General features: G+C 25.4%; 9 protein-coding genes and 3 non-coding genes across 18 annotated transcripts; 3 read left to right on the top strand and 9 right to left on the bottom strand.

Annotated features, from left to right (window-relative positions):
- The first annotated feature begins 32542 nt into the window (after positions 1–32542).
- On the top strand, positions 32543–42681 carry LOC113557028 (E3 SUMO-protein ligase gei-17-like). 3 transcript variants are annotated; one of them, XM_026962304.1, is made up of 4 exons: positions 32543–32752; positions 33277–33444; positions 41262–41468; positions 41543–42681. In XM_026962304.1, the coding sequence occupies exons 3-4, from the start codon at positions 41285–41287 to the stop codon at positions 42460–42462; spliced, it is 1104 nt and encodes a 367-aa protein (XP_026818105.1). In that variant the 5' UTR covers positions 32543–32752; positions 33277–33444; positions 41262–41284; the 3' UTR covers positions 42463–42681. The 3 variants fall into 3 exon arrangements, with proteins under 3 accessions (XP_026818105.1, XP_026818103.1, XP_026818104.1); XM_026962302.1 differs by lacking the exon at positions 33277–33444 and having other exon boundaries at positions 41543–42676; XM_026962303.1 differs by lacking the exons at positions 32543–32752; positions 33277–33444 and adding an exon at positions 36333–36561.
- Positions 34003–35856, bottom strand: LOC113557029. The gene is made up of 3 exons (XM_026962305.1): positions 35646–35856; positions 34982–35147; positions 34003–34844 (listed from the first exon to the last, which is right to left on the bottom strand). Exons 2-3 carry the CDS (start codon positions 35052–35054, stop codon positions 34549–34551), a joined length of 369 nt encoding a protein of 122 aa, XP_026818106.1. The 5' UTR covers positions 35055–35147; positions 35646–35856; the 3' UTR covers positions 34003–34548.
- Positions 42682–48304: 5623 nt separating the features above from the next.
- LOC113558413 (uncharacterized protein F21D5.5-like) lies at positions 48305–53553 on the bottom strand. Its single transcript, XM_026963861.1, has 7 exons — positions 53213–53553; positions 52293–52624; positions 51910–52227; positions 51559–51849; positions 51204–51497; positions 49635–49696; positions 48305–48486 (listed from the first exon to the last, which is right to left on the bottom strand). The coding sequence occupies exons 1-7, from the start codon at positions 53376–53378 to the stop codon at positions 48369–48371; spliced, it is 1581 nt and encodes a 526-aa protein (XP_026819662.1). The 5' UTR covers positions 53379–53553; the 3' UTR covers positions 48305–48368.
- Positions 53554–57348: 3795 nt separating this feature from the next.
- Positions 57349–68547, bottom strand: LOC113557331 (G2/mitotic-specific cyclin-B3). Its single transcript, XM_026962793.1, is given in 11 exon segments — positions 57349–57654; positions 57729–57831; positions 58524–58535; positions 58538–58697; positions 58758–58916; positions 58983–59213; positions 59292–59406; positions 59474–59659; positions 59796–59941; positions 65355–65472; positions 68280–68547. Coding segments are annotated over 10 exon segments (1290 nt in total). The 5' UTR covers position 65472; positions 68280–68547; the 3' UTR covers positions 57349–57593.
- A 1928-nt stretch (positions 68548–70475) lies between these two features.
- LOC113556156 (type 1 phosphatidylinositol 4,5-bisphosphate 4-phosphatase) lies at positions 70476–77089 on the bottom strand. The gene is made up of 6 exons (XM_026960935.1): positions 75961–77089; positions 72498–72697; positions 72132–72341; positions 71185–71234; positions 70959–71104; positions 70476–70885 (listed from the first exon to the last, which is right to left on the bottom strand). Exons 1-6 carry the CDS (start codon positions 76022–76024, stop codon positions 70800–70802), a joined length of 756 nt encoding a protein of 251 aa, XP_026816736.1. The 5' UTR covers positions 76025–77089; the 3' UTR covers positions 70476–70799.
- Positions 77090–85311: 8222 nt separating this feature from the next.
- On the bottom strand, positions 85312–92974 carry LOC113555791 (E3 ubiquitin-protein ligase synoviolin B-like). 3 transcript variants are annotated; one of them, XM_026960332.1, is made up of 13 exons: positions 92781–92974; positions 92527–92708; positions 92272–92364; positions 92026–92178; positions 91904–91952; positions 91596–91826; positions 90718–90817; positions 90275–90420; positions 89648–90142; positions 89492–89569; positions 88698–88887; positions 87275–87406; positions 85317–85796 (listed from the first exon to the last, which is right to left on the bottom strand). In XM_026960332.1, exons 2-13 carry the CDS (start codon positions 92686–92688, stop codon positions 85667–85669), a joined length of 1959 nt encoding a protein of 652 aa, XP_026816133.1. In that variant the 5' UTR covers positions 92689–92708; positions 92781–92974; the 3' UTR covers positions 85317–85666. The 3 variants fall into 3 exon arrangements, with proteins under 3 accessions (XP_026816134.1, XP_026816133.1, XP_026816132.1); XM_026960333.1 differs by lacking the exon at positions 92781–92974 and having other exon boundaries at positions 85312–85793; positions 92527–92688; XM_026960331.1 differs by having other exon boundaries at positions 92527–92974.
- Positions 92975–99412: 6438 nt separating this feature from the next.
- Positions 99413–99485, top strand: Trnak-uuu. The gene has a single exon. It is a non-coding gene; the product is annotated as a tRNA-Lys (tRNA).
- Positions 99486–103900: 4415 nt separating this feature from the next.
- Positions 103901–103973, bottom strand: Trnak-uuu. Its single transcript has one exon. It is a non-coding gene; the product is annotated as a tRNA-Lys (tRNA).
- A 1150-nt stretch (positions 103974–105123) lies between these two features.
- LOC113557908 (actin-like) lies at positions 105124–108780 on the top strand. The gene is made up of 5 exons (XM_026963449.1): positions 105124–105151; positions 105533–105663; positions 106340–106582; positions 106849–107240; positions 108405–108780. The coding sequence occupies exons 1-5, from the start codon at positions 105124–105126 to the stop codon at positions 108778–108780; spliced, it is 1170 nt and encodes a 389-aa protein (XP_026819250.1).
- Positions 108781–109564: 784 nt separating this feature from the next.
- Positions 109565–117546, bottom strand: LOC113558858 (radial spoke head protein 6 homolog A-like). Its single transcript, XM_026964430.1, has 9 exons — positions 116947–117546; positions 115353–115539; positions 112288–112541; positions 112133–112220; positions 111773–112063; positions 111591–111710; positions 111339–111519; positions 110132–110507; positions 109565–109832 (listed from the first exon to the last, which is right to left on the bottom strand). The coding sequence occupies exons 1-9, from the start codon at positions 117186–117188 to the stop codon at positions 109565–109567; spliced, it is 2007 nt and encodes a 668-aa protein (XP_026820231.1). The 5' UTR covers positions 117189–117546.
- Positions 117547–118442: 896 nt separating this feature from the next.
- On the bottom strand, positions 118443–129452 carry LOC113556493 (spondin-1). Of its 3 annotated transcripts, XM_026961462.1 has the most exons (18): positions 129249–129452; positions 127505–127690; positions 126096–126360; positions 125812–125956; positions 125587–125699; positions 125398–125491; positions 125216–125339; positions 125008–125138; positions 124018–124207; positions 123777–123945; positions 122834–123053; positions 122554–122758; positions 122328–122450; positions 122183–122247; positions 121683–121790; positions 120554–120635; positions 120085–120107; positions 118722–118854 (listed from the first exon to the last, which is right to left on the bottom strand). In XM_026961462.1, exons 2-17 carry the CDS (start codon positions 127683–127685, stop codon positions 120103–120105), a joined length of 2220 nt encoding a protein of 739 aa, XP_026817263.1. In that variant the 5' UTR covers positions 127686–127690; positions 129249–129452; the 3' UTR covers positions 118722–118854; positions 120085–120102. The 3 variants fall into 3 exon arrangements, with proteins under 3 accessions (XP_026817260.1, XP_026817261.1, XP_026817263.1); XM_026961459.1 differs by lacking the exon at positions 120085–120107 and having other exon boundaries at positions 118443–118854; positions 129249–129450; XM_026961460.1 differs by lacking the exons at positions 120085–120107; positions 122328–122450 and having other exon boundaries at positions 118446–118854; positions 129249–129444.
- A 3121-nt stretch (positions 129453–132573) lies between these two features.
- On the bottom strand, positions 132574–132697 carry LOC113559511. Its single transcript, XR_003406010.1, has one exon. It is a non-coding gene; the product is annotated as a U5 spliceosomal RNA (small nuclear RNA).
- Between the last annotated feature and the right edge of the window lie 233 nt (positions 132698–132930).

Below are 132930 nucleotides of genomic sequence, written 5' to 3'. Positions count from 1 at the left end.
ATAATATGATTTTTTTGTGTTTTTATTACCTAAACACGTATTAAATGCATGCAAATACGTGAAGCGAAAGTTAATGATCGTCGAAATAATTCAAAAACAAGAGTTTTAATGTCATTATCAACAGCAGAATAAATTAAGTTTGGGTAAAAAAAACCATTAACATAATTGAAAATGGAATGACACGCCGCGCGCTGCGCTGCAGAGAAAATAAAATGTGATTGTATTATTATATTACATTGTTATTATAACTCAAAACGATTTCAAGTCAATAGAAGTGCACACCGCACATGACCATATGACCATATAAATGTATTAAGTATTAAATCAATATTAAATTATATTATTCGATCTATACTTTTAAGTATAGAAATACAATACAATATAATATAAATAATATATTAAATTGTTATTCGTCAGATTATTTTTTTCGAATTTACAAAACTAAAAATATGAATGCACACGCGTTCAACCATTTAAAATAATGAGTGGTTTATGCGTTTAAATTTAACAATGATTAAACATTATATATATATAACCAGGACTAGAATTTATATGCAACAGCATATTTTTTTGCAACATCTGATTATTGATTTTGTCAATAATGTCACGAATCATCTCATGATGAGATAAATGGTGTTATTTTTATTTTGCATGTTTTTATATACTTTGGATAAAATTTTCCAATTTTTCAAACATAAAGTTCAAAATATTTCCTCTATTGAAAGTAAATTATATACATTTTATTTCTAAATTAATTTATTTTATTTCTCAATTATATTATATTAAGGCAAATAGCCAATCACTGATGTATTTCAATAGATTAATATTTTTTTTGTAACTATATTTTTGTGTTTATCTTATACAAATTTAAATGTATATTTTTACATATTTTACAATTTTTTATTGCATAAAAATCCTAGCCCTGTATATAACCTATGTAATTTAGTGAATTAAAAATGTATTATTTTTGTGGTGCCTATATATATTTTCATGTTTATTAAATTTAATATAATATAATATTTCATTATACAAACATCGAAATATGCACCAGCTGGTAATTAAATGTGTGTATTGGTCATTCAATACTAACTATTGTAGACATTCATATTTTTCAAGTCACTAATATATTGTATAACCATGGTATAGTACTGTAGTTCATGTTCATTTTTGTAGCGTTCAAGTCTACTCATATATTTTTTGGTTAGTTCATGTACACATACATAGGTAAAAGCACATAACCTACATATTTTATAAGTCATTGAACGTACATGTTTAGGTCTACACACATATTAATACGGGTCATATTTTATATATAAAAAAATAAAAATTCGATTTCGTTCCATCCTATGAACACAATCGATTCGTTTACAACTTTTTATACTAATAATACGTATATAAACACGTTAGTAGTGTGTCATATACTCATGTATTGTAAATAGTAAATACGAAGTATAAATATAATAATTTAATATACTAATGTATTTATTATATTATACAATATTAAAGTCAATTATATAATTCGACAACATCTTTGGTATAGACGCAATAGATCTATATATATATTGTTAACCAAGTCTCAAAAATATGTCTGTAGTTTATACAGAATGATCCAAACTATAAAAACTAAACTTCACAGTAAATTGAAAATCTAGAATTACACTATATTATTAAAAGCTACAGGACCGCGATAACAAATGATAATATTTTCAAACTGAGCAACAAAATATTTATTTTAAAATTAAAACTATAGCTATATCATATGGATATTGTTGTCGGAATAAAATAAGGTATAGCTAGGGTAAAAACTTAATAATAATAATGGTTAATATTGCTGTAAACCGCTTGCCATATGCTTACCTATATAAAATATACGTATTACATTGGTTGGATGGTAAAAGAAAATAAATTCATGTGATGTATACTTCAATGTTGTATTATTATACTATCGCATATCAATAAAAGATTGTGGTTAAAGGCAATATGATAAGATATAAGCAATAAGCATATGTAACTAGGCCTATAGATTTCTTTAAATTAAAACTATCGCTGTTTATATAGGTATATACTAAATAACATAAGTATTTTTTACTGCATTAAGCAAATTATTACGATCTTTATATTCATTATATTCAAACGAGCTTAAGTTTTAGGTACACTTCGCCTACTAGAAAATATAGGAAAACATCAAATACCTAATAAGCTAGAGTGTGCCTATAATCATAATAATCGTATATGATGATATCATTTAATTATTGTATTTATAATATACATACCTAAATTAACAATTTAATGCTATAGCTGTTTTACTCGCGGTTTCAAACGACGTATTTTTCGTTGTTTAATTGAAAATGAACTGTATGAGACGTGAACCATATGTTAGCCACACTTGCACGTAGTTGTAGTGTATCGAACTAATATCATAACGTCTTTTATATACCTTCATTTAAACGTTTTGTCCACAGACCTTCCTGCGAACAACAAAGGTCAAATTGTCGGTACCCAGACCAAAAAACGAATAACCATCTTCTACCAGCGTGTTATAAGTTTGTTAACCAATTGTTTAAATTTTTAGGTAATCTAATATGTTTTATGTGCCAAATAATATTACATAATTAATAGTGCTTTGAAATTTGTTAACAATCGTACAGAGTACAGACAGTTAAATAACATAGGTACAGCGATAACTGCTGTCGATAATGATATAATACCTTTAAATAAATAGTTATTCTTTTAATTGTACTATTTTTTTAATATAGGTATTGTAATTTAAATATATATTTATTTGACTTATAAGATAATATTTTCATCATTACATTTAAAAATATTTTAAATGATTAATTCTATATTCATGAACAATATGTGAATGTTTTCGGTCAATTTGAATTTACTCCAATGACTTATTTTAATCTGATCGGAGCGATTACATTGTTTTATAATAAAGTGTATTTTTTTACAATGCAAATCAAGGTTCCTCGTAAGTCTTTTTTAAATAAATTTTAAAATATAGTTTATTCATACTCTTGATTCTTTACACTCAGAGAAAATATAGTTTTAATTTCTATGATTTCGTTTCATTGATTTACTATTTTATTGTTTTCTTAAAATATATGACAAATTTCATCATTTCAAAGATAACATGATCAATTCAAAGATATTTTCTTTAATTTAAGAATAAAAATATACAATTAAATTTTAGCAAATCCATTGATTATATTATTCAGTTTTCTTTAAAATAAAAGAGAAAAATATTTTATTTTATGTTCAACTAACTTAAAAACAATGAAAGATATCTTCATTTTTACGCATAATGATGATGTTGAATTAATGAAAAATAGTACTTAATTTGTTAACAAAATGGTTTAAAATCAATAGCTTATTACATTAAATACATTTCAATCAATCTTTACATCAATTTTGGGTACTTTTCCTATAATCAATGTTATAATTATTATTATAATTAATGTTATAAAATGTAATAATTTATTATTTTTCAAGATTATCAGCTTCACTAATTTAATGAAATCAATAACCTGAATATAATGAGTTGACTTCATTGGATCAAAATCATACCCGTTTTTCATTGATTTAACATGCGTTTTTCATTAATTAAATGAAATTTTTCTCTGGGTGTACGTTACTTACTATTACAGTATAAATTTACATTATAGACATTTATTTAGCACAATTATCTTTCAAAGACATAATTTTTCAGGAAACGAAATCGAATAAGGCCGTATTCCACATTACAGATAAAATACAGCAGCAGCGTTACCTAGCTGTTCCTAAATAAAAATGCGATTAAAAATTGGTATTATATATTATTGCACCCTATAACCGCGCACGTACCTGCAGCCGAGTGAAATCGAAATCGAATTTTGTTGCTACTGCAGCGGCAGCCGCCGCCGTGACGTACAAGTAATATCGTAGTAATATCACATATTTTACCTATAACGCACAGATCAATATATATATATACATATACATATATGTATATATCGTTCCAATAATACGTGTAATATTGTAACGGGGAGTGGGCGCGGCGGCAACGGTTTTATTTTACAATATAATATTAATTAACGGCGCGCACGCGTCCGCTGGCCCACGTCAAACAGTATATATACACGTACACGGATATTACAGTGTATTGTAACGTCTGTCCGTCTTTCCATTAAAAAAATAATAGAAAAAAAATCCCCCAAACTCACACGAGCGCGGGCGAACGCGCGTGCATACACACACACACACACACACACACACACACACATATATATGTATACGATAATGACGGATAAAAACGAGAGGGAAAAAAAGGTTATATGTACTTAGGTACCTATACCATATATACATATATAATACCTTCTATATATAGCGGTACACCGCAGCTCTTCTTTTTACACTGCATCCACGTATTATATATATATACATAGCTTATATATTGTATACCTTTACCTATATATATATATACGAGTGTGTATATATTATTATACGTAATAATAATATTATAACCGTATGTACAGATATACTGACGTGTGTGTGTGTGTTTGTGTATGCACATAGCATTTTGTGTACAACAGATGGCGGCCGGCAAACCGTTACGCTACGGCTGCTATACCGGCAGACGCCGCAGACCAGAGGACGCTACGACGACGACGACGACGACGACGATGACTGCGACGGCGCTCCCGACACGCACTCCTCCTACACACATACACGGACGGACACCCCCTTCGTACCACGTGTTGCTGTTTCGCGTACGCGCGCGCGGCTCATCCGTCCGGAAAACGAAATAAAAACCAAACACACGATCCACAAGAACTACGATGACGTCGCGTGCGCTAATGATGTGTGCGCCGCCCAACATCACGCGCCGTATTATAAATTAATCGCCACAGATATTATACATCATGCACAGTGCCCCTACATAATAATATTATTGTTGTATTATTATTATGCGTATTATATGAATATAGTATGATAGAAAATAGCATACCGGTCGCGTCCGATACGCTCCGGACGCGGATTACGACAACAACAACAACAACAACAACAACAATAATAACGATATAACATTATTATTATACAGCGAACGGTGTAATGATAATGCGTGGGGTAGGTATGTAGTGTATGAGCGATGTTGCGGAAAAGCAGGGACGGCATTCGTCGTACAAACAACCAACGGAATGACTGTTATATACCCGCCCCAGGCCGCGTTCCTCAGTGACCGGCGATGGCTGATGCAAGCTCAAACGGTTTTATTATACGCGTGCACTGCACTGTGAAGTGTTGTATAGGTATAGGTATACCTAATTATATACGCGTAAACGTAGGAATTTCGTAAGTCGATCGCCGTCGCCCGTGCAGGACGTGGGCTCTATGTTATATTCGTACCGTCCGTCGATTACATAATAGAGGCTATTTATCTATGTAGGCGGCCCCGACGAAAAAAATGCAGACGAACAAACAGACTTTGTATTGAAAAAAGGCTATACAGTTTCATAGGGGCTGTGTATATTATTATTGCAGGGCTGCCACTCGATCTTTTTGTTCACACTTTTAGACGCTTTTCTAAGATATTGTATCACTTTATACGCCACTACCCACTACTATACCTAATTCCGTAAAATTGTCACTATTCTGCTGACTTGTATACCAATTATTATATACCTGTTAGTACTTATTATCATTAATTTGTTCATCGATCGATTTTAATATATCATAAAGTTTAAAATGTTGTATAACAATGATGAAATGATTTTAAATTAAATCGTTCGTTTTAATCATTTTTTAGAAAATAAAAAACACTTTTTTCACTTATTTTTATGAAAACTATAAACGCAGTGCCCTGTTTATTGTCATTAAAACCATATACTATATATTACATTGACTACGGTAATGTAATTGCAATGGATATAAAATACAATTGACTGTTATTATATCATTGAACGACCCTTATTATTGTTAATTCACCACGAAACTACTTATAAATGGTAAAATTATTTTTGTTTTTTATCAATGAAAAATAAAATAGATAACACAATCGCTTCAATATTTACTTATTGCTAACACGTACACTTCTATAATAGTTTCGAGACAATACTACGCCAAATACATTAGAAACGTTTTTAATAAGTTTTTTGGTCGTTCAAAAAAATGTTAAGTAATTATACTTATATACGTTAGACATTACTGCATATTAGTATTTAATGATTGAAAATATTAACTGTACATACACTATTTGTCAAAAAAATAAATATTAAATCCGATAAATTAATTTTATATAAGTAGGTATAAAAAAAATGATTAAAAATGATTTATAATGACATCGTTGTATATGACATAAAATCAATTAAACAATTTTTGTATTATTGGCCATACCATATTTTTCACACTATTTAATCGCAGATTTACACAAAAATTGTAAATATAATTAATGTGATTAAGACATCTAAATACAATTACTACTGAATGATAATAAAACAAATTCTATATGCATAACTTAAATCAGTCGTTACTGTATTTACTATTTACGTATACCCCGCCGTATACCATAAAGTTTTTCAGTTATTTTATCAAATGGTTAAAGATAAAGGTACCTAGGTACCTATATAGATAAATTATCTGATATCAAAAAATATTTAGATACTCAATATTGTCAAAAAAAACCTACATTTACGAATTGATTAAATATTAAAAATTCAATTTAGGAGCACTCCAATTCGCAACATTAAAGTGGACAGTTCAAGAAATCGTTAGTAATCTAACATCAGCCTTATATAGGTATAGGATTTAGATTTGATTTCCTCCTATAAGCTATAGTCAACTCCAAGGAAAAGTATTCATGGATGTTAAATATTACCTATGTCTATTATGATATAATTTTTTGCATAATGCATATTATAATTAATTAATTTCAACAGGCGTTATTTTAAATGTTGTACACGCTAATTCGATATATTTTTTAATAAACGTTTAATTAAACAAATTATATTTTTTTTGTTATTTTATATAAAATAGTAAATATTATTAATTGTTCGATATAGGCACTGTGAGAATTTGTAACCTAAAAGATCTGAAGATACAAAAAAACTTCAAAATCAAATAAAAATTCTGGTCTCAAGTTTCACATTTTTAAATAACTCATAATAAAAAAAAAAAAAAATAGTCAAACTGCTTACCGGGTGCCATCCAAATTATGCAGCTGCTCTATTAACTATAAGATATGTAAAAACGAGTCAAATATTACCGGCAAAGACGATTGGATTTTTTTTATTAATTTATAGAAATGTTGTAAATTGTAAATCGTAACGACCAGGTGGTGGTCAATCCACTGATAAATCATCAGGTTCAGTTAGGCTAGGTCATGAATAAATCGAAGAACTTGCAAAGCATAACAAATTACAGTTTTTGATTTGTCAAAATTTAAAATATAAACATTTTTTACTGCATCATTTTTATTAATTGTATTTATTTTTTTTTAATTTGGCTATAAAAAATAAGTCTAGTACAACTTATAAAGTGTGCAAATACAATAGTTTTAACAACAAAAGTATTATTATTTATGTTGACACTGTCCTTAGTCTATAGACGTTGAAGTTGAAACACTCCCAAACACTGCAGGGTTTGGGGAAGTAAATAAGCGATTTCATCTGCGGCGAATCGGAAAACGTGATAACAACAGCTCTATAACAAATATTAGCGCCGCGTTAACTTACATCCGTTCTACTTACTTTCGCGCAGCAGGAAGTACCAGAAAGGACATATTTTTATCATATAGGGGTGGGAAATCGAGGTTTCCTTGAACAATATACAGCAATAGCTATGAGTGAAACATCTGTTATCTGTGTCAGCTACAGTGAGCTACGTACAAACTATATAAACCGTTATATTCATGTCTCGTTTCGTTACCAAATCACTAAAATTGGGTAAATTCAACAAAATATACAAATAATATTGGGATTTATTAGTAATAAGTATGTAGGCAATTCTTATGAATATATATATAGGTGTAATACGCGCCTGCAATTCGTTCTGGCAGAATGACGGGACGGTGTCGAGCCACAGGTATAAAAAAAATCACATTTTATTCATAAACACACAAGTGACAAAGACAATGCGTATTTTTGATTTTGATATTATAACGATTAAACTATGCACATTACATATGAATATATTATTATTATGCGCATTACATTATTATAATATACATCAACTGTTATAAGTACCACACGTGTGGTTTTTGTTTTAGAATAAAAATTACGGCGCCAATTATTATTGATCGTATAATACATATCATTATATTCTGCTATACCTATGGTTATATGTATAATAATATTTTGTATACCTGCATAGTGTATAATTCATCGGTTTTGCAGGAGACCACCTGACGACGACGAGACCTTGACATCCGCCGCCGCCACCGCGCGACGTTAAACAGATATTTAAATACGGGCAATTAATAAACCAATGCAATCGCAATATACCTAGGTACGAGAGAAAACATATTGAATAGATATTAGTGGGTTTTTTTTATCCTTTGTTTTTTTTTTAGATTTAACAGGTGTTTCTGATAACTCATTGCGTACCGCGTGTGTATACTTCTATAATATTATATTTATTTGTGCGCATTGTGAGTGTGTGAGAGAGAGAGATCGCTTTTTTACACACGTTATAATATATATATATATATATAGGTAATGTACACCTATATACTAAACACAGGTAATTATAATTGCAATTATACCGGGCTTTTGTTGTACCTACATACACACACGAACATAATATAATATACATGTAACGCACGTAAGTGCTATCACAACACGGGACGACAATGATTTCAATATGCTATATATGAGCGTTTTGCATATGCTTTACCGCAGGTTTTATTGGCGTTGTTTCTAGGTTTATTATTTTATTTAATTTTTTAACGTGTATAATAATAATATGTATATATAACGAAACACGTTATGAAACATCTGCCGATAAATATTTATTATGCTGCGCGGGTACCTTTATATATAACCTATATTATACCTACACGATAAATAATGTGACGCGAATCTTTTATACAACCGATTTTCCTAAACACAATAATTCGACACGCGACGCATTGTGTATATATATATGTGTGTGTGTGTGTGTGTGTGTGTGTTAAATGTACGACTTAGCCGCATCTCTTCATAGGCGGAGCTTGATAAATTTAGTTGGGTTAAGTCCCAGATTACTTAATGAAAATTATTATTAACAACTTCTTATTTAGTTAGAAATAATCTTGTTTATGTATTGTAAAAACAAAAAAATAAAAATCGGCCAGCGTTCAGCGTGTGGCAGCTAATTATAATTCAATACAAATATGAGTAAATAAATTAAAATTTATTAATGTAATGCATAGTATTGCAATATTACTACAAATACAAAAATAAACTGTAAGATAAAAGCTGTTGTAGAAGAAATAACTAACTATTTTATTAAATAATATTTTTAATTGTAGTATACATTTACGGCTTGTTTTACACAACGTTTAGCCTGCGCTTTTTAGTAACCGATAACCATGGCCTATAAATATCAAATATTTATTTGTACCTTATTTCAATATTATCTCCTGTTTCTCTTGAATTATTTTTAACTTAAGTATTTTATTAATTGGTGATAAAAAAAAAATACTTTAATAATATTTAAAAATATTTAATATAAGTTCGAAAACTAGGATAATGAAACCTCAATTGTTTTGTGGAATTCTACATTGGATACAGCCTGTATTAAAATATCAAATGTATATTATATTATTTATTATGGTATATTGCACTACATATTATATACGTAACGCACTTTTAAAATATTACGTGTGTATTGTATACACGTCTTTATCTATAGGCGCATGGCTCGTTTACACTAATAGAATATTTGAATTTTATAAACTCGTTATAATAATATGTTAAACATTGTAATTTTAACGCATATATATACAACAATGTGGTATTATTTACCAGAAATATACATGTAGTGATTTTAAACAGATTGTCTGCAGGTTAGTTAATTCTATGTTCTGACTTCTGTTTATTATAAAAATAACAACAAACAAACAAGTGTTTTTTTAAAAAGTAATTTTTTAACAGATTTTAAATTGATATTTTAAAAACTAAGTACGATAGATATTTTGTACGATTGTGTATTTAACACGACGACAAGAAAGAGCTAAAACTTTATTAATTTCCTTTATGAAATAGTTGGTTTTTTAAGTATATTTTCAATAGAATAATGAATATGTAATATAAATAATTTTTGCTCTCGGGATTGGGTATTATTTTGTATAATCGTATATTTACTATGGCTCATTATAACTATAGGGGGCCACACCAACTGCTGCATCTAATGTGTTAAAATCGAAAACTGTGGGATAAACGGTGCATTCATATTTTAAAAATAACCAAGACTTAAAAGGACGCTCCACCCGCATGTGTTGTCTCTGTTTTACTAACGTTTATCATAGCAAACTTGCGTTCAGCAGAACACAGTTTTTGGTAATAATTTACCTATTATCAAATTTAAAGTCAAGAATATTATCTAGGCAATGTCATATTATTGTTATAATAATCATTTTAAAGTGAATTATAACTATGTAAAATATTACAACTTTAAAATGTTCATAACTCACTTTAAAATGGTAATTTCAATAAAACCATATGAAATTGCCTAGATAATAATATTCTTACCTATAAATTTGATAATATGTAAATCTACTCTAATATTAAAGAAATATTTTATTATTTTATCACAAAATGTGTTCTGCTGAACGCAAATTTGTTATGATGTACGTTAGTAAGATAGAGACAACACATGATGGTGTAACGTCCTCTTAAATAAAAAAATATCTTATGATTTTTTTAATAGATCAGGTTAAATCCGTGTATAGGAAGTAAAAGAGGCGATGCTCATTGCTCGTGAGTTCTCCATTATTTTACATAAATCATAATAAAATACCATAATAAAGAGCAACTATAGAATAGAGATCCTATTTTACTACTTTTATCTAAGTTACATACTATTTTATACTATTAATACTCGTATAATAGCGTCATGTAATAGCGTATATTGACATAAAAAAAAAGGTGACATATTTTATTGTTGCACCAGGTGGCATTAAAGTTTAATGCCACTCTGCAGATTCATTATTATTTGTTTTTAAAAACCATTAGATATCTATAAGTAGAGTAATCTATAAAGTAATGTACCTATATAATGAAATTATTTGTGACTCCAGTCCCCAAAGAAGGTATAACATATTAAATAATTATCCGCGGGTGTAAGTCGTCTTTGCGATAACTGTAGTCAATAGGTCGTAATGGTATTGTCAGTAAAACAAAGTGTAATTTATATTTATTTTATTTTTCCACATAATCTGAAGTGAATTCAAATCAGTTTTTACTTACTGCTTTCATCCATATATATGGCTGAAAATTCCACACTTATAATTGTAAATTATTTCTATAAACAATACAGCTCACTTACCTACCTTAACAGCACCTCCAAAAAGAGGATATTTTTTCAGGAACGGAAAAATATTCACTATACTTATCTATGGAAAAATCTCTAAATAAGGTATACTATTAATAATGGACATTTACAGTTAGATTTTGATCATATTTATTGTAATTATTATCCAAATATATTTTATTACAATGTAAGTTTTATACATTATTATACAATTTTAGTATCTTATCCATCGTAAGAAATGGCTGTCTCATTCAGTAACTGATTTTGTTTTAAAAAATAATAGGTATACTTACAGCATATTAGTATATTCATATATATATTAAATTAATATAAATATGCACGCGTATCATTTTTTTTTTTTTTATGTTTTAATATTGTTAATTTTTTCACTTACCCCTTCTTCTAAATAGCGGACACCTCAAAATAACGGAAAAAATGCAGGTAACTGAGTGTCTGATATTTGAAGGTTTCACTGTAGTATAAAAACTTTTTTTTAAATTTTACATCGTTCTAAAATCATCTACATAAGAAATTATATTCATACGTTATTTGAATAAGAAATCGCCCTTAGTGATATTTTACTAGAAATTGTTTAGTTATCTATTTTTTTTTTTTTACATAAAATGTATAAACAATTCACGACACCAATTCTTTTTTAGATGACGCCTGGTGTAGCCAAGTATGATTTGACTGATTTGAGTGAACATAATAGGTTCTTTATAAGTGGATTATAGTTGGATTGAAGGCAATGGTAAAAGCTTTTGTAGTAGCGTGCAGCTTGTTCTGTCACAACTTTCATTGAAAGATCTTTATTTGTGTGTAATTGAATATAAAGGGCAAGGCTGACTCGTTATCTTCTAAAGAGCAATATTCTGGAACTGTTGGATTTTGTAAGCATTAGACATATATTTACAGTACCCAGTACCCTCATAATTGGAGATCATTATAGTCCATGGTGGTTTAAGTAATGTGTTATACATAAAAACCTTAACTTTTAATTTGGAGTATTTACTGTTTATACATTTATAACTTATAAGTAAAGTATGTCACCTGCTGAAACGAGTAATTAATACAAGTATTTTGATACGAATATGACTATTCTAAGTGAAATGTTTATTCAAATTGAGCCTTGAGTATCTAACAAGTAACAGTGTTAAATTATGGAATAGAAACATTATGTAAGTAGACACTATAGGGCAAAAGAAATAACAAAAATTTTATTTTATTTATGTACTAACTTATTTAGATTATATTTAATACACTATTTTGGTACCAGTATATAAAAATATAATAAAACCATAGTAGTATATCAACTATTTCAATAGATATTATAATTGTTCAGTGACTTTTGTTCAAAATATTTATTTATAAAAATGTTGCCAACTAGATCATAATTATTATTAAATTGTTGGAAAATTGTACTTTGTACTGCAAATTGTATTTGCTACATAGTTTAAACCTACAATAAAAAAAAACCCTATATTACGAGATGGCTCTGCAGATAAGGCTATACTTGTTATTTACCGTTTTTATTATTGAATCATTAATTGAATACACATTTGAATATGTTTGCGAATACCTACATATAAATATCGAAATGGACAATACAAATAATAAACTATACTTTATATCATAATATATTACAGAGTGTAGATGGCACCTATATTATTATTGTCGTTTTAACGATAATATTATGACCCATGCGCGTGCGTGTATAATTGTGCACTCAAGCCTGCATGCGGGCAGCTACCACCTAATGTACGTCAATAAATAAACGCATTTACTTATCTGTTGTATGTACACAGCAACGTAGTATATATGTACATAAATTGTAAAGCACACACAATATTATGTTGCTTGGTGCGATTCAATTTTTATTTTATTTTTTACTGCAATGCTAAGTGCCTACATTTAAATAATGAAAAACGTTTGTAAAAATAATTATATCGTTGTTTTATTTTTTACGACGATATTTAGTAATCTTAAAAACACAGTTACAGTTAATTTAATCTTTAAAAGGCAATAATATGTATAATAATTTTTCAATGAGATACTTATATTCGCATTACTAGTATTCACAGCTAAATGGTTGTCTATTAATTATATTTATTTGTTTATTAATTTCTAATTCATAATATCTATATATTCATAATTTCTAATAAAGTTATACAATTTATATTTCGACGACGAAATACTACAATGAGGATAATAACGATTAACGACTTAGTTAACATTTTTAGAATACATTCCAGTCGTCTGGATATTTTGTGTAAGTTTTACATATTCAACAGTTCATATTTTATATACTATTGAACCACCAAAGCCTATGTTCAATAAAAAAATATATATATTTTTACACAAGGTAAATGATTATTTTTTTTAAAAAAATTATTTTGAAATTTAAAAGAATCGAAATGTTTGACTTAGGCGCAAACAAACGAATGTGCATACACCTCACACTTTTTTTTACTTTTATGAAAAGTACAAAAACAATATCTTATACATATGTGCCAGTTTTTCATGGTTTATTCAAAATATTAAAATGTACCTTAAAATATACGTATTAATGATAGAACATAATTTACGAATTAATTTTATCAAACATAATTTATAAGTATGTTTTTCTTTCAAACACCTGTCAAATTTAATGTTCAGGTTTTTTGTACACTATTTGCAGACGGTAGTGCGTAATATTTAATAACTGAATTTATGACTTCTAATCTACTTGAAAGTGTATATTATGTAGGTATACATAAAACAGTTCTAAAAGACACGGACCCAAGGGTTTTTAAAACACGTGCGTAATAGTATAAGCACTGACTATAAAAATTAATTGGAATACTCATATCTATTGTACCACACGGCTATACTACACTTGCGTTTTACATTGAACTCGTGTAAATGTGTTGCAAAACAACAACTGAGTATTAATTAAGTATTATATTTATATGGCTGTTAAATTTTAGAGTATCGAGTTTAGAAGTTTAAAGCACAGGTATACCTTATAGTGGCTTAGTATACAATACATATAGCTATATGTATAACTTATATAATATATGTGTATAATGTATAATATGTAAGTGCGCGCGTGCGCGAATGTTATTCGTTATTATTATCATCGTTGGTTAAACGATAATAGTTCATTAAACAAACATGATATTTTATTATTTAAATATACCTATAAGTATTAACTATTAAGTATAATTAATATTAGTTAATAATAATTGATAACATGCTACATGCATAAAGATCATTTATTGACACTGATTAGTATACTATTAACTATTAAGGCCTTACACTTCACAGATATGGAAAATCCTCGGGTTTTAAAATTCATACTCAGTATTTGAGTTTTTTAAATCCATTTATCACATACATAGGTAATAGGTACACATTTCAATTTTACTTTGAAAAATCATCCTAAAGATTTTTAAAACCATCAGTCTTTTTACATCAACCTGCTTAACATCATGAATATTTGTATCTTATTTTTAATTTTAATTTAATTTTTAGTTGGTATTTTGACAAAAATTTAATTAAATATTTGTATTTAGTCTATACGATCGAATACATTACATCCAATTTAATGAAGCAATTACTATGATTCGATTGTTGACTCAAGAAATCATTTCATACATAATTTATATTTATAGATACACATCACATATTTACACATTTTAATTTTAGATATGCATAAAATATACTTCTAACTACTTTAAATTTAATGTAGAAATTATATCAGCGTTTTGAATAAATCAAATTAATGTCTGTGAATTTGAGGGATCATAACATGTAATTTAAAATCATATGTAAAATTATACATTACATTTATTATTCATAATTCATATTTTTATAAAATCAAATATTAATAATTTCCGGATAATGACCAGTGCAAATAGTGCAATGTGTTAGTATATGTCACCTGCTATATTATATTATAATTATTTTTACTGAATAATGTTAATTTTGTATAATGACATTTGAAATGATGTACGTGGTATTATCAAGGCGTAAAGTAAACATTTAAATAAATTTTATTGTTGTATTTTTATAGCTATTAAGTTTAACTAATATTTTGGTAAGAAAATTTAACAAATGACATATAATTATTTTGATAAAAAAAAAGTATTTTTCTTTATAATTAAATATTTGTAGGAACCAGTATAATTTAAAAATATAATTTATATTTATCTACCTATACAATATTATACATGTAGCTACCTATATTGCAAACTGTATACTCATATTAAGTACACAACACAAGCAGAATAAACAAACACTCACAATTAAAAAGTTTGTTCAAAAAATTGATTTTTTCGGCAAATTCAAAATGTACGCAATTAAACATTTTATATTGCCCTCTTTATTTTCAAAAATGGAAAAAATACATTTAATTTTTATATTTTACCGCTCAATATTGTGCATTTCTGCATGAGGTGCGACAAAGAGGAAATCCCTCCCAACACTTAAACATTATATTGATCCTCACACCACTTTTTTTTTATATTGAGTAATAGTAAATTAAAAACCATAATGTGCCAATATTTAAGTATAATGACATTGTTAATTTGTATATTATGTAATAAAACTGATACTCTAACAGCTTTACCCTGACAGTTTCTCGGCATATTGAAATGTACATGATGGGTTTACCTAATCGTTGCTCTAAAATAAATTATAATAATTATTGCTACCGCAATTGTTTATAAAAATATAAAATTTTAATATGTTTTTCAATGACAAGTAATTTACAGCTTATTTTCACTATATATATTGTGATAACATTTTCCCGCCTTTTTTAATACGTTTGTGTGATACGACCTGCCTTTAAGGTGTATATCATATATGACGTATTCTGCCATAAAACTTAGTAGTAGGTTAAGCGTTATTTTCGTGTTATCCTTTATATCTCGAGTTTATCAATAACCGGATGGTGAACACTCATTAGTAAAATCAATAATTATTAATAGTTACTCACAACAGTTGTAGTATTATGCATGTTGATGTTGAATATACGTGTATACTGTATATATTATGGATATACTCGATGCAATTAGTCAAAGTCGAATGCACCAACTCTATATGACATTTACATAATAAAACATATAATCTTTTTTTTAAAAGCTTTTGTGATTTCATTTTACGTGAACAAAACAAATGTGAAAGTATATAATTGAAAATAATCAATATGTAAAACATAAAGATACAGGTGTTTTTTTTGTTTTTTTAGAAACCATATAACTTGAGGCAATTATTCAGATATGCACCTGATTTGAAATGTTTTAACGCAATTTAAACAGACACGGAAACGATCCGTGTCGTACAGAAGAAAAAAAAGGCCGACGCGATTGAAAACTTGTAACTTTTTTTGTTTTAAACACGAGACGCGTAAAAAACACGACTTGCTCATTATACGATGTGTATACAAGACACTCGTCGGCTTCACATTCGTGGATATAATAGTAATATATATATATACTCACACACGGTGCGAGTAGGAAGATTAATAATAATAATAACAATAATTATAATAATTAAAAGAAGAAAAAAAACCACCGAGAGAGCGCGAAATGAATTACGACCAAAATTGTCCTAGTATATATTTAGGTATAATACGTGGTGCAAATAAGCTAATGGTTTATAGGTTGTGTGTGGGTTTTGCAAGAATAGGGGTCATAAGTTAACATAATCGAGGGCGAAAAGAGAATAGGAAAAAAAATTATAATAAATTGTGTAATAAGAGAAGACTTCCTAATCGGCTCGTGCGAGTCTGCTGTTGTTGGCAGGTGAATAGTCGGGCCCGGCGCGTTTTTAACCACCTGCCATCGCGCGTAAAGGTAATACTATTACATATAGGTATACATATATATATAATTTATACGTACTCTATGTGCATATCATATATATGCATTATATGTACGTACATATAATACACGTACACATCTATATACACGGTTAACACTGCAAGTGATTTTCGAAAGAATAATGCAGCAGCTGTTGTAAAAAAATATACGTATACGTACGGCGTGTGTATGTGTTGCAGTAGAAAAAAATTCATTGAAATGCGGGTCAATGCTGGTATTTTTTTTCCGTTTGAAATTTGTCAGCGCCGCCGCTGTCATACATAAATGATTATAATATTTTTATAAATATTATAATATATTATTATTACAATATTGCATCATCGTTCACTGTAAAACGACTACTACAACGCTGTCTTTGCCGTGTCGATGTACGGTGACATAATATATCGGTACTCTACAATTCAAAATTCGAAAAAAATAGACGATGATAATAATAATCGGGGTTATTATATGTTGTATTAAGCGTTTAATAAAAATATAAATTATGTCGTATGTAATAATAATAAGAGATGTTGGTACTTATTTAAGAACTTTGTTAAAAAAACAATTGTATAACAATTTATCAGTTAGTAGATGTAATCATTTTTAAGTATATTATTGTAACTAAGGTAAGATAACAATAATATTACAACTAGTATAATTGTATGCATAGTCAATAAGACAACTAGATTAAACTTAAAATCAACGATATAATATAATTAATATATTATAAGGAAAATAGGATGACCAACGGGAGATCTGGTAGTGGTGATCATATGACTCGATTACCACTGGACACCGAGCGTTAATGAAGTATTTACATATTTACAATATTTCTGCTGTTCGTTTATTATGTACGTCCGAGTGACCGACGTATATGGCAGATATTATGGTATGAAAACTAAAAATAATATAATACTTAGTACATGATCAGGTATATAAACATTTTTAAAAATATTATAAATATAATTTTTTTTTTTTAAAGGTAAGCAATTCAGCGGGTACCGATTTGCTATACATTAGATGTCAAATGGGTCACTGCTATAGATATGTTAAATTTGAATTCAATAATATATTATCATTGTAGACGAAAAACGATTCAGAGCCTGGAAAGCCCGTCAAAGTATCAACCTACTACATAATATATTTTTTAGATGTAACTATATTGAAGTCATTTATATTACTATTATTGTATTACGGTAGGTGGATATTTTTTCCCGAAAATATTGCAATTATTTCATTGTTGATATTTAATTATTATAATAATATGTATTTATTCCATATAATATCAACTTATATAACTCAAACTTTAATAACATTTTTCTGTAAATACTGTAAAAAAAAATAAAAATAGGTTCGATGTATAAATATATAATATCCTAAAATAAATCAAAAAAGCCATTGCGTATGGTAAAAATGTAAAATTCTAAAAATAATATACGTAAAGTTATGTTTCCACAAATTATATTTAAGGTTATAACAAAATAATTAATATCGTTATTTGTTGTTGGAATTAGTAATTTCGAAAAAATTCTTACTTAATATATATATATAAAAAAATCAAGCATAGGTATGTATTTTTAATATTTTTATACAGAAATAAGAATAATTTATGTAAGATCTTGCATTAAATGTTCGAGAATTTTCTAGTGTATAATTTTTATCAACTATTATAGGAAAACTAACTAGAAAAATTGAAAATTGTTAATTTCTAAAAATAGCTCAAAATAGTTTAAAATGTTTAATTTTTTTACTTAATGAAGATGATAACACAAATATTAAGTGATAATTTCAACTAATTGCTGCTAATTTTATTAAAATTGTTGGAGAAGATATAATTATTTTACTGTCAAGAATACTCTGCAACCTCCTAAAAATTTGAAGACATACTTTGATTATTGCTTACTACTTGCGTCTCAAAAAAAGGTATATTTCACAGGTAACAAATTCAACAGGTAACCTGCATCCCGTTTTGGAGATGCAACTTAATCATATTATTTTTCTTACCGTTCATAATTATAGTCGTCACCGAGTTGCGTCCATAAATATTATGTATATTTCATAAAATTTCTTGACTAGCTATGCATAATTATTTTAATATACTTTTTACATAATCTGTAAATAATTTGTATAATTGTATTTATTTAAATGTAATTTGATTGTGTATTGTGTATAATATTATAATCAAATGCAGTGGAATCATATTATGCAATTAATCTATTCTGCTACATAATAGTTTGTAATAATTAATTTATGTTATTATTATGTCTTATTCATGCTGGGATGCAACCAGGCTATGTTAAACGTTATTCTTGGACGCAAATAAGCTATAATCTTTTTTGAACCTTTTTTAGAGGGGCGCAAAACACCTACTGATAATAATCTCGGACACAAGTAGTATGCACTGACTTTGATGCAGCCGGCGTCCCTTGTGATTTGTTTTGTCTTTCATTAGATATTATAAGAACACGTAAATGGTCCCAACTATCTTCTCGATATTGATGAGTTATGATTATGTTTTTATATTTATTTAGATGTTTTATTCATGTTTAGTATTATAGATAACATAAAACAGATGAAATAGATACGTGTATATTATAAACGCGTGTATACTGTATACATACTTCGTAAAATATATTATATGTATCTTAATACAATAATTATTATTATGTAATGTATAACTACCTAATAACTTATAACTTAAAATTAAGTTGCTATCTCAAATATCTACGATTATTTTATTTTTCAATTATAGAAAAATAAAAATAATCATTTTTGTTGATAACCAAAATTATGCAAGTATATGCATAATATAGATAGTATACATATATACAAATACATAATATATGTCCTATTTTCCTTAATTTCCGTAATTTTATTTTTGACTAACTCATCTAATTTGCTTTCATAAATTATATTAAATAATGAACATAAAAATATTTTCCACAATAAACTGTGTTTAAATATAAGACAATTTAAAAAAATAATTCGAACAGTTTGAAGTTAATTTGAAATTAATACTCAAATTAGGTTTGATATCTATACCATAGTCGTAAAAAAAATATTTGTTTTTAGACATTTAATTTTGTACTAATAAGTAACAATAATATAACGTTAATAATTAATATTAATAATCTTATTAGTTTATAGAAAATGGTTACGCGGGGGTAGGGTTTTAACCCTCCTCTAAAAATGTTTTTATATGTTAAATAATATGTCTATTGTCTATGGACTGTGATATTTTGAACAAAAAACTGATGGTAGTCTATGCCTACAACCGAAACTTACACCATAAACAATAGACCTATTAACAATTTTTTTTTTTTAAACTGCTATCACAGCAACACTGCCATATTCATATCTTAAGACAAATCACTATTCAAGTATTTAATTAGATATAATATTTTTATTGATAATAAATTATAGTAAATTTGAATAAACTTAATTTTTATCATAGCAATTGAATGTTGACCTAACACTAACAAATTACAACTTATGACTATAAAGTTTAAACTACCAAGTTATAGTTTTTATTTTATTTTTATTTTTTATAGTTATATTATATAATATTTTATATTTTAAGAGAATTAGAAAAGACAATTAATACAAAAATAGGAATTTGAAAGAATTATTTTGTGTTATGAAATATTGGTGATATTTAATAGATTATCTATAAAGTGTTGGGGGCAGAGCCCCCCATGGGTCTCTAATCAGTCTATAGTGAAAACCCTAACTAAAATCCTGCATACGCTACTGTTTATAGAGTTATTGCTATATTACTTTATTAGGTAAATTTTTGTTCGACATTAAAATTTAAAAACATTATTCAATTAATTAATCAAATTTAAAGTTCATAATGTTAAAATCAATCTTGAACAGTAAGAAAATAGCAAGTTCAAATTCGAGAAAATTGAAGTTTGACCTATTAAAAACCAGATTGAAAAAACTAATATATTCATTATTATATTTATAATTTATGGGATTAGTTTTTAATAATACAGTCGAGTCGCGAAAACTCGAACCTCGATAACTCGAAAAACTTTTTTTTATTACCCTAGAAATACAAATTAATTTATATACGAGTTAGTTATTTCGAAATAAATTTTCATTTCAATGAAATCCAACGGTACTGCTAATTGAAAAACAAATTACTATTAGTAACTCTAGTAGTAGACAGGTATTAAAAATTATAAAATATTCCTATAAATCGAAGACACCGCCGTTCCCCCTTAGAATTATTTTTTGTAGACAATGATTTATTCAATTGAAATTGAACACGCATTCATTCAACAGTATGGTCAATGACCTACTTAATGACTAGGTATAGTAGATACACTCCACGTCTTCTAAAGATCAGAATGATTTTCATGGCTTATATATTATTGATATCTGATAACCTAGTGTCTGAATGAAAATTCCATATTTTAGTAGCCACTTACCGATGAGCGATGACATTGTGAACAAAATACTTGTTAACACCTAAATTTGACCTCCAGTTGTACATGTGCGACGTGTGTATATTCAAAACTTTTGTTGATTTAGTCCAGTTTATAAGTAACATGGATTGAGAGCTTAACAATGAAACATGTAGGTATACCTTTTACCTTAAGTCCTAGACATATTACAATAGAGAACAAATATGCATTGTGTACCAAGTCAGGTAGACACACTTTATTGACACATCGTCCGGGACACAATTCATGTTACTTTTCAACTTTTGTACCTATAGGTAATATTTATACATGACTTCTAAAGTTATATTGCCAAATAAATTTTACATTTGTCTTACATAATTTATACATTAATTTTAAAGGAATAAAAATGCTTAAATTTATAAAATCAATATCTTTTCTAGTAAGAAAATAAATCTAGTTGCTATACGGGGGGGAGGTCAAAAGTGAAAAATTCCCAATAATTTTATAAAATTTTTGATGAATTCGTCAAAATCGTGAAAATTTCCAAATGGTTTTGTAGGTACTAAAAAAATCCTAAAAAAAAATATAATATTCATGCCAAATATAATAATAAACTACATAAGTTTTGTAAATGTAATACAAAGTTTCTCATATATTGTAATGAATGTAACTAAAACTATTTGAAAATATTAAAGTTATGCATGAGCACGGTTTTTTATAATCATTTGAAGTTTAAATTTTCAGTTAAATTATTTTTAAACTTAATTATATCAATAATCCTTTTGCGCCGTTTTACGAGAACGTGATATTATAGTTAAATATTAATAATAAAACCGACCGATTGTTGTCCATTTCCGTGCATTTTCCACCAACGAACCGTACTATTAAGTGGTTCACAAAATCAAATATAATTAAATGATATTACTAATTAGGAATATTAGTCTTAAATGTTTCTGCGTTGTCTTCGGAAAACGTCGGCCAGCAAGGTGGGAGAAATTTGGCCTCGCCACTGCCAAAACGGTCAGTCGGTTTGTAAAGATGTTTGTCAGACAGGGTATAAATAGAAGCAATGTTTAACCAATGTGTAAGAGTGTGAAACAAAAGGTAAATTTATAACTAGCTAAGTTTTTGAAATATACATAAATATATTGTTTTTAAATAAGTTTTACAAAATATATGTATTAAGAGGACGTCATACCTGCATGTTTTGTCTGTCTTACGAACTTGAGACATAGCAAATTTGCGCTCAATAAATTCAATTTTATGCTGTTAGCTTTAATATTAGAGTCAATTTACCTGTTATCAGAGTTAAAGGTAATAATATTATCTGGGGAATCTTATAGGTTTTTATTGATATCTTAATTTTTAAGCGAGTTACGAACATTTTAAAGTCTTAATATTTTACATAACTATAACTCTCTTAAAAATTAAGATATCAATAAAAGCCTATGAGATGCCTTAGATCCGCAGTTCTCAACCTTTTTATATTCGCGTACCACCTATACAGTTTAAAAATTTTTACGTACCACCTGACCATTTTTTTTACTTAATAATGTACGTTTATGTTACATGTATAAAATTTTATTTTATTAAGAATTACAAAATGATAGGAATTAAGTATTTAATGTACAAAAATAAATTAAATTAAATTAAATATATGTACAATTATTATTATTATTATTTATTATTACGATTACAAACGACCTCCACACCACCAAATAAACCAAATAATATTTAATATTAATAATGATTTATTCCAATTTTTTGTATAAAGGAAGATTTTGTTCGCGTACCATAGGTTGAGAAGCGCTGCCCTAGATAATATTATTACCTTTAACTCTGATAATAGGTAATAGATAATAGATAATAGGTATCCGAACGTTAAAACTCGTATCCGCGACTTGGCTGCAGAAAAGTGCGTTGCAGCTCATCGTTAAATAAAAATCGATAATTTCGTCAAAAAATATAACAAATATTATATGTATGTAATGTATGTAATTCTAATAAAATATTAATATTAATAATAATAATAAATATGTATGTACTTACGCAATAAAAATATTTAACTGTTTAAAAAAAAAAATTTTTAATTTCCATTATCCGAACTTTTGCGTATCCGAACTAGGTACGGTCCCAATTACTTTGGATAATCGAGGTTCTACTGTATATACATGCTTAGTTGCATAAAAAAATTGATTAATTTAATGGTTCAATAAAAATATAAATTTAATTAAGCAATCGTGAGTCATTAAATCATATTTAAGAGACCATCATCAACTCACCATTGATTTCATTAAATGTTTAATGGTTGTTCATGCAAGCCGGAATTAATCTAATGTATTTTTTACACATATACCCAAAGCATGGCCTTAACTAATAATATTATACTTTTTAATACAAAATATATTATTTTAGTAGATGTGTATAAATCGATATCAATATTCATTAGAGATCATTCTAAATTCATCATAACATCCGTTTTGTAGTGCATCAATAGTTTCGTCTAAATTCTATAATAACCACGATCAGTTACGGTTTTAATTTGACAGACTACAAACTACGTTATTCAGTGCACCAAATACCAATACTATTTAACTAGTTGCCGTAACGTGTGCCGTGCCACCGTTTTACCAGGAGATCTCTGTCAACAATACTACCAAATCAATAATAATCATTTACTAAACAAAACATATTATTTCAAAATATATGTATGTTTTCATAGGTAATATTTTAACTAATTAATAATCATTAATTATTAATTAATAATTTCTAGTCAAAATTAGACATTTAAAAAAATAATAATATAATATGTCTTAATATTTTTTTTATCGTTTAATTTTTTTATGATTTTACTTTTTTGAATGATAACATACGTTTTTAATTTAATATTCTGAAGTAGAATATTATTTTTAACGAAATAATACATAAAAATCAAAATTCAGACAAGTATTTAAAGTTTAGGTAAATGGCTCAAAAGTCCAACATATTACGGGTTACTCCAGTAGGTACCTCTTAACTCCGCTAACTTAAACTTTAAATGTTTATAACAAAATAATCTACTATTTAGAATTTCAATTTTTATATACTCGAAATACTCTAAAAAATATTCTGCTTTAGCATACGAAATTAAATATATATAACGATAAAAATATTTAAAAATGTATTATTTTTTTTAATATTTAATTTCTACTGAAAATTATGTAAAAATAACATTTTAAAAAACATTAATTTATTTTGAAACAATGAATATTGTTTGATTAAAGTATCGCTCTATATATGACAGCGCGCTCTTGCGAACTAAACATATAATGTTGAATTTAATGTTGTTATATAGATTCTGAGACTAGAAACTGTGTATGTACATAAAGCAGTGTGTTAATTTTTATACTTTTTTCTCTCGAATTTTTTTTTTTACATTTTTATCCAAGGATGTGACTGTAAGTCTGTAAAGTATAAGGTGATATATATTTTAAACGGAACTATAATAATTTTTATTTAAGTAACATAATAATAATTATATATATGATAAAATATGATAATCCATATTTTATTTAATAGTATTGATGTTTACAAAAATAGAATTACATATTATATTATTATATTACTCCTTCATCCATCACTAAGGATAAAATCCTTGTATTGATATAGACGAGTCTCTCTAAAAAAAAAACGTTACTAAGAAGAATTTAATAATGAAATATGCATTGGAAGTTCATCCCCAGCAAACATTTTTTATTAAATTGATCTTTTAATAAATAAAAGGTAATAATGTTGAAACTTTTAAACAAGTTTACTTCTCATTAATCGGTCATAGCAGCATATTCTTTACTTTAAAATTATAATTTTCGCTTTAGTGCAATTTTAAAAAATTAAAAAAAATAGTTTAATAAATCAAACCTCTTTTAATTTAACTGAATTTTTGTCAGACGTATAGATAATTAATTTATACTGCTGAAATTATTATGTTCATTGTTCAGAGTTCAAACTATGTTTCTAAACAGAATAAGCGAATAATGGTTGAGTCTACCAACACAATTATTAATGATAAATTAGGTACTACCCACATAAGACATAAACATTAAATGTTACCACATAGACAGAAGAAGAGCTTCCTTAATATATAATCCATTAAAGTGTAATCTATAAATTATGTACAGAGAATACTGGAAGGGTTTTTTTTAGCTATATGCAATTTTTAATTGAAATTTAGTATATAGGTAAAATTTAACTTAGCTTATTATCTATTTTTTATTAAACCATGCATACAGGGGTGACGATTACAGCTCTTCCGCAACATAAAACTTATCATCATGATAAACATAAAGATAACTTGGTAAATACTAAATTACACTGACGGATAAATATCTATCATTGATCATCTATCAAATTTATAAATAATATGCTTCTGGCAAGGTATTAGATCGATATAATAATTATTATATTAAGATGTTTTTATTAGAATATCAATACAATGTCTTAAGTATATTGTTATTTAATAACAACTTAAGGAAAAAAGTTTTATTCACATGTCTCAAATTTCATTATTCAAAAATTTTTTTTACGTAATCAATTCATAATTAAAATAATTTTTTGAGATACTTTTTAACACTGTAATTTTTAAGGAGTCCCTGGAACCACAATCCAGATATAGTCGATAAATTTAGGTCAGCACCTTTTTTCTGCCATTATTGTAGTCAAATTATTCCAATCTACTTAATTGAGTTTCAAAGATTTAAATTTTGGGTGTCATATAAATATATTTTAGATATTCATATGCTACAAATAATATACATTCATTATAAAAATGTTGTTATTGACAGTATTATGTACTGGCGTGTTTAAAATTATTCACTGTCGATTATTACAGTCTACACTTCTACAATCACCAATCATAAGAACTGAGTTGCATCTTGCATTAACTCACTGCTGAGAATGTATACAACCAAAATGTTGCCAGGATGTAGGTACTTCATAATTATTATTAATTATTATTATTGTATATAATTATATTTATTCTAAGATGTAGGAATATAAAAATACACTACGATATCATAATATTATATTATATTATATCTACATTGAATACAAGTCAATAATCAATAACTAAAATATAATAATGAAATAAAATAATATAGAAGTAATTTTATAATACATTTTTATAATAATTAGTAATTACTATACAATTATTGATTAAATGATAATGAACTAATAATGAATAATAATAATAATAATAAAGGGAAAAGCGGAACTCAACCGAATCGGCCACCACCATTAGTCACGAGAATGGGATGCAATTGCTTGTGGAGAAAAAGAGACTCTTATACAGGTAAGTAAGTACACAATATAAAACAACAGTCTGTTAAAGATTAATAGTTAATTATTGCTGCAATGTCCTGTGAAAAATTAACCAATTATTTAAAATAGTTTATGCGAAAAATAGTAAAGCGAAAAATTCAGAGGAGGATTTAGCTTTTGTTATAGATATAAATACTAAAAATTTTCCGCCCATATTATAGGTGAACAAGTTAAAATACCGATCCAAAATATTATAAACATTTAATTTTTAATGCTCAAATCCACTTGAATTTGTACACTATTTTGTTCTTGCTTTTAGTTATTTTGCCTACTTTGGAAAAATGTCAATGGATGTTCTGCAAATTTTAATGAAAACCTACAATGATGATTTATGATTTTTATAAACCATCATTAATGTGTTAATCAAAATCATTGTTTGGAAAATTAAGTAATACATTATAACATTTTTATAGTACATTCTTTATATACTAATAGCCAATAGGAATATAAAACAGATATTAAAATAAATATTTTTATATAGCAATTCTTAACTTAATCATTTTAATTTTCGAAATTGACACTTTACTTTTTGATTAGTGAATGATTTTATAATATCTTCATATAACAATGAAACAAGAAGACTTTACTCTTTAATTTTCCGAACGATTATTGGTGACATCACATATAATTCGCTCAAATAGTTTAAATCTCACAAACTATTATTATTATTATTTATAATAGACTGTGTCGAACAATTATTAATGGGCTTTTGATGCATACGCAGTAAACGAACACAGCTGATATTGTCGAATTGAGATTTATTATTAGTAGATGACAGTATGGCACTGTACATGAATACAACTGAAAGAGAACACATCGTACCTATGTATGACATAAAATGATATTATCATAAATACATTATTCTATTCTATGATTATATTAAAATAATTATATTAGACACCTTATAGTAATAAATAATAATAGATAGTAGTGTTTATTACGTATGTAATATTGATCGAAGTTAACCGCAATATGCAATGCAGTCAATATTCATAATTTTTATAGATTTATTTAAATACCTATCCAGTATCCATGTGTACCGTGTATATATCTGTCCTGATGGAAAATGGCAATTGACTTAAGTGATAAGAACAAAACGGGTATCTACTATTTTTTAGTTGTGTATAACTTTGGGAGTGTACCTATATCTTCTTATCCTCGTTCGTTGTTACCTTTGATAATGAAAAATGGTATCTATATCGTAATACAATTCGTATCTGTTGGTGATACGCCTTTAAACAGTTTAAACAGAATTTAACCGCGGTCTTAAAATATTGGCTTTCGATTTTAACCCTTTCGGTGGACTATGAGATAAATTATCTATAACTCAAAATAGGATTAATTAGATGATTTTTATAAGTAAGTATGTAGTATAACTTACTAGATAGCCGACTCCGTATGCACCAAATTGTCAACAACATATACAATTATGATTTCCACCGCCATTTATCACTTGAATTAGGTATGCTTATAAATTCTTATTATTTCCATACTGTCCTAACTCCTAATCATAAATAAATATTAGGTATACGCATATCACTATGAGCTTCGCGCCGGATAGGTAATATTAACTGACAACGAATGTATTAATACAATATTTTATATCATATGGGCGATTAATGAAAAAATTAATTAATTTAAGTGTTAAAATACTAGTTAAAATATTAGTAACTAGCACTATCGGATCTTTTACTTACTTATTGTTCGTGTACGAATATAATTCTTTAATACAGACCTATGAGTTTAAAATACGGACACTGGCGTATCCATGAATTAGTCAAGGGGATGTTTTTAAGCAAAATAAGACGTGTAGACGAGTAAGACGACGATATTTATACTCGGCTATCTGAGAAAATAAAATTGGATTAGACGTATTATTCGTTGTTTCTTATCATTCGAACGATTAGTAAACATCGCCCAAATTTGATATGTATAATATATATGTCTATCAACCATGATAGGTACCCAGGTATCGTTGATAAGAACACAGTTTGATATCTCTGAATATACCTTTTTTATTATACTTTTGCGGGGCACATTGGTCTGGTGTGGGCTCGTGGCTAGTTATATAGGATGATGTCTGCCAGTGGTCGCGACTGGGTAGAGGCGGACGAAGCTGTGTGCTGCGGAGTCGTTACTATCCGAGCCAGTTGAGGCGAACAACCAGATAGCTGAACGTCCAAAAAAAACCAGAACGCCCGTGCGCAGAATCTTATGTAGTTATGTGGCCCACCACAATACATAAATATTGTAACATATTATCTGGTAACACCGTCATTACGCGATAGAGCCCGCTATCACAAGAGTACAGCGCCCCACTACGCCACAAGCCCACAACGGTGGCCATCGGGTATCGGTGAGGTAGCGGACGATGACGACGAACGACGCGGCGACTCGGTAGATTACGATTTACGACGCTCGGCGGACAGTTGTAGTACTCGGTAAGCGGCTGACATCGGTTAGTGCCCTTTTCCCCTCCGCTTCACTACTAGACAGCAACCACCGATTTGTACGACCATGCGAGTGGCAGCCCTGAACGGACTGCCGCCGGTCAATCACCGTTCCGGGAGGTGGGAAAAATGAGCCAAGGCCACCCGGGTCCTAGCACCCGATATGGGTTACACGACTACATGTCGAGCATGTAGTGAAAGCGTAGAGAAAAAATACGAAGTACAATAAATTACATAAACATTATTATGTTAATAGGTATTATAATATGTTCAAGTTTTTATTATGTACGTCCCCCTCTCATGTGACATCTTAATATGCTTCACTCATACAATGTAGTATATAAATAAACAATATAATATACAATAGCCAATTAGCCGTGTTTATAGCACAAGGACGTAATTACGAAAAGAATTAGATATTAAAAACAAACATTTGTACTTCCGATAGGCGATAATAGGAGAATTTTATCAAAAATTGTAAAAAATCGTATTTTTGATATTATTAATAATTAGCAAAATTAAAATGTAAAAAGGAACTTAAAATTTATTATGAAATAATAGGGTTCACAAAAATCAAGTTTGAACGATACTGAACCAAATTCTCTTCTATAATTTGTTTTTCCTGTAAGTGTAAGACCCATTAAAACTAAAACGTCGTATTAGATGACGGATTTATGAAAAACTATATGTTTTTCACTTTTTCAGTAAAAAAAAGGTATTATTATTGGTAGGTACATTAATACATATCACTACCTAGTGTGCGACAACGGCAGTACAGCGTCAAGGCCAAAACCGGTTTTTCTAACTCGGCAGCGCGTGGATTAATGTATAGTAGTAGTTAATAATTAATATAATATATAAATACGTATGATAACATGTTATATAAATCAACAGGAAACGTACTATTAAACAATTATATTTTAGTTATATTCAATTCTTTTATAAAATTTAAAATTACCATTTTTTTTTTTAATCGAATCAACATTATATCGGTTGTTTGAATCTTCAACGAAGTATGATAATAAAGCGTATGTATGGTATCTATAATATGTTTCATAGAGCATAGAACATCAAGGAAATAACCCCACCTACCAGCTAATATTTGATGTATTATATAATACAATACGTATTGATCGATACGTTCATGTCTATTAGTTTTATTTGGACAATAACTTTTCCGTTAGGAATTGTTCTTTCGTTGCAGACGTGGTAAAAATATAGTTACGACGGATTATACGTATATCGTATACATTAGTATAAATCTATTGTTTAGAAAAAAGCATTTTATAGTCTAATACGTGTTAAAAAAATCTTTGTTTAAAATAACAGAATATCGTATTAATGACAATTTAACGCAAAATATGTGACACGAAAAGAATATTCATTAATATGTAGATGAGCCGAGTTTATTAAATAATAATTATATTATAACACTATAACATAACCGATATAAGAATTAATGAATTATATTTTTAAAAATAATAAAGCAATATATATCAATCAAGCTATGATGATTTGCAGCATATATGATCTATTTATTATTGGTACATATATTTAGGTAAATAGTAATGGACGCGCTCTGATATTAGAAACATTGCAGTAACGCGATAAACTTCACAGATTGACGTGGTACCTATGCAAAGTATGACAGAACATAAAACAAACAATGATGAAATTCATTCATCATTGAAGTATTGACTGCTTTGAAAAATAAGAAAGACGACTTCATAATATAATAAACACAAGATAGCTATCTAGTAGGTAATTGTAAATTAATAATCTAATGATTTAGAGGAGATATGACATGGTCATTCGCACGGACTACGATAGAATGGAATGTACTGGAAACGAGAACCAAATCTCGAAACACAATTGCTGATTTTCTCCCGGAAAAGCCTACATCATAAACCTTCAGTGGCCCTACTACCGTCACCCGACCATTATATCCTAGTCTGTGGTCGTTACTCGTTAGCAAGACTACTAATATTAAAATATAGTAGAATTTCTCAACTATATACTCAACCTTACAATCTGAATAGAGATTATCCCAATTAATCTTGATCAAGTGACTACCGAAGTCCGAATAAAAAATGCAAAAAAAATTAAAATATAATAAATATATACATCTGTTATCATGAACGCCACTAAAAAGCTGGAGATTTCAGCACTAGCGCTTTCGCGTGAAAGTCACTATAAACACAATTAATATACAGTGAAAACTCTTTATAACGAATCAGAAGGGACCAAGAGATTTCTTTCGTTAAAGACAGTTTTCGTAATAAAGAGGGTTTAAAAAGAAAACAAAATTGTTAGAAATTACGTCGATAATAAAATGAATATATTCGATATCGATAATAATGGTATTATTATGATAATTAAAGTAGATAGATAATGAAAGAATGTAATTGTGCTTAGAAATTTCGGAATTTTTGCCGATTATTTTTATAATTTATAATACTTAACAGGTAAATAGTGTTATGAAACATAAAACATTGTTTAGTTATTGAGAGTGACTATACGTTATAGAGAATAATGAATTGACTAATGAGTAATAAAGCATTCCAACCAATATTGTGTCATGTTTACGTTACATAGAGTTTTCGTTGTAAAGAGTTTCGTTATAAAGAGTTTTTACTTTTTACTGTATTTGAGAAGTAAATAGTAGTTACATATAATAGTCACCTTCGTATACAAGCGCTAGTGCTGGAATTTTCAGCTCTTAATAGCGATTCATTTCGATTGATAAATTTTAATATTAAAATCGTGAGTCGATGAGTAACCATTTCCTATAATAATCGTGATTGGAATTGGAATCATAGTCATAGTAGACCCATATTATTATTCTCTATAGCCGTGGTAATTATTGCATTTTTGTTGTTTTTGTAGTTGTTTATATACAATAATTTAACGCCACGACAGACGCAACACTGCTGCAACAAGTTTTTGTTTATCGACATGATCGCTGCAGTCGTACAACGCCGTACAAAAAACCGTAGTCAATTGACATGCGTTTCACTTTCAGTCTGGCGTCCTCTTAAAGAATAATTAATAAAATATCTAATTCTATTATATTTGATGAGAATATCGACTCGGAACACTTTCCACCGACTGGCTGCTACTCTGTTACCTACTCTGCAAGCGGTTTGGACACTGTTAACTAACCACCGACTACTGACGTGCGGACCGCTACCTTTTACAGGTAAACAAAATCAATAATTATTACGCCATTGTCCGTACCCTGTACCGTTTTATTCGTCCCCTCGTCCATATTCACCGCACTTTGTTGTCTCACTAGCACTGTGACTCGTCTTCGCAATCGGTTGCTGCGCTCTGTTTTTTCGTCTATGCAAATTCACAAAAATGTTATCATCCACGCCTCTGGAATACCGCGGACATCACACAGTCATCTTTCAGTTTTTACAGACACCTGTTTGCCATCATTATTATTTTAATATTATGAAACATTGATATGTATTATGTTAATTCAATAGTTTTATAATAATTATTATGTTCAGTGTTATCAGGACCACTCGTCCTGGTCATGTCTCTTTCGTTATTGGCGTGCCCGTCTAGTCAAGAGGTCATCTCAGTCAAAATGGCTGCCGCTACAGCGGGTATAGTCGGTCGTCTATATCTTGTCTTTGGAGTCTGCATATCCCTAAACCTGAGCCCTCTCGCGTGCCCAACGCCCATCTAATTTTTAAATTTTTTGTGCTCTTACAGTCTTACCTATTTTGTAATCAGTAATTACTAATGATTGTATTATACCGCTGAAAGCTAATTGCGAAAAACAGCTCCGAAGACATTTTCTCGTCATCGCAATATTTGCAAACCCAACACCGTTATCTGGAAATCATAATATTCACAAGTATTAACGAGTTCGTTTGGATGGTAAATTTTGTCCTTAATTATTGTTGGTATTATTTTAACCTAGATATACAATATTAATAAATAATAAGTATTGATAATCTACAGTAATATCCGATCCGGTAAACGGTCACTTTGTACGGTCCATTGTTTAAACTGCATAATGCGGACACTTTGTACGTTCAGATAACATTTTAGATTTCAGAACGCGGACACTTTGTACTGTTATATAATAAAGTATATATTAAAGTATATAGTTACAAATAAGTGTTAAGTATTTATAATGTAAATTATTAAAATGTAAAAATTAAATATAAAAGTATAATAAAAAGTCAATAAAATATTATATTTTATAATAATATATTATATATTATTTTATATTAAGTGTAATATAAAAAGTCAATTTATTAAAAAACGTTATAAAATATAGTATATTAGTCAAAATATTAAAATTGAAAATGTGTATAATATAAATATAAATAAAAAAAATAATATTGTAAAAAAGAGTTAAATAATAATGTTAAAACCGGCATGTATGATATAATATGGAATTTAAAAATTCAAAATTTGTCATTTCTTTCTTTTGGTGCTGGTTTCATCAACTAAATAGTTTATTATTTTCACATGAATTGGATTTTCGCTTTTTATGCAGCCTATTACCACATACGTCTAATTTTACTGCACGCAAAACTGTCCAAAAACTCGGATTTGTTGTATCAAATAGTTTATTAAATTAATTATTCCACCCTTCATTGAAATTATTTGTTCGATAAGATTTAGACATTGTTTGCGATCTTACATTCCAAAATGGAGGACGATACCGTGCATTGTTATTATTTTAATCACTAACATAGATTCATTGGAAGTATGAAATAAGAGGTAGTAATTCTTGAGATAATGTTGCATACATATTACTAATTTCGACCAAAGTATCGTCAATGGGTAAAAATGTCAATGAAATAATCATTTTGCTTTTGCACTCTTTGGAAATCCGTTCATTTTCTTTATATAATTTTGCAAGTTCAAATTGCTGAATTTGTCGCCATACAGACTGACATAAATGAAAAAAAACAACCTTGAATCTGGACTCCGTTAAAAACTCAGTTTATCACTTTTATTACGCCTAATTCAAAATCTATAATAATTCGTAAATATACTAGAACATTTAAATGTGCCACCCATGAACCATATATTAGATGATGATAAAAAAGACAGACCTTCATTTGCAACAAAAATTAAGATTCTATGCTCATTTCCGTTGTCATAAATTAGAAAATCAGCTGCCTCGCCACCGATTGTAGTTTTCCATTTATCTGGTAATGAAAAAAGAAGATTTTCGGGCTCGTCAAGAGCATATTTACATCGTGCGCGTCTTATCGTTCGTCGTAAAGCATCAGAATTCCCCAACTTAGAACAAACTATACCTATAATAAAACATCAATACATAAAAATATGTATAAATATTTTATAATATATAATATAATATATAAAAATATGTAAAAATATTTTACTATAAAATAAATAATTTCATTATTTACTACATTAGTTTATATTTACTTACTGTTACATCCATGTGCGATTGATAAAAGAATTTGATTTGCACTTTCTTTGTTACTAATTGCGCACAGCTTCATGTCAGTTTTCGCATTGTAAACGGCACAGAATGTTGTATCATCCAATTGTTTTGGATGGTGGTTATGTGATATTAACTTAGTAAAAATGTTATACTAAAAAAATAAATATATATTTAAGTTAAATTTATATTATACAATATTATATCATTCATAATAGGTATTATGGAAAATTAGCCTTTTGGTGAATATTTTAATTGGGCTTTTAAAAACTACATATTATAGTAAAAATATAAGTATCGTAATAATATAGATAATTCACTATCTAAATCGAATATCTTGTTATAATCGTTGTACGATCTACTCATATGTAATTATCTTGAAATACAATCGTAATTTACGACTTTCCTTAGCTGATGTTATCAGTTATTATATATATTCATTTATTTAGATTTAAAAAGCTTAACAAAAATATTCACAAAAAGACTTATTTTGTATAGTATGTAAGTAGTAAGTATTCATAATATTTGTGAAATATATGTTCTCAATATATTATATTGTTGAAAAAAATATAATATTTTGACAATAATAAATATATTATAGTTATTAAAACATATACAATTAAGAAATAAAATTTATATAGTAGGTACTTACTGGTTCTATACGATTTGTAAAAAATTTTCCTATACACGTAGTAATAGAACATTTCCAACGTATATCTTTAAATTTTCTCTCAATATTGAGTACTCAAAACCATCTTTAAAAAGTTTTGGTCTTAATTTAGTAGACTTTGTTGTTGCCATCGTGACGATGTGATAGTCGTCGTCTTAGTGAAATGCAGTTCAACGATAAACACAAACGATAATTTGATTAACTCCGATATCGCGCTTGGGAAATATATGTATATTTAGAATGTATAAGATACTTAGATTTGCCAAATAATGTTTAAACTTAATAACATTTTTAATAAAATTGTGTTTAATATATACATATGTATATACTTTAATACTTTATATACATAATAGTACAAAGTGTCCGCGTTCTGCAATGTACCTTTTTACTCGACCGTACAAAGTGACCTAGAACCATTCGATCTCGTTATCACTTGTCGGCACTTATTGATTGTAGTCTTACGTTCGTATTAATATTGTGGCCCATTTATGCATCATAAAATCAAAAATTTTTATGACGATGGTATTATCTTGTATATTCGATTAAACTTTGACATTTTACACTTCTACAATCTAAATATTTGCTTTTGTAAACAGATCTCGTTAATGACTGTAGTTTTATCTTTGACAGTCAATAATATTAAATTATTAAATACGATACGGTTTCATAAGAAACAAATAATTACCTAATGTGTAAAAAATAGGGTTAAAAGAATCGATTTAACTGCATTATTACTAAGTATTACTGAAATCATAGAACTGTGACTTTATACATACGCAGATTACAGAAGTTATTTTTTTAAATTGAAGACTAAAAAAGTGACACAAATTTGTTATGAAATTTACCAATTAAGGTAACATCGTCTGAAATTTGAGAAAAAAGAATCTATAATATCTAGGTAGGTATTAAATAAAAATGCATAACAAAATTTATAATTATGAATGTTTTATAGCTATTACATTATGATACCTACCTAATATTTTCATAGTAAATTACATTAATTTAAGTTATAGTCAGTACTCGATTTGGGGGAACGCAGGGGGACGGAGTACCCCTACTAATTTTTCAGAAATCTTATCGTACCCCTACTTTTATTTTTAAGGGGAACGTAGGGGAACTGCATCGTTCTAAATTGTTATCAAAATGCACGCGATAACATCATAATAATTTTTCTTACCATAGATTTAATAATTATTAAAATATTTATTATTATTACTTAACTAATTATCTTTAATCATCACTAGAAATTGTGCCACAAAATATTTGTTCCATATTATATTTGTTCTAACTATATTGCATCCTAGAATATACGTCTTATGATAAATTATGGAACTATTTAAATAAATAGTTAAAATGAATTGTTTTTTATTTAGTTAGATTTGAGTTTGTTATTATATTAGTTATAACTAAAATATACAATGTAATATTTACACTAATTTTTTTTTTTTAGATTGATTATTTATAAATATTTTTCATATGATTTAAAGGGGGTATGTGGGTGTGGGCTTAGTAACGTTTAACAAGTGATGGGGACGCTCTTTTTTTAAAAGTTAACAGAGTCCCCCTACTTTAATTTTGTCAAGTCGAGCACTGGTTATAGTAATGCTGTATTAGTAATTTGATTCCTTTATTATTTTAACATGTTTTTGCTTGACAATTTAACGGAATAGATTGAAAAGATGAAATTTGAATATTATTTATTTAATTAGTTAAATTAATACTTAAATGATTCTTATATATTACTGATCACTAATGATAAGGGAGGATTTAAAAGGACTTACTATAATTCTGACCCCCCTCCCCAAAAAAAGATTGTGTGTGTATATATATACTTATATTAGTTATATTAAATGTTTGAGACACTGAGAAGAGTGATGAATATATTAATTTAAAAATGATGTATGTGTGTATGTTTTTTTTTTTTGTGTTTGTTTACCCAAAAGATAATCGATAAAATATTACATTCAACTTTGGAGGTCATTTTGGATAGAAAATTAGATCTAGTTTAAATTAAAAAATAAAAATTTCAAAATAACCGAGAAAAACAAACGAGAAATTAAGGACGAACAGGAATTTTAAAGCATATCCAATTTTCTACAAAATTAATTTTATTTTTTATTTGTGTAACTCAAAATAATCAACTGCAGATACTTGAAATTTTAACCAAATGTTTGTATTATCATTTTCTATTAACAATGTAACTTTTGAAAATATTTCTACTCCTTTTTAAGACATTTTCAATTTTTTTTTCCATAAACGTGGATTAAATATTATTTGTTGATTAGAAACATTTACAAATTTAAGGTAAGGCTATTTATAAGTTGTTATTTCTCTAAATAAAAATATCAAGAAAAATAACATGTCGCAGTATTTTTTTATGGGCATTTAATTATATTTTATACGAATTAATTCATAAATATTTTTGTTTTTATACACAAGATTTGAAAATTTAATAAAATGTTCAAGTTTTTCAATCTATATAAAGAGAAACAATTCTACCGGGAAGCTAAATTACATTTGTATGACCGTTTGAAGTTCAAATTGTTATAAGTTTATGACATGGAATATTCACCATAGTCAAATAATTATTTCTTCACAGACGATTTTTGTTTTTTGTTGTAAATTAAAAAACAAATAACTGTAGATATCCAAAATGTTCACCAAATGTTTATATTTTCTAAACGTGGTATAATTTTTAAAATATTTTGACACTTATAGTTATAATTATGTATATATTATAAACATATGAAATTTTCGATTTCTTTTTTTTGTTTTTGTTTTTTTTTTTTATAAATTTTTTTGAATATTAATTAAAAAATTTTAACTGAGTTACAGTTTTTGAAAATTTCATAGAAGATCCCATATAAGTTCTTTTATCTATATGAAAATAATAAAAATACTTAGACCTATATTTTTACAAAATCACAAAAATTTACAAACTGTAAATATTTTGTAGTAAAAAATGTATAAAATTTTCAAAAAGTTTATACTGGAACTAAGATGCATGAAAAATGTATTCATAAATTTTTTTTTTATATATCTTAAGTTTAAATTTTGACAAAATTACACATTTTAAAGATGAATAACAATGTTAAATATTTTACTAATATAACAAATTTAATAAAAACAATTTAATAGTTAACATACTATTTTTTATAATTTAAAAACATTATTTCTTAGAACTTAGCTATATGCAATGTTATTTTCAAAATATGTAGATTAATTTTAACATATTACATCTATTAATTGTATAAGCCTATTCACTCTGTTTATGGTATTTACAGTAAGGTATTTTACTATTGTTAATTCTAAAGTTCATAACACTAATTAAATATTAATATATATCATTATAATAGATAAATACTTATAATATCTTAAATACAATGTTCAGTGAAAACCCTTTAAAACAAAACTTTTTACAACAAAAAACTCTATTTAACCTAAATAATACCTATATTATAAAGGTTGGTTTGTTTTATAACCTATTAATTAATTTATTCTTTATAGCGTATTAGTCACTCAATATTTTATGTTTCTTAACACAATTTAAAAAAAAAATACTTATTGTTTCATGAAAATGATTTAAAATTATCCCAAGACATGGGACAAATTCAAATAAAAATACAAACAAAATATTGGCAGAGTAAACAAATACAAATAATAATGCTAGACTATTTTAAATAATTGTATAAAATATAATACATATAATAATTAATAATTATAATTTAATAAAATAAAATAATAAATATGTAATTAAATGTGACTCATGTAATGTAAAAATAATAATGTGTATGATAAATAATAATACATAGTTACTACATACCTTTATACATAAATAATTTAAATGTTATTTTTTTTAAACCCTTTATATTGCGAAAACTTTATAACAAAAGAAATCTCTTAGTTCCTTTAAGTTTGTTATAGTGTTTTCACTGTACTTGAGAATGTACAACATTTTCATACACAACACTTATTGCTTGGTAAATGTTTTGAATTTATGAGAAAAAATAATATTTAAGTATAATTTATAGAAGTTAATTTTAACTTTATTATGTTATATTTTTTTTTTTTAGTACATATTAATTATTAACAAATTTAATTAATTTGTAAAAAATTTCTGTAACATTTTATGTTTTATTTTAAAAAAAAATGTGCTATTTCTTGCCAACTCATCATTTAATTTAATACTTCTATGTAAAAAAAAATACAGATTCAATAGGTATTCTACATTTATACTTATACATTTCAAAATAATTATTGTACCTTATATTGTTATCAAATAAAACTTTTAAATTGCAACAATTAATATTTTTAGATTCTGGGAAAAGATATTTGTTTTACTATGAAAATTGTGTAAAAGCATAATACTTTGTTTCTCTTTTTTAAATTTGAATTGTTATTTAATTTTAATCTAACTATTATGCCATGTGGTCTTATAAAGTTATTATTTGTAAATTAAAAAGTAAATGAATTATTAACATTTAGTGTTAAATATAATCTAAGGTACACGACTTAATAAATATTATTATTTAATATCTCAATTATGGAACTTATAGTTAAATAACAACTATTTTATTACTTACTTATCATCAATGAAACCCACACAACTATTTAATGTACAATTTATTACAATAGATTAAAACAACTATTTAATTATATACATTTGTAATTTTTAAACATATAAATGATAAAATTATCATTATAATATCTATCTATTTCGTTTCCCTAGTGAAAAAATGTTAAAGGTAACTTATTTGAAATAATTTAATTAAAATTGCTAGATTTTCAAAACTAAATTTAGAAAGTACCTATAGTTTTGAAATTTGGGATTCAGTTAATCAAGTATATCAAAATTTATAAGGACTTTTAATATAAAATTGAAATAATTTAATTTTTGGATTAAATATAATATAATGTATATTTCTGTAATATCGATATATATTAAATTTTTAATAATATAGTAGCAAATTATATACCTTTAAATACTATATGATTAAAGGCTTATCTTTCTATTTAATGTTATTTTTGACCATATTATAATAAATTAATCAAAGTTCTCAAGATTTAAACTTACTATTTTTAATCTTAAAAGAAATTTAGTATTGCTGCACCACAAAATATAAATGAAAATTAATTTTTAAAAAAAATATTGTAACTGGAACATTCCGATAAATATTTTTTTAAACAGATCTAAGGACTAAGACTTGTTAATGATGCTTTAATAAACTTGATAAAAAATATCTTGACTGTGAAGACCAATACAAATCATTAAGACTATGAAAACTAATTTAAAAAAAATATTTGACCTAAGTATATAATTGAAAAAATGTAGAATACCTAAAAATGATAGAATTACATGTATCTTTAATTTTCTAACAAGAAAAATTCTAAAATATTAAAAAAATTTAAAATAAAGTTGATATAATCAACTGTACATTAACCTTGTTTGTGTATCTATAATTTAATTCTAAACTAATTTTTTTTCCATTTTACACACAAATCAATTTCATATTTTGATTATTTTTATTACTTTTGAAAAATCAATATTACAAAGAAAGTAATAAAAAAATTAAGTTATGTGTTATTAAATATGTTTAGATTAGAAGAGTGCTCATTCCAAAATGTCTGAACTACAACCGTCAAGCCGCAAACTAATTATTCTCGATACTACCAACTCAACATATAAATCAAAATACAATGTAGTATTCACACCTCAGCCATATTACAAAAATATATGTACACTTATTGAACCGGTGGCTATTTATTGTGACTCAGCAGTTAAATCTGAATGTGGACAATCACAAGGTACAGATCAAATAAAAAATAATATATTTTGAAGTTGTTAAATAAAATAACAATATATTTTATTCTATTTACAGAACACACTCAATTTGAATTTAAATTCACATTGTCAAAGTTAATAATAGATATGGTAAAAAGACAAATAAAAAGATTCCAATTCCAGATCCGATTTGGAGAAAAGCTGGCAGAGGAAAGTGATTTATCAGATGGATTACCAGGGCCAATAGATATATGTTTCAATTTGAAGCATTCATCCACAACCAAAAGGAGCCCTATAACTTATGACGGCGATACTTTAGACAAAGAAAATGAGATCTCAATATTGTGGCCATTTTGTAAAAAAACTTATTACATGGCGCTAAATATTGTAGAGACCATCTCGATTGAAAATTTGATAGCACGCGTATTTTTTCACAATAAAATTTATAGTATTAAACTAAATACAAAAGCTAAGGCCATAGAATTAATGAAAAATTCAGGTAAAGATTCAGCGTCCTATGAGTACCTCTTATTGTGTTCAATAACCCAAACAAAAATGAAAATACCAACAAGATCTCTAAATTGTAGTCACTTTAAATGTTTTGATCTGAATACATTCATTATCGCAAATAAGATAAAACCGACATGGGTATGCCCGATTTGTAGAATACCCATTCCATACTATGACTTGGCAATAGATTTATTTATTTTGAATATTATCATTAATCCAAATCTTCCTAAAAATTGCTTTGGAATAACATTATATGCTAATGGTGAATGGGAACCATATACTGTTGACATTATAGAAGGTATTGAAAACAACTATCCAAAATATTCATCTCTTAAAGATTTGAATAATCCCTATGATGAAAATCTCCCAGTTGAAAAACCTTTCTTACCAATAACAAATGGTTTGAATACTATTGAACAAACGCTTTCCGATCTGACCATAGACAGTACAGACATTAAAAAAGAACCATCTACTAAAATCCTTAAAACAGAAGATGCTGATGAATAAAATCATTCATAATATGAAAATTTTAATTTAGTACAAATAATAATTTAAGTTTTTAGTGTTATTGTAAGTGTAGTAATAAATTATTGAATCTAGATGTTTTACTAATCTATCAATAACATATAAAATAAAGAGTACAAAAAAAAAAAATCGAATTGTTTTAAATTTTATATGGACCTTATTGTAACTATACACTTTATTACGCTGATTATATAGAAGTTAAAATATATAAATATTTATATTACTTATTAATTTATTACTTTTATTAAGTAGGTATATTATCTGTACCGTGTAGAGTAGGTTAGCAGTGATTCGCACCTATACTGGCTACTGCATATAGTTAGTCGAGTACGATATCTTATAGAAATCTAAGATTTATTTTTTAGACGTATATCCGTATAGTGATGAACTGATGACGGTGAGCATTGTGATTCATGAAAACAATCATTAAATTTAATCTAAACCAATCAATTGCTTAAAAAAAACAAATATAATAGTCGACGATACAAGTTAAATATTTATTTTTATTTTTTAAATTAGGTATCCATTTTGTTTTATTTATACTTATTTGATATTAATAATTATTTGAATATTAAGCAATTTTTTTTATTTTTTTTGACAATTTCAGTAGCCTAGTGTTCTTCCTTAATAAATAACTATACATGTCAATCAGAATAATTATATGCTAAAACTATCATATTATGATGTGAATAGAAGAGCAAAACAATTTAGTGCAGGTTGATTTTTCTTTAAAAAAAACTATTCTCACACTTATATTTGGTTATATTTATTATTTAATACAACTATTATTATTATGTATTAACAGCTAAACATGGTAGGTAAAGTGAAAAAAAATTAAAAATAATAATATATAGTAAAATATAATGTAATAATCGCATAAATACTACTTATTGGTTTCGAGAACTTGCGATTGGTTGTGTGTTGTGTCAAAAAGAAGAATCATCATTTAGGACTTTTATTCGTTTTATGATATTTTAGTACTTATACTCGTATAAATATGTAACAATATCAATATGTATACTATTAGCAGTGCTATAAAACAGCAAATAAAAAAATTAACATTTATATTTATTGATTATCTCTACCTAAGTTAAATTATATAACCTGTATGACTAATATAGATAGTTTTATTTTAATTTTTGACATATCAAATATATTTTTATTGATAATAAATGTACAAAATATTATATTATTTAAATACAAATCGTATAGAAAAAAAAAATTTTCTCATGCTTATAAATAGCCCAATTATAGAGTCCAAATATTTTAATAAATTATAATACCGTGTATAGAAAAAATGATAATAGCATACATATATAGTGAAAATGTCAATTATCTATAGTTATTCGTTTTAAATAATAACAAAAAACCAAGAGTGGGCAGGTGGATATCGCTCTGCTGTATAGTAAAGACGGAGAGTTGGTAACTATAATCAATGTTTTATTTGAATGCAATGACAAAGGTGTCATTGTATACGAAAAACGATTCTGAACTTGTACGGAGATGGTTTGTCAGTCTAGGATATATTATATTATTACCTATATTTAAATTGTAATTTTTTTTTCTCAACTATTGGTGAAAGTTCTAAGTTTCTACAACTTATACTTTTTGAATAACAAGAAATATTTTAAATTGTTTTAGGATATATAGTTATTTTACGCGATGTCGTAAAAAATTAAATTCTATACGCTCATAAAATGTTTTCTATATTGACGCTGAAGTTCTTTTTTACAGTTATTTGAAGGATAAGTTAAAGTGTTGGGTTTTTTAATCTTAGGTATAAATCACAAAAATGTTATGAATTTTCAACATTAAAATTTCTTGTAAATCTTCGCAACTTTGACATATTTCGTAAACTTTTGGAATTTCAAAACAAAAATTGTGACTAATGGTTTTTGATTTTTTTTTATTACGATAAGTACAACTTATAATAAACCTTGTATTAAATTTTTTTTAGAACACCAAATTTTTTTATCAACATTTCAAAAAAAACAACTTAAAAAAATCGAAAATTTCAATTGTCAATGAATAGCTTAAAAAAAAGTCAAAATATAATGAAAATTTAATCATAAATACATCAAAAAAATCGATTTTGTCGAAAACTGATTATGCATAAAAATTCACGTTAATCCGTTACTTTTTAGGATTTTTCTTGACGCTTTTGAAAACTTTTACTTTTGACCCCTCTCCCTCCTAAAGTACCAACTAGATTCATTTTTATTTTCAAAGAAGGGCTAAAATCAAAAATCAAAGCATTATTTCTACTCAAAAACGTGATAACACATCATTATAAAATCAATACATTCATCGTTTCATTCAGAATTGTAATGACACACATTATGATATATTATTATATTACATTTAGTCATTTATATTTAAGAAAATTAATGAAATAATAATCACACACACTAAGAACGTTTATAAGTTTTATTTTTGTAAATTATTGACTTAAGGGCCTACGCATGAAACCTTTTAATAAGGTGCATTATATTTTTCAAGAAATAAACAATAATAATAGTAATAATATAATACCATAGCTTTACGATAATAAGAATGTTTCAGTCGCACTATTATAAAGTCAATGGCCACGATAAGGGCGCAGCCCGTAGGTAAGCCCCGGCCTACCCAGGTTTTCTTTAGAAAAAAATTAATATAAAATTATATATTCACAGAGTAATCGATACATAGAAATAATATTGAAAAATAGAAAATTGATAAAATTGTTGCTTATAAAATTCTTGTGATAAAGACTCAAGTAGAATTTATTACATAACTTCTATTATTGGTAAAAGACGTATTTTTTCAAATGATGAAAAAAAACTGAACTAAAAAATAATATTTTACTAATAATGTCATATCCATATGTGATGAAATTAACAGGCAATTGATGAAAATTGTAAGCTTCGTGCAGTTTTAGGTGTTTTAGATCAAATTTAAAAAGAAAAATAGACTGTGTAACATTATGTAATTTTTCAAAAACTTTTTCATTTTATCAGTCTGATGAATTTCTCATTAAATTAAAACATCAATATGCATTAGGTAAAACATTATTTTCATCTAGTTTTTGTCTTTCTGAAATGTTGAATCAAGTACAGTTATCAGTTGAATTTGAAAAATTAAAAAAAGGAATTGAACTTATTATTATAATTCCCAAATCCATCTAGTGCTTCAGCGGAAAGAAGCTATTCAATGTTAATAATTACAAGAATGAAAACATACCTCAGATCAACTATGAAAAGTTTTAGACTAAATGATTTGACAATTTGACATTACTTTTCATAAAAAGGGAAATAAGTGGGCAATTTATGGATAATCCATCAGTTGTTATCGACAAGTTTGCTGTCATGAAGAAAAGAAGATTTTTTTACTTTGAAGTACGTATATTATTATTTATTAATAACGAGTACTTATATAATATATTAATGAATATTTATAATTATATTTTGTAAAACTCTCTCGTATTTAGCCATTTAGGTAGGTACTATAATAAAAATTGCATCTTTTGAAACAATCTACATTTTTTTGGTTCAATTTGTTATTAATTATTAAATTATTTATGAGAATAATCATTCAAATCATTAACAACTTTTAAATTATGCTAAGCTAATAAAATAATCGGGAAAATCTCTATTTTCGTCGGTGAGTAGAAGGTTTATAGTGGGCCTACCCCCCTCCCCCAAAAAAATCCTAGCTACACCTCTGGCATCACGACTCACGACACGCATACGTTTAATTCGACGATCTATAGTTTGATTAAAATCAAAGACGATATCTCATAACATCATCTATAGATTTTAACCCGATTTACGTATTCAGTGGCTATTTTTCAGTGCACTGCAGTCTACAAGCTATACTTTGTGGCTTGTGTACTACTGTTTTTCAAATTTAATGTATGTTTATTAACAATATAGTATAATTTCGATCAAACATTTATATATATTCAACGGGTTAAAATCGGTTCGACTATACTACTACCTATAGCACTACTATTTTATTATTTCATACATCATGAACACCATTAATATACATTACATTGATATTATTTTTTCATCGAATTCTAACCTGAGTACCTTTAAGTAGCCGTGTAGATATAACCGTGATTCAAGATAAATAATTATAGACCCAAATGCAAACATTACTAAAAAATATACCTGTGTTCAATCGGTGGGTCAAACGGCATACATTATGCAAATCAATTAATATTGGATAAATTGGAGTTCTTGTACTTTCAATTTTCTACCGATTTCAATCATAGAAAATCAGAATATTGCTATTAAACACGAAACAAAATCAATTACCTACATCAAAATAAAATCATATAAATTATTTTGTCTTTCTTTAGATATTCTTCTAAATATAAACCAACTTCTTCAGTAAAAAATACTAACTTAAATTAACTTTCTTATTAAATTTAAATTTAACTTCAAAAAATGCGTAGAGTTTGGAAATGAAATGAAGAAAAGGAGAAGAAAAGTTAGTTGGATCGATTAACAAATCATCAAATATTGATTACTAAATACTACATGTTTACATACCCAAGTATTAAAGTTGGTTTGGGGTAATGTTTTATGTAACTAAAAGTAATTAATTCTGGATCTGATGGAAAATCTGAGTACAATAATACTATATTTGATCATAATTGATTATATAATTCTGTAACTACATGTTCGAAAACAAAAATTTTACATTGTCTATTGATAAGTACTTTCCCACAAATATTGAAACTGGAACTATAGCTGACTAATTATAGTGATTTTCTGCATGCTATTTACAGAATTACAGAAGATACTTTTAAAAACAATAATAAATATTCAATATTTTTTTTAATTTCTTTATAAAACAAAAGGTACATGAATCTGCATATTATATTTAGTTCATCCCGTTTAATAGCTCTGAAAATGTCTATCTTAAAAATCTAATTTTTTCAAGAACACTCATTCTCTGAATTAATGAATGAGTTCTCTTATTGTTAAGCTAGGAAATACTAATTTATTTTTAAACAGTATATTGTTTTTTTCGTTTTAATAAAAATTCCATAATACTCTTAATTATACCCATTTATGATGTGTTTTGGTAAGAGGGATGACAAATAATATGATTGTTTGAATGTATTTAAAATATTAAAATATCTCAATAACAATAATTATTAATAGGTAATAATGTAACATTCCCAAATGTTGAAATTACTGAAAAAAATAATTTTATAACATATTCTAAAAAGCAAGCAGGAAAGAGTATTTTTCTTTAATTAAAAATAAATTATTTGTGGTTATGTTTAACCAATAAAATATATCAGATTCATCAATATTATATATTCCTCCTTTCCTCCAGTAAGAATTTTAACCATACTAGAAGTTTAGTCTATATTTAAATTACAAAATTAACTTAGCTCCCTTCTCTCAACATATTTGATATATCTTGCGACAAATCTTTTTAAATTGCTAATAATAATAAATTTAAATAAAAATAATGAAAATTAAAACAGTTATTCAAATATGTTAATGTATTTTATTAGAAATGTATAAGAAGGAACAATAAATAAAAACAATTCTCTTGTCATCTATAAAACATCTTTTCTTCGTATGATTAAATATCAAAAAGTTACTTAAAAATATAAATAAACTTGTTATAGGTAACTAATAATTACCATAACAAAATACTGTTATAACTTACAGAATTCAGTGTAAATCAAAAAAACTTTAAAAAATAATAGCAATTCTGTTTTAACAATGTAAAAAAAATTATATCAAAACAAAAAACATTTTGTATACTTTTTGATATAAACTAATGTTCAAATAACATAAAATTGGTATGACTAATAGGATTCTGTATAAATCAAAAAAATTGTAAATAATTACATGGGTTTTAACAATTTAAAAAGTACTATATCAAAGCAAGAACATTTTGTATAGTTTTTCATGATAGGGATCTTTAAAGTGAGGAACAAAATTGATTGGAACTATTTCTAAAATGCCTTCTTTTTTGGTTGGTTTCTGAAATTTAGAACTGAAAAATAAAAATATATAATAATTTAATAAAAACACAATTATACTTAATTTAAATAATTAAAAATTAATATACTACAGTGATGATTGACTTGAGGTGCAAAAAGCTAGATAGTTTATCCTACAAATCCATTATTTTAATAAAATACCAAAAAAAATGATTCTTAAATAATTATGATTGTGAAATAATAGTTAGCAGTTATATTACATTCAAATCATTTTTATTTTCAAATTCGTCAGCTATTTACTTATGATGGCTAGACCACTATAATTAATATTGAAACTTAGTTATTTTACAGTGTTGGTCTAACTAGTATTAATTAAAAAATATAGCAACCAAAATAGCCTAATCTACTTATACAAGTCTAGTTACTGACATACGTTTTTTAGGTCAGTTACACTTTGAAATATTACATTATTTTAGGTTTTTAATATAAATTAGAACTTTAAATAGAGTTGGTTTTTTAATAGTATAGCTGTTTTGAGGCTTTTCTTTCTAGTGAAATTATACATTTATAATATAATATGATTTGTCTTTGAAAAAATAATATTTTAAAGTCTTATAATTTAAAAGTTATCTATTTGCAAAATTCAAAATAAGTGGCCAATATTAAATATTTGGCTAAAACTAAATGTCACTATTGAAATTTTTTAAAAATGGTAGATCACTAACAATTTTATATCCTTGCATACTTTTTAGAAAAATAAATAATTAAAATTTGATTTAAAAACTTTTCATAAAAAATTAATGAGTTGTGGATTAGTTTATAATATAATATTGATATAATATTATTATTATTTGGTATGTAATACCAAAATAAATTATAATAAATGCAAATTAAACTGTAAGTTTCAAATTCCAAAGATAAAAACAATTATTATGTATAATTTGTATTTAAAATTTAAAAATATTAAATATCATAATATAATATGTTTTACTAAAGCACAACAAATATTTAAAATATTTTATTCCTGATATATATCTATTTTTTGTTGTATTTAAATACATATTTAAAAGTATTTCCATATTGTACTATTTAAAGTAGATTGTTCTAAGTATTAAAATAATTTAATATACATCCCATACATTAAAAATGAAAATGTGTATAGAATGAAATAATATAATAAATTATATACTTTTATACTTACAAGTATAAATCTATTGCTTCTTTAGATACTTTTGGGTGTTGTTTATCAGTTAATTCTCGAAACTATAAGAAAAACATCAAAAAATGTAATTAAATAAATACAATTAAATAGTTTATTTGCGATGTGTATAAATTATTATACAGCATACAAATATAATGTTATGAATAATAAATATAATTTACAATAGAATAAATTAAAATTATTTTAAAATATGCATGTGTTTTTAATGGATAATGTTTTTATTTATATTAAATTGTCTTATATTATCATCAAAATGAAGTTATTAAAAATCAAAATGTTTTTAACTTTATATTACCTAACTGATTAAATAGAAAATATGTTTCATAATATAAAAGTAAACATGTTTTAAATAATATTTCATTAAAAATTCTTAGTGAAATCCAAGACTTAACATGTTAAAAAGTTATAGTTAAGTTAATATTAGCAAGTTACATAATAGACTATCATAATTATTATTATACGGATTCACAAATAAACTGCAAAATAATAATGAAAAACTCAAAAACATATATACCTTTTATGATTCATAAATTTTCCTTGAAATGGAAAATATCAAGTATTTTTTCTTAAAGTATTTTCTTAATGAGTAAAAGTTTGTTCCATGATATTAGGTTTATACAATTTTTTTTTTTTTGCATGAACTATATATATATAATTGTCATGTTATGTAATGTAAATTTTAAATAATACTTTTTCAATGTTTAATGCACTTTTTAATTTCATTAAAAATAATTTTAATGTCTAATTACTACTGAATATAAATTTCTAAAATTAAATTCTCACATAAACATATTAATTTCAATTATTTCAAGTCTTTCAACAATAATATTACTAGTTTAGTCAGTGGTGTAGCAAGTACAATTAGAAAAAATAGTATAATGAACTTGTTTTACTATGTCTGCAATCTACTACATTTAATATAAGTGCAATACATAGATTGAATAAATACAAGGCCACATAGACATCAATGAACATACATTGTCTCGATAAACTTATATAAGTAGTTTTTTTTTTAAACATGATGATTTTTAACTAAAATAGGTTAATTTTTTTAACTTTAAGGTTACTAACATTTTCTACATTAAGATAACTTAATGAGTTACAAAAATTAGTTAACTTGTCTAGCATTAGTGAACTCTATGTTAACATTACAATATATTAGTTGATTTGCTTTATTCTTTATAACCAATTGGCAATTTTAATAACAAAACAATATATTTTTTAATTTAAGAATACAATTTTAAAATTATATAAGTTATCTAAAAAGTTTACTGAAAAACTTGTTATTACCGATTTTAAGGCATCAGAAAGAGTAAAAAAATGTAAAACAAAGATGATACTGGCTAATAGCAGACTATTAATTTACAATAATAGTTATGTATTTAGAATACAAAATGTTTAATTTATAATTTAAGTTTTAATATGTACTTATTTGAAACAAAAAAAATTAATAATTACAAATTCTGGTTATTTTTTATCAAATATTCTAAAAAGAAAGAAATTTTGTTATAGAGTTTAAAATGTAAAAGTTATTGTTATTGCACTTACTTTGTTATTATGTTTTGCGTGTTCTTTGGAAACTTTCATTAGGAAAACTCTAACCGGAATTTTGAAAATTTTAGCAATGTCAATAAACTGTTTTCTTGATTCTACATCTGTATTTGTATTGTCAATCACTACACTTACACTCCCATTACTTAAATATTTAGTAGTCTTAGCAATACATCTTTGCCATGAGCCTAGTATATCTTTATTAATTATTTTCATACGATCATGACAGAACAAATTATTAGCTGCAAAAAAACTTTTCCCTGAACCAGGACAACCAACCATGATGATCATCTAGAAATAAATTGTTATTATTACTAAAATTATAAATTGAATTTACAGAAAAAAAACTTACTTCTTTATGTGAGGAAAACAAAACTTTGGATGATAAATCTGTATAAAAGATATTAGACAGAACATCATTTGGATTAAATGCTGGTAATGCAAAAACTTCTGAAGTAGGTTTTTTCAAAAAGTATTCCTCGGGAGTATAAAATTTGAGACCAATATTCATGGCAAATAAACGGTCACAACATGACTTATCTTTTTTAATTGGTTTCCGTTTAGAATCAAAACGAGCAGGCCGGCCTGCAGCGTCACCACAAAAAAAACTCTTATCTATGTCAACTGATATGCCTCCATTGAACTAAAATAAGAATAAATGTACATAAGATTTATTTAATTACATAAAAAACAATAACTGTACATCAGACACCAAAATATTCCACATTCCTGGTGCAGGTCTTCGGTATATATCTTTCTGAATAGCTATAAATACTTGAACTGGTGTCTTGATCAATTTAGGAATATTTTCAATTTTTGTTTTAAATGTTTTTTCATTTTCTTTGTTACCTCCAATATCTTCTTGATCAGTAAATATAACTATTTTGTAATCATTAACTGACAATTTTTTAATAGATCTAATAACTTTAGGACTACAAATTGGCCAGTCATCTTCATAATCAGGGAGAGCTTTACCTAATAGAGCAATATTAAGTATTCCATCCATATCAAATGCCGCAATCTTAAACATCAAATAAAAACTTAAATAAAATATTTGATACTTGATTTAAATAAATTAATATTTACCTTATCCTTATGAACAATATTTGTACTATTAAACACCAACAATGTACCATCTCTAGTATCCCACAGGGTTGTAGAGTTTAAGAGAGGTATTTTAGGTATTATTTCTTTATTTATACAATAAGTATTATTTTTGTTATAATCTATACCATAAGAAGGTGTAAAAAAATCAAAACGATAGGTATGACTGCTTTTATACAATAATGCAACTTTGTCTCCGTGTCTTAAGAGTCTTTTTTCTCCTTTTAACATGGATTGATTGTTGACAGCTGACCTGCTTTTACCTAACTGTTGAACACATATTTGGCCCGTAGAATAGTCGGCTATAAATTTCACTAAAAAAATCAAAGAATAAACTATAGTTATGACATTAGTAAGCAATGCCATTTAATCGGCCGACAAGTTGAAGAAGAAAATAGTTAAGTAATTCAAGAATTAAGATTATATAATATAAAATATACAAACATGCAATTTAATTTATGATTTAATTTAATTCAAAACAATTACATGAGTTAAAATAAAATGACAAAATATTAAAAAAAAAAAATCATAATATATTTAACTAAATCAAAATAAAAAATTAATTGTATTATTATACAATTAAGTACTACTGATACTAGGAATATAAAATTTCAAACAATATTGATGTGAATAAAATTATATAGTACCAATTCCATTGAAAACAATTACACATCATATATATATATATATATATATATATATATATTATTGAAACTATTTTAAATATCTAAAATACATATACATCAGTCGGCAACATCACAACGACACTTATGTATATCATATAATTAAATCACTACATGATCATCAGATGAGAAAAAACAAATTCAACCACATAGCATATATGGTAAATTTTATTATATATTATATGATATGGAATATTAATAATATTATATTTTATTTACTTTGATTTTTCGACATTTTATTATTGACCATTCCAATTTGTTGTTTTTTTCCTAATATTAAAGGTTCATTATCCAATAGAATAAATTTTCGATTTGGGTCTTCATCAGATACTAAAGCAAAATACTTGACATTGTCGTTGGTCTTAAGCTCTGACATATTTAACATAACAAATATTAAACGTGTTTTAAACGAAAACTACATTAACTTGTGTGTACACTCAATAGTAAAAAAACAACAATAAAAACTGGTAGCTTGTCAAAAATTTAAAATATCTAAATCATTTGAAAATAAATCAAGCTCGAACATTGTTCACTGCGACTGTCGATGTACAAACGTATAAGTGAATTATACCATTATGGTATTATGAATAAGGAGGTTATGTCGGTTTATTTAAATTTATAAATAAAATAATAATACCATTTTGTCAAAGGTAACTATATATATCCACGTTGATAATAACATTTACGGTCGGTGAATTAATTTTGATAACATATTAATAATAATAATAATAATTAATAATGTTTAAATATAATATATAAAAAAACGAAATGAAATTTGACAATAACCAATAACCCATACCGGACAGTTATAATTTTATTGATGTATTGTTTGCCGCTATTGATCGGCAACGATAGTACGACATGTCGACATCTCGAGCTATAAATATTGCTTACTACGACGGACCGCGTCAGCGATTATAACATAAATATTATATAATTTAAACTTATAATTGTTTAACCATAAACGTGCTACAAATTAGAACCTGATTCGGTGGGCTCATATGCGGCTAGCTGTTGCTACGACTTCGATCTTTTCTTTTTTGTTGCATTTTGATAGTCCACTATGGGCCACGATTATAAAGATATAAGTTCTTTATAATCGTGCTATGGGCCGACGCTTTCCGTTACCGCGTAATCCCATTACCGCACAGATTGAGATTATAGTAAAAATATAGGTATAGCCCATAATTCTGCACACAAAAAGTAGAGTAGTATAATACCGTACAAATGTAAAAGACCGATAAAAATTTAAACATAAAAATATTACATAGAATTTAATTCGAATTCTCTAAAATAAAAATACACAATTCAAATTACATTTGTGTGCGTTACATTGATATTATGATTAAAAATAGCATTTATAAAGTAATAGTAATTTGTAATAACAAATGTAATAATTTAAGTATGAATATTATAGGTACCTATTGGCTGTTTGGTTTAAAATTTAAAATTGTTCTTGTAACATATTTCATTGTATAGTCAGTTTGTTAATAAAAGCGAGTATTTATATAGATACTAAATTGACTTATCGACTTTTCGTTACTGATCACATTTCCAGTATTTCCACGATCATTTGTAAAAAGCTTAAGCATTATATTTATTTTGTTTTAAATGTCATGTGCGATGGTTCGAAGATTGAAAACTCACTACAATTGCAAATGTGCACATCGTTTACATCTTTTACAAATTAAGCTTAATAATGTGACGTACAATCTTAATTAAAATATATTTATTTATCGATAAGCAACGATAATCGTGAAAAATATATGGCTAAATTTGTGTACAGTAATGGAATATCGGATATCCAGCATTATAAAATCTGTGTGCGGTTTTGTTTCATGCGTATTTTGCGCGTTTGTGCTGTAACGAGCGACGCTCTTATAGGCATGTAAAATTTCTAAAGTTGGACCAACTCAATTTTTGGACACGACACTGCCATAGGCAACGTATAGCTGAAAGTCCGGCTTATGATAATTATTATTATGTCTCGTAGCACTATAATATACCTCGAGAGCCTGTTCAATGATATTTATTTAACAGGAAAGATAGTGTTATTATCAAAGCGGATATACAAATATAACCAAACCAAGCATGATGCATCAACATTAAACAATGATAATTTGTAGACTGTCAGTGTCTTAAGACGATGGGACTACTTAACCGCTAAATGATTTTTCCTCGGACCGTGTAATCTTTAGTAGTAAAAACAGATCTACAAAGAATGCGTAATTTCCCTTTCAGCGTTTGATTTTTTACGTTGACGTTTATAATCATATGTTATTTGTTACCTATCTTATATCTACCATGGACTTGTAAATGTATGCACATTTGTTTTAATTTACTTTCGGGCTTTTGGCATAGAATACATTGTATAACTATTTTGATCTATGCTTATTGCTTATTGTATTTGTAGATATAAATTTACAAATATAGTAATAGTAAATAAGTAGTATATACTATTATATAATATATTATATACCTATATAAAAATATATACCTTTTAAATCTGGTCCTATATCAATAATAAAACTTTTGAACAGATTTCTTCACTATACTAATCAATGTTGTAAATTGTAATTGATTAATAATTAACATTAATTTAATTCAAATTATAGATTTTTACTGGAGCCATGAATTGTATTTTTTTTATTCTCTACAATGATGTTATATTATTATGTAGTCAATTTCATGTTTTGGAGCAGAAAAATACTTCATTCTTTAATTTTGAAAACTTTTTTTAATAAAAAATATTTAGTTGGTACTATTGAGTTTTAGACATTGAAAAGTATAAAGCTCAGCAATTTTCAAAACTAGATAAAACTTATAGTTGTACACAAATTTTTTAACAAAATCTAATCTCATTTTTTTTAAAAAAAATCATAAATACAAAATTTTCATCAATTAATTTCTGCATAATATTATTCTTCAATTTTTTAGCTATTTGTAGACATTTGAAATTTTAGATTTTTTTTATTTAAAAATCTTGAAAATGCTGTACAATATATGTCTCATAAGTAGTTGTCTTCTAGGCTAGTCAAATAAAAATCAAAAATCAATAAATGATTGTACAATTTGTATTATATACATAAAAATATAAAAAAACCAATAAAATACATTTCATGTTTATTTTACTGGTATTAAATATTAACTATAATTACTACTAGTCAAACTATAAGTACTAAAGTACCTAATGTTGAATATTGTATTTGTTCATAAAATATAAATCTAATATAATTAGATAATATAATTCATAGCAATAATATAAATATTATACTGTTATGGTATATTATCCATAGATCCAGTCAAATTTACTACTTCAATATGGATAATTTAGACTTTTGAGTAAAGGAAGGTAGTTTTAAATTAGGAACAATAGAATGAGAGAACCTATAATATTATTGTTTTTACTTTATTTTTGGTTATCAAGAGTTAAATTTATAGATAAAACCACATTATCAAATAAATAATTTTAAAATATGGATTTAAAATTAAATATAATTTAAAACATTTTATTTTATTAGATGTTAATAAATTGTAATTAAAAAAAATATTAAATAAAAAATCGTAAATATAAAATATCACCAATAAGCATTTATAACTTCAGTCTTTATTGATTACATTTTTAACCTACATATTATACACATTGACAATTTTTTATATCTGACCAATAATAAGTGATAATTTCTAATTTTATTGATATTATAGATCATAGATAATCTATTTTATTGTATACACACTATATATCCACTAATAAATTACAAACATGCAAAAAGAAAAGAAACTAAAAATGTACGAAATGTGCAAAAAATATGAAATAAATTTGGTGTTATTTTAACAAGAATATGAAACGTGCACAATTCCTATCAGATTTAAAATAGCTTATTTTAATAAATATTTATTTATTTACATATAAATCCATTCCTTGATTGAATATGATTAAAATAAAATGAAACTAGTCATTGATTAACAACATAATTGACTTAATTTTTTTTTTATTAAAATTAAATTTAACAATACAAAATAGTTACCCAAGTACAAAAATGAATACCCAAAAATATAACACTGAAAAGGGGAGTTCAATACAACCATAGTTTTATATAATATAGTTACTTACAATATATTGAAAAAAAAATACATATTATATACTACGACATACAATCTTTTAATCAATGTGGGATGAAAGGTAATAATACAAATTAAAGGTAATTTCGTTTACATCAGACTATAATTTTATCAATATGATAAAAATAAAACATTTATTGTGTAATCAGTACAACAGTCTGATGTGAAAAAAAAATTGTAATACGTATAATATAAAGTACATATTGAGTATATTCTAGCATTTTAAAACAGTAATTATAAATATAAATTAACGATAGTTTCATTGTTCAAGTTATTTCTAAAGTGATTAACTACAAAACAATTTTAAATGGATAATATACATTGTACGTTTTATATAATATGTGTAATTTGTTGAATAAGTGTACCCGTCTAAAAAACCTTATTAAAAAAATAAAGTAAAAAAAAAACAATGATTATTATATCTGTAGATAACTAAACAAAAATGCATTTTTTTCCAAACATGCTAAATATTCCTGGTTTAGTCAAAAGTAAGTTTGGAATTGCTTAATAATGACTTATTAGCAACTTTGAAAAAAGTCCTGAAATAAAATATAATAATTTCAATATAACATTTTATTCAATTTTCTTAAGTAGATTTTTGAATAATATTTACTCATGCGAATATTTTTGTTTAACAGCAGACAGATTTGAAGTTTGAGTATGCAACATGTTGTTAAATTCAATTACTGTTTCTTTTATTGTCGTTACTTCATAATCTTAAAATAAACAATTTATTAATTAATGTAATAGGATTTAATGCAGAGATAATTTTGATATGATTAATTTGATTAATAAGTAGGGTATACTTGAAGCTAGTTAGCATTTTTCTTTGCAACTTTAGACTGTTCCTTATTTTAAGTTATTTATTATATTATAATTACTCATTTTAAACTTTATATAATGTGTTGAAATATAATAAACAGTTATGATTATAATATATTGCACATTCGTTGCATCATAATATTGTTATAGTACATGTAAATAACGCAATTATGCATTTCTGTAACATGATCATAAGATCACTTGTACAATGTACATAAAGACGACCAATTGCATACTGTGATTACTGCATTTTAGTATTTACCAGTAGATTTTAACTAACATACTGGACAACATAAATGTTGCCAAAAGAAAATTTTTTGTTGTTCTATCGATGATAGTTTTTTACAGAATAACAAGCCAATAATGTTTTGTAAAAATGATAAAGTTTGAAATTATTATAAAATTTTATTTAAAAAATATATTAAATATTAATTTCTGATGTTTAATTTTGTTTGTCATTTCATTTAATAATTGGAAGTTTGAAGTAAAAAATAATAATTAAGATTTTCTATGGTAGAATAATAATAATAATAAAGCTCAATATAATTTTTTTTTTATTTATTTCTTAATAAAATATAAATATTACCTGTATATTTAAGAATTCTTTTGTTTCAATTACTTTATTACACATTTTAAATGCCAAGTATAAGGATGCTGCAGCTTTCAGTGAATCCTTTAAAGTCACAAATTTGTATTCTAACAAACTGCATTCCAATATATATCTTGCTAATGTTAATAAAATCATTTGACATTTCATACACTAAAAATTGAAGTGAAAATTAAAATTTTAGTAATAATGAATGACAAACAATTCACTTACACGAGCATATCGCCTTAAAAACACATAAGAAAGAGGAACATTGATTTCATACTTTAAAGCTCTAAATAATTCTCTTTCTGTAACAAATAATTCTTCTTCTGTATAAATGTATTTGCTATGTTTGACTAGGTCATATGGAAAACCTGGCTCCCCTCTCTCCTACACAAAAACAAAATTAATTAGTTATGACTACATAATAAGTATTATAAAATGATTTTTACTTACATCAATCTTAGTAGCTAACAATAATGCTCCAGAGGCCAAAAGTTGAAATTTATTTTGTAACGTTTCATTTTCCATTAAATATAGATCAATTAGTTTGACAGCCATGTACAACACTTCATGATTTAAACCATACATTTCTTGCAGGCTTACTAACCAGTTAACAACAATTGCTCGGTGTTTTGCAGTTAATTCAGGTTGATTACTAATATAATCAGTAACAATGAAACGGTCCTATGAAAGAATGAATTAATATATTTTGCAATAGTTTTTGGTTCCATAGTTTATTATAAAAATTTAAATTTAACTAACTTCTCTTTGTCTGAGATATTTTATAATATCTCTCGCATAACAACCCACATAAATGAAATTATTCCAACTAGCCTGATCTATTTCAAATATTTCTTCTGCATTACTATTAACACTCCTACAATATAACACGACCAATACAATATTATTATAAATTAAAAAATGGTAAGTAATTATTAACATACAGTTCTTGTGCAGCAGAGTGATATAAATCTGAGTGGTTAATTTCAAGAGAGGAGCTGTGAGTGTTATCAACAGCAGTTGTATAAAGATCATCAGATTTTGCAGAATGCCTTGAAGATACTGTTTCTTCAAGTGTTGATTTAAATAGATTACTATCTTCTGAACTATTTAAAGACAAACGTGCAACTCTGAAATTAAAATAAAAAATACATTTTTATTATAAATATAATTCAGATATTTAGGAATTAAAAATATTTAATACACACAATTATATTACTCATTTATTATTAATCAATAACAATTTATAAATAAAATAATACTAACTCTTTTTTACTTGAACGGGTTTCTGGTTTCTTAATAACAATAGATTGAGAAATTTCTTTTTTTTCTTGTGTGACCTTACATGTCTTTTCAGTCTTTGTAAAATTATCATCTTTGACAATTTCTAATTTGTTAGTTGTTTTAGTACCCTGAAAAAATATGAATTCAATTTAATAATAACAAGTATTAAAACAGATTAAAATAGGCAAATTATAATTTAAAAATTTACAATAAAAAAAAAAATTATTTTTATATTTTATTTCTATTTTACATAGGTACAAATATTTTCAATTTCCTTTACAAGAGTAATAATAATATACTGTAATATAATATACAATCAACAAAATTCTCTGCTGTATTATACATGTTAAATAAACAATGTAATTGAGCAGTTACTGTAATGGATTAGTTAAATTTGAATTCAATAATAAATAATTGCATTTAGTATATATTTTTTTTAAATGATATTGAGTGAAGGTGATTTATTTTCATTACTTAAATTATTTTAATAAATTTTACCAAAATATATATATTGCATTCATTATCATTTAAGAATATATTTATCATACACCTATAACTATAAAATTTGTCTTTATAAATAATATTTTTTAAATTACAACAAATAACTAAAATTGTTATTTTATTTTTATTTTTATTTTATCCAATTATGTGATGTTAGTTTTAATACAAGAGTGAATTGATCTATTATTAAAATTAAACGTATCAATGTTGTCTAAGCTTAATGTTAGCTTTTTCGATATTTTAATTTGTGAGCTAGATAAGAGCATTTTTAATTAGTAATCATTTACATATTCATCTTGCTTCTTTTTAAATTTAAAAATATGTGTATAATAAAAAATATGACTATTTTGATATATTTTAAATTACTATAAGAACAACTTATAATTTATCTTATATATTCAAGCTTTTTGACTAAATATAAGAGTTTTTATAAAATGCTTATAACTTAGGTAACAGTTAAATGTTTTAAGTTTTTGCAGTTCATATGTTTTTAACAACAACAAATAACTATAATTGTTTTAATAAAAAATTGCAAATATTATATAGTAATATTATGTCATATAATGCTATGAGTGGTTATTAACTGATAAGTTAAAGGACACTCTACCTGCATATATTGTCTCTATGTTAATAATAAATAACATTGAAAATTTTCGTTCAGTGGGATCAATTTTGTGTGTTTAGCTTAAATATTAGAGTGAAATGATCTATTATCAAACTTTAAAGTGAGAACATTATCAATGATATTTTAATTTTTAAGCGAATTATAAGCATTTTCAAATATAAATATTTACATACTTACAACTCGCTTAAAAATTAAAATACTGTAAAAAGCTGATGAGAGAACATTGATAATGTTCTCACTTTAAAGTTTGATAATAAGTCATTTCACTTTAATATTTAAGCTAAACACAAAAAATTGATCCCACTGAGCAAAAATTTGACATGTTATACATTTTTAAGATGGAAATAACACGTGTGGGTGTAGCATCCTCTTAATACAAATTAAAGTGATAATGGGTTAATACATAGAACAATATAAATACAATCATGGCATAAATACATTTTAATTAATCTAAATATTATGAAAATTTAATTGTATATAAGTAGTGAGTAATGATAACAATTTTCAAATCCCTATTAATAATATCCTTATGTTACAATAAAATAAATAAAATCATTAATTTTTGTTTAAATAGGTATCCAATTTTGTAAAAAGTGATAGACAAAAACAGAATAAGTCAGTATTGAATCCTCTAAAAATTTGAATACATATTTTCAAAATTCATTATTAATTAATAAAATAGTTTAAATTAATTCCATATATTATTGTTATTAACTTTTGAATCAATACCAACTTATCTTAGAATTGTATAATTAAGCTATTGTATAAATAGTCCATACCTTAACATTAATATAAACATTTAGAAAATTGAATTGTTTATAGTAAAATATATTAATATAAGTGTTTCAAGTTTCCATACACAATATTTTTAAATCCAAAAATAACTACTTATAGGACCCTTGTATTAAATTTTCAAGTTCTTTGGTGATGTATATTTTTTTATTGATATTCATAAAGAATCATAAAAAAATTTCAAATATCTATTAAGTATTCAAAAAAATTAAAAATACTTAGAAAATTATAATATGTGTAGGAAATGCTAGTATGAACATATGTTGAAAATTTTTTAACTACAAAATAATTTGTAGTTTGATATTTTTGAAATGAACAACTTATTAGGAACCTCCTACTAAATTTTCAACCATCTTTTACTCATTTTTACATTTTTATCATCATTTATAAAAAAATATATAAATAAACAATTGCCTAATTTTCTAATAGACACATGAAAAATAAGTTATTGTACACAAATTTAACAAAATTTAGTGTTACTGATTTATTATAATAAATTTTATCTTTAAATTCCTGGGGAAAATATTATATAAATTATTTCTTTATACCCTAGGACTGTAGTCACCAGGTAATATGGCATTTGATACTATAAATCATAAAATATTACTAAGAAATATTAACACATTTGGTATCAATGGTACAGCTTACAACTTGTTAAGTTCATATTTAATAAATAGAAAACAGCATGTTTGAATAAACAATAAATCAAGTGAAGAAACTTTAATAGTGAGTGGTGTACCTCAAGGGACAACTCTATCGCCCACATTGTTTAATATGCATATAAACCAAATTAATTACTTGAATACATATGGAAAAATAGTTATACAGATGATATAGTACTCTTTATTGAAGGCCAGTCCTGGGATGAAGTATTTGCTAATGTACATTCTGACTTGAGTAAAATCCAAAAGTGGCTATGTGAAAATAATTTATTTCTAAATTTAGAAAAACATACATAATACCACATTACATAGTTAATTTGAATCAACCAAATAAAACAAGTCTATGTATACACAAGAATAAGTTTTTAAACCAAAATCAAAATGTATGTACATGCAAAACCTTTGAAAAAATAGTTAAAAACTGTAAATATTTAGGTATAAACGTTAGTTATAACACATTTCTATATTAAAACTTATAACCTTAAATGAAATGACCAAATAACATTTGTAACAAATAAACTAAGAAAAATAATGTATGCATTTAAAAATTTAACAAATTACTTAGAATTTAAGAAAATTAGAGTAGTTTATCAAGCATTAATAGAATCCATAATTAATTATGGTATTTCTATATGGAGAGGTACATATGAAACAACTATTGATCCATTAAAAAAAATACAAAATAAAATACTAAAAATTATTCTAAAAAAACACTCAAGATACCACAAAAAATGCTTATACAATAATATGAATGTACTACCAATGAAAAAATTATTTTATAAAGCTTCGGTAATTTATATAGTTAAAAATACCCTAACTTTTAAAACTGAACATGAACATAATAGTCAACAAATATCTAATATCAAAGTACCAACTATGCACAAAAAATTAACACAATCCACATACTTATATATCAGTCCAAAAATTTACAATATATTACCGTTAGAAATTAAACAAAGCAACTCTTTCTAGATTCTTAAAAAAAAAATTACACTTTAGTTACTACAAGAACAAAATATAAATGACAGACTCACAATAAATGTATAAGATTATTGTATTATTTACTAATATTAATTAATTTATTTTAGTAATTATTGATAAATTTAGTATTATGAATATGTATTATTTAATTAATCAATTTTTTATACATTATAATATTATATTATATCAACAAAGAAAAGATATGTACTTATCTATACTGATATTTTAATTATGTGAAAATGTTTATTTCAAATTGTAATCTCTTAATTTTATATTTAGTAATTATTGAATTGTAATTAAACTGTAAACTCATGGGCTCCCACATGAATATGTTCAGTGGGGCCCATTATTTTCTTGAAGAATAAATAATAAAAAAAATATATATATAAATTTAAAACATTCACGGCTAACAATAATACAGATTTATTGCTAATTCTCGCTACTTTCCTAATTATGTTGTAAATAATCATATCTTCCTATAAAATTAAATGTTTAATAGCTCATGAGTACATAATATTGTACCTACTATACATATTATATTAATATTTTAACTTTGATTGGTGTCAATAATAGCGTTCCATTTTAAGTTTTGCTTCCAAGTTGCATTATGATGTCACTCGTAAAGCAAAATAAGATATTACACAAGTCTGAATCTGAATACAATTTAACGTTATAGTCAATAAACCAATAGTTGGCAAACTGGCCAGCCGTCACACACAGCTCGCCCCCACTACTGGTTTGTCTTTGTACAGGACAAAATTATAATTTGATATTATAACAAAGAGGGGTTCTACTTAAGTAACTGTCAAAGAGAGGCCACAAGACTCTAAATCGAGTCCTGATTATACTAAATGTAGAAAATTATAATATAAACACTTAGTAAAAATTTTAAGTTTCTATGGTCATTTGTTTTTGAATTATAACAAAATAAAAAATAAATTTTTTTTAAACAAAGTTTTTGATGTAAAATAATATGTATCAAGTTATGTCAAGTTTATGTATCAATATATAATATGTTCATAGTTCATACAAGTACATGTTTAAATCTAAATGAAGTTTTCATTAATAAAACCCCTATAAAAACAATAAGTTTGGTGTTGTTTAATGGTCAATAGGTCTGTTTATAAATTCATACTAATTATGCAGTTTTTTAGTAAATTAATCAAAAATTGTACCTATTTTTGAATTTGAGTGCACTTACAATTATCTTTGCTGATAGTGTTTTATAGCTATGTTTATGTATTTATAAATATAAATAATATAGAACTTACATTTTAAAATATTGTATGTTAATCTGAAATATTTTTGTCTAGTATAGAAACAATTAAAAGCTCATTTTAATGTATAAGTATTATTATTTTAAATTGTCATAAAGTCACGTGACTTTTTTATATGATTATCAATATTTTAACTGGTATTATAATAAAATTAAATCCAACAGCAAACACATTTATTTATTATTATAAGTTATTTTAAATGTATTTACAATTTATTTCAATTAAAATACTTTATACCTCAAACAATATATTCTAAAAAATTGTTATTATTTACTTAATAATTTTTAATTATATCAGTCTTATTTTAATAATGGTTAAATTAGTTAGAAAACTTGAATTTTAATTGCTGAAACAATGGATATTTTGTAATTGTAATCTTTCTTAAAAATTGTTTAGAATAATATTAACAACACTCATTTAACAATGAGTGGTAGTTCATTATTTTCTTTATAACTTTCATCTGTTTTAACAAACAAATTAGATTATCAGAATGACGATTTACAAAATATTATCATTGTTAATTAAATTAACTACTTAAACTAAACATTTTAATTCTATAAAAAATCGTTAATCTTATTTAATTATATAACTAAATAATATATATAATATAATGATCATAACTTGTTATTCCAAAACAAAAACTTGTCTATAATTTTAAAATGTATAAATAATAAGATAAAAGACAAAATGAAAAACTACTCACATTATTTGTTATAAGATCTAACAAAGCAGCTCTTCTATCTAATGGACGATTCTCTTTAGAATAAGGTTCAGTTTTTAAACCGGTTTTTTTTAACTGATGTCGAGTGATGGGTGGCATTCTGAAATAAAATTTTAAAAACATAAAGTACAATTTGATTTATTTTAATGATAAAAAAAAACCATCTATTATTAAAATCCAATTAGTTTAGTTGTTATTACAGATGTATCAAAATGTAAAAGTTTTGATACTAAAATAATTCAATTTCATCATAAAGATGCTCAAAAGGTTAAGGTAATACTTATTACCAAAATAATAACTTATAGTATTTTGTATACTGATAAATTTGCAGACATTATTTATTGGTCTGTTGTTTTATAATATAGAAATTAGTAATTAAATTTAGCTGCTAATATATTTTTACTTACAATAAATTGATATTTAATCAGATTTTTTTTTTAGTTATGTATCTAAATTGTTTAAGCTGTATGTTTTAATTTATCGATATATCTACCTAATTATCATTATTAGATATAAGTAAAAAATAATTTATTGATTTATTAACATTAGGTTTAACAATTATAGCATCATGATAAAATGTATTATTTTTTTTAAATTTCTAAGTTAAAATCATTATAAATAAATAATTAATTAATTTCTTAAATATTAAATTAGATATGCTATACAAATTTCTGTTATTTTGTAAAACTCTTGCATACTATTTTGCTTCTATACGAGTTTCTAAGATTTGAAAAAAGCACTAAATGTAGTGCAGTTTTTTTCAATGTAATATAATGGCTAATAGTCTACATTTTACAACAGTCTATCTAAAATAAAATAAAGTCAAAAACCGCTAAAATTTTTTTTTTTTTTAATTTTTTCCAAATAACTAAAAATTGTTTAGTAGTATACCTATTCTTTATTGTGGTTTGGATTACTTAACATTATAGTTACCAAAACTATACAATTTTACTATAATTTTATGCTTTATTTTAATAAGTTTCTTTTGTTTCATTCAAAACTGATTTCAAAATTAAATTTTTTTCATTACAAATAAAAAACTTTACAAAATAGCTATTTTAAAATTAAATAGCCTGTTTCTTTATAATCAAGGCTAGGGACTTAAAGCATTTGCTTATTTTTATAGATTGACTAGTAATGTAGTAGAATGCTATGAAAGTGTATGTCATGTTACAACACATTTAATTATGAAATTTGAAAATGCTTTTTATTACTTTTTTCAATGATTTTTAAAAAGATGCTTATTTCCAGTTTTTCTGATTATTTTTGCTTTTTAACCAGTTTTTTACTTTTTATGATTTTTTCAGAAGATCCTCAGAAAATCTATAAACAATAAGGGAAAATCAAAAGTGAAGTTTTTTTTATAATATAAAGATTTGTTTATTTTTTTTTTTTTTTGATTTTTTAGTTAGAAACTTTTCCTTATCATTTTGTTTCAATATTTTTGTAATCTTTAATTATATTATTTTTAGCACAGTTACAAATTAAATTTAGTAACTGCTTTATCATGTAAAAAGAAAGTTTTTTTTTATTATTATTAAATATTTTTGCTCAAATTTAAGTATTTTAAATGCTTATTTGACTGCTTATAATGATGTTTATAAGCACTCATTTTAATGATTTTAAATGCTATAAGTCGCCCTGATTATAATTATAGAAAAAATTGAAAAAAATCAAAAAAAAATTCAAGTGGTTTTTGACTTATTTTTATTTTAAACCATTGTAAAACTAAATTATACTATTATATAAGGTAGACTATTAGCAATATATTACATTGAAAAAACTGCACAACAATATATACATTATTTTTCAAATTACAGTTACTGACTTTCCAATTAATTTACATAAAGTATATACATCTAACCTACTTATATTTATACTATTTTATGGTTAGGTAGTACCTACACAAAATGGTGATAGATAAGTATTAAAGAATGAATAATTATACTTTCAAAAATAGTTAATCAGAGCGTATGGTAAATTGAGTAGTCGTAAGAATACATTATTTACCTATCGCTAGAGAACAGATTTAATTGTAATAAATAAATCAATATATGTATTAATTTTCTTAAAATATGGAATAAAAAATCCAAATTATGTAAATATTGAAAATTACAAAAAAATAAATATTTCATAATTACAAATATTGAATAAAAGTAAAACAAATGATGTAGGTATATAAAATTAACAATGAGAAACACAAAATGTTGTTATAGGTTTGCAAATAAAAAAATACGACGGTTTGGAATACTTTTGTTGGTTAAAATACCGTTTCACATCAACAAATGTGATAGGAGCATAATTCTTATTCACTATATCAGAAGGAGTGTATTCAATTTCCTGAGATTCTTGTTGAATTTTTCCTATTAAAATATCTCTGACAAAAATTACATATCTTGTTGTTTTAGACGAAGCAGATGATGTTAAACGTCGTCAAGAATCAATGAAAAAATCAAAAATTACTAAAATATGTACTTATTTACCAAATATGTAAAAATATGTAAAATAAATTTGGGTTTATTTCAATTAGAATGATCTAAATCATACACATTTTTTATCAGATTTAAAATATCACATTCCAATAAAAATATGTATTTACAATAAAATCCGTTCCCTACCTATCACAAATAATACTCTGAGTAAATTTTAAATATAACAGTAGATTTAATTTGGAATTTGAAACAATTTTGTAATTTGACACAACATAGGTTAATAATAAAGAAACAGTCAAAAATGCAAAATAGTTAATTTCATTACAACAAACATATTATTGAAAATAATAAAAATGGTTTGTAATAAAACGTACATTCGTAGTGTCACAATAATAAACCAAATCCCACTAAACGATAAACAAAAGTACCTAAGACAGCAATAGACAGGTTAGTGTAAACTATAAAACAGACTTACTTGATAATGGACAAGCGTCCAAGTTGTTCACACTTGAGAGTTGCGATTATAAATTATAATAAATAACAAAAATAGTAATTATGATGATGCTAATGATAATAATTAATAACTAACGGAGACTTATTTACAAGACTGTATTTTGTTCACACCACACGCACGTTTACCAGACAATCGAATGAAACGATTGGAACGAAACGGCGATCACTGAACACACCATATCACTAAAAGAAATGTCTAATTATTAGTATTAGTATGAGTAATTACACGAAAAAAATAATATAACCGTTACGCGTTATCAAAGTACAAAACCGTGTTTTTCGGGTACAACGCACAAACAGTATGACGTCAAATTATCTATTGATAAGACTGGCGGTTCTAAACAAACTGTTATCATGGTTCATTCCATAAAAAATACGTGGGTAGGAAAAAGGTTTGAAAAAAATTGACTTTGTTTGTATTTTTTTTCTTAGAAACATGTTCTTTTTAAGTTTATTCATACTTGACCGCCAGAAATATGAAGCTAAACCCTTTTTTCGTTCAATACAAACAATTTATAGTATTTTGTAATTTTGTAGCACACACTACACACAAATCATTAAGTTAAGTATTATTAATTTTTACCATTGCAATTATTACATAGAAGTATATACTTTTTTCCCTCCATTTTCCACGCTCTGTTCGTTTTCTAAATATACTAATATATATTTATTTTAATTGTTGTGTTTTTCTTTTTGAACCATCACCTCACACATTATTTTGTTTCAGTCATCTATATATCAATAAAATGTCACTGGTTTTCCTTTGAAGAGTTATTTTTAAAACGAGTAGAAATGATTACTTATTAAACAGTTTGCAAATTTTGGAAAACTATTTTATCCTATATATAGTAATACGGTATACACCATAGGCTTACAAAAAAAAGAAAATACTAATGATGTGATGTTATCGGCACGTCCTCGTATTCTGTATTTTTTATTGTTTTATAACATATTATTATGATAAAGAACTCATAGATTAGATACAGAATATAGTTTGTCGTGGGCTACTGTATAATCTTAATGACTAGAGAAATTGTTAATCTGGCTATAATTTAATTAAGTATTACACAAATAATGAGAAATTTCTATGCTATGTTAAAAGTAATTTTTAGGTATCAGATTTGTTGTTATGTCACTCATACAACGTAGCTAAGAATTTACATTCAAATTTCAAGAATACTTTGAAGTATACTGTATTACTATCTGGTAATTTTTTTTTTCCTATTCACAAAAATTAAAAACAAATACTTCTTGACCATAGGTATCATGCATACTATCTTGACAAAATATAATGAATTTCTACTGATTGGTATACACAACATATTTTAAAAGCTAGGCAATAAAATATTTGGTGAGCACAGTTGTATCACTTGCGTTGTCCTAAAACTAAAATAGAATAAATAAGATAGAGATACTATATCCTTTCAATAGAGTCCCAAGTTTTTGTAGCAGTACACAAGTACTAACCTAAATAACATAGGTAATGTAGTTATATTATTCATAAGTCATCTCAACTGAATAAACTCCTATAGTTTGTTCATTAATATTACTAATATTAGTGATTTTTCTTTATATAATAATTTCAAGTTCTAACAATAGTTTCATAAATATACAATTTGCATTGTGTCTGCAAAAATTTTTGCTACTAAAACATCATTAAATAGTTTAAAAAAAATAACTTTCAAAATACCAAATTAAATTATAATAAAAACAGTAATAGGGTGTATTCTAACTCAGCTGGTGAATGATAACACTTACTAGTCAAATTTATGAATTATATTAGCATAACTAATATAGTAATATGTTAATAAACCATTATCAATAATAAATAACACTCGTCATCAAAATATATATATTGTAATTTAATAATAATTTTCAACTAGATTTTTTTTATATATATATATAGAATACAGTACAAGTATAATGTTAATAATAATTACAATTATATTAAAATAATGATATATAAATTATTCAGCATAAAATTACATAAACCAAATAATAAGTATGAACAAAAGATGCGTAGAAAATAGTATATAATAAATATAATGTCTATTGATACCTTTTGTCAGCAATTAGGTTTAAAAAATCATAATATTTTTTTTTTAGATAATAGATAATATAATTTAATTATTGAATTTAAGTTATCTGAAATAGACATGCATTTTATAAATGTTAGATAGAAGAATGTCTTAATCCTTTATTTTTTTTTGTTTTACTTAAAATAGAAGATTATGGTCATCAAAAATAGTAATAATATGGAATTATTATTATTATTCAACATCACTGCACAAGTGTACACTTGTAAATAGAATCATTTTCTTCGTATTATAAGATTCAACAAATACATTTAATATTAAAAAAAAAAAAAAAAAAAAAAAAACAAGTGGTATAAAACTACAATAATTATTTACCATAGTATAAAATAATTTTTTTTAACATTTAAAATGACCAATATTCTAATGATACAAGTTATTATTATTTTTTAAACAGGTCCATCGATTGAGCTGACTTTAATTCGGCAATAGTATAAACATTTCCAAAGTGCTAAAAGTGTTAACATGAGGATTCCTATGAAACAATATAATATACCAACATTATAAGACCAGAATTATGTTTTAATATATTTTATTTCAATACTAACCAATATGAATAATGAAATAACCGTTGTGAGTCTTTGCATTTGAGTATGTAAAGAATACAACACCCCCACCAATAATAAACAGTATAACAGATAATATGAGGAAAAATATGGCTTTTGCTTTGGCAAATTCAGGACCAACAGAAGACCTATAACCAATGGTAACAAATATTATAAAAAATGCAATATCAGTTTTATTTTTTAGAAAAAAAAACAAAAGGTTACTTACACTTTACGGCAATGTGGACATCTAGCCAATGCATTTTGTAACATGTTAAACTGAAATATAATTTGAATAATAATTAATCAAATTTAAATAATATAAAATATAAAATTACTTTTTTCTTATTTAATAATAACATGGGTATTATTCTAGACAGAGTTTAACTAGAGTGTTGTTGATCTTAATAACCAAAATTATTATTTTAGTCATTATGTTATTAAAACATTGCTTAACATATTGGTAATTAGCAATACTTTATGTACTTGTATAAAATTACAATTTTACATAGTTTTAGATGAATATTATCTATTAATTTTGTCATGGTAAATGTTTATTTCGATAATCAGTCACAAGTTCTATAAACCCAATCACATTCGGATGAGTAATTAATTATTAATTTATTTATTTACTCATTCTTTAAAATTTGTTTTAATTAATAATAAAATTATTGATTTTTTTTTTTTTTGGATTCCTATTAACAGAACACATTTTTGTCTATAAAGATTATGTATTATTTGTTAGCTAGTGAGGATGAGTTTTGAAATCTCTACTATAGTATATAATATATAATAATACATATATCCAAATAATTATACATAAAAATAACTTATAAATGGGTTAAAAACCCAAAACAGCACCACTCATTGCATTTTGCAACTCGACACTTCTTCTAGGTTAAATAAGCTCAAAAATAATTTAAATAATAAACAGTATAAACAATTAAATATAAAATAAAAAATTGCATTTTTTACAAAAACAAGTATTTGACTATCCACTAAAATGTTAATACTGTAATTCAAAAAGTAATTATTATAATAAATTAACAATAAAGTATTTATTAATACCTATAGTTATCACCTAATAATTTTATAATTTATAATTTACTTAAAATAATCTTCAGTTCAGAATATTGAAAGTAGTCATAAAATTATTTAAATATTTTTAGCACTTACAAGGAATGTATCCTGGCAGTGCACACAAGTAACACGACACATTCCTGGAACCTGAGGAATCGGTGGTGTTACAGGACTTGGCGCCAAGTTTATAACTCTTTTGCAGTTTATACGGGGGCAAGCAATACGTTGTGATGTACTTTTGCAAATCAAAAGACAATGGCACAAACAGCGTACATATTTCTTGCCTGCTGGAGCACTTCTTATTGGCTAAAATTTGTAATTATAATTTAAATTATGAAATGTTTTTTTAAAATGTACATTTTATGTTTATAACATTTTACATTTATATAATATAATATACAAAAATACATAATATTGTAAATTCAAATTCTCAGTTAACAAAATCAATTTAATTTTACTCACAGTAGCTTCATTGCAGCGATTACATTTTACAACATGTTGTTCCCTTTTACCGATAACATCAATCATTTCTTGACAAACTCTACACGTCACTTTAGAGGCAGCATTTTCAGGTCCCATCTCAGGAACTGTAAAATCTGAATTTTCATTTGGTACATTAGTAGATAATGTATTGGAATCAATAATGGATGATGAAGGAGAATCTAAAAAATAGTATAATTAATTGTATATTGTACATAAAAAGTTATGCATACATTCCAATATAACTAAATATATGTAAATATATATATCATAAATGTATATTAAAATACCTAACAAATATTTTAGTAGGTACTCTAAATTTTATCCACTTAAAAAGAATAATTAGTTATAAAACATTTAAAACTATACTCTATTATGTTAAGAAGAAACCTTGGTAGCCAAATTATGTGCAGAGGTGTGTCTTTACGACACAGCAAGTGTATATCATTGACTAGGTGAGGAGAATGGACTGATGTTGTTATTTTGATGTCAGATGTAAGCTGTTTGCTACTGAGGTCTTTTCTTAAAGTGAGTAGTTATGTGTAAACAGGCATTTAAGACTTTTTTAATGTGAAAAATGTTAAAAAAAAACAATATATCAACATCAGTTAATAAATGTAAAATATTTTTTTATATACCTATAAAATGTTTATAAAACATATTTATTAAATCAGGTATTAATAAATGTATTTAGTTACAGAAAACACATAAGTAATTTAAAATTAATATTAGTTAGTGGAATTTAATTTTATAGTATAAGACAACTATATTGTAATTTAATATTGACTTTTACATTGTACTTATACACTTTAGTAAAATTTAGTTTACCAGCTTTAACTAATTTATAATAAAAATATCCCATAAGCTTTATTCACATTATCAATAAGAAAACGAAAATAAATTCATACACCACTACATATAATACATTATATTTTTATTATATTTTTTATATTATATATGAATAATTTATTTAGTATTATATATAGTAAATTAGTTTTTAAATTAATATTAAAATTTTCAATGGTTGTTTGATTATCCGCACAAATCGATTATTCACACTTCCTTTGGTCCCAATTAATGCAGATAATTAACGCACCACTGTATGTTTATTTTTTATAAAATATGACTAACCAACTTGATCAAATATAAAGTTGTATCATAAGATTCACAAAAATATAAGCTTACATTTATTTTACATATTTCTCAACTATACAAGTTTTAAATTAGCTATTCTTAACAATAATTTCAAATTAAATTAATATATTTTCATAAGTTTGATGATCTGAAATCTTTATCTTTTTCTATGTTGAAATCCACAGTGACAATTAATATTTTTTACCCGTTGAAGAAATGATGACATGTCTTACACATGCACTTCATTCTATTAGACAAACTGTCAAACTATAAGAACTTAATTTTCTAATGTGGTCAAGATATTTGAACAAAAATTTTGAAAACTCCCATCTAATTCAAAATATTGACGAATATATACATTGAATAACATCAGACACATATAAAATAATTAATATTTAAATAATAGTCATAGTTTTTAACATTTAAATACTTTTTAAAATTTTTTAAACTTACTGATATATTTTTTACTCAACATAAGTAAAAATGTAGTTTAAAATTCAACAAAATGTTTAAATTAAAGTTTCTCAAATATAGAAAATTATATTAATATATTAAACATTATTATTATGTTATTATATCATATTATTTTTATATTTAAAAGAATAAAAAATGAGTGTAGTTGTATATTAAATTAACTAATTTATAATTATAAACCAATATGTTACCAACCAAATTTTTGATTCAATTATTGTACATACCTACCTAGGTTCCAGGGGCATAGTTTGCATGTAAAAACTGTAAACACGACTATTACTTAAAAAAATAAAAAGCTTATGTTATTATGATTATAATTCAAATTAAATCTTTGAGTAATAATCTAATAATTAATAATCTTTGATAATTATGTTTAAAAAGATAAGATAACAATCTTAACGAATACGACAATGATGCATTTGTCAGTTATCACATCTGATGGTGGAAAATCTATTTTCATTCTACTAATACTTGATATTTGTGCGTCGAACCACCGTGTATTTGTAAACACTTATGACTTTGCATAAATCAGACAGTTTATTTTTCAATTTAGATGCCATTAAGTTAAAAGAGTTGTACATTTGTTTTTTATTAATTAATTGTAAAAATATATTAATAAATTTACAATATACTAGTTTTTCTGCTTGCATTTTCTCAAAACCCACACTATGCCACTGATAGGTTCAAAATAAAACAAAAAGGTTAATTATTTATTTTATACATTTTTAAACAATAGAATGTCACATTGGTCACAGACTTTAATGACATTCTATTGTATATTTTTATAGTGCTTTATCGGTTGTAAAACAAAAAAATTATACATATTATATATAAAAAACCAATAAGTAAACCAAATTAAAAAACTGAAACTTGCACGAGATTTCAATAGTTTTTTGTTTAAGATGATTTTAATTTATAAGTAGTTATCTACATAAATCAAACAAGTACTAGACTATGTTTAAGAATTACTGAGGGGCTAAGAGCCAATAATAATAATTTATAATTTAAAAATATCGGGACATTGATGATTTGAATATTTTAGTAATTAATAATAATATATTAGCATTTTATAATTTGTCAGATTTATCTGAGCAGTTACTCTAGACTAAATATTACATATTTTTATATTAAATGTAAAAATCAATATATATGATAATTATCCTTAGAACCAGCAAATATTAAATTTTAATTTCAATGAGTTTAAATTGAAATTAAAATCACAATTTTTAAGAAGCACTTTGAAGGTTCTCATTCAGAAAAGGAAAGTATATATTGTTATAGAATATTCTTTGAATTATATATTAATTTAAGTACTTATTCAAAAACATGATTTTTAAGTAAATAACTTAAAAATTAAAAATGTTTGAGGTAAAAAAAAAATACCTCGTAAACAGCTTTACAATCACTATTTGTGTATCTTTGTTATATGAATTCATAATTGAAAGAAAAACTATTATCTTAGTATAATATAATATAATTATACGTAGAATTGAACGTACAATAAAAAATAACTATGAACAAAAAATGTTTACGAACATAATGTTAAATACAACTAGTAGAGTAATACCTAAAAAGGCCCAATAGTCTTGTGTCAATAATGATGAAATCTATACAAAGAATATAGAAAAAAGTAACTTGCAAAGAACTTTTCTAAGTTTAATCGAACAAACACTACTACACCTATTGATCGACAGATTATACATGTACACTACCTGATACACATGATGTTATTATATTAACATGCAACCATTATAGCCTTTGTGGTTTTCGCACACTTAAGATAAATGGAGAAAAAAACAGAGTATCTGACGAATAAATTAAAATCAGATCCATTTACCTGCTTCCGACGCTTTTAGAGCGGTCAAATCGCCGTTGTCCAACAGTGGTTTCGTGTCCGGCATTTTTTTCACGATCGGCAATCAGCAATAACAAAAATACAATACAACAGCTATTGTTATTATTATTATTATTATTATTATCTAACTGCGTCGACAAGGGTGACAGACGCGGCCGACAGAGGAAACCGCCGCAAACAAGAACGGCCTACGAAATACTAAAGTAGAATAGAAACAAAGTCGTAAAAAGGACTTCCGTCTACCGTATACGGCGGGCGGCGGCTGCGTTTCGAGCTCCGTTGTCGTGTTAGTGTGTTACAGCAAATTATTATTTTTTATCACTTCACACTTGTCCGTCGTGCGGTGTCGGTGTGTGGCTGGCTGGTCGGCGCGAAACCCAAAACAAACACCGAGCACAATAATAATAAAATATTGATAACGCGTTACGCGATCAATATGGCGAATGATCGTAGTCGCGCTTGACGCACAGGCACAGCAGTAAATCAATGAAATATAAATAATTAATAATAACACAATATAAAGTTGTTATTTGTATCGATAATAATTGAATTGGATGTTATTTACTTATTTAATTACGACTTTACGAGTGCTGGCGATCGCCAATCGGGTTAGATGATCCCACTAACAAGTAACAGATTAGTATAATACTCATACCACACAAACGAGTGACACGAAAATCGAAATAAATAAAAATTATAAATTCGGCCAGTGATAAAATTGTCACGAAAATATTTATATCAAATCAGGGAAAATCGTAGGGATGATAAACTGATAGATCGGCCGTGCTTTGAACTTTCGAAAATTATGATATTTATTTTATTATTTTGTTAAATAAAAATAAACTCAACGGACGACGACAGGAATGTAAAAAATTTTATAATGTAATAACGAATTAACCAGTGACGACCAAGGCGATAATAAATTCTGTAATTAGAGCCTATTGGTGACCGCGAGATGTTGACGACGACACAACGGCACAAATGTCAAATACACGATTATATTAATATTATCGGCGGATGACGGTGGCGCGGAGTATTCTCTTTTCAGCTTGACACGATGATTATTAATTAATTAGTGATACTTCGATTGAAATTATTATTATTAGTTTTTTTTTTTACTCTTTCTTATCAGACAACCACTGACAACTTGCATATTATAATATTGTCATAGTTTTGACTTACTGACCATCGCCAACGACGTCGTGGGTTTTCCTTATCAACCAGCCGAAACCCACGAAATGTTATATTATTATCATCGACGTGATGACGTTCATTATTTTAGATTCTCAGCGGAGCGATAAATGTATTGATTTTACGATGATGTTATTTTTTTTTTTAAATTATAAAAGTTAAAAAGATGAAAAATTGTCGATAAAATGGTGTGATTTTCAAAAATGAAAGTATTTTGGAAAGGTCAAACTTAAAAACTCATTGCTAATTTTTATAATCAGGAAAAACGAGATTTTTATGCAAATCCAATTTTCGACCAAATCGATTTGGTTTTTTTGATCTAACTCGAAAACAAACAACTGTAAATACATGAAATATTTATATTATCGTTTTTTATTTAGGATAAACTGTTCAAAGTTTTCTTTTAACTTTTTGAGTTATTTTATAGGCATCAGAAATTTTTAATTTTTATTAGTTTTAGATTCTGAACGGAGTGAAAAATGTATTGATTTTACAATAATGTATGTTTTTTTTTTGTGTCTCGTCAAGTTTTGGATTAGTAATAGTGCTTTGATTTTTGACTTCAGCCCTTCTTTGAAAAAGAAAATTAATGTAGTTACATTGGGGGCGTCAAAAATGAATTTCTAATAGTTTTCAAAAGCGTCAGGAAAAACACTAAAAAAATAACGGAAAAACGATAATTTTTACGCATAACCAGTTTTGACAAAATAGATTTTTTCATTTTGCTGTACCTAACTCAAAAACGAATTATTGTAAATACTTGAAATTTTCACCAAATGTTTATATTACCGTTTTCTATTTACGATTAATTTTCAAAATATTTTGACTCTTTTTGAGCTATTCATAGACAATTGAAATTTTCGATTTTTATAAGTTGTTTTTGAAATGCTGATAAAAAAATTTGGCATTCCAAAAAATCTTTAAAATTTAATAGAAGGTTTATTATAAGTTGTACTTATCGTAATAAAAAAAAAATCGTTAGTCACAATCTTTGTTTATAAACATTTAAAGTTCAAATGTTTATGAAGTATATCAAAATCGCGAAAATTCGCAAGAAATACTAAGATTGAAAATTCGTAAAATTATTGTAATTTACACCTAAGGTTAAAAAAACCCAATACAAGGTTATCCATAACTTTTTCTTTAAACAACTGTAAAAAAAAACTCCGGCGTCAATCTAGAAAAATTGTTATGAGCGTATGAATTTTAATTTTTTACGAAATCACGTAAAATAACGATTTATTACAATTTAAATATATACCTAGCTATGTAGGTATTACTATATATATTGCCATATTGGTACTAATAGTGTCTAAGTTAATAGTACCATTAATTATAGTTCAGTGGTCATATAGGAAATTAGGAAAAATAGTCGGTAGATACTAGATAGTTCAACTTTAACATACCCAGTAGTCAGTAATTTATTATTTATATACCTTTACTCTTAAGAATCAAATAATTACACGTATATATGTCATATGAGTATATGATATATAGGATGTATCAATATATGTAGTATATTGAATTAAATGTAAAAAAAAGTTCAAGCTGAATATAATCACAGCTCTATATAAAATGTCATCAATTTTATAATTCCTATTATATTTCACTATTTCAGTATTTGTTAGAGATTCTGAGCGGAGTGATGTATCGATATTACAATGATGTGTATTTTATGTTTTTTATTTTTGTGTGTTATAATGTGACTATGTTATAGGTAATACATGTTTTGTAGTTGAAGAAAATGTTTCAAATGTTTCCATCTTCAACTGTGTTCTGCAAGAGTGTTTTCTGGTAGAAAATGTTTCCATAAAATCATATTTTGTTGTAATTTAGCAATAAATAACCGTAAAAACTTAAAATTTTTAATAAATATTTATATAGGTATTTTTTAAATATGACATAATTTTAAAAATATTTTGGCTCATTTTGTGCTATAATTATAGATGCGTTTGACATTTTTGATTGAAAATTTACCATAAGATACTAAAGTAGGATTTCGTAAAAAAAATAAAATTATCAAAATACATTTATTTTTAATAGATTTACTAGAACATAGCAAAATATTTTTTCCTTGGCATTACAATTGCATTAGAAATTTTTCTATCTTTACCAGCTACAAGTTTTCGACTGAACAATTTAGTACTTTATATAAAGAGTTAAAACTTGGCTTCGGTAGTTTGGTCTACGACAGGTGAAGACCGATTAAATGGCCTATGCATGTCAAGTGTTCATCGCAACAGAGTTAATATAAGAAAAGAAAAATTCATTGAACATTTAATAACAAGATTTGCAATAGAACTATAGAACAACCAAGAAGACTACAGTTTTTATTTAATAACGAATAAATAGCATATATAATTCCAACACATTTTTTTAATTTGTAAGGAATATATTTTTTAACGTACTTTTTGGTGTTTGATTTCATTATGTCTCTTTCTCATAAATTTCCTGCGGGCGTTCATGGTTATGAACATAGTAAATATATATATTTGATATTTTTGATTTTGACAAATTTGATAAGAATTTAAAATTTAAACGCTCATAAAAAAAATATTTTATACACCTATATTATATTATTATTACTTTTATATTGCTTTAAAAACAACTTATGTGGAACTTCGAATTACATTTTCAGGTAATAATTATATTTAAAATCAAACATTTAAATATATATATGTATACAATTTAATATGTTCATACGACCTAATAACAGCATAAAATATTTTGAAAATTATACCACATCTAAAAAACGGTAATATAAACGTTTGATGAATACTTCAATTCTTTATATATTTGTGTTCAATTTTGAATTATAAAAAAAAAACAAAATCAAATTTTGTGCAATAGATCCTGTTTTATATTTTAAAAATTATACTACCTATGTGGTTATGTAGCAATGTAGGTACTTATAGAAAATGTTAATATAAATATTTGCTAAAATATCAAATATTTCCGGTTTTTGCTATATAGAATTATTAGGTAGGTCGTTGGTATAACAAAACACAACATACCTGCACGTTTTCCATAAAAATTATAATTGGTACGTAACTTTTTTGTTTTGTTTTTCTCTATAAGAAAAATACTTTGTATAGAATTATTTTATTTTTGACCCTTTCTCTCTAGGTTAATTTTGGATTCAATTTTCTTCTTGAAAATATATTGAATAATTTTTACTTCTCCAATAATTGGCGGTGACAGATACACAGATACAAATTAATTATAAATAAAACAAAAATTAATATTAAATAAACACGCACAGTAAAATCAATTTATTAATACATTCATTACTCCACTCAAAATCTAAAATATGAAATAAAAACTGATATTTTCATATACCTAGTAGTAGTAGTAGATAAAGAATTATCAATAATGAATAGTATAGTAGGGCAATTATATCATTATTTCCTGTTAATAATAAAGCAATAAAAAATATAGCGAATAAAATATTAATAATACATAATGATACGAGTAAAATAAAAAATGATAAATAAATTTTAAATTAAAATCCCACTGATATAATTGTGTCTGTATCAATTGCAAATTGCAGATACAGCTAAGTAGGTACCTTTAGGAAAATTTAATTAGGTAATAGATATTATTGTAATCTTTTATACAAGCAATTCGTATAGGGGTTGATAAACTTATACAGCAGCAGAAAATTCTTCGGGCATACAAAGAATGAACATATTAATAGTAAAAATAAAAATACAATCATAATTTTTTCATCTATAATATATTATAACGAATTTAAAAAAAAAATCATAATGTACCCATGACAAAAATGACATTTATTTCCATTATACTTACAATATATCTGTGTTTACCATATAGACAATAATAGACATATAAAACAACTGCCTAGATAGCGGACTGACTGCATATTATAATTTTATACATTTCCATAAGAATATTGAAGTCATGCGGCCATATGCCAACGGAGCAATGTTTACAAAATAATTCAATACATATTATATTATACCTAAACGATAATAATACAAATAGATTTCTTTTCATAGTTTCGTATCATACAAGCAATTTGTAAACGTTGCCCTATTATAATAGCTATAGCATATGGGCATATGGCTGCACACTTCGATCTTAATATATTATCATAAACTATGAAGTTGACTATCTAGTCGTTTTACAATATGACTACGCCGTCTATGGGGCTTACTGTTTATTATAATTTTATCGTAAATTCGTAAATTTTACTCACAGACCATGCCATAACTGCGTGATGGTCGGGCGGCGCAAGTTATACCAATTATAGTCAGTAAGTACTTGTTATCGCTGTGAAATGCCGACTATTCCAAAAACCCGATCAACTAGCATCCGCAATACTAACCAGTAACCACTAAACACCAAGGGCATGACCATTCAGTTGCGATTCGTCAAATAGATATTTATATTTTGTATTATTTACATACGATAGTGTATATATAATCTTTTTTTTTCGTTTTGATTTGTTTGCTACTTTAAATTAAAAAAATATGAGAATAGAATCTAACTTCTTGAGACTAACTCGATTAAAATTATTGAAATGTTATAATAAATAATAAATAAAAACTAATTTGTGTATCTAATATTAATCATAAATAAAATATAATTTATCAATAAATTTGAAGTACATTAAACTTTTTTTTAAATATTTTTATTGGGATAAATACATAATACTATATTACATTATGATAAATGATAAATTAACAAACCCTTACTTAGGAGTCAAAATCGTTTCATCCCATTACACCGATAAAAAACCAGTTATATATGGATTGATATAAAATCTCATTTTGCCGAAAAGACTCAGGTTTTTAGCTTTGTTACTCATCAGAGCTTGGACATAATATTAACAATATATAGTTATTACTAACTATAGTATAGGTGACAACGTCGCGAAAACAATAAAATAGTAATAAAAACTTATATCTAAAAGATTACTAATGTTATACATACCATGATGTATTTTAACTTATTTAGATAGCGATATCTATATAATATTTAATCATACTAATCGTAGTAGGTGGAACCTGGAATCACTACAAAACAGACTATACTAGGACAATTAACCACCTCGAGGGTTATTATGCAGCACTCAACAGGACTATATTACGACCACATCCAAACATTTTTGTCCTGATTAAAGAGCTAAAAACCAGCATCAACATTTTGAGCTTGATATTCTGTCCCCCAAAAAATGTAATCAAGTTTCAAAAATGAGAAAAAAATACGAAACATTAAAAGACAGATTGAAAACTGCAAAAGAGCAGTAAATACTAATGTTTTATTAATCGTACAATTATGATGATATTATATTATGTTTTAATTTAGATTTGGAAATGAACAAATAACAATAGTGGAATATCTAGACGCAATTATCTACCATTTCCATCTCGATTAAAATTAAAAAATGTTGATGAATTTTTATATAATTTTTAACTTGACAATACAAATTATTATTAATATTTTTTTAACAAAAATGAAAAAAATTTTATTTTATTATGATTTGACGAAATTGTGTATTTCGGCGAGATGGGATAATAAAATTATCTATATTATACGATTATTCTTTATTGAAAAATAAAATAATAAACTTGTGTTTTGGGTATTTTGGTTATTAGTTTTTTTCAATCATTTTAAAAAACACATAAAATTTTTTATTTTTGACTTTTTGAAGGATCAAATTTTATAAAAGAAACTAGTTAGGTACTATAAAAGTTGCAAATTGAAGCATTTTTTTCACATTCATTGTACCAACAATCTCCTAAGTCCATAACGAAATTTTAATATTTATTTACATCAAAATTTAGCAAATAATTTGGATAATCCAAACGATTTTTGATTTGTAGGAAAATTTAATGATTTATAATAGGTAGTAGATACGCATCCAAAAAGTTACATAAATCATGAAAAAACACACACTCCTTAGAATTCACAATAATTTGAATCATACTTTAAAATTATATTGAAATTATCAGATAGTGAGATAGAATATAATAGAATAAAAATAAAAATAATATTACGAGTATACGTACCTATATAGTAGGTATATGAACTATGTGAATATATAATATGGACACTAATATTTTTTTAAATTTAAATATGGGAAATATCCAATATTTAAATAATCATTTTATATCATTTTTTTTATCTTACGATAACATTAAATCAAGCCTTAAGTAGTTAGATAGTGTTAATTTACCCAAAGTTATGATGGATTTTTAGAAACATCGTCACATTGGTGGACAATATTGTCACTCAGCCACTGACAGGTTTTCTCCTATTCACTCCTACCAGTCCTACCTATTACATTACGTTTATACACATTTAGTATGTATTTATATTTTATAGGCTAGCTATAACGAGTGGCGTTTACAGAGGAGTATGAAGGACGAGGGGGACACAGGGGCTATAGTCCAATAGACCTGCGTTCCCGGCCCCCTCATTAGCCGTATTTACATAAAAAATATTAAATAGTTGGTTAATTTTTTCTTTTTGGTAGTATATTTGGTAAAATTTTAGACAGCGTGTGCCCCCTTCCCCCTAAAAACAATTCTAGATACACCAATGGCTGTAGTTCTTGTTAAAAATTCCAATCAGGGCCTATTGATTAGAGGCAGTGTAAATTAGATTTTCCTAGGGCGCATAGGTGCAAATAGCGTTTGAGATTTGGGGGGGGGGGGAGGCTGAAGCCCTCACTACTGAATGAAGCATTTATGCAAGTAATCAACACCTAAAAAATGTTTTAATACAACATTTAAGTATCCGTATACGATAAACTTGTTATTATAGTATACTGTATACTTTATAGCACGTATAGGCGTATAAAATATGACGTATAAATGTATAATAGCTAAATAGTATGTCAATATGAGCTGCAAACCTGCAACTATAAACTCCTTAATAAGAATGCTTAGTATTCTTAGTTCTTGCCGTTCTTGGTAGGTATTATGGTTTATGACTACAAGTCTACAATGTACAATAATAATAAAAATAATACCACGACAAATAAAATTTGTGCATTTACATATTACATAATCTTAAAACGAATTTTGCATCATACACTATAATAATACTGATAAAGCTTAAAAAAATTTAGAACATTTTTGGGGGGCTATGGGAAGGTTTGGGGGCTTAGCCCTAAAGCCCTCCTATTTGCGCCTATGCTAGGGCGCCAAAAAACCTATAGGTACTTTTTACTGCTCAGTATTCAATATCATTCACCCATGTATGATATACCTTTTGCAACTTAACTAAAGTACCTATCTAAATGTGAAAGTAAAATGTGTTTAACTGAAATTTGAAATATAAGTAAACCCAGATAGATCAAAATAAGACTATATGTATTATTTTAATCAGTCCTCCCTCATATAGTGTTTTACTGAAGTGAAGTAGGTAAAGCTTTAAACATATGATTGGTTTTGTTATAAACGTTTAACCATTAATCATTAGTAATATGTGTTTAAAATCGAAGATCTACAAACTATAGATCGTATATTAGATAGGTACACAAAAGAAAAAACTTTTCATACCAAATATTTTGAAAAAATATATTTTTGATTCCAAATTAGATGGAAAACTAATTTTATGTTTTAGTCAGTTTTAGATTATGTGAACTATTCTTTAGTGATACCTAATTCAATCAAATCAATGATTTTAAGATTTAAGGCTAAAATATTGGATTACAGTAAATACAATTACTAACATTCAGTCAATATGATCACACAGCCAACAGTTATTCAGTAGCCCAGTATATTATTTTTTTAGTTTAATTCTGATGTATTATTATGATATACTTAAAATATAACATTATGGTTTTGATGAATAGATCTATAAATCACTAAACAGGAACAAAAACTCAATGTCGACAGATAAGAAAACACTAACTGTATACTAACTGTACAGTAAAAAATAGTATGATACCGTCATAGAAGTTAATATTTACTGCTGAAAACTAAAATAGGTTGTACTTGATTTTATGATTTTTAAGTGTAACATAGATAGTCTTAATATATACATAAGCAATTTATACTTTATTAGACCATAAAACATAAATTTATAAAATAATCTTTATGTAGGTACATAGATGCAGAATACAACTTTTAAATAATTATCATTGCAAAATTATATTAATAATAGTTTAATATGATCTTGTGGTTTTTTGAAAATTATTTTTTTAGTCAGAAATAATAATTTACATGTTTAATTACCATTATAGAATCACTTCCCACTAAAAATTGGTAAATAGTTTAAATATATAGTTGAATAAACAAAGTGAAAATAAACATTAAAACACAATTACATAACCTGACACACATAAACTACATAATTTAAAAAAAAATAACTTACACACAAATGTTACAAAACGATAGAATAGTTGAAGAAGTAAACCAAACATAGACCCATTCTATCAGTTAACTATAATATGAATTAATAATAATACTTATTACATTATTTTAATCACATTATGGAATACTTAGTTATTTGCTAACAGAAGTTACACGGAATTGCTACCAAATTTTTCCAACCTTTTTAACCTAATAATCCGCTGCTGTTCAGTTTCTTCTGGGAGCAATTGGTCTTCACTGCTGCCGCTTCCACTGCCACTCCCACTGCCACTGCTGCTGCTAAATATTTTAAACATTGTTACTATAAATAAATTATTTACTCAATTGTTTTGTAATTCAATAACATTTAAATAAATGTAGATAAATGGGTTAATTAAATCAATAATAATTTTAAATACCTAATTTTAAACTTTTCAATTTAAAAGGATGTCAGTGCACTGTTTGTTTTCTCTCTCTAGCTCTCACACAACATAGAAAAAACACATTTACGCAGTCTGAGTAGAACTCGCTCAATTTTGGTTCTAGATTAAATATACCAACTATAAAATTAAATTTTGACAATATTTTTGAGTACAAGACGATGAGTTTTTTCCATTATTCCCAATAAAACGTTAATTTTATCGATTAAAAATAAATAGCTATAAATTACAATACTTTTAGATAACCTTTAACTTTTCAAAATTTTAATTTTTTTTAAAAAACTTATTGTCTTGTACTCAGAAATATTGTCAACATTTAATTTTATAATAGGTATATTTACTCTAGAACCAAAATTGAGTGAGTTCTACTCAGACTGCGTAAATCCGTTTTTTCTATGTTGCGCGAGGGCTAGAGAGAGAAAACTAACAGTGCGCTGACATCCTCTTAATATAAAACCATATAAAAATGATAATTCATTGCACCACACTTTTAATTTTCATCCAGTGTATAAAATTTACGACTAAACACCATTATGATATTAAACCCAGTCTTTGGCAATATTCATTAAACTTTTGTTATTTAATTTAATTTAGTTATTCTATAAGATAGAAGACCGTAAAAATAGCATAAATAAATTTGCTTATGAACTTGAAGATGTGCAAAAAAAAGTTGTTGATACTGTCAAAAATAAAGAACTGTATGTATATAATATGCATGATTACAATATAAAGTTCCAAGGTGTACGCAAAAAAAGTGTAGCTGCCAAAAATATGAAATTTGACGTATTTGAAATATTTTGTTTGAATATTTAATAATTTAATGTTTGGCACAATAATCAGTTTTCATAATATTTAATTATATACGTGTATAATACTATAGTAAATTTAATATAACATTATAGATTCCATAACCTTGAAAGTTTGAAGTGTGAGGTTGAGAAGTATGTCAATGAAAATTGATCATAAAATTTACTAAAAATCAATTTTCCTACATTTTAAAAATACATTTTTAATAAATATTAGTAACATTTGAAATTTTAAAAATTAATTCTGAAGGGTCAAAATGTTCAATTTAAAAAAAAAATTGGAAAAGTTGTTTTTTAGTAAATTTTGTGGCTAATTAGTTTTTGAATAAAACACAGTCGAGATTGAATTTTTCTCAATTTTTATCTACATTTTATGCAAATTTTTTTAATAATTAGTCTAAAGTAAAAACAGTTAAATCAAAATAATACTCTTTACAGTAATAAATAAAACAGTAAATTAATTTCTGAAGTTTAATAAAAAAAAAATACAAAGTTGCCAATACTCTGGTCATTGTTAAAATATTATAAATACCTTGTAACTCCTCCACTACAATCAGTTTCAGAAGAAATATTACTTGGTGATCTAGTTTCCGATTGATCATCATTTTCTGTAGTATCTGCAGTTTTAGTTTCACTGTTCAAAGTTGAATCAGTACTATCAAGACTAGAAAACAAAATAATAAAAATTAATAGTGATTGTTATGATTAAAACATTTCAAAATATTTCCAAATTGAAAAAAAAGAATTGCTTAAAAGTTAAGAAAAAAACCAAAAAATAATTAAATTATAATACTAAATAATTTTAGATTCTGGATGGAGGGATAAATGTGTAGGTTTTACTATAGTGTCTGTCATTACCTATTACTTCGATTTTAAACTTAATATGGTTTCTAGCATTAAATTGAACCTACTTGATACCTTAGAAGTAAAAAAATGAACCATTTTAATAGTAACTGGGAAAAACATAAAAATAAATAAGAAAAATTGGATTTTTCACACAAAATCAATTTATGAAATCACAATTGATTTTGTTTTTTTAATAAATTTTAAAAATTAATTAATGTAGACGAGTAATGTTCTTAAATAATTATTAAGCTTTAACTAGAAATAATAAAAACTTCAAAATATTTAAGTTCTTTTAGTATTATTAATAGGTATTACGATTCTCGACACTTGGAAATTTATAATTAAATTTTATAAAAGTTTTTTATAAGCATTTAATGTTCAATATGTCTAAGAAATTCATCAAAATAAAATGTGGGCAAATTATTTCATTAATAAAAATTCATAAAATTCTTAAGATTTTAAAAAGGAGTACTAAACTTCTCATAAAGTCATGACTAACTTAAGCACAAAACCACAAAAATGTAGATGACATTGTTATCCAATCGTATAATAAATAATAAATGTTTGTTAATTTATGATTATTATAAAAATATTAATTGTAAAAAGTTTGAAATACTTCATTAAAACTGTTATAAAACTATAATTCCTTATAACTTATTTAAGCGCATAATATAATTTTTCAAAATCATTAGAATTAGCCAAAAGTTTAAAAATGTAATACAAAATAAGTTAGGTAAGTAATTTTTGAAATATTTTATATTAATTTTAAAGTAATATTGTATTAGCTATTTAACTATATTTAATAAGAATATGTTCATACCATTCTACAGCAAGTTAGTATTAATTAAAAGGAAAAAGATGGGATTCTTTTGCTGTTTTTTATTGGTTTTTAATATAATTATACATACACAAATATAAGCCAATCAAAAGACATGTAAACTTCCAAGCCTTTTTTTTTTTTGCGCAACTGGACAAAATTTAATTGGTTGTAATTATACCTACTTATTTTGTCATACTACTATACAGTGGTCCAAGTATACAGATTTTTAAAACTAATATTACTAATATCTTTGATTTAATATTGTAAAATGTATAAAATTTAAAATTACCCAGCTACAAGACATGCTGATGAATACTGATTCATCATCACAACAGCAGCATCCAGCATACATTTTATATCAGTAATGTATTTAATGCGTGCTAAACATCCTTGTCTTGTATTTTGTTCCATTAAACGTAATTCTTCATCAGTTAATGTATCCAAGTTTGGAGGTATATTTGGAGGCTGAATTGCAATTCCTTTTATCAACAAAATATTTAATTACTTAAAATAATAAACATTTACTAGAAAATATTATTTTGTAAACATTCTAGCATCTCTTAATATAATGTTTATAGATGAGTAAAAATAATAATTTATAGCAAGAATACTACTTTCCTAAACCTTATTCAGTTAGTTATTTATCATAATATGGTGTAGGTGAGGTAAAGTACTATACTAGCTTCTTGAGAATTTCAAATCAAAAATTATTTTGTTTTGTATATTTTATTCTTCTTCTTTTCCTTTTAAGCTTTCGTATTTGAATTAGGGTTTGCTTTTCTACACTCTGTTCAGTTAAAGTTGACCTACTCATCCTTGCCTAAAACTACAACTGACTAAAAACACTAGTGAGGAATTTCACGTCTGTATGCACACTGGCTGCCACTGACAACGATTAACAACAATTGACGCACACCAGCTACCAATCAGAGTAACTGTGAGGGTCTAACTGTTTTGACAGCACTGTATGCATGTGCAAAGGTAGATCAATTTAAACTGAACAGAGTATATACATCCTTATTATTTTTAGTAAAATTATATATCACCTCTTTTATCAAATAAAAAAATTCAAAATCAACTTACCACCGACAAATGGTAAATTAAGTGGAATCCGTGGTATGTTTGTAAATGGTAAATTTGAGGATGTTTGCGGTATATCATCTAATTAAAACAAATAAATAAATATTAAGTTAAGAGCCTTAAATGTTGATATCACTAAAATTAGGATTTTTTTATTACTGAATAATGATGGTAACCCAATTCCACCACCTAGTCCTGCTGCATTCATAAATGCAATCCATGATTCATTCATATTATTCGGTTCAGGTATACCACTGTTTGAATTATCATTGTTGTTGCCATTAATTTCATCAATAGATGTTGATCGTTGTTGAAATGTGCATGGTCTGAATTGATACTGTAGTGGCGTTTGATTATAATAGGAACTTCCACTAGTTCCAGCTTGACCAGGTGATACATTAGTGTGGTTACTAGCATTTGGTCCACGACTGTTATCAGTAGCAGAAGATGATGCAGCTGCATCAGTTGATGGTGCTTCTTGAACTGTCCTGCCAATATTTGGTGTTGGTGGTGCAGGAACATTAACATTTTGAGTTGTTGAAGGTGTTGGGCGCAAAATGTCTAACCTACAAGTAGGACATGTTTGATGACGTTGGAACCAGCTACGTAGACATGATGTATGAAATATATGATTGCATGGCAACTTTTTTGCAGCTAAAATTAATTATATTGAAAGCATCAGAACATTTTTTTTATCATTTTAATAAAATAAAAATTTGTAATCGCTACAATTTAATTTTTAAAATTATTTTAAGTTTATAAAGTAAATAATATGTCAAAAATTACCTGCAGCTGTCATATCTTCACGGCATATAATACACACATTTTCAATGGCTTGTAAATCTTGTAATGTAGCATCTGGGTATAAAGTATTCATATTGTGTATTGCTCTACGAGAAAGTACAAGGTCTTGGAATACTTTTTTGAAATTTCTACAAAATAATATGATTATGTTTAAATTTTATTAGAAAATTAGTATAGTTATATATTTTTACTTGCTCGTATAATATTTATGTTAATTTAAAAGAATAAATAACATAAGCACTATAATTTATAAAAAGTTTATGTTAATAATTTACAATATATGTTATTTTGATTTGTTTCTAAAATAAGCATAAACTGTATTGTGAAGACTTTCTTAAGAATTTGTACTTAATGTTATTAGTTATACTGAAATACTAGAGCATATATATATAAAATGTATTGTTTGAGTTACTTTATTTTTTTACCTTAGTGTATGGTACATTGGTCGAAATGCAAATAGTGGTATTGTATAGGATCGAACCATGATTATAAGGAAAACCACATACATCACAGCTTTACACAAACCTAATAAATTGTATATTATACATAAATGTGTAAAAATGGTTTAAATAATAAATTTAAAATTAAGGTTCTAAAAAATGAAACAATACTTCTTAAGGGGACTGCAGTCAATTTAAAAAAATATGTATAAGAAAATGTATATGAAAATATTTTGATGCCTAGTCAGTGTGTAATAAGTAAATAAACAAGTTAGTGAATGATATTAATAAAATTTAAATTGTTATAACAAATTTAACTTAATGGTTAATACGTAAATGATGCACTTCTGAACACATTAACACTCAACAATAAATATTATTCATTGATCATTATTTTTAAACCACTCATAACAATATAAAAATTGATATTAATCAACAAATCTGTAGGACTTAGATGTAATTGGTTGAACAGATTTTGATTTTGGTGTATTATCAATTAACATTATTAACTATGTTATAAGTACTAATAACTAAAGAAAATTTTTAATATTTCAAATACTGAAATAAAAATATACAAATGTATGATAAAAATATGTTTTTTATATTCAATGATATTTCAAATGAAAAAAAAAATCTATTGGAAATTGCTTCAGTTATTGAAAAAAAAAATATATATATATATATATATATTAAATAATTAAACTGATAATGTATCAATATTAAAATTTATCAAACCAAGATCCTATTGTTTTTCTATGTGATAAGATATTATTAAAAATGTGTTGTATGACAACTGTTGTCCCCTTAAACTTAATTTTAATTTGATAATAGATTAGAAAATATATTTTAAAATATAATCTTACCAATAAAAAATTCAAGGTACAGCAGGAGGACGGCTTTACTTTCCCAAAAGGTGTCACTGTGTACATCTACTGCATGCAATACATACTTAAATCCTGCATTAGCTGCTAATGTAACAAGTAATGCATATTCAAATCCAAATACTAATTGCACAGAAGGGCCTTTGGCCATTGTAGTAGTGTATGCATCATGGACAAAATATAAGTCACCCAAAGTTAAGATGAATAATAGCACTATTTAAAAACAATTTAAATTACTAAAAATTTAAAACATACATTTGAATAAATACACAAATATTTATATTACTTACACCATATGCGCAAATGAAATATATATGATATAACTGGAGTACGTTCCATCTAAAAATATAAAAATAATATAAATACATATAAAATAACAACATAATTATAATGTAAAAATATATAAACATACATAATCTACTCGATCTTCTGCCAACCAATGAAAACATTTTAGAAATAATAATAAAGTAAATAAAGCTACAAATTTGGGACTCAGGTCATCTTTAAAAATAGTAAATGCTAAACATGTTTCTGTCACAGCGTACCAGGCCTTTTCTATTAAACGCTAGAAATATAAATACAATTAACAAAACAATTAAATCTTATAGAAAGATTTTTGAAGTTTATAATAAAAATGTAAAATATACAAAATAAATACCTCTGATTCTGCAGGGCGTAATGAGCCAAAAAATAATTTACCAGTTAATTTCCCAATTAAATAGACAGCCACTAAAGCCTGCATATACATTATCTAAAATATAAAATAACATATAATAATAATATATGATTATTGTTACTTATAACCAAATTATTAAAGAGAATAAATACAATGTACCTAAGTATTAATGGTTTTTGGTTTATATTAACATTTAATTTTAAAATAATCAAAATGCTTTTGTGTATTTTTACTTACTGCCATACTTGGATTAGATTTACATATATACACGACTGACGGGTAAAATTGTTTCTTTTGACGAAAAGCATTTGCTATTACGCAACTGGACAACACTAGACTCACGGCTACAGCCGTGGTGCTCGTCATTTTCGCAGCGGCCGCAGCCGTGGTTGTACTCATTTTGTTATTACAACAGTTTTCTATTGGTCAAGAAAAAAGTAAATTAAATAAAAATAATGACTACATATACGCGTATACATGAGATGCAATACCGTCGATTATTAACTTTTCAACCTTTCAATTAAAACAAACGTTTCTCGGTCGACTTTACACACTATGTTTAATGAATAATATTTTGTTCAAATTACACTTTCCAATATGTTTCAGCTTGAGTATAGTACAATATCACAATTAAAACGACAAAACTGTTGTCAGTGTTGTCACTATTTACAGCGTATGGACGATGTGCACGTCAACTCAACAATATCAATACTGTTATCATTTTTATGTAAATACTATTATCAGCCAGTTCAATAAAATTATGATGATTAGATTACAAACTACGTAGGTATACTGTTGTAAATATTGTTTTTGTCTATACCTAGTTATATAACATGTGAAAGTAGGACATGTTTTTGAGGTTTTTTTTTTTAATAAAAACTAGTTTTTTTCTCAATTTTCTTATTGACGTATTGCTTATTAGTTATACATTATTTAAATTTTATCGTATTAATCCTTTTTGCACATTAATTGTCATGGTAAATTATAGAATTTTATTTAATCTGATTAAATGCACAAATTATTTATCGTTTGTGAATTATAAAAGAAAATAAACAAGAAGATAAGTAGTATAGTCATTAAAAACATATTAAGTATGTACATCTGCATTTTCTGGACATGTTAAATAATTAGGTGGTATACAATTAAAATTAAATTTAAAAGATCTTGAATTCGATATAATGTTCTGTGAATGTATTTAATTTACTTATTGATTTCGTATTTTTTTAATGTATCTATTAATATTTTAGATGTGATGTTTTGTAGTTAAAAAATGTTGCACAAAGAATTAAATTTTTTTGTTGGTTTTTCTTTGGGTGACACAATATAACAAATAAAGATGACTTTCAAACAATTGAATCATTAATACAATTTTTTTATTTCTACTAATAGTCTTGTTTTTTAACACTTATTTCTTAGGTTTCATCAATATATCACTACTATTTGGAGTAGTTTCATCAACCGACTTATCAGTTATAATGAATAGATAATTTTTCAATAGCTGTATTATTTTACAATTGTTCATTTCAATTGTTAAATTTATTAATGGAGTTAAAGTTTCAGTAACCCATGCAAACTTTAATAAATATTAATTGATATTTAATTATTGTGGACCTTTAAACAAAGTCTTATTTAATATCATGTACATGAGTAAAGGTAGATTCACTCAACTGCTGCCTTTGTAAACTTTTCCATGAGTAAAACACATTTTTTAAGTACTTTTTGTTAGACCTAGTAAAATAAAAAATAAATCAATAGGTAAACGGTAAACATTTGGACTAACACTAATTGCTTAAGTCCATAAACTGTTTTAATTTAAAAAATAGTGTAGTTACCAAATAGCAGTATAATAGTGTAAATTATGTCTTCAATGAATTTATGATAATAGAAATAAATAATTTTTATGGAATTGGTAATTTGGTTAAGGAGTGTTATGGTACAAAATAGAAAAATAGAAACGCAAGTCAAAGTAAAATTAAAAATATAAATTTTATAAGTCTTTTAGATGAAGTAAATTTAAATCCAGTTTTTTATACTAATCTATCACATTAACACAACTAATTACTACTTGTCCTGTGGAAAGAATTTTTAGTACATTGTATAGAGTAAAAACTTGAACAAGAAATACTATTACTAATAATCTTAATGGTTTATGTATGATAGCTGTACAGTATACATAAAAAGTTGATCATAAATTTGAATTAATAAAAGAAATTATAAATGAGTTTGGTTTACTACTACATACTACATAGAATGGAACTATTATTCAATCATTAAATAGTTATTATTTATTTAAATTGTATAATGTACACTATGAATCACCAAACGGCGGCCCGCGGACCGTATGCAGTCCGCGAACACATTTTATCCGGCTCGCAGACAAATAATAAATAACACATATTACGACAACATTATATGTGTTATTATTGTAAATTATTATTTTTGTTAAATGTTATTGGTTATTAAATAATGTAAATATATATTTAGAATTTTGATGGCCCGTGAAAAATTTTCAGATCCCTAATGAGGCCCTTTCAAAATATTAATTGGGGACCCCTGGTATACACTATAATATGTATTAGTGTCATATAAAAACGGATCATTTTTTAGACGTACATTGTGTAGAGTAAAAAAAAATATTAAGTTGAGTAAGATATTTCTGATTACTCACTAGCATATCTCACTATAAACAAGATATGATTAAATATTGTTTTGTATCAAAAAAAAAAATATATATATAATGTTTTAACTATATGGAATGTGTAGAATAAATATTATTGATCGATAAAATGTATAAAAAAACATTTATATTACTAATAATAAATAATAGAGAAGTTCTAACTAAAAAAATCTCAAGGATTTATAATGCATTGAATTCTCACACAAATCCGGTTAACTTTATAGTTATAAAAGTTATACCTTATATTCTTATATTAATATAAAAAAATATTTTAAAATTTTACCAAACCAATTATATAATCAATCTCTCTAATTAATGAATATTTATTTTAATTAATTCAAATGATAACAAAACATTATTCAACTGTCCAAATACATCATTACAATTAAGAACTGGTTAATAATAACAAAAACTAAAATTTGATCACATTTCATCAAATTAATCATTTTTTAACAGCAATAGTTAATAACTTCATTGTATTTTATTTAATTTTACCTACTACTTAACTCAGGGATGCCAAATCCATGACACTGGTGCCCAAGGTGGTACGCTAAAAGATTTTGAGGGCATGTGAAAAACTAAAATATTTTTACTACATTGTATAATAGGTTATTTTAAATCACATCAAGAAAGAAAATAAATAATTAACAAAGAAATATTATGTACCTAAACTAACCTTTTTTATATTAATACAATAAAGTTATAATATTTTTTTTTACAATATTGAGTATAAATAATATATATATAAAACTTTTCATGGCACGCTCAAAAAAAAAACATAATTTTTGGCTGGTAGTGTTCAAAGGTTTGCCACCCCTGACCAAACTATTTACAAAAATATAAATTACCTATTAATTAAATTATAAACAATTAGTATGTAAGTCAACCATGTTGTATTATTTATTTTGTAAAATTTGTAAATTTATTTTATGTATTGAGACAATGTATTGCAAATATTTGGATTATTTTTATTATTGTTTACATATTTGTTAAGATATCTGTACCTACCTATTGAAAAAGTTTAATGAATAATTGACAACTATTTTAAGTTACATTTTACTTAACTAAATTAGATCATTTTCAATCAACTTAATAATTTAAGTAGCTAAGTTGTCCATTGTATAAATAAGTTGCCTTTTTCTATAAATGTAGTTAAAACTAATTGATTACCTAATTATTTTTTTGTTTATTTATGCTGTATACAATCATATTTTAAATTATACAAAGAAAATAAATATTTTCTGATTAAATAATTTAGTTTACGCAAAAAAATTTATGAACGCCACAATATAGTATAATTTATAAACTACAATAGTCAATAATTATTAATCAAGAAGAAATAATACAGGATACATTTTTAGTATATTTAGTTATCATTAAAAAAGAAAAAAATTTTGATTATTCATAAATAAAACCCAGGTGGTGTAAGTACCCAATTAAAAAAAAAAAAATTAACCTATTTGTAGCTCAGTTAAGTTAATATTTTCTCTATATTAATTTAAAATTTTTAGAGCTGATGCTTGATTAGTTACCTAAATATATTGTTTGTATATTTTGTTTTTCGCTTATAGTTTTTATTTTAATTAATATAACCTATGTCCTACATCAATTAAAGGCAATGTTTGTGTTTATGAATGTAAATTACAAGTGAGTCATAGTTTACCTATCACTCTCTTGTGATTCTGATATTTAATACATAGATATTAGGTACTTTTTTATGCCTTTACCTATACAAGCATTACTCATTAGCACCTCTAAAAGATTTTTTGACGCACGAAACACGAATACCTATAATTTTAGACCTTTATATTTTATACTTGGTCAAAACAATCCAAATAACTGTTAATAATGTGTGTAAATTTATGAGCATTGAATTTGTCACGGGCAAGAGGCAACGCTATGTTAGATCTACACATAGATTATTAACTAACTTTTATTAACTAGTAAAATTTAATACAAAAATATTTAAAGATTAAAGTAGTCTTTTATAATATAGTAATATGATCTTTAAATAATAATGATTTATAAACATGAAATTAATAAGGTAACTGAACAAAGAATATTTTATTAAAATATCATGACGAAAGTTAATAGACAAACGATAACCCAAATAATAATTTGAAATGGATTATTAATTTATTAGTTTAGTCAACTACAAGGGTTATTGCTAGTTGGGTTTTCGCCGTTTTCAGTCATCTATCTACTTTCGTAATAATATTTGAAGCTTTGTTACGTATCAGTTATAACAGTTATAACACTGGATATTCCTGAATGTCGTTCACACCGATATAAATTAATTGAGCATCATTCTTCAATTAAACTGGTAACCGAGGAATGTCTACATTTACAAAATTTACCAATTTTTAGGTAAATTACGTATACATCATTCGCCATAATGTATAAATATATTTTATCTTCTATTTGTAATCGATGACACCACGAGATCAGCTTTCGCCATTTCGCATTGTGACGTTACCAAATTTATAGACACTCATATTATGGATATGACCCAGATATACCTAACACATAAAGTCATAAATAATTGCCTGACTATCTCAACCGCTACTAATCAAGATACATAAACCACTATGGTCTATGATACGTTAAAATACACATACATATATTTAAATTCATTAGTATAGTAGGTAAGTTCACCAAGTATTTTAGTGATCGAACGTGCATAATATTATTTATTAATTCAATCCCGTCCATTTTAGTATTCTAGAACAGAGCAGAGAGTGAGTGTTTCAAAGTCTCAAAGATGAGAAGGTACTAAAGTTGAATGTATGGTGTGAATAAGAAAGATAAAATAAAAAATGAATTTGTTAAGTGTAATATAAGAGTGGAAGAAATAGTAAATAAAATAAGGAGAAAAAGTTGAATAAATCAGCTAAAATATAAAGAATGATAATTTGGAATATTTAAAGATTAAGAATTATTTATATATGTTTTAGTACCTATTTATCAATGCTTCAAATTTTTGATAACAAATTTTTATCTTTAGGTACCTTATACAGTACCTAGTCATAAAACTGAGTAAAGCCAAAATGCTTAAAATTGTATTGTGTCATTAACAAATATTTTACAAAATCGGATAAAAGTCTATTTTTTATCATCACTCCATCGTGCTTTCATAAGACTAAATATTCTTTCAACATTGGCATTTTGAAAAGGTATAGCGAAGTATTACTAGTATGCAGTCTTGGTCTTGGTCATCTTGATATTGCACTTCAACTTTCAAGTCTTAGTCTTGCTACAAGACTTGCATTATTTAAAATTAAAAAAAAAATAAAAAATAAAATTATATCTCTATTTAGGTTAGGAACTTGTAAAATTTGTTAATTACTTATTATCTCTAAAATATAACTATACTAAAACAATCATATATGATTATATTAATACTATATCCACTATTCAATTATTTTTTATCTTGTTTTCGATAATACTCATACATTATATCCCCGAACGTATAACAGTCGTCAAATTTAATATTACATTTTTGATTTGTATTATATTTCTATTAAATTATTTAATTTACCCTACTATGTGTTTTTCTGGAAAAATTTTTTTAAAAAAAAATTGCAAGACTTTAAGACTTGTACTTAGTAGTGTAGGTCTTTGCAGCAAGACCAAGACAATTTTGTTCATCACTATTTCGAAACCTCTAAAAACAGTATTTTCTACCTAATTTTTACCAGCCATAATCGAAATATGAAAAAAAAGGTCACTTTGAGCTGTAACCGGGTGACAACTGGTATAGGTACGACGACCAGCAATTAGATTAGAAAAAGTGAAAGACTACGGAGACCACGAAGGCCACCTGTTAGCTTAAAAATGATGAATAAATCTTAAAACTATACATATTTCTTTATTGTGTCTTATGTTATTAATTATTTGATAATGTTAAATTGAATTTGTTTAAAAGAATTTAACAGTAACAATAATCATACTTAATAATACTATGGCGTTCATAACATATTACATGACATTATTTTTTGATAAGCGTTTTTTGTTTTTTATTACTATATAGCATTACTAAGTAGACACTAGTACCGTTTAGTAATTTAACCATATTTTGTAACTCGCTTTATTTTATTATTATATTTACTTTAAGTATCAAATGTTATTGATTAGTTTAAATGTTGGATTGTATTTGTTTAAGCAATTTAATTATAACAATAATTATACTTTGAATAGTTAGATTATAGGGCTTTTTGAAATTTGGATAATTCTGGAAATTTCCATCCTTGGATCTTCGTTATGTTAATAATTATAAATTTCAAAGTTTATGCTTAAATGCTTAATTTTATGGGAAAAAATCTGTAAATATTTTATTAATTTAAATAAACCCGTTCTGCTAATAGTTGTTGTAAATCTTACAATAACTTTTTTATAATACCTAAAAATGAAAATGAACATTACCTAATTTTTCATCTAGATCTCGAAGCCCGGATAGCTCAGTCGGTAGAGCATTAGGCTTTTAACCTAAGGGTCCAGGGTTCGAGTCCCTGTCCGGGCGAAATAGTTTTTTAGTCTTTTAAAAAAAAAAAAAAAATGTTTTTTTTACGATTTAAATTAAATTAATTTTATTTTCGTATTATGTGATAATAATAAATTAAAAGTACAATATTAATCTGACGTAATTATTTATATTTAATAAGTAATTTTTTCATGAGAGACATTATTATTATTAATTGAATAATTTTTCATTTATTTTATTGCTTTAACTATCATAATACCAACGGAAACATTTGAAAACACACCATAGATTTTAAGCGAAGAGATTATGATAACTATATTGATTTTACAATGATGTGTTTTTATATATTTTCTGCCTGTCATTATATTTTGAACAAGTAAAAATCAATAAGTATAACTAGAATTTCTTCACAAATTTTAAAATCACTGAATAACCAGCTAATTATAGGTAAAAAAAAAAATTCATAATTCAGATCTTAATGTACCGAAGTACTTATTTACAATATGTAGGAAGTAGGTACTTCAGTACTTGTATGATTTCTATATGGTTATATGCATTATACATCTATAATTATTAAAAATCAATACGCTTAAAAGTAGTAATAATTTAATTAGAAAAAGTACATATTATTATTATGAAAAAAATAACTTTATAACTTCTAATCTAATAAGTATGTACAAATTATATTTAAATTATTTTATTTACTTACTTTTAGAGTTGGTCTTTCTAGGGCCCATCATATATATTTTCAAGATCTTTATCTAAAGTACTTGTAAATGTTGCACCAAATACAAACTAATCTTTAATATGTTAAATGTTTCTACCTGAGTTTTGACAGCATAATTTATTTTTGAATATTCACATTATTTTATTTGTATGTGGAAATGTCAAATCACTTTTTTAATCACTTTAAAGGGTTGAATGATAGCATATACTTTTCTATCATACATATTAATACATTAATATTAAATATAAGCAATTTTTTTCTATTAGTAATTTGAACTAATTTTTAATAAAACTGTCGAATTAGGTATATACATTATACTAGTTACTACCTATAATGGCTATATAATATTATATATATATATATATTATAAAGTATTATAGTTAATATTAACCTTTATTTATGAGTTAAGACCGATGTACCTACCGTATAGGACAGGGGTCGACCTAGACAGAGATTTATTTGATGAGCAAAAAAAAAGTTTTTTTATTATTCTTCAAATAATAATGATATTTATGTAACAATAATCACGAGATAAATTAAAAAAAAAATTTTATTTATTTATGTGATAACTGGCATTGGTTTTCTTCTACAAATTTTGAAAATTCTGGCCATTTTCATAAATCATAATATTGAATATTGATATTTCATAAATAAAGATTTATTGTTAATTTTTTTGTTGTATTTTTTAAAGTAGTATATTATATTATTAAGAGGACGTCATACCCGTATGTGTTGTCTCTGTTTCACGAACGTAAGACATAGCAAATTTGCGTTAAACAGATTCAATTTTATGCTGTTAGCTTAAATATTAGAGTCAATTTACCTATTATAAGACTTAAAGATAATAATATTATCTAGGGCATCTCGTAGGCTTTTGTTTATAATTTAATTTTTAAGCGAGTTACGAGCATTTTAAAATCTTAATATTTTACATAACTATAACTCAATTTTAATTAAGATATCAATAAAAGCCTATATGAGATGCTCTAGATAATATTATTTAAGTTTAATAATATTAATAAATTGATTCTATATAATATTAAAGCTAACAGCATAAAATTGAATCTGCTAAACGAAAATTTACTATGTCGTACGTGGTACGTGTGTAAGACGGAGACAACACATGCAGGTGAGACGTCCTCTTATCAGTTTCAATAGTGTGCTTTTAGTTTTAATATTAGAGTGAATTGACTTATTATCAAACTTTTAGGTAAGAACATTATCTGTGTTAGTGTGTTCTCTCGTTGGATTTTTACGATATTTTAATTTTTAAGTGAATTATGAACATTTTCAAATATTTAATAATTTCATACTCATAAAGTCATAACTCACCTAAAAATTAAAATATCATAAAAATCCAACGAGAGAACACAGATAATGCTCTTAACTAAAAGTTTGATAATAGGTCTATTCACTCTAATATTAAAACTAAAAGCGCACTATTGAAACTGGTGAACAAAAATTTACTATGTCGTACGTGTGTAAGACGGAGACAACACATGCGGGTGAGACGTCCTCTTAATCAAGATGTTTAGTATTTATATTATGTGATTGTAAATACTGTTAACTACTTGTAAATCAGTATTAAAAGGTTATTATTACCTATTACCTATTTATTATTTATTTACACATTATTCAATTATTCTATTTGACAAAATTGTGTATACTTAATAATTTAAAAACCTGTATATGACGTTCCTGAAAATTTACCCCCTCCCATATTATGGCACTATCTTATATGAATCTGCGTGGAAAAAATTTTGAGTCAGCAAATCAGTGAGTAGTTGCCTAGTCAAACAAAAACTAAAATGACGCCACTAAAAGAAGCTTATTATACATTCTGTTTCTGTATCTAACTACTTATTTATTCAATAGTTGTTGTTTAAAATTATTTAAAATTAATTATTATTTATTTTACACAAAATGTATTCAATGAATCAATGTATTAAATAAAGATCAGCAGTAAAATAGATAGAAGTGTAAATACCAAAAGAGTGACAGCAAAATATGGTCTTTTAGCTCATTGGCAATTATCTATATACCTAAATTCACCACTGGTTTACATCCTTATTCAATACCAAAATATCAGTACGCGCAAGTTGCAAAGTAACTATAAATTATACGTTATAAATAGGTTTCGGGACTTCTTTACATGTTATTTGGTAGTGCCAGTAGTGGTCGTAGATTATTGTAGGTGAGTTATAAATTTGTTTTATGAAATGGCAAGACTAAATACTAAGTTTAAATTTGCATATTTCTCATTTTAAAAAATTTGGAAAAAATTCAAAAATATTTTTTTTTTTAATACATTTAGTCATTTAATTCGTAGTCTGTCGTTTATAGCTCGTCCGTTTGTTACGATCGTTTCTTTATCGCTTAAGAATTAACCTTTTTTATCGACAATATCGACAATTGTATAGTTGTGGTGTTGTGGATTTTTGGTAAAACCTAGTGACATCTAGATTCTAAATTGTATGACGAAATGAAAAGCAGTACATGTTCGTCATTAATCACGGTTAACTGATTTAAATTATTTCTTATTAACTCAGTATAAATGTGCCAGTTTTTTTTATAAATTATAATCAATTTGTTTTTTTTTTCACAATATTTGTTATGAAGGTACTACCTACCTAATTTTTAATTTTTTATAATTATAATATGCTCTTTATGCGTTTAAAAAACAAAATAAAAAATTAGCTGTAAATTTTTAATCATATTTTGAAGATTTAGACTGCATATTTCGATCATTTTAAACGCAACAGCCAACAAATTCCGAAACCTAGTTATAAATATTAAATAAAATATACAGGATTAATAATATAGCAATTAGCAGGTAGGTAGTCAGTCAATAGTAATTAATAGCAAAAAACAACATTTATATCTATAAAGCCTATGTACCTATATATTAATTGTATTTTCCTCAATACAATACGTCAATACAACAAAATTTAATTAAAATATAAAAGTATATCTTTACTTTAAGCCAACAAACGCAGCAAACGTCAAAAAATATGTATTAAAATTCATAAGAATACCAAAAGGCAAAAGTAGTATATTGTATATTTTAATCAATGATATATTGTTCCGTCTTTCGTGGATTAATGTCGTCTGTATTTGAATAAATAAATTAAAAATTAAACAATACATTTTTTAAAGTAACAAAATATGTACAAACGTACAATTATAATTTATAGGCACGGCTATAAATAAAATAGTTGTGCATCAATTCATAGTTCCGATAATAATATAATATCGATCGAAATGAATCGCTACTATTTGCTGAAAATTTAAGCATTAGCGCTTGTACGCAATAGTGACTATTATTATATGGTTTAGGTATTATACGAAACTACTACGTATTTACTGCATATATTACACCATATGCGTTCAAGGTAAATTTCATATGCATAGCGTTAGTGTTGAATGTTGTAGCTGTTCAAAATTATAGATGTGTATAATTTACGTTTTTCATTTTGATAGTAAGTTTATCATGATTTATTGGTTAATTATACTATTTTTTACCGTGACTATAGATAACAATTATTGATTAACAATAATCATGTATGTGATGAAAAATGTATTTATTAATTAAATATAAATAAATAAGTCAGATCAATGTTAAATTTTTAATTTATTATTATCACATAATACGAAAATAAAATTAATTGAATTTGAATTGTAATGAAAAATGTTTTTTTAAAACATAAAAAAAAAACAAAAAAAAATTCGCCCGGACAGGGACTCGAACCCTGGACCCTTAGGTTAAAAGCCTAATGCTCTACCGACTGAGCTATCCGGGCTGTGATAATTTGTTGTTAATTTAGATAATATTCACATAGGTAATAAAAAAAATAGGTAGTTTTTAGGTAGAGTTTTATTGTAAAGCTTTTACTATAACAGGTTTTTTTTAAGATAAATAGAAAATTTATAATAACTTTTATTTATATAAAATATTTAAATTTAAATTTAAGCATGAACTTTTGAATTGTGACTTATCCAACCAATCTTTAGATTATCAATGAAGATACCTAATATATTTTTTTTTAAATTATGTGGTTTGTCTAATTGAGTGTTCAGTCTGTAGACTATATACATATAAATATATATATATTTATTTTTTTTTTTTGGTATTTAATCTGTGTTACATCCTGTATATTACCTATAATAACTCATTCCTTTAAACTACAAGAATAAGTATATTTCATTTTTACTAAAATTGTATAGCTAAAAGATTAAACTTCATATAAAATATAATATTAAATTATGTGTATAAAATAGATAAATTTTGCAAAAACATAAGTCACATTTTCACAGCTCTAAAATTTGATGTTACTAAATATTAAAATCATAATCATAATAATAACTGGGGTTTGCCACTTGATGCAATTATTATTATTTATCAGTAATCACTTATCCAATTTATTGTCAGTTCATAATTTGTTAATATGTATATATAAATATTAATCTAGGTATATAGTTAGCTAGTTAGGTACTCTTAATTCCTTAATTATTTATTATTTGGGTCGGTCATATATTCATAAAATCATAACAAACTTAATGAAACAGTACATATAATTAAATACATTTAACAATATAATAATTATAAAACATATAATAAATATTTAATATTATATTATCAGTTTTTAATTCACTGATATCTTTTAATATCAGGATTTTAAAATGTTAGATACCTATATCTGTTTAAAAAAATATATATAATCCAAAGTATTTTTTTTATAATTTTGAGAAAAATTAAAGCAATTTTTTGTGCTGACCTTATAGATTTAAGTTCTTTGAAATTATTTGTTGACTCATACATCTGGAACCATATGATATTATTTTATGTTTAATTATTAAATATTCTAGTATTTATTTTGTAATTTTCAATAATTGTTTTGTTGAATCTTGATTATTGTTAACAGTAGTCGTGTATAAAATATTTTCAGAATCATGTTAAGTATCGAAAAATGTCCTTCAAGTAAGTAGTCTAGACTTTTTTTCACAAATCATATAAAAAATTTTTTTCAAGAATTGTTCATTATTAAAAAAAATACTTAGATACCTAAATATCAATGTGTCTACTATCCACATATTCTTAATTATTTTGAGTACTAAAATTTGTATTGAAAAATTGCAATTAATAAAAATAAAATATTAAAATATACTTACAGGTAGTACTGTAGTAGACACTAAGGTACCATTATTTATATTATACAACATTATACATAATGTATCGATTAAATTAATTCATGACTAACAAACTACCGTATTATGAGATGACTATATTATGTATAAATATTATTAATTAATGTTGTGGTATATTTGCATGTTGAGAATTACTTTTAAATGTAAATTATAGATGATTTTCAACATAGTTCAGTAGCAATAGTATGTGATAATGGCTCTTATTCAGTGAAAGCTGGTTTTTCAAATGAAAATTTTGCAAGAGTAATAATTCCAACTATCGTTGGAATACCTAAAGATAAAAAAGTATGCAACGTTTTTGTAATTTTATAGATTTTATATTATAATTTAGGAACCTATTTAATATTTAAGTATTTTTCTATGTAATGAATTTTTTGGCATAAAATCACTGCCTTTTTCTAAATTTGTTGTGATGGAATTCTATTTTCCTGAGATATTTTGAAATAGAGGTTTGGTGATTATTACTGTTTACTGTTAAGCTACTGTCTTAAGTGGTTTTGTAGTCCTAAAATTGATAGGTCATAGGTGATAAATATTATTGTAGGATAATTACGTTTGTAGTTTAAATTATATTTCAATAGCGTATTAGCTTACAGCTAAGTAGTAGTAAGCAAGCACATTCATAGTACTTTTTTTTCTAATAATTATTTGATTTAATTCGCTTAGCCCTAAGGATTCTGGATGCCTATTATGGCATACTTTGTTTCTACGTCATACTCCATAGAATATTGCACGGACTTTTAAAACTTTCATTTTTGCCTTGCTCAGATTCACAGGAAAATATTCAAGCATTTTTTACTTTATACTTTATTGATGGTTTGAATTATAATACAAGTATATTATTTAATAATGATCAGTACAAAATATGTCATAGATGTTTAATTTTAAATTTAAAATGAATACAATTGTTTATTTTTTTATTATATTCAACCGTTTAATATTGAATTATTGTTCTTATCAGATAATTACTATCCCAGAATATGGAGAAAATATTGTATTTCCCGGTGAGCCTGCCATAAGAAATAAGGACATTTTGGATACAATTTGTCCAATACGTAACGGTATAATTTCCGACTGGGATGCAATGGAACAAATTTGGTACCACATGTATTACGAAGACTTAATGGTCCCACCAGAAAATTATAACATTTTACATACAGAAGTGGATGTGAATTCAAAGTCATTGCGTGAAAAAATGTTTGAGGTAATTATTTTTCAAGTATCTGAAATTCTGAATATAGGTAAATATTTTATTATTGTGTCGAAATGATGCAAAAGACGTTATCAGCTATATTGTCTCAGTCAAATTTTGATTCTTTTTTTTAATATCTTAATATAGTAGTTTTAAATATAGGTACTTACTCGTAAGTTTTATCTATTGTAAATAATACTATATTTTTTTTTCTCTTGGAAGATCAAAATAATAAAACTATTTACCATAATTTTACTAACTTGTTTTACATAAATTAGACGATGTTCGAGTTATTCAATGTACCAAATACAGCAGTGATACCCAAGTCAGTACTTGCTTTATATAGTAGTGGCAGAACTACTGGCTTGATGGTAGATTCTGGGTACGACTACACACAAGTTATGCCTATTTTTGAAGGATATCCATTGCATCATGCTATGCAAACAATGTCAGTTGGTGGATGGCACGTAACACAATATTTGATGGAATTATTAAATAACCGTGGATACAGCTTTAATTCTACAAAAGATTTCGAAATTTTGGATGATATTAAAGAAAAATTGTGTTATTTGTCTTTGGACTTTAAATTTGAAATAGATATGTATACTAAAGAAAAAGAAAAACAATATACTCTACCAGACGGAATGATGATCAATATTGAAAGCGAAGCGTTAGTATTTTATTTTAATCATAACAAACGTTTAAGGGTTAAAATATTCTTAATAAGAATAATAACTAATGTCTCGAGAAAAAGTCTAAAAAAATAACAATACATATTTATAGTGTACTTGGAATATTTACAGTTCGATTATTAATAATTCGATTATTTTAATACTTATTATTTATTAATTATACACAATATATTATATAGGTATTGTAAAACTTCCATTAACGATCACTTCTATGTAACTGTAATTTTTTTATTATTCCTGTCTAGTTTTAGGGGAAAAATACATTAATACTTCTTTAGGTATAGCGAGCACTCTAAATAACCTTCAAATTATAAGATTAAATATAAGAAAATATGTACAAGTGCGTGGTTTTTGCCCAAAATTATTTAGAGTAGTTTTTAGTAATCTTATCGAACTTTAAAAATCTGTCAATATTTTTAATTTTGGCGTACATACATATGCATATATTTATAACATATACATATTACATACAAAACTTTTAAATTGTAAATACATATATATATAAGTAAATTACTCTTGTCACAAATACATTTTTTAATATGTGCATATTATTGTGTATGTATTTGTTTTTTTATGCACTCTATATAGTGGTCATCTGAAGTATTGCACTTCTATATTAACGGCCCCCTCTAAGTAGCGGTAATTATTTCCGGTCCCTTCGATGACCGTTATATAGAAGTTTCACTGTATATTTATATATCTATAGCAGTGGTTTTCAAACTGGGTGCCGCGGCACACCGGTGTGCCGTGAGTATCCACTAAGTGTGCCGTGGTTTTCCATAAATTACCGATTGCATTGAATTGTGATATCAGAAAATGCGAGTATGTGTCAACTATTCGTCCAAGAATTAAAAATATTTATTAGCCCATTAATCACACATTTCTAATTAAATGTATATATAATTATAATTAATTCAAAACAATTTTGTTCATCTAAAAAAAGGCCAGTGCGCCGTGAAAATTTTTTCAAGTGTACGGTGTGCCGTGTATAATAAAAGTTTGAAAACCACTAATCTATAGACTATAACCTATGACAATTGGTTTATAATTTATATATTATATTACTAATATATATAATAATATGTTAAATTATAAGAAAATAATTATCGGTTTAATTATTAGATTATAAACTATATTTTTAGCTTTCAATCGCCTGAAATCTTGTTTGATCCTCTTTTGTTCAACATCGAATCAAAACTAGGAGGTATCCACAACTTGATATACAAAGCATGCAGTGCTTGTGATAAAAATGAACAAAAAAATATGTACAACAACATCATATTGGCTGGTGGCAATACGTTGTTTCCATTTTTGTCTAATCGTTTGAAGAAAATGGTAGCCGAGTTAGTCGCGCCCACTACTAGGATTAAAATTAAAGCGGACCCCGGACGTAAATATTCTACATGGCTTGGCGGTGCCGTATTAGCTTCGATTCCCAGCTATCAGCAGATGTGGGTTAGCAAAGAAATGTACGACGAACAGGGGGCTACAGCAGTACACGACAAAAGCTTAATTTAATTGATGTTAATGTATTATAATTTATAATAATCATTGACATCGACCAATTTATTAGCATTTCGGCAATTATTTTAAAATTTAAATTTAAATGAGTGTAATTTTATACATAATATATTTTTTTTTACCAAAATCTATAGTCGTTGCTGTTGTATTGTTACCCATTTTGTATTTCACTCATTCAGTCATTTGGACTAAGTTTAAAATATAAAAATAATCTAATAATGAACTTTTTGTTTATATTTACATATAATTATGATTATGACACATATAATATACTTATACCGGCTTAAATAACTAATAGAGTGCGAATTTATAAGCATTTGCATATTTATTTTGGTTGATCGTATGATATGCTAACTGAGCAATAATATAACGATTTAAAAAATGAAACTTTTTTGGTGCATATACTTTTGAATATTTCGAAATTTTTCTATTTTGAGGGCTTATTTTACAATTGTATTTTTAAGTGCATAATTTAATGTTTTTTTTTAAATATTATAAAATTATAAAATTATGAATAATTTATTTGTATGTATTAAGTAATACAATTGTTTTATTTAATTTCGGGTGTGTTTGAACACCCAAACCCCACCAACCCTTACCTACGCCCATATGATCGGGCTTATATAGTTATATTTACTGAAATCATCCTAATTGGTAAAATTGCCTATACTTAACCATACGTAGTATACAAATTCCAATAAAAATAAAAATCATGATTCACTTGATATTATAATTTGTATGATATTCTTTAGTAACAATTTATAATTGAATATTCTGCTTATTACTCATAATTATAGTATGTAATAACCTTTTCGCCTCCTCTGTAGGCTTTACGGTTGTATTGTAGTGGAAAAATGTTATTTTTTTTCTTTTTACGTAAAGTATGTTTTTCATTTTCTATTTTCTGAGTCTTAGTGAATTCTTGAAACTCAACCGTCGAGGGGCTGTCTATAGTTACATTTTCCAGTTTAGTTTCTTCCAAAAACATTGAATAAAGTATATTAGAATCCTGCTTTTGACCCCATCCAATATACATATAGTCAGTTTGGCTGTTAACAGTTTTTTAAATGTATCGTTAGAATGTTCTCTTATTAAATATCTTAATTATAATAGTTACAATTATTACTTTGACTCTCTACGGTTATGGTGAAAATTATCCAAACAATAACTTAAAAATAACATAATTATAATAATCTCTGACATTTAAAATCTAAAGCAGTATTTTATAAATCCTGACATTTCAATAAATGTACTAAATCATCAGCTAATATCATTGATAATATTTGCTATTTTCAAAGTTTTTACTAATTTTAAAATACTTTTTGAGTACGTTTTAAATAATACATACAGATTATAAGCAACTGCAAAAGCTCCAGGCCATATATGAGATTTCATTATTGTATGAGAGTAGCGAGAATCCAATGGAGAACAAAGAACACCTTTCCACGCAGATGTATTGTCAATAGAGATATCATTTCCTAAGTTACCAAATAAATCTTCCTTAGAATTGATTATATTTTCATTATAACTAAACTTTTCTTCTTCTTCAAGTTCTTCAAATTTTTCTTCATTTTGTTGTGAATCAGACAATTTAGCAAAACCTAATTTATTAGTTACTCCATTGATGTCTATATGAGGATTCTTATGCACCCAATAACTTGAATTAATTAAATTATTGTTAGAAATGGGTTTGAAATTTTCATTAAGAATAAGGTCATCATTTTCTGAAACTAAACATAAAAACAAAATTCATATTCAAAAAAATGTACATAGTATGTATATTATATATTGCTATAATAGTATTTTACATTTGTATATAGATACAAATAAACATTTTCGTTCAAAATCATTTATTATTCAAAAATAATTCTATTCAAATTTAAAACTTCTCACATACCTATTTTTTCTTTAAATATATTAAGTACCTCGATTTTATTAAATCCTAATTTACTTTTTACGAGTGTTTAGAATTTTACTCTTTTTTTACATAATATTCATAGTTAAACATATTTACAGTTTAATAATTTTATTTTATTTATAAATATAAGTGATGTGTTATATAACACTTAATAAAATATTAAATTATTTTGTTCTATTTCTGTGTTAATCGTCCTTTTGTACAGCTATCTATATAAAATATATATTTACGGCTCTACGTCGAAATATTCATGCAAAAATAATTCATTATTCGTAAATTAACGATATATTACAATTTAAATATAGATAATAATATAATATATCCTACTAATTATCCTAGACTATCAAATCATCTCCGTTCAAAATCGTTTTTCGTTTACAATGATACCTGTCATTGCCTTCAAATTTAACACATCCATTATAGTTAACCTACTCTCTATCTATAATATACAGCAAAGCAATACCCACTTGCCAATCCTTTTTTTTTATTTAATTGTTTATAAATTATTTTTAAGTCATTTTAAAAGGAAAACAATTTAATTATCTCTTTAAAATTAAGTAAAACTACTTTAGACTACGAATAAAAACCCTATCATATATTTATATTGATATAAATGTTTAATAAATTGTAATCCTACCTTTTGTGCTAGAATGTAATGAAATTGAGGATTTTTTGTCTGATATTCTATTCCAAGATTTCTCTTTTTTATCTATAATATAAAACCCACGTGGAGATATTTGAGTGCTCGATGATATTCGTGCAATTTGAGCTCTAAGATATTCATTTTCTGAACCATTGAACTTTGGAAAACTATTTATCTATGTTCAATAAAAAATAAAACATATTTTAATGATAATGATTACATTTATGTAGGTTGCAATATGCTGACCGGATTTCTTAACTTTCCTGTGAAATATCGTTTTATTTTTCGCGCTTCAACAATATGATGTGGTTTAACCGATTCTAATTCAATCCATTTGGTATTTAATTTGTTTGTAACAAAATATGCCTATATATTTTACATTTACAAAATAAATATTGTTTATAAAATATTTTCTTATATAAATTTACATTTTTGTTTGCACCGACTCCGATCATTTCTGATTCCAACTCGGTTTTTGACGTAGACTTCTGAATTGTTTTGCAACTGTCATCGTCATTTAAATTAATCCATGAATCGTATTGATTTATTGAATTTTCAGTCATTTCACCCTCAAAATATGATTCAAATTCACTTACTGTTTCTTGTAAAGCATTTTCTGTATCTATTGATTTTATTTCTTGTTGAAACAAATTATCATGAGTGACATCATCAACTATTTGTTTTGATGATTTTGAGTTATGGCTTACATTATTTACAGTCTAAATCCCCATCAACAATAAATTGCATAATTATAATAATGTATATCAAAGAGGTAGCTTAGATTTTACCAATAATTTACGGTTTAATTCTGCGTTTGACCATTTGCATTCAATTACATAATACATTTTTTTTATCCCAAATATTTTTCCCCAAAATCTAAAGATAATTTATGGATAGTTGTTGCTTAAATACTTTTAGCTCAATAATAATTATAAAACCATACCTTATGCTTTCAAATTTATTTAACTGAGCCATTCCATTCATGGTTAAATATATCAACGCAGCTTCATCCATTGGAAGTCCAAAACCAGCTTTATTAAACATATAGTTAACTTCACAAAGATTTTGAACTTGCACAATAGGTTTATTATTATTTATAGATTTCTTCTCTTCGCGTTGGTCAAATTCTGGATTTCTAATATTTCTTTTGTTTTTATTATATTGTTTTTGTTGTTCAAGTTGTTTTTTTGAAGCACACTAAAAACACGAATTTTATAACTGTGCCCTGAATAGTATACATTTATAATTTACCTATATATAACTATACCCAAGCGTAGGTACAATATAAATCATGTATTCATATGACATATGTATAATATATATATACTTAACATCACATTAACTACACTCAAGTTCAAAAAATATAAATGACTAATTATTCTTATACCATTTACAAATTATCCCCAAAATATTAACACTAGTTCCACTGAAAATAAGCTAATAAATTCTATAAAAGTTCTGTCTATATAGATATTAAAAACGTAATAAGCGTTGTTATGATAATAGATATGGCATTTAATTATTTCATACTTAAATCGTTTTACCCGTTGTCTCAATTTAAACATTATGATAATATGCTGCTTCTTATAACTAATCTCTTACAAACGTTAATTAATATAATATATACCTATGAAGGATAATCCCTAATTTGATGTCAATTTTATATCACCTAAGTAATTGATTTATTTGATCTCCTCGAATTTTATACATAAGTTATACGAATAAAAATTGGAAAACAGCGTGTACTAATTTGATATCAATAATTGTTAAGAATACTGAAATTTGTAAAACAAGTCCTTTTCTATTTAAATAAATTTTAAGAAATAATAAAAATACAATTATAATAAACAAGTTGACATATAATAAAAGTGCATGTCAGTTTTGCAACTAGAAATGTATTATAGGAGTTGGTATAAAATTATCTAAATGTTTGAGATTTTTTTCTAGTACATAGTAAAAATTTGTTTTATGAAGTATAAGCGCTGATTTTAGATTCGGAGCGAAATCATAATTGTATTTATTTTACAATGTTGCGGTTTATGTTTAGAATGTGTGTATCCACAATTAGTATAGTTGAATAAATATAAATGTCGACTGATTAGTTTCTGACTTCACTTTATTATCTATATCTGTGGTTTTAGCAATTTAACAACCTCAAATTTAATAGATTGACAATTTGCATAATTACCTCTTAAGGAGTTTAGTATATTATGTAATGTAATATTATATTATATTTTATTATATTATAAATGTTAACGGTCGAGTCGTACAAGTGTATACATTGTACATAGTAAATAATCATTAGTGTGTGTATTACCCCAATCATAACCGCATCATTACTTAGTTCATTGTTTATTTTTTTCTCATCTGGTTTACGACGGTCGGACATAATTTAGAACTCGTATTAGAAATTTAGAAATATATATGTATATAAACATATGATTTAATAATACACATTTTCAATTATCTATTATTGAATTTTTTTTAACAAAACAATGGTATTATACATTATATTAGTAATAAAAAATCCGGGTAAGTCGTTCTGCTGCATAGTAGGAGCCAATCTTATCTCGTCAACTTATATTATGCTATCTTGATTTTGTAAAATATGATATGATTACCACTATTGTCTATTAGTTATTATTTATTATTACTACTGCCGCAGATTTAAAATTATGATTAATGATAAATAAATAAAAACGCTTTTATTAGATTAAACGCCGTCAAATGTTTTGAATAGGCAATCTATTAGTTTTTTGGTATAGCTTTCTTTGCGTATTTTTATTCTTAGAATTATTTGGTGGTATCGTTTTGTCCATCTTTTTATTATATTATTATAATATGTGTACATAAAGACTGAATACAGATTGTTTTTAATTTAAAAAACCATTGAATATATTATTCAGAGGACCCGAGGACACCAAGGTGATGGGACCTTTCTTATTAGTTATTAGTTTATTGCCTTTCAAAAATGTTTTATTATTAAATTTAAATAAATAATAATATAATGAAATTGAGAAATTCTTAGTTGAATATTCCATATTATTATATTTATTTTCTTGATCTTTAATCAAGTAAGTATGGTAATTGAAATGAAAATAGTCTGAATTTTTAAAACTTTAAGAATTATTGTTAAATAGGCAAATGATAAAAATATAACTCAGTTGTAATGAGTAGGTGGATAATTAAGCTAGCTTTAATATAAAACATTAATGAGAGAGATCCGATATCACACCCAAGCGGTATAACGATTTGAATCCATAAAAACAACGGCGTGAACAGTCTAAAAATTTCTATCTTTTAACTTTTCTCCAAAACTATTGTAGTTAAAAACGTTGATTGATAGCTCATTAAAAAGGAATTATCATGTAAATACAAAATATGAGATTAAAAATTTTTAAAATAATTATTTAATTTTTCACAGTTAAAAGAATAGTTATTTTTTACTAGATTTTCATTTAGCGTGGTAGATTACCGAAACTGGAGAACAGATTTTGTTATTTGGAGTCTTGTTAGATTCACATTGGCTAGGAGAAGTGCTATGAAGATTTTCAGAACTTTAACTTCAATTGTTAACTCGCTAGAAAGTTATAAAGCTGAAAAACATAAAAAAACCGCCCAATAAACTGTGTTTTAATTTTTTTTTTTTAAGCTCTGTAGTGAATTAACTATAAAAGAGAAAGTTCTGAAAATCTTCACTGTTCTTCTTCTATGAACTTCTATTGACTTCTTCTCGTCAATCTGAATCTAATCCCCAAACAACAAAATTCGCTCTCTGATTTCAGAGACCTATCTCACTAAATACAGTATACATACATATTACATACGATTAATACATTTCTAATAATTGAAAATCAAGAAAGTTTACATGCCGATCTCTGACTTGGCAGGCGTTCTTTATTTAATTTACTATTAGTTACATATACATATGAATTATGAGTACTGGGCCCCATTATACACAATTTGTTTTTTTTATACTTCAAAATAATTTATATAATTTTAATTTACCGTATACATTTGTAAACTTTTAAAGCAATTATTCCGGTTTATATTATCCACAAAGACGCGTTCAAAATTAGCTTCATTGTGAATATATGTACGCTTCAACATCATACTATATTTTTCAAAGTTTTCTAGTGGATTTGAAGGTCTTTCCGATAATATCTTGTCTAAAATGTCTTGTAAATGACTATACCTAAACATTAAATTGTGTAACCGTAAACAATCTAATTAGCACATGCGTTAAAATAGAATATGATTAAAATCTATAATACTAATAAGCAGGGCCTGATTTAATAAAATTAGGGCCAAGTGCACAATTTTTTTGGGGCCTTAAAAAAAAAAAAAAAAAAAAGTTGAAAAAAAAAAAATGTTCTAGAAAAATTCTACATAGAGAGGGGGGGTGGAAATGTTAATAATAAAAAAAAATATTTATATGTTAAAAGTGTTAAATACCAAAATACCTATCTCAAAACTCATAAAAATGTGTACATTATTTCATGTACTATAAATACAATTTAGTTACTCTATAAAATAACTTATTAATTTAAAAATGTATTCTATATAATTAAAATTAAATAAAAAATAACCAATTTCTATTTATATTTTATCATAAAAGAGTTTAAATTAGTTATTAGGTATCAAATATTTCTGATGTTCAAACAATTTTCTATTATTATTACTTTAATATTTTGTGATGGTAACTTATTAGCATTGGGGTATGGAATGACGAAAATAACCAAAATTCAACTGACAATGTAATGATAAGAATATACTAAAGTCTGAACATTGACAGTTGGTATTCAATTTTAGAAATTACATTTTTGTGGAATTAATTAAAAAAAATAATTTTCCACAACTTACAGAGAGCCTGGGGGCCCCCAGAAATTGGGGGCCAAGTGCAAGTGCTTCATCTGTACTTGCATAAATCAGGGCCTGCTAATAAGTAATAATTGATAATTGTTAATATTAAATAAAACGGGTAAATTGAACAAAGGTAGGAGAAACTAGAAAAAAGTAAATAATGTGAATAACTTTCTAAATAACAATGATTGTGATTATACGAAAATTGGTGATAATGTAATAAAATAAATCAACATAAAGTTAACAGTTTGATACTGTACGATTATAGTAGTATTTTTAATTACACACAGGTTAAGAAAATATATACATATTTTTATCATTATTAGTCTTAGTCCTTAGAACTTATTTATGTTGTTTAATATTATACAAGTTTAAATTAATTTTTTTCTATCACAATAAAAATATCAAAAATACCTATGGTCAAAAATGTTTATAATTGTTTAAAGTTCAAATTTAAAAAAATGTGATATCAAAATAGTCAAAATTTGCAAATTGTAGTATAAAATGCATTAAATGTTTAATATTCATATCTTAAGTTTGAAAATTTAAAACAAACTTCTCCATCAATATAATATTTAAATCCATTGAAACAGTTCACTAACCATTGTTTATGTGATTCACTGATAAAAACTAAGCAGGTATACGATTGTAAGTTTAGAATTTAATGTTCAGTGGACTTAAATAATACCATTGATATCTGAGTTTTATCGTTTTATGTAAATAAATTTTAAATACTTACACATCAACATTTCCTTCTTCTTTTTTTAATAGCCTAATAGCATAATTAATGTCAATATCATATCGAAGTCTTGAGCCATCACACGTAAATAATGATTTAAATTGAGTTGAATGAGTTGATACTTTTGATCTAATATGATTATTTATATTTTCGATTGTACGTACATTATCGCTAATTTCGTCGAACGATATGTTCTTTGCGTCAGATTTTGAATTTGCAATTTCCATTTCCATGTTAGACATTTTCAACAAATAGCTTATTGTTTTTATGAATTAAACATAAAATAAACATAATTATTGCATATTGTACGATTTTAATGCTGAGTAAAAACAAAAAATACTTCAATTATAATATTATATTATATTCACATGATTGAGTTGTAAAGCTGTTTATGGTAAGAGATATACCGTAGCTATGTACTGTTACCTAGGAGATATAGGTAACTACCATTTTTTTAAGTTGAATATAGTTTTAACTATAATAGTATGTAATATGATAGTAATAACTAACTGTTAATCCTGCTTCGAACGGTAAAAAATGAATAAATATAAAATACGGTGCTGTATATTAGGTGTATTTCAGTTCATCGGCGTCGGTGTATCTTGCTTTGTGAACTAATTCAACCGAATTGGACAATCCACCTATGGTTTACCTTAGGTATAGCATTCGGTATATTTTATATTGTAGTTAAAACTACTCTCTACATTTTTTTGATACCATAAAGAACAATAATCTTTGAAATTTTTATCAAAATCAATAAAGTAGTTGTTTAGTATATAGGTAAGCTAAAATATGTGTTAAGATTACAAAAAGATCTCTATTCCATTCTGTTTATTTATATCTGATTACAATTGGTTACGTAATAGCTATTTTGTTTTCTGTAACCAATCGCAACCTTAGATATACAAAAAAATGTTTGATTTTAGTGATCCAACAAAATTCATTAGTGAACAAAAATTTTTCGCATAATCGAACGTCCCAAAACCAAAACTTATGGGAACATCAACCGAACCTAATATGTAAATATGACTTTAATAGCATTTGCAGTTCCAAGATTACTATAAATACTAACAACAAATGCACAATTATTTATTTATGTATAAAAACAATAAAATAAAAAAAAAAATTAGTTTTTTTAACTACTGTTTAATTTGATGTATGTGAAATTTTAAAAAACTAATTTTATTGCTACATATTTTAAAATATACAGTTCATTAAAGACAATTCATATTGGGTTTCGGATTTTCATGGAATTTGATTTTTTTTCTACCAGTTCAAAACGAAACTTCATAAATTATAATCTATAGAAAAAACAACGTAATAAATTAATTTTGAATAATATAATACTATATTATTTATTAAAAATTCCATCTATTCTTGAAATAAATATTTAAGTAGGTATAATGATTTCCTATATTAAAATAGTAGGAACAACGACACAAATATACATAGATTTAATAAAAACAAAAATCGTTCTCGTCATACAATAAAATATTTTTAAAAGATTGAAAATTATATAATTAAATAAATGTATATACTAGAAATATTGTTGTACGAATTTTTTTAAAATTTTATAAGGATTATTTTGAGTGATATTAGTACTGATGTCCTGAAATCACTATAAAGTGTACTATTATTTTAAGAAAAACATATTATTTTCTTAAAAGCACATTAATAGTATCATTTAATATATTGGTAATACTAAAATTGTAAATTAAACATTTCTAAATAAAATTGCAGGTTTCTAATCGGTTTTACATGCTAAAGCTGAACAAATGCGCTGTTCTAATCTATCTTTACACCAAGTCCATGCGACATTTTCTGGAACTCTTGTACGTTGTTGTACAGCATTCATACCACATATTGCTGAGCATAATGACCACTCAGACCATGGCGAATAATTACATTCTATAAAAATCAGTTTTATCAAATGTAAAATAATATTTAGTATCATACTTCAAATATGTGAAATATGTATTACAAATGTGCACAACTCCAATCATGAGTATTATTTATACAAAAAATAATCGATTTTTATATGAATAGACGTGGATGATGAAAACGCTTATGACTCTTTTTTATTGAGGCCGTTTTATTCTTCTATTATTTCTAAAGGTTATTGAAAGTGTATAACTATTGAAGTTGATAAAAATTTTAAATTCTATGCAAGGAGATAAATATATTGATTTTACAATGTATGTATGTATTTTTTGTCTTATCTGTTATCTATTTTTATTAGTTATGAAAATGCTTTATTCAACTTTGAGAGTGGTTTTTTAATAGTTAATTGGATCTAGTTGGTGCTTTGGATGGAAAAAAATAAAAATTTTAATTAAAAACATAAATATGATTATAGAAAATGGAAATTTTCATGCAAAACCAGTAATCGAAAAAAATCAATTTTGGTGCCATGACCATATTCATACCGTTCTAGAATACGTCGAAATTAACAGCTAGTAATATTATGATCATAAATAATATTATAAAATAAATATGCGATTTATTTTTTACATATTACTTACTAAAAGAACACTAAACTACTTATAGTAGTATAAATACATAATATAATATCCTTAGAAAATGTCTAAAATTAAATATTGATTTACGAACATCTACGTTCAGAATTGCTTCAAATCAGCATAGAGACTTCACCACTTATTTTTAATACACAATTTTTTTTAAATATTCAAACAATATTCATTTAATAAAACATTTTTGGTCATAAAAAAAATCTTTAAAAACCAATGCCTAACGCAATAGAATTTTTTTATATAAAAACGTATGAATGAATAATTAAAAACTATAAATATTTGTTTTTAACATATCAGAATAATTATTTTCACAGTAAAATACTGTTATGATAGTATGATTTTCATATTAATAATATAATTTAAAAAAATAAAGTCACTACAAAATGTTTTATTATTTATTGATACCTATTCGTTTAAATTTAGAGTTCTAAGCAACATTCATACACACGACTATAGATATTTATGCTTGATTTTAGTTACAGATTATGAATATTAATATTATTAGGTATTACAATGACTGTTAGTTTAGTTATAACTATTTTTAATATAATTTTATTGTGAAGTTGTACATCATTTTTAAAATATTTATTACTTTATTTATGCTTACGTATTTAACTAATATAGGCTATGCTGTGTATCATAAAAACGAATAATTAATATCATAGATCAATTTAAAAATATATAATATTATACATATATTATAATTTATATTGTCTGTTAAAGTAATGTCAAGTATTTGGTTAATATTCAATATTATATTTTTTAACTTTGTAATAAATGTAATTATTATGGAATTGTTTTTTTTTTTCATTTTTAAGCCTAAAAGTATTTAGGTAATCGTAATTTGTAGTGTAATTTGGTCATTACTCACACATTCAAAATTCTGCACAAACACCATTAATTGTATTAAAACATTCAAAATTGCTATTCATTTTTCATATATGTATCTAATAATAATATGTCATTGTATAGTTATTTCTGTAGTAATTTAAATATTTACTATTATAAAATTATACTATATTAGTTTATATTTATAATAATATTGAATAAAGTATTTTATTGCATTTTGAACTTACTGCTACATTGTCTTCCTCTACAGTTTCGACGATCAACTAGTTTTTTCCTACATTTCTTTTGTTCCAATGGATCCGTCGGAGACTAAAATATAGGATATTTTTATTAAATAATTATTAATTACATAATTACATACTATAGTTAGTTGCAAATAAACCAAACAATGTTACATATTAGTAAATATTAAACATTGATTTACATATCTCCTTTAAGAAATACTTGTGAAGAAAGTGAGGGATACTTAAGAATTAATATACATAGTTAAGATGAAATTAAAGACTTACGTATAGAAGAAATAAAAATAAAATATGTGAATATTTAGAACATAATTTACATTTTATAAGATTATCGGCTCTTAAAAATAAATTAACTTTACTATTTTATTATATTATTTTACAAAATCTATAATGATTGTTATATTGGTTAATATTAATATTTAGAGATTTACACATTTTAACTGCAATATTAATACAACTTTCAAGCCACGAAGAATTTTTAAAATTTGTTTTAATAACATTAGTATTTGTTAAATTTGTTTATACCTAGTATTATCCTATTTAATATTCGTGCTCACGAGTATAAATATAATTTTATTTTTGTATGCTAGAGTAATACATTAAAAAAAAAAACATATTCAGATTAAATACAGTAAATTCTTTATAAGTAAGGTCTATATGGGTTAATTTTTTATTAAAAGGACCACATGCGTTGTCACTGTCTTACAAATGTACATGTTAAAAACCGTGTAACGAGAACGAGGACTACTCAAACTTAAGCGAACAAATTTCACTAGAAAGAGGAGAATTTGGATTGTACAACATCGTTTTTATTTTTTTGATATCAGAATTACAAAAAAAGTAATTCAAATTTGAAAAAACCCAAAAATAATAAATTTTAACACAAAAAGAACTTTTTATTGTATTATTGCGATATTAAAAATTAAAAACGATGTCGCACAGTCAATGTTTTCCATTTTATTGTGTGAAAATTGAGTTGTTTAATTTGGACTACACCCCTAGTGGTTCTTGCACGCATAAAACGGCGTTTATTATTTTGTAGGGGTTATAAGGAAGAGACAACACATGCAGATGAAGCGTCCTCTTAAGTAATAACTATAATAGTATTACTAACCAGGATAATTCGTGTACGCTCTTTGAAACCAGGACCACAAATAGCATTACAACTTGAAAATTTACTCCAATTTGACAAAACACATTTTTCTGTCGAATCGTCTGATATCTAAGTAGTAAAATAAAACACTTTTAATGATCTTTAAATTTAGCAATATCTTTTCAGGTTGTCCTTCATATTATAAACTAAAATCCGTTTAAAATAGTAAATTAACAAATTAATATTGAACCAAAATTTGACTAAATGTATTATTAAGTTTTTATTTTAAAAACCGTATTACAGTTGTTGTATCATAACTTAAGTAGATAATTGATAATAGATACTCAAATATTTGCTTTTATATACTGAAAAAATTAATTATAAAACTTTTAACTGAGTCAATTTGGTAAATTTTTTTTTTTTTAAACATAATATGAGTTTTATTGATTAATACTCAATGTATAAAAAATGCATTTATAGTTAACGAATTATAACTTATCGTTTATTCTGTTTATACTTACATCGTCAGGATTTATAGTAACAGATGTTACTGGTGTATTTTCAGAACTTGGTGAGATGGTTGTTTCTAAATAAAATAAAACTCTTGATAAAAACATGTATGTTAAAAAAATAATCATTATTTTAAATTTGTATAGATAAACATACGACTGACGAAGGATGTATTGCAAAGCCTATTTTTCTTTTGATTAACATTATAAATAAAAGAACGTTGTACCGTTACATTATATTTCTTTAACATAAAACTGTTTCCAAATAACGAAATATCCTCTAATATGCAGCGTGTAAATTATATTAAAACATTTTTTACTTTTAACGTTTAAAAAATGTATACATTTTTAATGAATTATTAAAATTGATAAGTACATCTTACCCATTCGCATATTGTTTTCACATGGTGGATTATCTGTACAATTTATTGACTGCGTATAACAACGAGGGTCACAATTTTCTGCCATTCCAGTTCTGTCTAAATTCATCCTATGTCTCTCCCTCTGTCCCGTTCCACATTTCATGTTGCAAGGCGACCACAACGACCATTTAGTTAGCGAACAATTACTGCATATTACACTCAAGTCCTAAGATTTCATAAAAACTTCAGACATTCATTATTCATAAATAATATAATATGATATTGATAATTTTATCCTAACCACGTTATCACGATCGTCTTGGCAAGGTTTCGATTCACAATCTATAGTTTGTTGTAAGAACATTCCACCTAAACAGTATTTTGGCGTCACTTCTTCATTTAAAATTGTCCGAAATCTTGCCATTACACCAGGTCCACACTCTGCAGAACAATCTGACCACTGACCATAAGCAGTTATATCACATTTTGGATCAATCGTATCAATCTCGTCGCTTATGATTCTATAAATAAATTGCATTGTATTTATTAATGTTAACTTCTAAAAACCTTTTAAATTATCAATTCTACAAAATGTATAACAATAAATTTTAATATAGGTTATAGTTAGTAATTAATATTAACATTTTTTTTAAATATATTATTAATTACCTACATTAATAAATAAATTTTAATTTGAAAATAATTTTCTCCTTTAAGCATAATGTTTGTAGCAAAGTAAGTGAGTTACAAAAATTATATTTGTATTAATACGAATATAAAATGTAAATAAAGATAATATAAATATTTAATACATTAAGAGTGTATGTACGCATGGCTAATTTATGAATTTAGAATTTAAACAATCTTGTTTTTGTTAAAAAAATGTTATACATATAAATATCACAATATGTGTACTTATGCAAAAGTAATACTATTTAAAAGAAACCCGGTCTTTACATACAAGTCATTTTTAAAGAGGCTCAAAAATCTATTTTATTATAAAATTTTTTTACATTCACGCAATTAAAATATGCTCTTTTTATTTCTACAAACAATAATGAATTATAATAAGCTCCAAGATAGTTTACAAACATCTGATTTTTTAATAAAACTTTTATTGTCATGTTATCATCATAAGATATTTTTTCAATTTTATTTTTAATAGTTTTTATAGTCAACTCAACTAATCATTTAAATTTTTTTATTATACACAGTATAGCAATTTTTTAAGAAGCTTAACTTACGCGCATGATGGAAGTACATAACATCCTTTACGTTGTGTCATTGACCGTTTACTACAGTGAGGTTTATGTGTGTCTTCTGGATTCTTATATTGTCTATATCTAGTACTATAGCCTTTACCACAAGTCACTGAACACTCGTCCCAATCTGACCATGGACCAGTATCACAAACTTATAGTGTATGAAATATATGTCAGTGCGTTAATTCAAACGTAAAATAAAATAGAAATCTAAACAACAGACCTGATGATTCGGTTTTAGACTCTTCATCCATACAACTTTTTTCATAAAGACGTTGTCTCATAAGATGAAGTTTTGCAATAGGTTTCATTTGTGCACCCGATTGATCATAAAATGGAGAACGTACATCATTAGTATTTGATGGCCAAAGTCTTTCTATATTCATTATTGGTACTTGAGGCATGTCGGTTGACTAAAATCACATTAAACATATTTTCCAAATATTTAATACTATTTATAAAACAACAACAATAATTATTGGAATTAATTACATTTGTATATTATATCTCTAATTTATAAAATTTAAGTCAACACCTAATGACTGAAAAGTATTGAGCCGTATATCGTAATTGATTTTAATATAATTAACATGAAATATAAAAATATATAGATACCTATAAATATTAAATAATGTAATTGTAACTTATATAAAGGCGAGACAGGCAAGTTTAGATATAAAATGTATCGGTAATTTCCTCATAGAATATTTTTATGTTAAAAACGATAATTTAAAGAATTTTGTAAGCATTTAATTAATTTATATTTTATATGTACCTATTCAGTACATTTTCTAGTCAAATGCTTTAAACAATATTATTTATTGTTAAAAGATAATAAAAATCACCAAAATATTTTAGCAGAAAAGCTGGATTAAAAGTGTAATAGTGTAATAGTGAAACTTTAAATTTTGTTAAATTTAAAACAACTTTAATTGAGCTTATATTTCTTACCACCCACGACTTACGCGAGTTCTCTTTCCTTTAATGCAGCCAGAGTTGCTAGTAAGTATATTAATATTAGTAAATTTTATATTTATAAGATTATACTCATATATTATGTCAATCATCAATTAGCATACGAGTACATCAGACATTTAATTTTCTTTCTTTGAATATCAAAGTCAACAATTTTATATCGTATTTTGTTGTAATATTTATTACAATAAATGTCTTATTAGTAAATAATATTATTAAAACTACTAAAATAATATACATTGTATGTGACTCCACTATCAATTCCAGCGTCCCATGGGTACAAGTTGATAGTTTTGTTCGTAATCCAATTACAATTTGGCAAACACAGTTCCAACCCTGAAATTCCAACAAACCAATCCGGAGATGGATCTAATTTTAAATAAAACGTATATTAAGATGATACCAAAAGCAGTTTAAAATATTTTACAAATAATTTAATTTCTTACACATGAATGATACAACTGAAATTAAATGATGATCTTTATCCACTCGAAATACGGCAAATGTCTTTCCGGTCACATTTGGATAACTAATGCCTCTGGCTTTAATTATCGTACGAATTTTATCACTCTAAAACAAAGCATTAATAAATCATAATAAGGAAAGTTTATAACAATTTTTTTATCACTTTAGATTTAAGTTCGGATTCCAAAGTTGAAGTAGTTCCACTTAGTGCTATACTATTCATTCCATCGGAAGCTACTTGATCTTGTTCCCAAAATCTTAAAAAATATTAAACACTTGTTAATCGTATGGAAGGTATATGTTTTATATTTATTTAATTATATGTATATATTATGGTTTATTATCAATATACCGATAATCAATTGTATGTGAAGCGCCAATAACATCACTAAATCGAGTCTGCCAATTGTCATCCGGGTAATCTTTAGGGTGAGTATGTCTTGACCATAGTCCTTCAAAAGTTAACTATAAAATATCGTACTTAATAAAATTGTAAACTTGTAAAATTACTAAACTACTTTATCTACTTATATCGGGTTACTATGAATTAAATTAAATTCATTTCATAAATACAAACCTCAAATTTGGCTTCGTGACACGCACAACACTCATATACTACATTAGCGTTATCATCATTACTTTCATTACTTTCTTCGCAAATTCTTTTGTTTAATTGATCATCATCCATGTACCAAATATCTCGATATTCGACAACGGTAGCTCTGAATAATCCAAACATGTATTAATTATATAATATACACAGTAAGTATATACGTATAAATATTAAATATCTAAGTTTAAAAATATCGAATTTGACCTGTAGAAATATACGGTGATTATTTCAAAAATAAACAATCTTACCTAAATATAACACACCCACTACCAGATGATGGGGCTGTCCAAAATACTTGTATTTCTGATTTTGGAATTAAAGAGGTCTGAGTAACTGTATTTGGACAGACTTCGCTAATTTTGGTTCTTACATCACCAGTCAGTTGAAATTTTCCAGTTATAAAGTCATTGTTTTCGTCGTCATAATTCTGACTCTCTTCAGCCTCGACCATTAATATAAAACTAGTAAAACTTGGAGTTGCAGTTTGAACCGTCTTAACAGCTTGTAGTATAACTAGAGCCAACGAAATTAGTATTTTACATATTTAATGATGAAAACAAAAATATATTAGTAATAATGACCAAAACAAATTGCAATAGAAAATTAATTTGATATAATTATATACCTATATATAATACAGAGTGGGGCCGATTGAAAAAATAGGTTTTCTCAATAAAGTAATAATTATTACTTTATTTAGTAAATATGAATGCTCACTAAGTATTATTTATTCAAAAACAATACGCCATTTAGTAAACATTTACTGGTAAACAACATAATTTTAAAATAATTTAATAAGTTATAATTTAATAGTTTTTAATTTTTAATATATTATATTGAAGTAAATAACATGCCAATTATTAAAAATATATATACAATGACAGACATCACTTCTATCTTTATAGTACTTACTGAATCATGTCATTTAAGTTTGAAATGAACACAAAATTAACAGCAAGGCACTGAACAACTACATAACTGTCGTTATTCGTGTATGTTTTTTATATTATACACTTATAGTACTGATATTTATTTTATATAACTTTATATATTTATAATAATTTTCTACAAATCATACTTTAATTGTATGTATTTGAAAAAATATGTTATTTTTATAAAAACAACATACAAAAACCTAATAAAACCATTAGTTTATAGTTTTAATATTTTATGACAAGACAAAAATGTTATCATACTTAAATTGAAAAAAATTAAAATATCTAAAAATAGTGCAACAATAGAAGAGTTGAAATATTTTTAAAATCTCATGTCTACTATATACTAATATAAATATTTGGTAAAAACATCAAGTCTTTACGGTAATAAAAAAAAATAAAATTAATTTTGACTGGTTTTGACCATTAAAAATTGCCAATTATATTTCAGTTACTACCATCAGAAACCACCTTCGAAATTTAAAATTGTTTTCTGTTATAAAACATGTAGGTACATATATTGTACACAGTCACACATAATAAAAAAAAATAAAAAAACAAGACAAATGTTGTTAAATTTGTATTAATAAACTAATATAATTAAGTTATTATGGATTTTATATGATAAATTCGAGTTTTGTAAGAATATCGATTATTTATATAATCATTCTCTTTTTAATAAATAATAGTTACTTATCTATAACAATCATGATTTCGATTACCTGTGTATGTTGTTCCTGGTGTATAAAATTCTACATTTCCTTTGAAAAAAATTCTATACGTATGTGGATTTGTACTTTTTGGTACTGTTAACGTGGTTGGCTTTCGATCGCATATTTTAATTGCCGAAGAAATAGAAAAATATAGTGCAAACCCCACAAAAAATATACTTCTGATAATCATAGTTCCTGTAATAGATATAGATAAATAGATATTTTATACTAATATTTAAAAGAAAATAAATAATTCAGTAAAAAAAATTGCAAATAATATTAACTTAACAAACAAGTATAACTTTAATATTTAACTACATTTTTAATTTCAACATTATTTATATTAAATATGTTTAATGATACGATCAAATAGGTACTAATTCTTAGCTTTTTATAATAAATTTATAATTATTTTATTTAAAGACAGCTAAATAATAAAATATTAAATCAGTGACCAACTAAAAATTAATAAAAGTATTTGGTTTATAATTTTGAAATACTATTTTTATAGTATATGAGTATATACAAATCATAAAAATTAAAAAGTTAGATATTTATGATTTATTATATTTTATATAGGTGCATTACATAGGTGTATCGTGTATGTATAGTACCTACGTATAACATATATGTTTTTGTGAATAATATTGTTACTATAAATACAAAAATAATTTTGGCATGTACCACTAATACTTGTTATAACTCATTGTAATATCATTAAATAATTTGTTACTTATTACACTTGTGGCTTGTGAGAGTTATTCTAAACTTAATGATATACTTATTAATCATTACTTATACGTTTATTTTTATATATATACATTTAATTATAGAATATAAAAAAAAGTTAAAAATATTATATTTTATAATAACGATGGGTAAACCAGTGGTTTCCAATCTGATATAGTCGCAATCCAAAAGATAAGTCCAGTATTTATGTCTGAAACTTTTACTTATTTAATAGCCGTTAATTTCATTATTAAATGTACCTATTTACAAGCTCAAATTGTTATCAAACCAATATTTTAAATTTCTGTAGGTATACTTGTAATTAATTAAATAAAATACTTTTAAACAACTATTAATTAAATATTATATTATTTAACTTAAAACACAAGTATAATAACAAATTATTTAGATAATGTATTTATTATTATTATTAACTTTACTTCTTGAAAGGGTCATTTAACAAAAAAAAAAATTGGCGATCATGATTCATAATAAATGATTTATTATCACTGGTGTATGCAGTCGAATTTAATACATACCTACCTAACCCACATATTAAAAAAATGCATATTATAAATATCTTTATTTATATACAATTTATAGCTGTAATACTATATTTACAGATATCAAACATGCGTTATTAATTTTTCTAATATTCCATTTTATATATATATATACAGGTATTTTTATTATTTTATTAATGGCACTTTTACTGAAACAATTGTTTTATATCAAGATAGCCTATGCCTATGCCTTTACGTGACTTGTTTTCTATTCACCATCCATTTAGTGTTTTTTTAACGAATAATACCTATCTAAAATAATCCTAAAAACATTGAAAAAGTATAAAATATTGAACAAAAAAAAAATGGCCAACATTTAAATTGATTTTACTTTGTAATTAATATTTTTTGCCGAAATAAACAATTACTTTTCCATCGTTAAATTTAAATATAGCAAATTTTGTTTATATTTTCTTAGTATAATAACCATAAATTATATGTACATAAAACAAATAATTTACCTTTATGACTGCAAGTGGAATTCGTAGTTTAGTTCACGTAATTCTTATATAGTATTATACTACATATTTGTGACAAAGAAATTTCGTATAAAATTTAATTAATTGTATAAAAAAATCACAGTGACGACACACGTAAATGTATTACAGTGGGTCAAAATAAACTGCCACAAAATGGAATGCTGGATGCTGTACCGCTGCCAGAAAAGAGATCATAATAAAAAATAATATAAAAAGAGATTGTGTGTAACAATCTGTAAACTTTTTGGTACTTCACATTTATGTATTAGCGCTGCCTGCCGGGTCGACAAAAGCGTGTATATTCTAAAAAAAAAAAACTTCAATCGATACAGCGCTGAAGCACTTTCCAGCTTTACAGGAAATTCATTATTCTCCCTCATTATTTATACCGGATGCCTTATAAAATATGCTTACTAATACATATAAAATATATTGTTAATACATTTATGATATACCCACTATAACATAACATGAAGTCTATTTAAATACATTTTATTTTACACAATTAAAAGACTATACATTGTAATAAAGCTAAACTATACAAGTTAAACTTGTAAAATGTATGTTATAATAGTTGAATATTTTGTTTAAATTTAAAATAATAATATAATATGTAAATTGTAACTACATACCCTGTATTTTAAAACACGTTGAATCTAATAATACTTAATTATTATTGTATAGAAACTGTCGCAGTTCAAAATAAATGTTGCCATTCTTTGTAAAGGCAACTTGCCATTAAATTTCATAATGAAACAAATTGTATATTTCAAATCATAAACCAATCGTTGTAGATAAACCCAATTTTGATACATATTGAGCGGAGATTTAAAAAAAATATATATATATATATGAAGACCGTTAAAACTAGCTGTTTATTGACTATTATTCAAATTCAATTATCTTAATATAATCAGTGTTTAATCTCAAATTTGCATAAGTAATACACAAACTTAGTTGAGTATTTTATCATAAAAATGTGAACTGAAAAATCATATTATTATAATGTATTAAAATAATATATACAAATATGCCTTGATAGTAGATACCTAAAATTGAAATTATTTTATTATAGATATTGTTAGTTTGTATTAGGTTTTTTTAAACAAATATAAAAACGATTAAATTATTTTTAGTTATTACGTTTTAAACCTACTTATTAAAATAACAAGATAGGTACCTACCGGAAAATAAATTTTATTTATTAAAATAAAAACCATGGTTAAGTGGGTTCTACTAGATTGTATTATAGATATCGAGGACTTTATGTTAAATATACGTTAAATTTGAATTCAATAATAATAATAATATATCAGTGTATACGAAAAACCTTTCTGAGCAAAGACAGACCGTCAATTTATCACTAAATAAGTAGGTACATTTCATGATATGTTTTTGATATTACTATAGTAATTTATTTTACTATTAGTATAAGGGTAGGTTGATTCAATTTTTGCTGAAAACATTGCATTTATTATAAATTAATATTCAATTATTATAATAATAATAATTTATAGTATTGTTATAAAATTTTGAGTTAATACCTACTACTTTATCGTAGCAGTGTGAATAAGTCCATAATATAAATATTTAAAAATTAGTATTCAAATTTTGAAAATGCGTGGCATTGCATAAAGTAAAATTCATAATATATACGTAAACATTTTAATTCCCCACGATTATTATTATTTTTAACAAAATAAAGAACATCGTTGCGCATCGTTTAAATATATTCATATATATTTGTATAACTTTATTCATTATTATCATAAAAAAATACTCTTATTATGTCCAACTACTAAAGTTTTAAATTACAGTATTATACTTCACTAATTATTCACTGATAAAGTGAACAAATGGCATTTGTTTTTTTTTTTATTGTAATTTTTATTATATTAATCTTAGATCAAATATAATGGTCACAGGTATTGTATATCAATTTTACTAAAACTTAACTAAGTGGACTTGACAAAGTTGCGCATTTGCGTATGAGCACAATAAAAATTTCGTAGCTATGAACAGTTATGATAACGAAGATACGCCTAGTATGTTTTGATTTGAAATAAAAACTTTATCATTATTATTATTATTTTATTAATAATAATTTTGGCTTCAGCAGATGGATCATTAACCGACATTAAGATTCGCATTAACGTTGGTTACTTTTTTTTAAACAATTTTGACTTATTACTAAATTGTAGTGTCGAATGTATTATTATTATTTTATAATTTTTGTAAAAACGATTAATAAAATGACCTAATGTGACATAATGTAATTTACATTCAACAACAAATAAAGAGCTTAAAAAATATATCATTATTATTACAAATAAAATCAAAAGGCAAACTAATGAAATCATCATATGATATGTTAACAAAATATGTCTTAATGGCTTAATATATATTTAATCATTTAAACGTTTTACAAATATTTGATTTAAAGACGAAAATATAGTATAAAAGTAAATGTATCAAAAAAAATTAGTGAAAAAGACTAGAGGTGGTGAATTAAATGAATATATATTTTTTAATACTATTAATGTTCAATTAGTTATAATAGAGTCTTATCTGTAAGTACTACCTACTTGTCTCATGTGTTATGTATATTTCTTTTGTACCACTTATTAAAAAAAAAAAATTATACATTTACGCTTAATGCCAATTTGACGAATAGGAAGAATCGGAATGACTAAATAAAAACTCGGGAAAACGTTTAATGTATTGTCTTGTTTTTACCACGGTTATCTACACGAGATACCGTGGTTTTTACATATTGCGGTAGGTAGGTTATTGGACAGATACACGATAATTATGCGACGAGTACCGAACTACCATCGCGCAGGCGCAATAGAAGTCCTCTCCTCAAGGACTTGTCTTAAAACCCGCACAGTACACGCTTTTATGTCGCGTATATTATATGATATAAACATATGACGTATAATTCGTTAGTGCGTTATTATCAATTAATTCTTGTGCAAAGGTGTATGTAAATACGATGTTCTTATCGTCTTTAAAACATTAAAGTGCATCAGACTGTTTCCCAGGCGTCGTACATTTTATCGTGAACAGGTCCAATTATTTTAAGCGCGCAATATAAATATAGTAAAATGAAAAATATTTCTCGTACGCAAGGAACTTCTGTTGAGAAACCACATTACACGAGTGAGCATAATACGGACTGATATCACATATCGTAATATTGCTTACGGTTTAGACGACGAGGTGTGTGAAGCATATCAAGAATGAGAACACAATGACGATGTGATCGTACAGTACGTTTAAGGAGTAGTATATTTGTTGCATCAGAAGCCCGACCCGAAGGTCAGGCAATTAAAAAAATTACATTTCTAGACTCCTTTGAGTGCTCCCCTCCACGGAAATCTTTAGTAAAAGGCGAAAGATTTTTTCGATTTGAAAGGGAACCGGAGTTGTCGTTTGACGTGCGTTCACTTCCCTATATACAACCGGCCGAGTGACGAAGTCGTGTAGTGGACTAGTGTTCACACTACGCCGGTGTCCCGGATGCGGACGCAAGTCGTTCAGGCCAGTGCGAGTCCGAACCGCATTCAGTGCAAGCTTTTGACTTCATCACGACGGCCGATCGCAAAACTCGGTGAATTTGATTTGCCCAAACGCCCGGCGACCGCGTCGAAAGTACGTCATT

Source organism: Rhopalosiphum maidis, chromosome 3, assembly GCF_003676215.2.
Source record: "Rhopalosiphum maidis isolate BTI-1 chromosome 3, ASM367621v3, whole genome shotgun sequence".
Lineage (NCBI taxonomy): Eukaryota > Metazoa > Arthropoda > Insecta > Hemiptera > Aphididae > Rhopalosiphum > Rhopalosiphum maidis.
This window is presented reverse-complemented; position numbering and strand designations above follow the sequence as displayed.

What these genes read in the sequence shown, in the direction of transcription:
- LOC113556493 (XM_026961459.1), bottom strand. Translation starts at nt 127,685, where the DNA reads ATGATTATCAGAAGTATATTTTTTGTGGGGTTTGCACTATATTTTTCT. An exon ending in AGTGGGTGTGTTATATTTAG is followed by an intron (nt 125,957 to 126,095) that starts GTAAGATTGTTT and finishes TGGATTATTCAG; the next exon opens with AGCTACCGTTGTCGAATATC. An exon ending in CAATACATCCTTCGTCAGTC is followed by an intron (nt 122,248 to 122,327) that starts GTATGTTTATCT and finishes TATTTTATTTAG; the next exon opens with AAACAACCATCTCACCAAGT.
- LOC113556156 (XM_026960935.1), bottom strand. Translation starts at nt 76,024, where the DNA reads ATGCCGGACACGAAACCACTGTTGGACAACGGCGATTTGACCGCTCTA. An exon ending in TCTAAAAGCGTCGGAAGCAG is followed by an intron (nt 72,698 to 75,960) that starts GTAAATGGATCT and finishes ACTATTTTTTAG; the next exon opens with ATTCTCCTTCATCATCCATT. An exon ending in ACTGCCAGGATACATTCCTT is followed by an intron (nt 71,235 to 72,131) that starts GTAAGTGCTAAA and finishes ATTATATTTCAG; the next exon opens with TTTAACATGTTACAAAATGC.
- LOC113557908 (XM_026963449.1), top strand. Translation starts at nt 105,124, where the DNA reads ATGTTAAGTATCGAAAAATGTCCTTCAA. An exon ending in GAATACCTAAAGATAAAAAA is followed by an intron (nt 105,664 to 106,339) that starts GTATGCAACGTT and finishes TGTTCTTATCAG; the next exon opens with ATAATTACTATCCCAGAATA. An exon ending in TGCGTGAAAAAATGTTTGAG is followed by an intron (nt 106,583 to 106,848) that starts GTAATTATTTTT and finishes TACATAAATTAG; the next exon opens with ACGATGTTCGAGTTATTCAA.
- LOC113558858 (XM_026964430.1), bottom strand. Translation starts at nt 117,188, where the DNA reads ATGTCTAACATGGAAATGGAAATTGCAAATTCAAAATCTGACGCAAAG. An exon ending in AATAAATTTGAAAGCATAAG is followed by an intron (nt 112,221 to 112,287) that starts GTATGGTTTTAT and finishes AATTATCTTTAG; the next exon opens with ATTTTGGGGAAAAATATTTG. An exon ending in AATTAAACCGTAAATTATTG is followed by an intron (nt 112,064 to 112,132) that starts GTAAAATCTAAG and finishes ATGGGGATTTAG; the next exon opens with ACTGTAAATAATGTAAGCCA.
- LOC113557028 (XM_026962304.1), top strand. Translation starts at nt 41,285, where the DNA reads ATGTCTGAACTACAACCGTCAAGCCGCAAACTAATTATTCTCGATACT. An exon ending in TGAATGTGGACAATCACAAG is followed by an intron (nt 41,469 to 41,542) that starts GTACAGATCAAA and finishes TTCTATTTACAG; the next exon opens with AACACACTCAATTTGAATTT.
- LOC113557029 (XM_026962305.1), bottom strand. Translation starts at nt 35,054, where the DNA reads ATGAAGCTGTGCGCAATTAGTAACAAAGAAAGTGCAAATCAAATTCTT. An exon ending in AATCGCACATGGATGTAACA is followed by an intron (nt 34,845 to 34,981) that starts GTAAGTAAATAT and finishes GTTTTATTATAG; the next exon opens with GTATAGTTTGTTCTAAGTTG.
- LOC113558413 (XM_026963861.1), bottom strand. Translation starts at nt 53,378, where the DNA reads ATGTTAAATATGTCAGAGCTTAAGACCAACGACAATGTCAAGTATTTT. An exon ending in TAAAATGTCGAAAAATCAAA is followed by an intron (nt 52,625 to 53,212) that starts GTAAATAAAATA and finishes TGATTTTTTTAG; the next exon opens with TGAAATTTATAGCCGACTAT. An exon ending in GGAATATTTTGGTGTCTGAT is followed by an intron (nt 51,850 to 51,909) that starts GTACAGTTATTG and finishes TTCTTATTTTAG; the next exon opens with TTCAATGGAGGCATATCAGT.
- LOC113555791 (XM_026960331.1), bottom strand. Translation starts at nt 92,688, where the DNA reads ATGAGTACAACCACGGCTGCGGCCGCTGCGAAAATGACGAGCACCACG. An exon ending in ATTTCATTTGCGCATATGGT is followed by an intron (nt 91,827 to 91,903) that starts GTAAGTAATATA and finishes GTTTTTAAATAG; the next exon opens with TGCTATTATTCATCTTAACT. An exon ending in TGTAGTGGAGGAGTTACAAG is followed by an intron (nt 85,797 to 87,274) that starts GTATTTATAATA and finishes TAAAATATTTAG; the next exon opens with CAGCAGCAGTGGCAGTGGGA.